This window comes from Vulpes vulpes, chromosome 11, assembly GCF_048418805.1.
Source record: "Vulpes vulpes isolate BD-2025 chromosome 11, VulVul3, whole genome shotgun sequence".
Classification (NCBI taxonomy): domain Eukaryota; kingdom Metazoa; phylum Chordata; class Mammalia; order Carnivora; family Canidae; genus Vulpes; species Vulpes vulpes.
The window spans coordinates 79819183-79963361 of record NC_132790.1 but is presented as its reverse complement, the minus strand read 5'-3'; the positions used below and the strand labels follow the sequence as shown (position 1 = coordinate 79963361).

The 144179-nt window shown below is 39.8% G+C and overlaps 1 protein-coding gene, 1 long non-coding RNA gene and 1 other non-coding gene across 4 annotated transcripts; 1 reads left to right on the top strand and 2 right to left on the bottom strand.

Annotated features, from left to right (window-relative positions):
• Positions 1–26439: 26439 nt before the first annotated feature.
• LOC140594458 (uncharacterized) lies at positions 26440–32681 on the bottom strand. The gene is made up of 3 exons (XR_011995263.1): positions 32535–32681; positions 27444–27572; positions 26440–26653 (listed from the first exon to the last, which is right to left on the bottom strand). It is a non-coding gene; the product is annotated as an uncharacterized lncRNA (long non-coding RNA).
• Positions 32682–38826: 6145 nt separating this feature from the next.
• Positions 38827–38934, top strand: LOC112932581 (U6 spliceosomal RNA). The gene has a single exon (XR_003237498.2). It is a non-coding gene; the product is annotated as a U6 spliceosomal RNA (small nuclear RNA).
• Positions 38935–40347: 1413 nt separating this feature from the next.
• Positions 40348–86387, bottom strand: ACP3 (acid phosphatase 3). 2 transcript variants are annotated; one of them, XM_026015537.2, is made up of 11 exons: positions 86068–86387; positions 78171–78266; positions 74131–74217; positions 73330–73482; positions 68558–68656; positions 68060–68152; positions 65882–66014; positions 62110–62192; positions 59733–59836; positions 56490–56659; positions 40348–45613 (listed from the first exon to the last, which is right to left on the bottom strand). In XM_026015537.2, the coding sequence occupies exons 1-11, from the start codon at positions 86185–86187 to the stop codon at positions 45495–45497; spliced, it is 1257 nt and encodes a 418-aa protein (XP_025871322.1). In that variant the 5' UTR covers positions 86188–86387; the 3' UTR covers positions 40348–45494. The 2 variants fall into 2 exon arrangements, with proteins under 2 accessions (XP_025871322.1, XP_072582970.1); XM_072726869.1 differs by lacking the exon at positions 40348–45613 and adding an exon at positions 54778–55617.
• Between the last annotated feature and the right edge of the window lie 57792 nt (positions 86388–144179).

Genomic DNA, 144179 nt, shown 5'->3' with positions numbered 1-144179 from the left:
AAATGTACATAGTAATAGAAGTTTAGGGGTTAATTTTTTCCTGAGGGTCATTAAACATTTCTAAAACAAGGAATTTCCAACACACAGTTTTATCTGCAGGCTGAATTGTATCATTGATGGTCTGATAACAGAATCTTTCAAAAATCTTAGATTAAGGAACTCTAAAAATTCACCAAATCACTAAGCTTAATATCTTTCTTATTCTGTTTTCAACACAGCCTTAGAAGAAATATATTTTCTCTAATGTGGATTTCATTAATCTATGTGTCTGTGTGTAAATATTGATTACTTGAAAAACTATAACTATTAGCTATATTTGCCATAAGATACCTCTATATTTAATTTTTTTTTAATTTATGATAGTCACACACAGAGAGAGAGGCAGAGACACAGGCAGAGGGAGAAGCAGGCTCCATGCACCGGGAGCCCGACGTGGGATTCGATCCCGGGTCTCCAGGATCGTGCCCTGGGCCAAAGGCAGGAGCCAAACTGCTGCGCCACCCAGGGATCCAAGATACCTCTATATTTAAATATGTTAAATAATTTAAGATTATTTACGAATATGAAAACAAAATAGTTTTTTTTTTAAGATTTTATTTATTTATTCATGACAGACAGAGAGAGAGACGCAGAGACACAGGCAGAGGAAGAGAGAGAGAAGCAGGCTCCATGCAGGGAGCCCAACGTGGGACTCAATCCCGGGTCTCCAGGATCACACCCTGGGCAGAGGGTGTCGCCAAACCGCTGGGCCACCAGGGCTGCCCAACAAAATAGTTTTTATCTCTAAATTTAAATCTCTGTCAACAACCAAATTGGTTCTAAAACATGAATAAACCCAGGTTTTGCAAAAATGTCCTCAATGAATAATACAGTGAGAAATTCAAACAGATGATGACTCTATGATACCTTAAGTCTGAAACAAAATGTGCTAAATCATTATTTAACACCCTCTCCTTCCAAAAGTTATTAATTTGTTATTAAGGATTTCTATACTATCTCAAAAGGCTAAGGAAAAGATACTCCAGTTAATCTACAAGTTTAGTTAAGTTTGGACCATTTTTCAAAGAAATATATCATATATTAACCTATCTCATGTCTATCATTTATTATAGTTACTCTGTGTACTGTGCTATGAGCTTTATTACATCATCTGATTTAATTTTCATTGCAATCCTGTAAAGGAACATGCTATTATTATTTCCATTTCATAGGTGAGGAATCTAAGACATTAGAGGAGGTAGTTAGCTTTTCCAATGTCTTATCACCAAATGCTGCAGACCCTTTCCAGACAGGTCTCTTGGATTTCAAAATCCATGCTCTAACCTGATTAGCTTCATTTAACACACAAGTCTACCAGCCATGATTTCCTCTTTCCTTTCTCATTAAGGAGTCATTTCTGTTTATAATTCTTCTAAAAATTTATGTTAGAGATTTTCAAATGGAGGAAAACTCTTCCACACTTTGTGTGGAAGTGTGTATTTTCTTAAAATAATATGGAAGAACTACTTTTGTGTCTTATCGACATCAATTTTATAATACTGTATTATCTTTTTATTAAAATTTGACCTATAGGAGAATTAGCTCCTCAAAAAAATATTGTGCCTGTAAATTTAAATAACAGAAAGTGTAATTTACCCTCATCTGCAACCGATCCTTCAGTTCCAGCCCATTTATAGCCTAAATTAGGAGTAACAAAAATGGAAATTAAATAGTCTGCTTCTACTGACATCAAATAAATGGCAAGGGGGAAGTGAAACTGCAAAATAATCCAAAATCAACTGAAATTAAAATGCATAGGGTCAAAGCTAATGGATTAAAGAGGACATTTTCATGTTTTCCTTTAAAAAATGTAAAATGTCTATATCTTAGGATTTGAGTTAATTTATCACAGTATCAGTTGACTTGCACATCTATATGGCATTGGGCATATGAAGAAACGAGGTCCTAGAAGCCGTTGGTTCTTTTCTTTGTTCCCTTTAGTTTTACTCCTTAACTCATTCACCTGTTCTTCCATTTGGCAAAAAGTGTCTTGGGAAAAGGAGCACTAGTTCAATATTGGGAACAATCTCTCACTATTTTAAGAAGTGAGCAGATGAATGTATTACCGCAGCCATTAGTGGTGGTGACAATTCTCAAAGGGTGAGCAAGGAAAGCTGGTTTTATCTTCAAACATGTTTAACTGACCTTTTTTTTCTTCTCTTTCTCCAGCTGTATTTTTTTTTTTTAACCTCACTTTTTAATCACTCCCCCAACTTCACTCAATTCACTCAAAGGGATTTTAACATAAAAAAATGACCAGGGCATCCCGGGTGGCTCAGTGGTTTAGAGCCACCTTCAGCCCAGGGTGTGATCCTCGAGACCCAGGATTGAGTCCCACGTCAGGCTCCCTACATGGAGCCTGCTTCTGCCTCTGCCTGTGTCTCTGCCTCTCTCTCTCTCTCTCTCTCTCTCTCATGAATAAATAAATAAAATCTTTTAAGAAAAAGAAAAAAAAATGATCAAAAGGCCTTCAGCCATCAACAGAGTTGAAGAGGCCTCCTACATAGCCCATTACTCAGGCAACTTTTACAACAAAAACACCCTGATTAATATTGTTTGTAAGAATCTGCATTGGCTTAGGTGGCATTTGATTATATAATTTCAGATTATTAGAGTGGTTTTTTTTGAGAGAAGCAGCTAATCATCCCTCGCTGCTGTCCCTTCATGACTTTGGTCTTGAACATCGTTTACACTGCGGGGGTCCTGGATGATGGCAAATCCGGTGCCACCAACCAGACAAGAGGGTGTGGTGGCTTGAGTGTCTGAAAAGGAACCCTGACTTCCTCTAGTTCAGAATACCACAATTGTAACTACAAGTCATCACTGTGACCATAGCCCTGGGGGCTCACTCAATCCTCCAGCAATTTGGACTGTGGGAACTGAACTGGAGTTCTGTCTGGGGAAGGGGGCCGGGGTGAATCATGTGGCACTCCAGACCCTAACAAGCCTCTGGACTGGAAGCTGCTTATCTCATTTTGCATCAAACCTTGATTCTGTCCATCAGATAGGGTCACCACAGTTTCGAGAATCAATAAAACAAAATTCCCAGGGAAATTTTGAAGATCACAACAGGATTTTTTGAGAACAGTTAAATGTACTCTGTCGAATAACGATGGAGATTTCAGAAAACATTACTTTTTACCATACTACATGAAATCACTACAAAGCATATGTAGTAGGCAGCTACTAAACATTCCAGTTACACCTCTCTGAGAAACTGGTTTGGTATCAGTGCACATAGCCTTCAAAGCTCTAATTTCGTCTCTGTCCCATTCTGCTTTCAGTTATCCCTCTTTCCTCTTTGTGACCCAGTATATGACATGAACAGAAACTGTCTAGGATCATTAAAGCAAGCTGTTGCAGAAGCTGGGCTGTTGATTCAGCATTTGGCAGAAGAATAGAAGGCTGTTCAGTGAAAGCCTTGATTTCATTTTTGTTAGGCCAGCAAACAATAGCAGCACACTGGCTTTGCTGATAAAAAGAACAAAGAAAATAAACCAATACCTTTTGCTGACATTTCTCTTTCTAAGGCAAAAAAAAGGAGATGTTTTCTCCCTTTTCTACCCTTTTCTGGTATTGGGAAGTCTATAGTAGCCAGACCAAGACAATGGTCCATTCTCTGCTATGAAAGGCTTAAAAACAAAATCCATAATAAATAAATAAAATCAATGTTTGTTTTTTTTCAGCTCTTCACTTCTGACCCCGTTCTGCTCCAGACTCTCTTCACTTCCCACTGTATTCCATGTTGTTATCTGCTCCACACAATTATTCTCTTTATAAGCCAGACTAGTTAGAGAGGAAAGATGTTTACTGCTCCATAAACTTCTTGCTGCCATAAGCAGTGTTTTGGCTTACAGTTCAGAGCTGATGTTGCTGAGAAAAAGCTTTCCATAATCGAGTCATGATGTTCTCTCACTATATAATCTAAACATTTTCTTGCTTATCTTTTCTGAAGTGTCAGTGCTGTGTATTTCCCAAGCTCAGTTTTCTATAGGGGAGGGAGTTCGAGTCCAAAAACAAAGGACAGAAGTCTCCCTCTGATTTTGTACCAGCTTCTGGTAAAACCTCCAATATCCCGGGCAAGAGGTTTGCTCTGGAGAATAAAGAAGTTGTCAATGTGCTCTCTTTGGGTAAAATGTTTTTAAAATCTCCCATAAAAGACACAGTAGCAGCATTAGCATATATTTTAGTTTTCAGAATTATGATTGTTCTGAGCCAGCTCTGTCCTTATTGTAAGTGGAAAGCTAGGAAACAGTTGGGCTCAAAGAGATTTTCTCCTTACTGCTCACCAGTAGGAGCTGTCAGGGGTTTCCTTTGTCATCGCCTTTTTCTTCTGTTGCTCCTTATTGTCTGCTGTCCCCAGTGCCCTGGCATGGAGATTTCTGCCGCAATTTTCCTCAGTTGGAACTTTTATAGACTTATTTAAAGAAAGAAAAAAAAAAAAAAAGAAAAAAAAAAAAGAAAGAAAGAAATCGCTTTCCTAAAATACATGAGATCCAAAGAACAAAGGGACTTTTCTTGTAGAAATTACCAGCTAGGTAAATGGTAATATTACCTGTATTGAGGTTATAAAAACCTTGTTCTATCTTAAGTGTTTCAGAATTAATAAAATGCATGTCATTTTTCTTAAAAATGTTAGCCTATTGCACATTTGTTCACTTCTCAGTGCTCATTGAAACTGTCTGAGGTGGGGTGAGGCAGGTGTTTCAAGTTCTATGTTCACAGTGACCTAGGAACTCATCTTGACAGGGGTCCTGCTGAAATCAGATGAGAACATGGATGATAAGAATGATACTGGCCATCCCTCCTCCTTAATGAATGAAGAACACACAGTCTACACTTTGCTTTTGAGAGGGAGAGAGTTAGGCAAGTTACCCAAACTCTCTGCTTCTGTTTTCTCATCTTAAAATGAATAAAAAGAACACACATTTCATAGAGTTGTAGTGAAGATTTCTAAGCACATCTAAAGTGCATGGAAAAGTGCCTGGAACATAGCAAGAGCACAGTAAACACTGCTGCTACTTCTACTAGTACTACAATTGCAATGATAATTGTTCCATTGAAGTACCAGTAAGGCTAAACTACTCTCCCTAAAAAGATGTCACTTAAAAAACTGATAGCATTTCAATTTTTCTGTTTTTTTTTTTTTAATCCCAGCTATTCTAGAATGTTACAAGAATGAGAACTAGAGAGCATCAGGACCATTCCATGATTCTGAGTATTTTACAGATGTATGCACGTATAATAATGCATAATGTGTATTGGTATATATGTGTACATATATATATAGTTAATTTTTATATAAATGGTAGCAAACCACACCCACAGCTCAATATCTTACCTTTTTGATTAACAATATATCTTCAAAATTGGTTTTGTTTCATTCTTTGTGAAGGCTAGAAATTATTCCACTGTACAGATGAACCATAATTCAACTTCTCTCCTATTGATGTATTTTAGGTTGTTTCCAATCTTTTGCCTTTATAATCAAGTCCAGAATCAATCATTGGACATAGGTCATTTCAAAAAAGGTGCAAGAAAAAAATGTGCAAGAATATCTCTTGACTTTATTATTCAACTTGGTACAATTCTTTCTCACTCTGAAATAAATTGTAGCCTTCCTGTGACTCAGACTATTTCTACAGTTATTTATATAATATGTATGCACAATATTTAACATGTATAATATGCTATGATATGTTACCTATGCCAAGCATGAACAAAAATAAAGTACATGACCACATGGGTAATATCTACAAAGATTTCCTGAAAACAACCACTCCCAGTTCTGATATTGATTCTTTTAAGTTACAATCTTGTGATCTAAGTGTCCTACCCCTTTAATAACTACAGCCTCTAGTTATGCTTTATCCTAGATCTTCTTGGAGTTGGACTCCCTTGCTATATCCCTTGATCATCTCTCATACCCTATATTTTATCATTTTTATCTCCAGAAATGAAGATGGTGAGCTGTGGTTTTGTTTTTTTTTTTTCTTTTAGCTGTCTCCAAAGGCAAGGAAATTCTAAATATTTTGAAGACAGACGAATTTCCAACAGCAGTAAAGCAATCTTGCAGAATTCAATATAAATAATGTTGAAAACATAAAAATAATATAAACTCCCATAGAAAAAAAGATTATATTCAATTGCATTAAAAAGACATAGGCTAAGAAGTATCAGTGAATTCAACCATTAAGTCCACGATGGGCATCACTAAGATGCAGTTTTATTTTTTTTATTTTTTTATTTTTTAAGATGCAGTTTTATACCTAACCATAGAACAATCCCAAATGGTAATAACAGCAGCTGATTTCGTCAGCTCTGTATATATATATATATATATATCTTATTTAATCCTTCAGAACCTTATGAGAGAAATGGAGTTATTAGTTCTTATTTTACAGATAAGGAAACTTACTCCAACTCATATATATATATGTAGAGTTAGTATTCTGTTCTAATACTTTTAACCACTTCACTTTATAAAGAAAATACATTTTAAAAAAAGATTTTACCTATTTATTCATGACAGACACACAGAGAGAAAAAGAGACCCAGGCAGAGGGAGAAGCAGGCTGCCCATGGGGACCTGATGCAGAACTCAATCTCAGGACCCCAGGACGATGACCTGAACTGAGGGCAGACGCTCAACCACTGAGCCACTCTGGTGCCCCAAGAAAATACTTTATTTACTTAGAAATTTTTATTAATTTATTCATGAGAGACATAGAGAGAGGCAGAGACATAGGCAGGCTCCATGCAAGGAGCCCGATGTGGGACTCGATCCTGGCATTCCCGGAATCCTGCCCTGGGCCAAAGGCAGACACTCAATTGCTGAGCCACCCAGCTATCCCAAGAAAATGCGTTTTTAAAAATTTTCAATTTTTAACTCCAATTGACTACTGAATTCTTTTTTTACTTCTTGTTTCTTACATTTTGATTGCAACTGTTTCTGAACTCAACGAAGAGTTCTGGTAAATAATAAGTTGAAACACATGTTGTTTAATTTGATTTCTAATTACTAAGATTCTACTGAGATTGTGGAAACCCTACATTACTGAATAAAATTAGATTACTATGCTTCCATTTCGCTTTTGAAGTATTACCTATCAATTTCTTCCAGCATAGGTTTATATGCTTAATTGGCTCACCAAAAACAGTTTATCTGAACAAAATGGAATGTAGTAACAGGAAAAATCAAATCAACAACTGTCATTGAAATTTGGCACAAAGGGGACACCTGGGTGGCTCAGCGGTTAAGCATCTGCCTTTGGCTCAGGTCGTGACCCTGGGGTCCTGGGATCGAGTCCCACATCGGGCTCCCTGCATGGAGCCTGCTTTTCCCTCTGCCTCTGTCTCTGCCTCTCTCTCTCTGTGTCTCCATGAATAAATAAAATAAAAAAAAAAGAAATTTGGCAGTAAATCATCTATGAATGCCAGCTGATCTATACACGGCAATAGCCAAGTTCGTTCAAGAGATTGGATCTATCATTTGCTTCCACATTTAGGAAAGAAATCAGCTCTGTGGTTTTATTTCATACCAAGTCCAGTATATAAACATGAATGAAGAATTTGGCTGAGTGTGGGGAGAGGAAAAAGGAAGAACTAAAACAAGTCCTAAGAGTTCAATTTTCCTATGATATGTCCATTTCCACCATTTTTCAAATAGTACAACCACCCCTCAATTTCTCTGGGTAAACAATGGTATCTTGAGAATAAAGCAATAAGGAAATGAACACTTAAAGCAACTCTTGTAGGAGCATCTGGGTGGCTCAATCAGTTAAGCACCTGCCTTTGGTTCAGGTCATGATCCCAGGGTCCTGGGATCCAGCCTCACGTTAGCCCCACATCAGGCTCCCTGCTCAGTGCGGAGCCTAATTCTCCCTCTAGCTTGCTCGTGCTCCCTCTCACTATCTTTCTCAAATAAATAAATAAAATCTTAAAAAAAAAAAAAAAAAGCAACTCAGGACGCCTGGGTGGCTCCGTGGTTGAGCATCTGCCTTCTGCTCAGGGTGTGATCCCCGGGTCACAGGATCGAGTCCCACATCAGGCTCCCTGTATGGCACCTGCTTCTCCCTCTGCCTGTGTCTCTGCCTCTCTCTCTGCATCTCTTATGAATTAAAAAAAAATAAAGAAAGAAAAGCAACTGTATTTTATTTGACTTTTGAAATTGCAAACTAACTTTTGTTCATTGTAACTGGTCTAACAATACAGAGATATATCAACACAAAATCAATATAGAGAGACATACCACCCACCTTTCTCCAAATTCAGCCACTTGAGGTTATTAACATTCTGTTGGTCTCTATTCTTTCAAGGTTTTCTGTGTGCTTTTACAAACACCTGCATACATCTAGACAAAGATAGTTTCAGTTTTTACAAAAGTGAGATGATACTATATACATTCCTCTAAATCTTGCTTTTTCCCCCAACATATCACAAACATTCCTTCAGCTCAATGCATATAAATCTAACAGTGATTTTGAGAACTCCACATTTTAAAAAAGATTTTATTTATTTATTTATGAGAGACACAAAGAGAGGCAGAGACATAGGCAGAGGGAGGAGAAGCAGGCTCCATGCAACCCTGGGATCACACCCTGAGTGGAAGGCAGACGCTCAACCACGAAACCACCCAGGCGTCCTGAGAACTCCACATTATTCTACAGTAAGTTATACTATAATTCTATTCCCCTATTGGTGGATATTTAGGTTTTTTTACCCAGATTCTTGCCATTCCAGACAATGCTATCATATGCTATCTTGTTTCTTATATTTGAAAAAAAAAGCACACACATGAAATTTTAAAGAACTTGATCTAAATAGGTTACTAAAAATTGGTCCTTCTGCAAGCAAATAGATCGGATGCATGGTCAAGTGATGGACAAATGCAGTTCTCATATTGTTTACAGCACCATAGAAGGCATGCTTTTAGTAAGCTTGCACTCTGCACTATCCTGTTTGAATTTTTCCAATCTATTCATATGTAATGAGTGCTTTTACTTTGTTATAAGAAAATTAATTTCCATTTAAGCATTTTTGAATTATCTGCTACTTTTCAGGATTCTTACCATTGCTTAAAAGTATAGGCTGAAACAAAGGTAATTTTGATTTGATATTATCACAATTTCTTATATACAGAACTTATTTTCTGCATTTAAATTTGTCAGTGGAATAAATTGGGTGCTAAATTGGGGACCAGTATTGGATAATAATTGCTTATAGAGTCTTAGCTTTGTCTGATCCAGTCTAAACAATCCCAGTACATTTGATCTTTATCAGTTTCTTTTAAAAGATTTTATTTATTTATTCATGAGAGACACAGAGACACAGGCAGAGGGAGAAGCAGGCTCCATGCAGGGAGCCTGATGTGGGACTCGATCCCCAGACTCCAGGATCATGCCCTGGGCCGAAGGCAGGCACTAAACCCCTGAGCCACCCAGGTGCCCCTCTTTATCAGTTTTTATTTTCCAACCCACAAAGTGTTTTTTTTCCCTGCTAGCTTTTTAACAGCTTTATTAATGTACAATCTACATATAATACAGGTTGCCCATGTTAAGTGCATAGTTCAATGTATTTGAGTAAATTCATATAGTTATGCAACCATCAGCACAATCCAATTTTGGAACATTTCAATCACTCCAAAAAGTTTTTTCATTTCCATTTGCAGTAATTCCCTGCTCCCACTTCTAGCCTGAGGCTAACTCTAATTTGCCTTCTGTCTCTATGGATTTGCCTTTTCTAGAATTTCATATAAATTGAATCCTACAACATGCAGTCTTTTGTGTCTGGCTTCTTTAGCATGTCTAAAAAGTTTACCCATGCTGTTGCATTTGTCAGCAATTAATTCCATTTTATTTCCTGAAAGTATTCCATTGTACGGATATACCACAATTTTTCTGTTCTTTTACTAGCTGATGGATATTTGGATTGTTTCCAGTTTTGGTGAATATGAATAATGCTGCTGTGAACATTCTTGTACAAATCTTCAGTTGGACATATTTTCATTTTTCTTGGGTAGATACTTAAGTGTGGAATTTCTCAGTTGTATGGTAAAGTGTAAAAAATTGTCTTAAATCAATGTTATTGTCTGCATACAATTTTTATATATAATTTATATATATCACCCACAAATTATATATTATCTGTTTGTTCCTTCTTTGTTATTCTGGGCCTTTTTAAGGTATAGAACCCAGGCTTAGAGACAATATTCTAAAAAATGGAAGTGATCTATGACTTTGCCCACCTTTATGTCCTTAAGAAAGCATATTTCCTCATGTATATTATTCACTTCTCAAAACAGCACTTCCATTTAATATCCTATTACGTTTTTCCATGAAAGTAGCCATTATATCCATTTTTACATGTTACTGAACTCATCACAAGACTATAAACTTTAATATTGCTTCTCAGAAATTGTCTGAAAACAGTTTAGGAATTACATTATACAATCCTTATTAATAATAGATATTAGTTTGCTATTTATTTTTTTTCCCATGTGCCAGGTATTTGATAGGTGCTTTGCAGGGATCAATTCATTTAATCTTCAACAAATTCTATGAGATAGATAATATTGTCATTCAAATTTTACAGATAAAGAAACTGAGATTAGAGAGCTTGTCCAAGTCGAGACAGGTAGAAAGTAATTTCTATAACTAAACCAAGAACAGTGAAAAAGCTTTGAAGAACTTGATTCTTGACTAGTGGATCAGAAGAATTCCTGCTTTTTTACTTGTCACTATGAAATGAAATGGGAATTTGGCCATCAGTTTAATCACTATAGACAACTAAATTAGGTAATATAAGACCACATGCTTAAAGTAATAAAATAACCCAGGTATTAGACATGCCTTAATAGGAACCTGCATGTCTCTGTTTTTTTTTTAAAGTCTCTGTTAAATGTTGTTTTCACCTTTTTTGTTTTTTAAGATTTTTATTATTTATTCATGAGAGACACAGAGAAAGAGGCAGAGGCAGGCTGAGCTGGGAGCCCCATGCAGGACTCGATCCCAGAACCCTGGGATCACGACCTGAGCCAAAGGCAGATGCTCAACCACTGAACCACCCAGGTGCCCCCTTTGTCTCACTTTTTTGATAAGAGTTTAGTGGCTTATCATATGAACACTGTGAACAGGAGAAATTCTTTGTGGCTGAAAGCATAACTAGATAAAATCAGCATAATTCTTGTCCTCTTAACAAGAAGCAAACTTATGAAGTCATATTAAGACAACTTGAATGGAAGTTAGATCAGTGTCTCCTAGGAATACACCTCTTTGCTCAGAGGTATCCTGAAGGACGTAATTTGTAAAGATCTTAGGTGAGCCTGGGTTATCTCCTGGTCAGCTCATCTTGATTTCCAATGTTCTTCCGAACACTATTTGCTGAGATCCTCTAATTAGGGCATACTAATTTTTTATTTTTTAAAAAAGATGGAAATGGAAAGATGACTAGAAGCAAATACATTAAAATTGGTTAACATTTGGTAGTGGTCTGGTAAGAAATGTCTTTTTCACTTCATTGTGCTTTTTTTACATTTTCAAAATTTTTGATCTTGAGCAAAATAAAACTGCAAGAAATATTTTTTTTCAGAAATTAACCTTTCCTAGCTGCGGCATAACTCAGGTAAAATTGGGAGGGTCAGGGTGAAATCAACAGAAGGTTCCCATGATCATCAATTGACAGCATCATTTCATTTGGGACTAAGTGCTTGAATCTAGGATTGACTTCATTATCACCACAGAGAAGACAATACTTTCTAGGATCAACTAGTAGTGGGGAGGGAATACTAAATTAGACTTTATTCACTAGGGTGTCACAGATTGCATCAGAAATTGGAGTCATATCCACTCAGGATTAGAAACCTCTTCAGCTAGAGTGTGGGAAAATCCACATTTAATGAGAGGCAAGTTCTAGGATCTTACCCTATGCCTACTGGATTAGAGTCTCTGTGGGTGGGGCCCAACAATCTGTTGCAACAAGGCAAGTGGTTCTGAAGTACACTCAACTTTGAGAATTCCTGAACCACAACACAGGTAGTATTTTAGAGCATGAAACTTGGAGCCAGACTGCCTGAAGGGGAATCCCATTTCTATCATTTAGTACCGCTTTTAAGAAAGGTGAATTTAGACAAGTTATTAAACCTCTCTATGTCTCAGTTTCCTCAATTGAAAAATGGGGCTAATAATAATATTTTTTCATGTTTGTTGAGACTCTAAACCAGTTAATATTTGTGAGGCACTTAGAGCAATGTATGGCACAGGATAAGCACTTGGAAAATGTTTCCTACTACTTTTCTAAAATTGTAGCAATATCCTACTTACTGTTGATGGAATTTACACATTCCAATAAAGGAGCAAACAATATCGCACATTAAAGAAGTATCATATTAATTCATCAAATATTGGAATTTACTATGTTTAAGGCGTGATTTTTTTTAATTTTTTTAATTTTTTAATTTATTTATGATAGTCACAGAGAGAGAGAGAGAGGGGCAGAGACACAGGCAGAGGAAGAAGCAGGCTCCATGCACCGGGAGCCCGACGTGGGATTTGATCCCGGGTCTCCAGGATCGCGCCCTGGGCCAAAGGCAGGCGCCAAACCGCTGCGCCACCCAGGGATCCCTAAGGCGTGATTTTATGTTCTGTGTACCTTTAGGTACTAATTCATAATCTTAAAAGACACATTTAAGAGTACAGCATTGGTCAGCAGACCACATGGTGGTACCTGGAAAAGGATGGGATGGTAAAAATGATAACACTGAGCAAAAACAAAACCCTTACATTAAAGAAAAGTATCTGTTTATCAAAAGAAAGAATGGAAAATACACATACTATCCCCCATCAGTGAGAATTCCTAACCTTGTCTTGATTTCTTCCTAACTAGTACTATTATCTAAGTGATAATGGTGGGCTGATTAGTGTATATTCTACTTTAGTTTTGATAAGCACGCTTTTATTATAAAGGGTGTACAGCCCGATAAAGGATTGGGTTGATTTTGCTGTCCCTATTTTATTTCCACTTCACCACTTTGTCTGGAAAAGGAGTCTTACCTCCCTTAATGGATCAAAAGCTATATCAAATATTGAGTTGTTTGCCATTTTTACCTATCCCACACTGACCCAGTTGCCTAGCTAGTACAATTCACTCTTAACTATGGTTCTTTTTTAAAAAAGATTTATTTATTTGAGAAAAAGTGAGAGCGAGAGAAATTGCACAAGTGTAAGGGATTAGGGCAGAGGTAGAAGAAGAGACAATCCCAAGCAGACTCCTCGTGGAGCATGGAGCTCAGAGCCACCCTGGGGCTTGATTTCAGGACCCTGAGATCATGACCTGAGCTCAAATCAAAAGTTGGACACTTAAACAACTGAGCCACCCAGGCATCCTTTAACTATAGCTCTTAAGATTACCTGTAATACTGTGCTGTATAATATCTTAAACCCAGTACATTTTCAACAAATATTTGCTAAATGAATGAATATTTGCTGAAGTGAATGATACAGAACTTGCTTGAAATGGGATATGTATTTCCTCCCATGTTGGGATGATGTACATATCTTTTCCATCATTTTACTTCTTATCCATGGGTATCATGGGTGAACTGAGCTACTTACAGATGTCACAGAGTTGGGTCACGTTTTAATCCATCCTGACATTTCTTATTTTTAAATTAGTATGTTTAGATCCCATTTACATTTAGATCATTACTGATACTATTAAAAAAATAAACTGAGACATTAAAAACTTTGAGTTTATTTGAGCAAAAATTGATTCAAATCAGGGCAGCATACAAGTAGCAAAAAAAAAAGAAGCTCTAAAGAGCTATATAAAATTAAAGACTACCAGAGCCAAAAGAGAGTGCGAACAAGAAAGTTACACTAGGCAAAAATATAAATTGGTTATTGCAAAGGTATTTTTCTGTAGGAGATAGGTCTATCAGACAGATTATCTAATTAGTACTAATCAGGCAACTCTTGATTGGCTGGTTCCATTTCTGGGAGAGCTGAAACTGTAATTAAGTCTAAGTTTGGTGACATGGGGCTTAGTATAAATGACTCCATTTTGAGCCTGTTTTTGAAAATAGATTTAGATTGATGGTACTCTGAATTATGGTATTCCCCTACCCCTCCAATGGCCTCTTGTTATTTAATCTCTAGAGTTTTTCACATAGTCGTTCCATGCATTCTGTCCAGGTTCTATGGCTTTATTCATTGGGAGACAATGTGTGAAGCACCCTTACTCTATTTACAATCAGAACGCTAGGGATAACTATTTTTAAAGAGTTCTCCTTAAACCTGAGGATCAGATTTCAAGTTTCTGGTGGTCACTTTAATGATCCTATCAGATCACAGAATTCCAAATTTGCCATAATTAATCCAACATACTTATATAGGTATCTTCTTTCAGCAATAAAAAAACAAAACTCCCAAGGACTCTCAGGATGAGCTACTCCTAAAACCCTTCCCAGGTCACTGCTGCAGACTCGGGTTTTCCAGAGCTAGGACATGCTCTGGAGAATATTCATAATGTAGACTTTTCTAAGACCAAGCCAGACAGAATGTGTAGGCTAGCAGATGGCTGGTGTTACAAAATAATTGTATCTATTTTTTCCCCCCATCAAATACTGTGGGTTAGATCTTGTTCTGAGTATTGGGGATGAAGCAGTCAACAAGAAAATAATCCTTACCTCTAGTGGGGGTAGGGTGGGGAAGAAAGAAAGACAATAGACACACTGACAAATAAATGAATCAAATAGTTCCAGTTGACAAGCGCTGGGAAGAAATAAAAACAGAGTAACGGGCTACAGAGTGATGGGGTGGGGAGATGACAGGGTGGCTACTTTACCCAGCAGGTCTGGAAAGACTTTGTAGGAAGCATTTGAGTTGGAATCTGAATGTTCGCAAGGATGGAAACTGGAGAAGACATCAGGGCAGAAGTTTCCAGGAAAAGAGAAATGAAATTGCCCAAGTCTGGTCTACCCTTTTCTACCTCTTCTACATTTCTGACCTCAGAATTGATTTCATTTTTATTTTTAAATTTTTTAAAAAGATTTTATTTATTTATTCATGAGAGACACACAGAGAGAGGCAGAGACATAGGCAGAGGGAGAAGCAGGCTCCATGCTTCTTGATGTGGGACTTGATCCTGGGACTCCGGGATCACGCATTGAGCTGAAGGCAGATGCTCAACCACTGAGCCACCCAGGTGTCCCCTGCCCTCAGAATTTAAATCTAGATGAGGAAAAGTTGTTCCTTTTCCCCCTCTGAAGCAGTGGAGACCTTAATCAAACCTCAAACTATGCATAGGCAATAAAATACCCCGGAATTTGATTGATATAACCCACTCCCTTAATATTTTTTTCTGCAGATCAATTAAAGCCCAAGTTCTGGCTCAATATTAAAGATATAGAGATGGTGAGTCTTAGCAAGATATGGCTTTTATTTGTTTCCATTCTAAATATTTTACTGATTTAATTGACAGAGAGAGAGAGAGGGAACATAAGTGAGGTGAGGGGCAGAGGAAGAAGCAGACTGCCCACTGAGCAGGGAGCCCCAGCTGGGCTCCACCTCTGGACTCCAGGATTGTGACCTGAGCCAACAGCAGATGTTTGACTGACTAACCCACCCAGGCACCCCTAGATATGTGTTTAGAATGAAGGAGGCAAATCATTAGACTGTGAATTTTAAAAATCCAGATTTGCTGTCTCATTCATTCATAAGAAACACTGAAACATGTAATTTGCATTTTGAATCATATTTTTAAACTATGAAAGCAAGCATGAAAAATACCATTTTGGACAGTAGGTGGCAGACTATACCTACAAACTAGTGGTTAAGTCCTCCCTAATCTCAAACATAGTTGATAAAGGAGCTGGACCCAGCTTCTTGATCACAAAGATTAGACCATTCAAAGGGTATATATCAAGGATCTATAAAAACCCTGGAATTATAGGAAGTTTCTGTATTCTGATACCGTTGAAATTTACCCTCACAGAAAATAGACATCTAAGGGGCTCTGGGCCCTGAGAAAGAATATTTTAATTACTGAAATATCCCAGCCTCAGTCCTATAGGATCTAAGCTACCATACATGGAGCTTACAGACACTGATAGTTGTCTTAAATTAGGAGTTTCGAAAGAAGGTGGGTGGAGAGGGGGTCTTTAAAATCCTTAGCACTCTCTAGGTTGAAAGACAACAGGTAACATACTTAAGCAATATGGCAGGAAAAAGGCAGTAAAACCTTAAAAATGATACTTCTATATATGGCATGACTTTGTGACATCAGCTATCTACCAGCCTAAATATTCCATTTGGTTTGGTTTTAGAAAAGTCGGCAACATTGTGGGTCCTCACCCCAAGCATCTCTGAACTAAGGGTAACTTCTGAATCTGCAGGGGTACATTTCTAGCAGTCTTCCTTAAGGATCCAGAGAATTTTGTTTTGTTTTTTAACTGCTGAAAGAAAATACTTATGTATGTAAGTATGTTGCATTCATGGCGAATTTGAGATTCTGTGATCTGACAGGAACTTTAACATGACAGTCAGAAACTTGGAATCTAATCCTCAGATTAACGGGAGCTCTAAAAATAATCATTTCCAGAGTTCTAGTTATAAATGAGATGGAGTAAGTATACTTTATATCTTGTCTTTCTCTGGCTGTAGCTACAAAATCTGGACAGAATGCATGGAACAATAGTTGAAGACTCTGGAAAATAAATAGGAGGTTGGGGAAAAACACCAGAATTTGGAGTACCATCAATCGAAATCTAAACATATCAATAATAACATTAATGTACATGATCTGAACATTCCAATTAAAAAAACCCAAATTCTCAGAATGGATTAAGAAACATGACTCAACTCAGTGCCATCTATAAGAAACTTAGCCCAAACATGATGAAACACATAGATGAAAGTAAAAGGATAGAAGGAAATATTTCATGCAGACACTAGTCAAGAGAGCTTAGGTGGTATATTGAGATCAGACTTACCTGGCCTCAGAGAAAAGAAAATTACTGGTGATAAAAAGAGTTAGCTAACCAAGAAGCCATAACAATCCTAAATGTGTATGCAACAACAGAGTTTCAAAATATACAAAACAAAAACTGACAGAATTGGAAGGAGAAGGATACATCTATAATTAGAGTTGGAGACATCAACACTTCTTTCTCAGTAATATAGCTAATAAAATATCAAGGATATAGAGTAACTGAACAAAGCCAGTGACCAACTGATATTTGAAAAATATTCCACCTAACAACAGAAGAAAGCATTTTCTTCAGTGCACATGGAACATTTACGAAGATAGACCATATTCCAAATCTTTAAACAAACCTTAACAAATTTTTAAAAATTCAAAATATACAAAATATATCCTCAAACCATAATGAAATCAAACTATAAATCAATATGAGAAATATAACAAAAAAATCTCTAAGCACTTGAAGCTAATCAATATACTTCCAAATAATCCGTAGCTGAAAAAGGAAGTTTCAAGATAAAATATAAAATATTTTGAATGAAATGAAAATGAATGTATCATTAAAATTTGTGGGATGCAGCTAAAGGAGTCCTTAGAGGAAAATTTATAGCATTAAAATGCTTATATTAGAAAGAAGTCAAGTCAATTACTTACCTTTACCTTAAGAAACTAGAAAAAAAAAGAAAAGCAAACTAGACCCAAAGAAAGGATAACAAAGGAAAATGAGATCAGAGTATAAATTAATAAAATTTAAAACAGAAAATAGAGAAAATCAATTCAATTAAAGGCTGATTTTTTTAGTGCAATAAAATTGAATAGCTTCTAGCAAGACTGACAAAGAAAAACAGAGAGAAGGCACAAGTTACCACTATCAGACTGAAAATGGAGAGATCAATACAGACTCTGTAAACATCAAAAGGTTAATAAGAACTATTAGGAATGACTCTAAGCACACAAATTCAATACCTTAAATGAAATGGGCCAGTTTAAGCTCAACCAAGAAAAATCTATAACTTGAGTTGTTCTATAACTATTAAAGAAATTAAATTTGTAGTTAAAAACCTTCCAAAAAGAAATTGCCCAGCTCCAGTGTTTCCACAGATGAGTTCTAGGAACAATTAAAGGAGAAGTGACACCAATTCTACACAATAACTCCCAGGAAATAGAAAAAAGAGGGAACATATTCTAGGTCATTTTATGAGGCTAGCATTACTCTGATGCCAGAAGTAGACAAAAAAGAAAAAAAAGAAAAATAATTATAGATCTATATTGCTCATAAATATGGATGCTAAAGTGTTCAACAAAATATTACCAAATTGAATCGAGGGATATATAAAAAGAATGATAAATCATACTAAGTGGAGTTTATCCCAGGATGGGAGGTTCAACATTCAGATATCAATCAATGTAATCTACCATATCAACAATATAAAGAAGAAAAACTTTATGAACATATCAATTGATGCAGAAAAGCATTTGATAAAATCCAAAGATCATTCTGAACAAACACTTGCAGCTAACTAGGATTAGAAGGAAGTTTCTTCAACCTGCTAAAGAGTATCTACAGGGAAAAAAGTTTACAGCTAATATCACAATTAATGGTTAAATGCTTTCTCCCAAACTCAGACATAAATTAAGGATGTCCACTCTCACCACTCTTATTCAGCATCGTATTAAAAGACATATAGATTGAAAGAAAAAACCAAAATGGTTCCTATTCTCAGATAACATGATTCTGTAAGTAGAAAATCTCAAGCACTCTTCAGAAGAGCCCTTGGAATTAATGAGTTTAGCAGGGTTGGGGCACGTGGGTGGCTCAGTGGTTGAGCATCTGCCTTCAGCTCATGATCCTGGGGTCCTGGGATCAAGTCCTGCATCAGGCTCACCATAGGAAGCCTGCTTTTCCCTCTGCCTATGTCTCTGCCTCTCTCTTTGTGCCTCTCACAAATAAAATGAAATATATATATTTAAGATTTTATTTATGTGGGACTCGATCTCAGATCCTGGTATCATGCCCTGAGCCGAAGGCAGACGCTCAACCGCTGAGCACCCAGGTGTCCCAATACATCTTCTTTGATTACTTTTATCCACATTTTGTAGTTTTCAGCATACAGATGCTATGCATGTTTTGTTAGAGCTAGACCAAAGTATTTAATTTTTTGAGCTATTGTAAACTGTATTTTAAAATGTTTGCTTTCTAGTTTTACATTGCTAGTGTATAATTGATTTTTGAGCATTGACTGTATGTTGCAACCCTGCTAAACTCTTTATTTTTTTATTTTTTTAAGATTTTATTTTGGGCAGCCTGGGTGGTTCAGCAGTTTAGCGCTGCCTTTGGCCCAGGGCTGATCCTGGAGACCTGGGATCGAGTCCCACGTCGGGCTCCCTGCATGGAGCCTGCTTCTCCCTCTGCCTGTGTCTCTGCCTCTCTCTCTCTCTCTCTGTGCCTTTCATGAATAAAGAAATAAAATCTTTAAAAAAAGAAGATGTAGTAATGAAAAATGTATCATATTCTTGGATTAGAAGACTTAGTAATGCAAAGATATCATTTGCTCCCCAAATTGAAATATAAACTTAATATAATACCAATCCAAAGTCAAGCAGGATTTTGTAGATATAGATAAGCTGATTCTAACACTTATATGAAAAAGCAAACAAACTAGAAGAGGTAAAGCAAGTTTTTAAAGGAAGAATAAATTTGGAGCAATCTGTATAAAGAACATTTTGTATTTCAGTGGAAAACTATGCATTGTCTATAAATGTACCTTTCTATTTTATGAGATTCTGATTTTATGGGAGCTGTAAGACAGATAGGCATTCTGTTTTATTTGGTAGAGGCTCAAATGTACTCCCTCACAGTCTGGAAAACCAGTTTCTTCTCCATGTGCAATTCATTTCAATATTCCTTTACTCCATAAAATGTGTGCTCTTTTGACCTTTCCTTTGAATGATTTATAACATCTCCTTGGCTTCCTTATTATCAAGTAAAGTAAAATACTTAGCATGTGTTCATTTATATCTGAGTCATGCTTTTACCTTTTTCTGAAAATTGTTTTAATAAACCACACTACCTGATTTTAAAACTCACTAGGAAGTTACAGTAATCAAGATAGTGTGGTTTTGTTGAAGGGATAGACACATAGATCAGTGGAACAGATTGGGGTCCAGAAATAGACTCACACATATAATTGATAATTTTTGACAAAGATGCAAATGCCACTTAGAGTATTAAAAATAGTCTTGTGGGTGCCTGGCTGGCTCAGTTGGTAGAACATGCAACTCCTGGAGTCATGAGCTTAAGCGCCACATTGGACATAGAAATTACTTAAAACAAACAAACAAACAAACAAACAAATAAAAGTAGTCTTTTAGGGCAGCCTGGGTGGCTCAGCGGTTTAGCGCCGCCTTCAGCCCCGGGGCGTGATCCTGGAGACCTGGGATCGAATCCTGCGTCAGGTTCCCTGCAGGGAGCCTGCTTCTCCCTCTGCCTGTGTCTCTGCCTTTCTCTGTGTGTCTCTCATGAATAAATAAATAAATGAAAATCTTAAAAAAATAGTCTTTCAACAAATGGTGTTAGAACCATTGGACATCCATGGGTTCAAAAGAGAGAGAGAAAAGTACTTTAACCAGAACCTTATGCAATACACCAAAATTAATTCAAAATAGACCAGAGACCTAAATATAAAATATAAAACTGTACAATTTTTAGAGGAAAACATAGAAGACTTTAGGTTTAGTGAATAACTCTTACTTATGGTACCAAAAGTATTATCCTCAAAAAAAAAAGTTGATCAGTTGAGTTTTGTCACATAAAAAACCTTTCTGCTCTGCAAAAGACACTGTTAGAAGAATGAAAATATAAACTACAAATTGGGAGGAGAGGAAATATTTGCAAATCATATACTATCATATGTAGATCAGATAAAGAACTATCAAGATTCAATAATAAGTAGACAAACACTCAATTAAAAATCCACCAAAGACATGAGTGGATACTTCACCATAGAGAAAAAATGGATGGCAAATAGGCACAGGAAAAAAAAAAGTTTATTATTAGCTATTAGGGAAACTCTAGTAATCAATGAGATATCATTACATTTCTGAGTGGCTAAAGTAAGAATTACTGGCAACACCAGGTGCTATTGAAGTGGTGGAGCAACTAGGACTTTTATATTGCTGCTTGGTGGGAATACAAAACGATACAGCCACCCTGGAAAAAACCAACCTACCTACCTTCCTTCCTTCCTTCCTTCCTTCCTCCCTCAGAGGGAGAAGCAGGTTCCCTGCGAGGGGCTCAATATGGGACTCGATCCCTGGACCAGGAATCACACCCTGAGCCAAAGGCAGACACTCAATCGCTGAGATACCGAGGTATCCCCTGATAGTGTCTTATAAACATCGACTTATTGCATGATCTCTACATTCCACTCCTGGTACCTGATTATCCACATAAACATATCCACATAAAAATCTGTACACAGATGTTTATCATAGTTCTATTCATAATTGCCCACATTTGCAAACAACACAAACTTCCTTCAATGGAAGGAATGAATAATGAATAATAAGTGTGAATAATAAATAATAAACTAAGTGTGGTAAATCTGCACTAAAGAATACTACTCAGCAGTAAAAAGTAACAAACTTCTGATACACATAACAACTTGGATGGATCTTAAAAGCATGCTGAGTACAAGAAGTTAGTCTCAAAAGATTGTGAACTGTGTGATCTCATTTATATGACTGTCTGCAAAAGACAAAACCGCAAAGATGAAAACCAGATTAGAAATTCACAGGGATTATAGGCAGGGGAAGGAGTGACCATTAAGAGATCACTCAAAGGATTTCTTGGGGGTGAAGAAACTGTTTTGTACCTTGAGTGTGGAGATAGATACATGGATCTATGTATGTGTTAAAGTTCATAAAATTGTACACCAAAAGGGAAAAAAGGCCAATTTTACTGAAAATGAAATTTAAAAAGAAAAAAATGAAAAAAAATTTTAACGTCCCTTTCCTTTAAAAAGTACTTGAAGGGGGTGCCTGGGTGGCTCAGTTGATTAAGCATCTGCCTTTGGCTCAGGTCATGAACCTGGGGTCTTGGGATGGAGCCCCATGTCAGGCTCCCTGCTCAGCAGAGAGACTGCTTCTTCCTCTCCCTCTGCCGCTTCCCCCCCACTCATGCACCTCTCTCCCTCTCTCAAATAAAGAAATAAAATCTTTAAAAATCCCTCGAAGAAAAGAAGGCGGTTGGAGCCAAATTCCACCCTGCTAATCAGAATCATCAACTTTTGCTCAGTTTTTTATCTTGTTCTACCAAAAACACAGCTACTGAGTGAGCCTAAGAAAAAAAGTCTTCTATGGTTGAATACTATAGTTTTATGCTTTAAAAAAGAAATGATTGTTGTCGAGCTATCAACTGGTATTTATCTATATCATATACAACTGGAACCATGAAATAGGTCTACTAATACAAAAATATAATTGCAATTCTGAGTTCAGAAACTTAATTCAAACTGAATTCAAACTGAGTTCAAACTGAATTAAAAAACTTAACAGATTAATAATAAAAAGTTTCATCAATGGACATATATGAGTATATAGAACTTTATTCCACCAATCTATTCATCTATATAACTACAAATTGTAACTACATTTCACTGAAATTCATAAAAATTCAAAAGACATGTTATTTTTAAGTTGCCGTTAGTGTATTTTATATCAAGGTGATAAACTGACCAATAAAACAATTTTGAGCTATATTTTCCTTTCTTATAGTTGTGTACTATATTTCCCTAAAATTATTCAAGGACTCATTTTATTTTACTCATGGGATTTGTTATGATATTTTCTGTTGCCCATGTGAAACTGAACACAGATTTGTTTGCCCATATGCATGTAGAGTTTTTGAAAAATGCCCCCCCCCCCCCCCCCCCCCCCCCGCAATGAACTAATTCAGTTGGGAATAAGGAACCAGTTCCAGAATCTAGAATTTCTATCACAGAATCATGGCATGACTTAGCAGGTCCCTTAGTCTGCTTTCCAGTATTCCATCTCCCAAATGAAAATGTGAGGTGTGATTAATTACATGTGTTTGCTTTCTGCTCCCAGGAATACCTAATAAGGCTAATTATGCTAATTATAATGCTGGCTACCGCTGCACCAGGCTATATACATATATCATCTCATTGGATTGTCATAACAGCTTTATGAAATAGATATTATAAGTAGATCTGTTAATTACTAGAAACTTGAAGTTCTTCAGTTCATTTCCAGCTCTGACATCCTAGACTGATGACCTTGCAAAGCCTAGGGTCCTCCTGCTCCGCTCCCACAAATATTCCTTCACTATGCCTGCTGACAGCGGCTTCCCCAATGTCATCTGTTGGCCCTTCTGATGATATCCACTGTTGGGTCTCAATCCCTTATGCTTCTCAGCTGCTTCTATCATCCTGTAGACCTTCAGTGGTGTTGTAGGTGGTCCATCCAAAATATTAATCTTACCCAAATTCAACTCCAATGGCTACTTTCCAGTTCAGTTACCCACCAAATGGGTCACATATTGTATAGGGGAATTTGATCCATCTAAGAAATCAAAGTCTAAAATCCCAGTTGCTCTCTCATGCCCATACTTCTGCCTCATAAAACCTCAGATCCCATTGGTCTCTCCATCTTCCTTCTGGGTGTCGGCGCCACATTTTTCCCACTACTCTTTTTGTCCAGCTTGAAATTCACAATTAACCATTTGACTTTTTTTTTTCTTTAAAGATTGTATTTATTCATGAGACACACACACACACAGAGGCAGAGCCATAGGCAGAGGGAGAAGCAGGCTCCATGCAGGGAGCCCGATGTGGGCTTGATCTTGCAACTCCAGGATCATGCCCTAAGCCAAAGGCAGATGCTTAACGCTGAGCCACCCAGGGGTTTCAACCACTTGACTTTCTGAATCCAGCTCCTCTTTTTTATAGCTTGAAATGTTTCTTGAGCTGATTCTTTCTTCCTTTGACCCAAGGACCTCAAGTCTTATACAGTTCCCTCCCCTTTTTTCTCTTTACATTCTTTAACTTCCATACCCCCCATTAGTTTATCATTCCACTGATTTGTTCTTTATCCTGCCAAATCACTAAAAGTGCTCTCAGAAGGGTTAATGTTGGTTCAACTGCGAAATCTTTTTTTTTTTTTTAAAGATTTTTATTTATTTATTCATGAGAGACACACAAAGAGAGGCAGAGACAGAGGCTGAGGGAGAAGCAGGCTCCCTGCGATGTGGGACTCCATCCTGGGACTTGATCCCGGGACTCTGGGATCATGCCCTGAGGCGAAGGCAGATTCTCAACCACTGAGCCACCCAGGCGTCCCCCCTCTTATTAATTTCTAAGAGCTCCTTTTCTGCAAAGGAAGGAAAAAAAGCCCACTATCAGTCATGTTGCCATTTTCTTTCCAGGTTTGTTATTTGTTGTTGACTTTATGTTATTTTGTCCCATGCTCTAATTTTTAATACATATGCATGTACTTAAGTTTATTAATCTCATAGATTATCAAAGTTTTAAAAAGCCCTTAAAAAACTTTTCCTATTGCCCAAATTATATATATATATATACACACACACATATCTATATAATCTTATATGTTTCCTTGGTATACTATATATTATTTCACTTAAAAATATGTTTTCATTTGAAAATTATTTCTCATATTCTTTCTAAATAGCTAGCCAGTTGCTTAGCCCTGTCTTTTCTTCACTGAAATACCACCTGTGTCATGTATCAATTTATATGTCATTTGTGCATATTTCTGGAATTTATATTCTTTTCCTCCTCATTGGGTTATCCATGAGTCTGTACAAAACTGATTTAATTCCTATGAAGTTATAAAAACCACTACTGTCATATACATACCCATTTTTGTGCCATTATGCCTTTGATAGATATATTATGGTTTCTAGAAATAATACATATAAATCTCCTATTTTCTTGATCCATCACAAAATATCTCTTGTACCTTTTTAACTTCCCATGAAGTAAGAAACAACAAATGATAGAAAGTTCAGTACTCCTTTTTGCTTCAGTGTCCTCATCGTGGGAAATTAGATGATTAATTCATGATTATTTCTTAAGATGAGCTTATAAGTACTCACTGTTAGCTATTATTAATAGCATGAGTAAGTGAGGACTCCATCCCTCTGCCTCTTTTTCCACTTTTCTACCTGTAAGCTCCTCCAAATTTGAGAACTTTCATCATCTCTTCTGTAATCATAATTAATTCTTGCATGCTTTATCTGTTGGTTGAATCTAAAGCTGATAATATCAATACACAGTATTTCCATTATTGTGATTGCATTATTATGGTTCATTTTTCTATGATTCCAAATTGTCTTTATTTTACTTTTTTAGACATATGTCTTCATCAAGTCACTAACATTATCTAATTTCCTAAATATATTCCATCCATGGTAAGAGATGCAATATAATTACTGAAGATACATTTCCCAGAAACTTCTGCCTTCTTATTCCAATCTGGACCAGAGAACACTCCGGGCTGGATGCCAGCCTGTCATCCTGACTTCCTTTTACCATGGTCTTGGGTTGAAGCCAGTGTTCTTAGAGCTCAAAATTTTACCTTTCTTGGATTTTATTCTTGTTATGGCTGAGAACATCTTCAAACAATTTTCTTGAAATGATGCATAAGAAATAAACCTTTTGAATTTTTACATGTCTGAAAGTGACTTTATTTTTCCTTTTTACTTGATTAACATGTTTACTAAGAATAGAATGTTAAGTTCATAATTATTTTTCTCAGAGGATTCTAAGATGAAATCATAGTCTTGTTCCCTTGTAGGCCATATTTTTTCCTCTCTGGAACCTTAGGATACTCTCTAGATGCTTGAAGTTAAGAAATTTCTTGAAGATCTGCCACTGTTGAGGTTTTTGTTTTGTTTTAATTCCTCCTGTGGTCATAATTACATTATGTACAACTGTCAAAAATCATCAAAAAATGTAGTATCTTGAATCAAACTGTAACATCAGGAGGAAGAAATCCTGTAGTACTTAAAGCCTATACTACAACATTCAACATTAGATTATACCATTAGGTAGGGTTTCTCTAATTATTTTGCATTTATATATTTAATGCTTTGATCTTCATTCAAGGTAGGAATTCTTAAGGTTTTATTTGGACTATGAAGCCCTCTGGCTTTCTGGTGCAGTCTATAGACCCATTTCCAGATTAATGTTTTTAAATGTTTAAAATTAAATATATATGATTAAGAAAGAGACCTTTTAAATTGAAATGTAGTTATCAAAATGCTAAAAACCAAAATTGTAATAGAGTAAAATATTGCTGCTTCTTCTTTTCTTTTTTTTAGAGAGGGAGAGAGGAGGGAAGGGGCAGAGAGAGAGAGACTCCTCCTTTTTTAAAAAAAAGTTTTTCTTTTTTAAGATTTTATTTATTTATTCATGACACACACACACACACACACAGAGAGAGAGAGAGAGAGAGAGAGAGAGAGGCAGAGACACAGGCAGAGGGAGAAGCACGCTCCATGCAGGAAGCCTGATGTGGAACTCGATTCCAGGACTCCGAGATCATGCTCTGAGCCAAAGGCAGATGCTCAACCACTCAGCTACCCAGGTTTCCCCTAAAAAAAAAGATTTTATGTATTTATTTGAGAGAGTGAAAGAGAGATAGAGACAGCACAAGTGGGGGAAAGTGGGCAGAGGGAGAAGCAGACTCCCCACTGAGCAGGGAGACTGACTCAGAGCTCAATCCCAGGACCCTAGGATCATGAACTGAACCAAAGGCAGATGCTTAACTGACTGAGCCACCAGGTGCCCTGGAGAGAAAAACTCTTAAGTAGGCTCCACACCCAGCACTGAGCCCCACATAGAGTTTCATCTCAGAATCCTGTGATCATGACCTGAGGCAAATTTAAGAGTTGTATGTTTAACAGACTGAGCCACGTATCCAGGCGGCCCTGTATCACTTTTTTATTAACACTTTAAGTAAGATATATTGGAGGATTTTATAGCCACTATAATTTCAAAATAGTGATGAGTAGAAGTGATATTTTGAGATATTTATAACAACCCAATGTGCTATAAAAATATATGTGATTTCTGTTGGTAACAAAATCACGAGTGTTGCTGTAAGTACTGTAATTTGTGCTTATATTCAAAATGGACAAAAATTCTAAAGTTTAGTAAGAGACTAGGGAAAATAAAAATATAGTTTTCTTCCTCTAAGTTCAAAGACCACATGAATTTTTTTAAACAAATAACATACATTTATTATCTAATGGTTTCTGCAGTTTAGGAATTTGAGAGTGGTTTAATTGGATAGTTCTGGCTTAGGTTCTCTCATGATACTGGAGTTGAGATGTAGGCTGGGGATGCAGTCAACCAAAGGCTTGACTGCAACTGAGAACCCACCTCCTAAATGGCTCACTCAATGGCTGGTGAGTTGATGCTGGTTGTTGGAAGGAAGTCTCAGCTGCTTTCCATGTGGGCTCTCCAAAGGCCCCTGAATACCTTTACAACATGGTGGCTGGCTCCTCCAGACTGGGAAATCCAAGAGAGATAAAAGTAGAAGACCATGCTTTTTTATGACTTAGCCCTATAAGTCATACACTATTACTTCCCCCATATTCCATTTGTCATACAGACCAACCCTGATGAAATGTGTGAGAGAATGGTCATAAATACTAGGAGGTGAGGATCACTGGGGGCCATCTTAGAGGCTACTACAAGTTATAACCAGTATTTGCATCATATTTTGTGTTCAGCTTCCCCCCCCCCCCAGTTTATACATATTTCTATTAACAGAGCTTACATACTTCTTGTTTTTAGGAACTACATGTTATTCCAATGATATTAACTCTTTTTTGAGGTTTTATTTAATTTACTTTTTAAAAATTTATAACTAAAAAGTGTTTAAATTTAAATTCGATTAACATACAGTGTATTATTAGTTTCAGAGGTAGAGGCTAGTGATTCATCAGTCTTATGTAACACCCAGTGCATCTTGTGCCATCCTTAATGCCCATTATCCAATTACCCCATCCCCCCAATCCCTTCCCCTCCAGCAATCCTCAATTTGTTTCCTATGATTAGGAGTCTTTTATGGTTTGTCTCTCTCTCTAATTTTGTCTTATTTTTCCCTCTTTTCCCCTATGATCCTCTATTTTGTTTCTTAAATTCCACATATGGATGAGATCATATGGTAATTATCTTTCTCTGACAGACTTATATCATTTAGCATAATACCCTCTCGTACTATCCATGTCATTGCAAATGGCAAGATTTTATTTTTTTGATAGCTGAGTAGTATTCCATTGTATATATTTACCACATCTTCTTTATCCATTCATCTGTCAGTGGGCATCTGGGCTCTTTCTATGCTTTGGCTATTGTGGACACTGCTGCTATAAACATTGGGGTGCAGGTGCCCTTCAGATCACTACATTTGTTTCCTTGGGGTAAATACCCAGGAGTGCAATTGCTGGGTTGTAAAATAGAGGGTAGCTCTGTTTTCAACTTTTTGAGGGGCTTTCACACTATTTTCCAGAGTGGCTGCACCAGCTTGCATTCCCACCAACAATGCAAGCCGGTTCCCCTTTCTTGGCATCCTCACCAATATCTGTCATCTCCTGATTTGTTAGTTTTAGCCATTCTGACTGGTTGTGAGATGGTATCTCAATGTGGTTTTGATTTGTATTTCCCTGATGCTGAATGAAGTTGAGCGTTTTCTCATGTGCCTATTGGCCATTTGTAGTTCTTCTTTGGAGAACTATCAGTTTATGTCTTCTGGCCTTTTCTTGATTGGATTATTTGTCTTTTGGGTGTTGAGTTTGATAAGTTCTTTATAATAGGTTTTGGATACTAGCCCTTTATCTGATAAGACATTTGCAAATATCTTCTTCCACTCTGTTGGCTGTCTTTTGGAGACTTCCTGAATTTTATGCAGGGACTCTTATTTATGAATATCTGACTTAGAGTAAAAGCTCTTTGAGGTTTGGCAGACTGTGTGCTCCTGAGATGATGGCAGCAGTTTTCCTGCCCCTACATGCTCTTTCAGCATACGACATTGACACTCTCCCATCAAGAGGTTTCTCCACTCCCTTGAATCCTCTTGTGACAGCTTTGACCAAGAGGATGTGTGAGAAGTGACGCTATAACCATCTGAGTACAGGCCTTAACTGATCTGTCAGCCTCTATTTTATTCCTCTTAGAAGCAAGACACCATGTAAGAAGTACAATTAACCTAGACCACCATGCTGTGAAAAACCTAACTGAGCGCTATGAAGAGACCCTGGAGCATGAAATTGCAAGTGGAGAGAGGGTGAAGAAGCCTTCTTGGAAGTGGATCCTTTAGTCTTAGCCACCCTACTTGATGCCATGTTGATCAGAGGTGAGTTGCTCCTCTGAACTATTCCAAAATCCCTGACCTATAAAATTGTGGGCAAAATATAATACCTGTTTCAAGCCACTGAAATTTGGGGAAATTTGTTAGAGAGTAACAGATAGAATGGAGGACCATGACCATGTTTCACATGTCTTTTGAATCCTTCACATTAATTGGCAAATTGATATGCAGGAAAAAAAGGGACTCTGGAATTATTATTGACATATGGAGATTTGCATAGCATTTGGCTGTCATTAAAGAACTACAGGGAATAATATCATGAAATCAAAGTATTTTGTCCAATAAATGCCCTATGATTCTTTTTTTTTTAAAGATTTATTTATTTAGGGATGCCTGGATTGCTCAGCAGTTGAGCATCTGCCTTTGGCTCAGGGCATAATACTGGAGTCCCGAGATTGAGTCCTGCATCAGGCTCCCTGCGCAGAGCCTGCTTCTCCCTCTGCACATGTCATTGCCTCTCTCCGTGTCTCTCATTAATAAATAAATTTTAAAAATCTAAAAAATATATATTTATTTATTTTAGAATAATAAATATTCTAAGTGAGAGAGGGGGAGAGAGCATGCAAGCAAGTGCATGAGTTGGGGGAGTGCATGAGTGAGAGAGGGGGAGAGAGCATGCAAGCAAGTGCATGAGTTGGGGGAGGGGCAGAAGGAGAGAATCTTCAAATAATCTCCCCTCTGAGAAAGGAGCCCATCACGAGGCTCTGGGGCTCAATCTCAGAACCCACTCTTGGTTTCCACTGGGTTGAAACCAAGACTCCAATGCTTAAGTGACTAGACCACCCAGGTGACCCTGGCCTATGATTCCTAGGATAACCAGCCTGGTTTTTAAGATCTCAGATTAACCCCAGGATCCTTCCCAAATGCTGACTCCTGGATTGGTTCCCAAAGATTTTCAGAGGTTACACTCTCTCCAGGGAAGAGTATAAGAGGATTAGAGAAGATAATGGAAATGAAAGTTAAAATAGTGTAGTTGTGCTGGAAGCAATCTCTGTACATATGAATACTTGGACTGTGTCTGGGGACAGACTCAGAGGAGTGCTATTGCATCACGGTTGTGAGCACAGCCTCTGAAGTCAACCTGTCATAACTGAAATCTGGCTCCACCACAGGACCTGCTATGAGACTAGGGCATGTGACTTAATCTGTGCCTTAATTTACATATTTGTAAACTAGGAATAAAATAGTACCCCCCCCCATAGAAGTATAATGAGATTTAGATGAGTTTACGTTTGAAACATTGTTTGGCACACATAGTTCCCACTGAAGTCCAAATGGATCTCTCTCTCTTTTTTCCCCCAGAACTTCATTTTTTTCCTAAAGATTTATTTATTTGAGAGAGAGAGAGCAAGTGAGCACATGAGCCGGGGGGGTGGGGGGAGGTAGAGGGAGAGAGAGAATCTCAAGCAGACTCCATATTGAGCACAGAACCCAATGGGGGCTTGATCCCAGGACCCTGAGATCATGACCTGAGCCGAAATCAAGAGTTGGTGGCTTAGTTGACTGAGCCATCCAGGTGCTCCCAAATAGATCTCTCTTGAAATACTCTCAGTGACTTCTGAATTATTTAAGTGATTCCTAAAATATATATGTGCCACATGCACATATATATATAGATACATATGCATATGCATAGTGTGCATATCAACTTTCTATGATTATAGTAGTTTATATTTGGCTTAATGCATATAGAATGTTCATAGCTAGCATTTCTGGGTTCACACAAAGGATAGTATAATATTTTAAAAGAGGTTAATTAAAAGATACATTAGGCTGTAAATGCTATATCAAATGCCCAAATAGTGAAGATGAAGCTAAAATGCTTGAAGTTCGCATGCAGTAGTTGCAAATCCAACAGTTTACAATGGAAAGAGGAACACAGAAATGGAGTCACTTAGGGATGCCTGGATGGCTCAATGGGTTAAGCTTCTGACTCTTGATTTTGGCTCAGGTTATGATCTCAGGGTGTGAGATTGAGCCCCGAGTTAGGCTCTGAGCTGAACGTGTGGAGCCTACTTAAAATCTCTCTCCCTCTCCCTCTGCCCCTCCCCTTTCAAAAAAAAAAAAAAAAAAAAGAAAGAAAGAAAGAAAAGAAAAAGGGAAAAAAATGGAGTCACTTATTCATAGTCACTCGACCAGCATCCAGTGCCAGCAATTCTTTGCATTAATTTATGTTTGACACTCAAAAAATGGGCAACATATTTAGAATCTATATCTGCCTTCCAAAAGGATAATGTATCTTTAATGGGGCAAGCAGTAACATTTTCATTTCAGCATGTTTCCCTGAAAAGGATCACTAATTATGGTCTACAAAACACTGGTCTACAAAACTATTGTGTTAATTTGGTAAATGTAAATTCTCATTCAGTTGACTAACTTTATTGTCATGTGCTCTGGTTTATGTGCTCTGGTTTTCTGGGATCTTTCTTTCTTTGTCAAGGTTTAGCACTCTTTGAGAAGCTTATAATGGACTTTCAATACTAATCAGCTCTTCAGTTGTGATGATATGATTTGACACTTATTTTGCAGCACGAAAGTGAGGGGGAGATCTGACAACTCAGAGTTCTCAGCACTAATTTTTTGTTAAGTAGAGCTAAGGGAGAGCTGAGTTATTAACAAATACCTGATTATCAAAATATTAGATTGTTAACTTGAATATCTTAGCCCCAAAATGTCATTCATAAAATTGTGAAAATATCAAATTTTGTTTCCATATCCTATTGCATCTACATAAAAACCACTTTAAGATTATGTCTATGTAATTGTAGCAGGTCCCAGTTAATTAAGAGAATTACATATTTTGTGAATAGAGAGCTACTTCCTAAATATTTCAGGGATTTTGAAATGGCCAGATAGGAATGTTATTATCCTAAAATAAAGTTTAAAAATTAAAAAAAAAATCACCCAACTTAATTTCATTAGGAGACATCAAGTTTGAAATTTTCAAAATAAAATGACATTCTACTTGAAGGGGACTCACATATCATCTTAGTGGTCACTTTCTTTAGGCATTAACATCACACAAGTGAGACATTTTGGATAGCAACAACAACAACAAAATAAAATAAGAATGTGATGTGATTTTCTGAGAATCTTACCTGAGGACTTTTCCCCAAAGGAAGATAGTGTGGTTTAGCAGTTTAAAAGCACGCTGTCTAGAAGAAGACATCTTGGGCTCAGACGCCATCCTTGGCACATTCCAGCTTTGTGACTGTCGGCAGATTACTTAGCCTCAGTCTCCCCATCTGTAAAATGGCCATGATATTACTCTTTGTATCTACCTCACAGGACTAGCACATAGTAAGTGCCATATGAGTCTTTGTTAAGTGAATGTACAAAATTTCTTTGTTGAACACAGTAATGTTTCATCAATTGCTTTAGTGAAACTAGGGTGTTCTGAGTTTACAAATTCCCATCCATACAGGTACTTTTTGACATTTTAACAAGGAGTAACTTCTCAGGAATTGCATATATATATGTGTGTGTGTGTGTGTGTGTGTGTGTGTGTGTGTGTATATATATATATATGTAAAATGTTTGATTATGAAAATAACAGCTTCTTAATGTCTTATGTTTGGAAACATCATTGCATTAAAAACATTTTAAATGCTTTTCTCATCTCCATTTGTCTCTGTCACCCTTTAAAAAAACCAAGGGAGGTAATTTTGTACATGATAAATGATCTGAACTGAATGTCACCCTCAAGAAGCAAGGAAGATGATCCGTGTGGAAAGGAAAAAGAAATTAAAGTGACTGTTTTAGTAACTTCATAGCTACTCCATCCAGGATTTACATGCTGCGAGAAAGAACCATTCATGATTTTCTGTTGACTTACTAGAGAGAGAATGCAAACGCGACCTGGAAAAGCTGCTTCGTTGTCTGATCATTAGGATGACTACATCCTGCTTGAAATCACCTACTTACTGATGGGCCTTCATTCATCATCAGTCTGTTCAATTTTGGAGACATTGTCATACCTGTTTCATTGAGGTCATTGAAGCCTGGGCACAGAGGAGGTAATTTATTTCTATAAGAAAGAAGTTAACTTACAGTGAGACATTAAAGAAAGAAAGATATCTACCACTTATCCACCTATATTCAATATTAGTCTACTTGAAATTACTCTATCATTAACAAGATAACAAATTTTAAGAAAACCACTCATTTGTTTGGTTTTTGTTTGTTTGCAGTATCTACCTTTACATTGAATTGGTAATAACTTAAGCTGGCTTTGCTGTGGAATCTTTGTTCATGTTTTAATGACTTTTATTTTTTAAAGATTTTATTTATTTATTCATGAGAGAGCAAGAACAAGAGAGAGAGAGAGGCAGAGACATAGGCAGAGGGAGAAGCAGGCTCCATGTAGGGAGCCCGATGTGGGACTTGATCCTGGGACCCCAGGATCACACCCTGAGCTGAAGGCAGATGCTTAACTGCTGAGCCACCGAGGTGTCCCTAATAACTTTTATTTTCTAAGCATTCTATTACAGTTGACCTTGTGCTAAAATCTAGGTGCTTTGATTTTTCCAGAGAATATTAAGAACATTATATTTTCTCAGAAATAAATCTCCACCCAAAGTAATATTTTTATTAAGATCTCAAGTTTCCTTATTCTTCCATCAAATGAAACTTTTCATCAGTTTAATAATAGGTGTCACTTCAAGATGTGGTTTAAGAAGATTGGGAAAAAACCCTGCTTTCAAGATTATATAGAGAACTAACGAAAAATGACATCTCATGGTTATGTCTTTGTACTTTATAAAACTCAAAATCATAATGCTTTCAACTAAGAATGATAAATCCCTGTCTTTTCATTCAATATTTTATTTAACAAACACATGGTGTTTACCATGTGCCAGGCACTGTTCCTTGCACTTTATAAGTATTAACCTGTTTATTCCTTTAACAATGCTCTAAGGTAGGTACTATAATTACTCCCATTTACAGATGAGGAAACTGAGGCATGGGAATGTTAAATAACCTGCCCAGGATCATATGGCTAGTAAGTGGCAGAGCACAGATTTGAATCCACGCTAATTTGGCTCCACTACCTTATTCTCTTTTGTTGCCCATGTTTAATAATAGTATTGAATAAAATTCCTCTAGAGTCACTTCACTAAAAATATAACTTCTTTTTTCCTTCTTAAATTTTATTATTATTATTATTTTTAGAGAGGGGTGGGGGCAAAGAGGGAGAGAGAAAATCTTAAGCAGGCTCCATACCTAGCACAGAACCCAATGCCGGCCTTGATATCATGACTCTGAGATCACGACCCCAGACAAAATCAAGACTTGGCTGCCCAACCAACTGAACCACTCAGGCACCCCACCCCAAGAATAGTAACTCCTAACACAGAAGTACTTGCCAAAATGTTTATTTTTTAAAAATTTTTTAAAAAGATTATTTATTTATTTATTCAGAGAGAGAGAGAGAGAGAGAGGCAGAGACACAGGCAGAGGGAAAATCAGGCTCCCTGCAGGGAGCCTGATGTGGGACTGGGTCCTGGGACTGCAGGATCACATCCTAGGTCAAAGGCAGATGCTCAACCACGGAGCCATTCAGGCATCTCCAAAATTTTGGTTTAAAAGACCTGGCTCCTCTTCTATAAAATTTTAAAATAATTTTATTATAGGTAGATCAGACATAGATGTGAAAAGACACTGCCAAACAAGAGGAAAAAAGGAAAAAAATATACTTTTAAAGGTTGAAGGAGAGACATACACATTTTATTTTCCCCTATCCATCTTATTGTCTGATTTACTTTGTACAACATAAATAGGGGAGATGTAAAAAATGGAACAAGTAGTTTTAGTTGTGACACAACAACAGAGTTACATATTAAAGTTTGGCTTTAGGGGCATTTAGGTGGCTCAGTCGGTAAAATATCTGCTCTCAGTTTAGGTCATGATCTCAGGATCCAGGGATTGAGCCCCATGTTGGACTCTGGGCTCAGCAGAGAATCTGCTTCTTCCTCTGGCCCTCCTCCCTCATATTCTCTCTTGCTCTCAAATAAAGAAAGAAAAATCTTTTAAAAATAATTTTATTTTATTTTTTAATTTTTATTTATTTATGATAGTCACACACACAGAGAGAGAGAGAGAGAGAGAGAGAGGCAGAGACATAGGCAGAGGGAGAAGCAGGCTCCATGCACCGGGAGCCCGATGTGGGATTTGATCCCGGGTCTCCAGGATCGCGCCCTGGGCCAAAGGCAGGCGCCAAACCGTTGCGCCAACCAGGGATCCCTAAAAATAATTTTAAAAATAAAGTTTGGCTTTAAATTTTCTTTGGTATGTTACTTGCTTACCTTTGGTAAGGTTCCAGTTTTTTTCAGGGAAGTCGTTGTTTCAAATATTTTATTGCACTGTAAGTTTATTTTTCTTATGTTTGGGCCTGGAAAATATCACTGTAACATATTTCGAATCATTTAGGAACAAAATTAGTTATTTTTGGAACCACAAATTGTGAATGGCTGACTTTTTTTGAGGAGCTATCTCTGTTCTCAAAACCACAATTTTAATAGGCCTTTAGGTCTTTAGTTTCTTCTATTCTTCAAGTGAGACTTACTAAAACTGCATTTCAAAATGTGAGCTTGTTTCTGACTTCTTCTATGATTATTTTATTGAAAATACATTTTCAAAAAGATGACCCGAGCCAAAGGCAGATGCTTAGCTGCCTGAGCCACCCAGGTGCCCTGAAAATGCATTTTCAATGTCCACTTAATTAAGGCAAGTTTCAACTTCTGGGTTACTTTACAGACTCCTGATGAAGTAGATAAACCTGAGGTAGCAGATGAGCGTTCTGCTCAACCTGAGGGTTACTGCATAGTTTAGAGTAGGATTTCTCAAAACAAGGTTGGGAACTGTCTACAGCAGAATCAGGTGTGATACCTCTAAAAAAGGAGATTTCCAGGTTTCCTAAATCAGAATTTCTGAGATTGAGGATTGGGAATCTGCATCTTTAACCAGCATCCTTATAGATTTTTAAAAAAATATTTTTAAGTAAAAATATCAGCTACCCAGGTGCCCCAATTATAACTTTTATATGCACTAGGAAACCAAAAATTTCAATTGACTCACTTTAATGCAGTATTTGCTTTAATACAGTAAGTGGAACTGAACCCCAATATCTCTGAGATATGCCCTGTATATGAATTTGACTGGTTAAGACTTGGAATTAGGCAGATACCTTGTATCCCCCGCCCAACAGCTTGCTCCCATGAGTCTGTACCTCTCCAGACACTTGACTTCTTCCAGGTCTGGCCCCTGCTACCTGGTGGCTCACACAGGCACTCTATGCACCTGGGCAGCCTGCCTTGGGAACCCCGAGCCCTCCTGGCCTGTGGAGTCCAACCAGTCCGGAAGCTCTGCCTGGCCTCTAAGGGTGGAGGGAGCACACCAGCCCAAGTTCTTTCTGAGGAGACAATTTAGTCTGCTCACAGGCAGTCCTCATTTGGACTGGCTGCCTGAGAGGGTCCATACCAATGAATCAAGGCTCCCAGGTGTCTCTTAGTGAAGGTACCCTGGTAGCCCTCCAGGCCCCATACTGGCAAGGCAGTCCAGATTCCTCCAGTTTTAACTTCAGGGAGAATATGCGCATTTTTGTAGGTTAAGGCTGGAATTAGGAAGATGCCAGATACCTGAAACAGCCTTCTCTTTTGACCCAGCCTACCTCTACACCTGCCCCACTCCAGTTCCCCAGTTACTCTGAACTGCCTGGTGTGCCCATGCGCAAACCACACTTACCAGCTGGCCTTAGCCTGCAGGGGGCGCTTCAGGTCTGTTCCAGAATGAGCCTACCGGGAGGAGGGAGGCCAACTCACCCAAAATCCTTCTGAATCTGCAGCTTTAAACTGGCAACAGTCAGCCCCAATTTGGACTAGCTGCTTGATGGGGTATCGGCTTCTCCGGCCATCAAGGACATCCTGCACACCACCAACCTGGCAAGTTAGTCCAGATTTCTCCAGATCTGCCTTCGGAAGAATATGCACATTTGTGTAGGTTATGGCTTGGATTAGGCAAATGCTTGTACTCCCAAGAACTCCCTCCTGTGACCCTGCATACCCCTATAGATGCCCTGTTCCAGAGCCCTGTCTCCACAGATGTGTGCAGCCCATGAATGAGGCACACATCTTGTCAGCCCCCAAGGTCAGCCAGGGCACTTCAGGCCTTTGGAGTTTTTAATCAGTCCTGAACCACCTGCACTACTCCCCTGGTGTGGAGGGAACTTACTCCCCAAAACTCTGAGGCAGCAGATTTAAGCTGGTGATGTCAGTCCCCATTTAGAATGGTTGCCTTTTGGAGTCCTGGGTTTACCAGCCATCAAAGCTCTCAGGCTTCTCATATTGGAGGATACCGTGGTGGCCCACCAGGCCCCTTCTTGGCAAGGCAGTCCAGACCTTTACAGCTATCTTTAGGAGAATATGAATGTTTTGTGCAAAATTAACTGGAAGGATGAGAAAACCATATGGTTTAAAAACAGGCATATGGGGAACCTGGGTGACTCAGTTAAGCATCTGTCTTCTGCTCAGGTCATGATCCCCGGGTCCTGGGATGGAGCCACGCATTAGGCTTCCTGCCCAGTGGGGAGTCTGTTTCTTCCTCTCCCTCTGCTTGTGCTCTCTATTGCTCTTTCTCAAATAATAAATAATTAAAAAAATAAAACCAGACATCTACTGAAGGGCAAAATTTGATGACAGCATTATAAAGAAAGGACCAAGTCCTTGAGACATTATGAAGGAAAAATAATATAGGCTAGTAAAAACAGAAAAACCCAGTTAAAGAAATTATTTATCCATGAGCTTTATAAAGGCAGGGTCTATAAATAATTCAGTACTGTATTCCCTATGTCAAATAATGGCACAATGGTAATTAACCTTTCCTTGAGCTAAGATACCCTTTGAAAAATATGGGAGAAACTAGTGACCCTACTTCATTCTAAGAGCAGGCACTTAGCAAATGTTGGTGAGACCAAAATGTATACATAACATTATGTCTTTTTCCTTTTTTCTTTACTGAATGGCTTGGCTAACTTTCTTAACTTTGATGGACATGCTTATAGACCCTTTTGCAAGAAAAACAAACCCAGGGTTTCCTGTTTAGGGAAAAAAAGACCCATTGCACTTAATTTCCCTTCCTCCCAATGTTTTCCTGCAGTAACACAAAAGATGTTAAAAATAAGAATGAGGGGCACCTGGGTGGCTCAGGTCTGCTCAAGTGTCTGCCTTTGGTTCAGGTCACGATCCCAGGATCCTAGGATTAAGCCCTGCTGATTAGGGAGCCCGCTTCTCCCTCTCCCTCTGCCTCTGCCTCTCCTCCTGCTTGTGCACTCTCGCTCTCTTTCTCTTTTTCTCTTAAATAAATAAAATACTTCCTTAAAAAAGGAATGAAATCATGCTCGCTTCAGCAGCACATATACTAAAATTGGAACGATACAGAGAAGATTAGCATGGCCCCTGCGTAAGGATGATACGTAAAAAAAGGGAATGAAATCATAACAGTGCTGCAGAGAGTGACAGTGGCAGGTCAGGTATTTTGAAAAATTCTTCAAAGATAAGCAGATAAGATTGAACTGATGAAGAAGTCAAAAACGGGGAAATTGTAGTCATACCCACAAGAGATGAATGTGGTTCTTTCTGAGGGAGCCACAGAGGAGGTTGGATCTTTGCTCATCACATAGAGCATTAGGGAACTGTGGAGGACTTGTCAGGATACCTACATAAAACATGCATTCTCCATCAGCTGCACATCCTACTCCTTCCTCCATATATGGAGTGGCTGCCTCCCAGATAAAATCTTGGAGGAGTGCTGTTTGTGGAAAGAGGGTGCTCATTTGGGAGGCCTCCTCATGTAGCTGCTGTGCCCTGAGGGAGAAACAATAAATGTTGAGATAACTCAGGACTTATCACAGACATGGAGGGAAAACTTTTTAAAGTTGAGATAACTCAGGACTTATCACAGACATGGAGGGAAAACTTTTTAAAGTTAAGGTCATTCCACCCAGGAGATGTATACACAGAAATAGTCACCCAGCCAAAAGTAAAGACTCTTTACTTATTTATTTTTTTGGTATGTCTGTTGGCTGACATGCCACTTTCCTGCCCACAAACACTACTTGGGCGCCTGATGCTGTAACTATCATCCTTACACAGAAATTGAAACCAGGCTTTCTCATTAGAATGACAGTATTCACTTCTGACAATCATTATGTTCCTATCAGACTAACTTTCACCGATACAAACTATAAACTCTGGGAAAAATATAAAATACAACTAATTACAGTACTTGGGAGCAATCAAAAGCAGGCAGATTCTGGGGGAGATTCAGCATTTGGAAAAAGGGAATAGCTGTTAGCTTTTTTTGTTATTGTTTGTTTGTTTGAACAACCTTTAACCTGAGTGTAGGCTAAAGTCTGTGCCATGCAAGGGCAGAGCATGGGGATAGATGGTTAAAATGCAGGAGCACAAAACAAAACATAGTTTTACCAGAGGACAGAGTTTGGGGGCATACATAGCTCTTAAAAGTGAAAGGGAAATGCCCCCAAAGTGAAAGCCAGAAAGGAGTAACCCCAAGATATTTGTATAAACTCTCCCCAGACTCTATGGCTGACCCTCATAGCTTAACTAATCATATAGAGGGAAGACTCCAAGTAGCCTAATTTAGGTTAAAATAACTGAAGTGATATTTGAGCTGTTGTCCATTGCAGGGGAGACAGTCTGCAGTTTGATTTTAGCTAATTTAACTGACCGCATAAGAAAAAAAAATGTTTGTAGAGGAACATGATAGAATCCAGAGTCTCTACAACATATCTACAATGTCTAAGACACAATCCAAAGTTACTCTATATTCAAAGAAACAGGAAAACATAACCCATAATTGGGGAAAAAAGACAATCAATTAAGACTGACTCAGAGATGATGAAGAGGTTGCAATTAGCAAACAAAATTAGAATTCTTTTATTAAGTTTAAAAAAATGTAGGTAGTTAACATACAGTGCAATATTGGTTTCTGGAGCAGAATTCAGTGATTCTGAATTCAACACCCAGGGCTCATCATAATACCTATCACCCATCTAGCCTATCCCCCTCCATCAACCCTGTTTGTTCTTAATTGTTAAGGGTCTCTTATCGCTTGTTTCCCCTCTCTCCCTTTTCTCTGTGCCCCCTTCCCATATGTTTATCTGTTTATTTTCTTAAATACCACATAAGAGTGAGATCATATGGTTTGTCTTTCTCTGACTTATTTCACTTAGCATAATATACTCTAACTCCATCTATGTTGTTACAAATGGCAAGATTTCATTCTTTTTGATGTCTAAGTAATATTCCAAGTGAAAGAGACTTTTAATGTAGTTATTCAAGAGGATATTTGTTGGGAAAACAGATATATATGACTAATAGGGAAATCAAGACCAGTCATCCCTACTAATCCACAGACTTCTTCACTTGTGGATTATGATTCATGAAAATCTGAGAAAAAGAGGATGAAAGAGAAAGTCCAAGGTTAATAAATTCAAACATCTGAGCCCAGAGAAAACAGAAATAATTTACGGAGCAGAAGAGAACTTGAAAAAATTCCAAGTCAGATTCTTAAAGTTTCATCATAAAATAGGAAGTGGCCATTGTAAAAAAAGGAAAAATCAATGAATAGGAAAGTATTCCTAGAAGAAAAAAAAAAAGAATAATAGATGTGCTGAAGACTAAATTAGTGTTCTGGAAAATAAAATTTCCTAGAATGTAGAGAAATAAAATTAAAAGGTAGAAAAAATGTAATAAAAGTTGAAGGATAGACCCAGGAAATTCAAGTTCAAGAATACGGTTTTCTTGAGTCAAAGACATGTGTAAGCCACATATAATTAGAAAACAAATACCCACACGTACATAAATCCTAGTGAAATTTCAGAACTTCATGGATAAAAAGAATATCTTAAAAAGATTTAGAAAAAAAAAGGAAAATAAAAAAAATTTTTTTCAGAAAAAAAGAACAATTATATTGGATGAGAATGATACCAATCAGACTTCTTATCAGCAGTCCTGTATGTTAGAAGACAACAAAATACTGCATTCACATTCTGGGGCAAAATGATTTTCAACCTGAAAATGTATACCTTGCTGATTGATAGGTAAATGGAGGTCAAAACAAACATTGTAGGACATGTCAGAATCAGAAAGCTTAGTGTTCAAGTAGCCTTTAAAAAATTCCTTCAAGAAAATGAAAATACTACTACAAGAAAGAAGACACCATGTGTTATAATTGTGTGTGAAATTTCAGAAAATCTAAGTGTAAGTATAGCTCATAAAATTCATGCTAGTCTCTAGAAGAACTAAAAGCAGATATTGACAGGATTGCCCCTGATGAATGGAAGTGGGTAGAAAGGCCTTTTACCTTGTATTTTATACCCTTCTGTATTACCTGAATTTATTTTTGTTTTTAAATACAATTATTTGTAACAAAGAATTTAATAAAAAAATTCAGGGATGTTTGGGTGGCTCAGTCAGTTAAGAATGCCTTTGGCTCAGGTCATGATCCCAGGGTCCTGGGATGGAGCCCTGCATCAGCTTCCCTGCGTGGGGAGCCTACTTCTCCCTTGCCCACTCCACTTGCTCGTGCTTTCTCTGTCAAATAAATAAATAAAATCTTTTTAAAAAATTTAATAAAAAATTTAAAAGGCATCCATCCCCCAATCTAGCAGTACTTATATTCTAATTGTGTTGTTAGATTCCTTCTTTAGACATTTTAAAGAAGAACTAGTTCATTTAGTATAGTTTGGTTTTGGAAAAAGTCTAGGGTGCTGCTGTTAAGACATATCTGCAAATAAAACATTTCAGAAAAATCCTTGATCAATTCAGCACATACACAAAAACAGTAAGATACAGACATATAAGAAAGATGACTTTCATTTCTTCACTTGAAAGTGAACCTTACAAATTAAAAACAAAACAAAATGGGATCTCTGGGTGGCTCAACGGTTTAGCGCCTGCCTTCAGCCCAGGGCGTGATCCTGGAGTCGTGGGATGGAGTCCCACACCAGGCTCCCTGTGTGGAGCCTGCTTCTGCTTCTCTCTCTCTGTGTCTCTCATGGATAAAATAAATAAAAAAAAAAATCTTAAAAAAAAAAACCTTTAGAAATAAAACAAAACAACAAACCAAAACATTCTGCTTCAAGAAGTTTGTCATCTAGTTGTAATTGCCCAATATGGTAGCCACCAGTCACATATGGTTGCTGAAATTTGACATGTACCTAGTCCAAATTGAGATGTGCTGTAGGGGTAAATACACATTAGATTTCAAGTATTTACTCTAAAAAACCCTGAAAAATACCTCATTAATAATGTTAATATTAATTACATGTTGAAGTGACTTTTTTTAGTGTACTGGGTCAAATAAATTTTATTAAAATTAATTTTATGTTTATTTTTACCTTTATATAATGTACTATTAGAATTTTTAAATCCCTTATGTGGTACTCATTTGTGGCTTGCATTATGTTTCTATTAGACAGTCCTGGGCTAAAGCACCAAAATGTACACAACCATTACTACTCAAATGAATTTTCTACAGCGTTTTGAAGGAGAAAACTATCATTTTGGCTTTCACTTATCAAAAAACTTCCCTGGCGATGAAGGAAGAATCAATGCTAGCAATACTAGAATGAGACAGAATGAGAATAGGAAGTTGGGAGAATAGGGAACATCACTGACTTCAAGGAGAAGAAATGCCTAATAAAAAAGAGGTTTGTTGGGCAGCCCGGGTGGCTCAGCGGTTTAGCGCCGCCTTCGGCCCAGGGTGTGGTCCTGGAGACCCAGGATTGAGTCCCACGTAGGGCTCCCTGCATGGAGCCTGCTTCTCCCTCTGCCTGTGTCTCTGCCTCTCTCTGTGTCTCTCATGAATAAATAAATAAAATCTTTAAAAAAAAAAAAAAAGGTTTGTTAGTTGAATGACTTCCAATAAAATGTTTGCCTCCAAAGCTTGTACTCTACTATTACCATAAGTTATTCTTTTTATATTCATATTCTCTTAATACTTTCTTTACACAATGCCATTCTAGTTGGGAATTCCCTATCTACAACTTTTTTAGAATTTTCTACATATATACTGATCATATTTTTTGTTAGGGCATTTTCCTACATTGATGTGGTAATTACTACATTATTCTCATCCTGTTCAAAGACCTCTACAGTGATTCAAATGTGGGGAATACATTTCAGAGCAGATGTTATCTCAATCCAGCAGTTATCTTTCAAACAATATTTGTCCTCATGTCAGCTGAGCTTCCCTGACCCATCTGAAAAGGTCACTTTTATCAGTAGAGAGAATTTGCATATTTTTCTTTTGAAGTTGGATGATTAGCTTATTTCCTGAGGAATGTTACAGTGCATTTGTGTTCTCTGCTTTATCATTATAGATCATTTATCACTTGTGATTTTTCACTCTGTCATGAACTATGAAAAACAATTACAGTGTTTATTAACTGAGTAGCTCTGTGGAAGGTAAAAGAAACCACTAAGGTGGGAGTCAGAGCTTTCTTTACAATAATGAAGAAATGGTAGAAGGAAGAGAAATGGGGGATATTAAAAAAAATCCAGAAACAGTAGAAAGTAGCGGTCCTTTTAGCCATTGACAGTATTAAAAGATAATATTAGGGAAAGGCTGTGAAAGCTTTTACTTTTACATTCTATCAACTGTATAAGGGCTGTTGTTGGGGCCAAACACATTAATAATCACATTTGGGATGTGCAATTTAGCAGTTAGGCCAGCGATAAGCAAATATTAGGTGTTCTATCAATGCTTGTTAAATAAGTGAGAAAATCCATGACTTATGGTTCTATTTCCTACTTCTATTTTCAAATCTCATCACTTATCAGCATAAGATGTTCTGGTCTCATTACTAATATGGCTGGCTGCTTTAGGAAGACAGTAATTTGTCCTTTGTTCTTACTTGCTATAGATGTTTTTTCCCTTTCCCAGCTTGAGGATGAAACCAGATCTTGCATTTCCTTGCCTACGTGCCTTTTATGTTATGGGAGGCAGTAGCAGTTGCTAGGCAAGAGAACACAACTCCCTTCTTTTTTTTTTTGTAATAGCCTTGGCTCAGTAAGAATTATGTAGAAAGTGGTAGAGGTAAGTGCTTGAAGTTTAACAAGAGAAAGCTGTGGAGTCCAAAGGGAGAGGAAGATTCCTGAGACTAAGAGATGGGTCATGAAGAGTTTCCATCAAAGTAAATCCCTTACTTTTAAAATGAAATAAAGAAACTGGAACTATAAAAATATCTAGGTCTGATGATGGTAGAGGTTAAAAAAAAAAAGAAAAGAAAAAAAAAAGAAAAGAAAAGAAAAAGAAACATGGCTGCATGGGTTCTCTAGTTATTCCCCATTATAGAAGTTGTGGGGAAAATGACCTGAGCTATAATTGTAGTAGTTGATATTACAGTTTCTGAGAATGACAGAAACTGTGTCAACACAGTTTCAACACAGTTATGTATATGTATGTGTGTTAGCATACATACACATACAAAAATCTGTTAGCTACCAAACACTGTGTAGGAGGTTCTTTTCAGGAATGTGTACGTGTTTGTATTACACCTACTTAAAGGCTAAAGAAATAATTTATTTATACCTTCTAATTAGGTCTTACTTCTTAAGAATCATCCTACATGATACTACTTCTAGTTTAATTGTCCTCATTATCCAGTCTTCTTTAATCCATGTCTCTGTCACACACTGTAACCTTTTGCTCTTTACAGGCAAAAGGCTGGTTGGAGTTTGATTTCTTTCTTTCTGAACATCCATGCCAGAGAATATAACTATCCTTTGTGAAAGAGCCTCTTTCGAGCCGAATGAGAAGCCTGCACTACAACGAGGAGTCAGGAGGTCAGGAGACCTGACCAAGTAACCTGGGGTTCATTCATCAGTCCCTGGGTCACTGTAAGTTCAGACCCTGCTCCAGACAGGCTAAAAGAGAAGGAAGTGGATGGGGTGATGTCCACACGGTGAAAGCCTGTCTTTTGAATGAAGCATCACAGGAGGTCAGTCGGGTGTGTCCACCCTCCTTCAGCCATCTGTTCAGATGTTCCGATAAGGGTCTCTCTGCCAGCAGGGCCCGTGGCGGAGGAGGGTAAACAGCAGCACCACTAGGACACCAGACACCAGGCAAAAGGCAACAGCAAGGACGACTCTTAGGACTGTGGAAAAATTGCAAGAGCATTAATGTAAAATTAATGGATTAGGAAAGTATAAAGATTGTAAAATTAATAGATGAAGAAAATAGGAAGATCATACATCATCAGTGCCTTAATTGTAAACTTTCAGTGACATTTCTGAAGGAACCTTGAAATCCGCATAGTGTATTGATAAGATTACTAGACTAGAGTCAGGAGATGACCTAGGTTCTGGTTCTGGCATGACATTTGACCTTTGGGCCTCAGCTCCACTATAAAGGGAGAGTAATTGAAATCTTTCTTTCTTTTTTAAAAAGATTTATTTATTTAGGGGTTCCTGGTGGCTACGTTGATTGGGCATCTGCCTTTGGCTTGGGTCATGATCTCAGGGGTCCTGGGATCTGGCCCCCTGTTGGGCTACCTCCTCAGCAGGGAGTCTGCTTCTCCCTTTCCCTCTGCCTCTTCGCTCATGCTCTCTCTCTCTCTCTCTCTCTCAGATAAATGAATGAAATCTTAAAAAAATACATTAAATAAATAAAAGATTTACTTATTTACTTGAGAGAGACAGACAAAGAGACCACAAGCAGGGGGAGGAGCAGAGGGAGAGGGAAAAGCAGATTCCTTACTGAGCAGGGAGCCTGACGCAGGGCTGGATCCCAGGAACCTGAGACCATGACCTGAGCCAAAGTTAGATGCTTAAGCTACTGAGCCCCCAGGCACTCCACTTTTTTTTTTTTTTGACTGAAGTATTTCTAAGGTCCTTTCCCAACATTAACTTCATGCATTTTTATACAATTAAAATGATCGATTGTTTATGGTCTCAAGGTCAAAGGAAAAACCATCATTAATTGAAATTGAATATCATTAAAACCATCATTAAAATAAATTGAATATCATCTTTTAGTTTCTGGATTTGATTTCTAGTAAATATCTTTTAGAGAGGAAATTTTGAGCACATGTCAACAATGGTAAGCATTTTTAGGATAACTGTGTACTACTGCCAATCTGTACCTTTATTTGCACATATCCCTTTGATAGCTGACCAATCATGGGGAGATATATGGGGTTATTTTTTATGAGATGCTATTCATTATTTCATCTGGAAAGTTACCCTACACACACACCCTAGTCCATGATACTGTATACATCATAAATATCATGTTGTACCATCTCTAAATGTATGTCTGATCTTCATTGTAAAAATAAAGAATTGCAAAAATAAATAAATAAAGAAAGAATTGCTTGTTGGCTTAGGCAGTGGGAGAGCAAACATATCTCTGATCCTGGCAGCTCTGTCTACAGAAGCCCTAGTGCTCCATGGAACACAAGTGAAAATCACTTATTTAACCTAAACTTATTGTTGTAGAGATGAAAAAAAAAGTAGAGAGATTAGATAATTTGGTTAAGGATAAGAAGATAATTAATTGTATTTGGGTTGGAATATGTGAGCTTATCAGTCTCATGATTTTAAAAACCATCTGTTCACTAATGACTTCCAGTTTGAAATCTTCCCCAAACTCAAGACTCATATATCCAAATACTTGACATATTTCCTTGGACACATTTCAATGGGCATTTCAATCTCAATAAGTCCAAAACTCAACTCCTATTTCCCTTGTGCCCTCCCCCTCCCCAAACTATGTTCTAACTGCAATCTTCCCCATTTCAGTTGATGGAAACTTTCTTCTTCTAGTGTCTCAGTCCCAAAGTCTTGGAATTTTCCTTGACTCCTCTCTTTCTCTCACATTCTGTTATCAATCTGTCAGGAAATCCTATTGGTTCTACCAAAAACTATATTCCAGAAACCAATGACTTCTCCTTTTCTCTACCACCACCTTGTTCTGAACCATGATCATTTTTTTGCCAGAATTGCTACAACATTCCCCTGACTTGTTCCCTAGCTGCTGTCCTCTCTCTTCTACAGTCTATTTTCAACACAGAAGCCAAATGACTTCAAGTCAAATCATGATACTCCTCTACTTAAAGTCTGCAATGAATGTTCATCTCATTCAGAATGAAAGCCAAAGTCCTAATGATAACAGTTTGTGAAGCTCTACAACATCTGGCCTGATTCACCTCTTAGATTTCCTCTCCTACCACCCTCCTTTACCCTCCTACCACCTCACTTACTCTCTTTTGGCCACACAGGCCTTCCTGTTGTTCCTTAGACATGCCAGGCACACACCCATTTATTGCCTTTGCTATAGTTGCTACAGTCACCTAGATGCTCTTCTCATGAATCTCTGCTTTAGGTAACTCCATCACTTTTTTGCCCAAATCTCATCTTTTATCTATTTTATCTATTTATTAATTTATTTTGTGAGAAAGAGAGAGTGAGCAGAGGGAAGGGAAGAAGGAAAGAATCTGAAGAAGACTTCCCCTGAACATGGAGCCCAGTGCAGGGCTTGATCCTACAATCCTGAGATCATGACCTGAGCTGAAATCAAGAGTCAGACACTTAACCAAATGAGCCACCCATGGGCCTCTCAAATCTCATCTTCTCGGTGAGGGTTTTCTATTTAAAGGTGCAACCAATATGCCCTTTTCCCACACTCACCACCAGCTTGGCACTTGGGATCCTCACCTTCCAAAGTATTTATTATGTTTATTATTTATTATCCATCCCTCTCTCCCTCTAATAGAATGTAAGTTTCATGAGGGCAGAAATCTTTGTATCTTTTGTTCACGAATGTATTCCAGGTACTTAGAATAGTACCTGGCACATAGCAGGTGCTCAATAAATATTTGTGGAAAGAATTAATAATCTAGAACTCACAGGTTCTCAATTTGTAGTTCAGTGCTTTTCCCATGATGTCAGAATGCCTCTTAGCATCATGAGAAGGTGATTATTAATAAAGTTAGATCCTGGTGGGCAAGTGCCATTACCACTGTGAATGGAGTTAATATAAAGGTGGAGGGAACTGAACAGACTTGAGGAAGGAAGGAAAGAACTAAATGGAAATGAGGGAAGAAAGCAGAGACTAATGATTCTTTAAAGTTAATGTTCATTGATGACTTTCTATATTTGGAAATTTATTTTCAATTATTTTTTATTGGCTATGTTGTCATAGTGGTCCCATGGAATATGCTTTCCCAATCTTTTTCCTTCCTTCATTCTTTCTTAGACATGCAGTGGGCATACACCATAAGCTAGGCCAGCTATTGGCCTAAGCCAGTGTTGGGTTCTGGGGTTCCATAATCCCTGCTTTTGGAATCATCGATATCTAGTGGGAGAACCAGATAGACAATTATGAGATCATGTGAGAAATAGTAAAATAAAAGTGTAGCAGACATGCTATTGGAATAGAGAAAAAGTTGAGATTAGTACAAAGCTTTATTTTTAGAAGAGAAAGAGGTTAGAAAGCCTTTTGAGAAAATGCTAAGATTTGAACTGGCCTTTGAAATAAATAAGACAGAATGAGTTGCACAAGAGTGTGTTTGGGAAATAATGAGCAGTTGCATGTGGCTGGAATATAGCTTCTGGTGAGTTGAGACCAGATAGGTAGGTTGGGGCCTAGGTCTTAGAAGGTCTGGTTTGTCATGGGACATGTGAAAATCAGCAGCAATTATGACACATGGAAGTGACATGGCCCAATTTGTGTTTTAAAAAAGAAAATAACTGCAGGGAAAGACAGGATGGTGGAGACACTATGGGCTTGGTAACTATAGAAATACCTTTGACAAGATATGGAGGGCTCAGCACTGGAAGTGTAGTCCTGATAGTGTGGATGAGGGAATTCTAGTGTACTCCCGAAGGAGAATTGACAGGCTCTGGGATGCACTAAATGTGCTGGGAAAGGAGAAATGGAGAATCACAGCCACGCATGGGTTCTAGTTTGGGTGAAGATGATTAGGCTATGAACTGAGATTGGAGGCATATTAAAAGGATGACTTTGGAGTGGAGGAGATAATAAATTTCATTTAAATTTAGGATTGAAATGGGTTCTTATCCTCATAGAAACAACACGGGGCAACTGCAAAACACAGGTCTAGAATTCTGTATGGATTGTGGGTGTAGGAGAGGGAGGCCTGTGTAAAACTGGTTCATGGTGAGGGTGGAGTGAGGGCGCCAGAGACAATGCACTAGGACAGGATCATTTAGGGGGCTGGAGGAGGTGGGAGTCTGAGAATACAGAAAAGACTCAGGAGGGCACCTGGGTGGCTCAGGCAGTTAAGCTTCTGCCTTTGACTCAGTCATGATCTCAGGGTTGATTGAGTCCTGCATGGGGTTCCCTGCTGGGCAGGGAGTCTGTTTGTCCCTTTCCCTCTGCTCCTCCCCCTGCAGCTCACTCAGTCCCAAATGAATAGATTCAATCTTAAAAAAAAAAAAAAAAAAAAAGACAAGACTCAGACTCAGGAGAGATTCTCTCTCTTAAGATTCTCTCTCTCCTTAATTTTTTAAAATTAGACACTCCTTTGTACTCTGAAGGATTTTGTGAGTTTGACAGAGTAAGATTCTAGCATCTGAGAAAAAGGAGTGATCAGTTTTATCTTACTGTGAAGACACAGGGCTGGTAATGACTGACAAACCCTCTGCCATACAGGAACACGGGAAAACTGCTAAAGGCAGTGTGAATTAGCACTTTTTTTTTAAAGATTTTATTTATTTATTCATGAGAGATGAAAGAGGGAGAGAGAGAGAGAGAGAGAGAGAGAGAGAGACAGGCAGAGGGAGAAGCAGGCTCCATGCAGGGGATGTGGGACTAGATCCCAGGGTCGCAGAATCATGACCTGAGCCAAAGGCTCATGCTCAACCACTGAGCCACCCGATGCTCCTTAGCACAATGTTTTCTGAAAACTATTTTGGCACTAAGTATTAAAAGCCTCTTCCTCTTGCTGTTACTCCCTCTTCTTCTTCCTCTTTCCCTTTTGAGTAAGTCTGCCTTCCTACTCATCCTTGGATTACTGCAACCAGCCTCCCAGCCATGCTCCCTGCCCTCAGTCTCACTGCTCCCCAATCTGTTCTCCCCACCGAGGGCAGAGGGCTTTCTAAAATAAGAAGCCAGTCCCATCATATGTCCTCTGCCGAAAACCTTTTTTTTTTTTTTAAAGGTTTTATTTACTTGAGAGTAAGCGAGAGGAGCAGGAACAGGGGGAGGGGCAGAGGGAGAGGGAGAAGCAAACTACTCTGAGCAAGGAGCCCAATGTGGGCTTGATCCCAGGACTCTGGGATCATGACTTGAGCCGAAGACAGGTGCTTAACCAACTGAACCACCCAGGGACCTCTATCTGCCTAAGACCTTTAATGTCCGGCACTACTCATCTTGACCTGAAACACTTAATGCCAGCCTCCTCTGAGTCTTTGTGCTCTAACCAGACATACTCCTTCTAATTCCTAAAATGCCCCATGCTGTCTCTAGCCTTTGGGTTTCTATAGATTTTCTCTTTTGTTTGTAACATTTTCCTCTTTCTTCACCTCCAGTCACCCAGCTCATTCCTTCTCTCCTTCAGGCTTTATTTATTTATTTATTTATTTTTCCTTCAGGCTTTAATTTAAACATTACCCCCTTCGAAAAGCCTTCTCTAAAAAAAAAAAAAAAAAAAAAAAAAAAAAAAGCCTTCTCTGACCCCTTAGATGTAAGCTAATTAATTGCCTTTCCCATATGTCCTTTATAATAGTATTCACCACCCTTAGCTGTTAGGGCTTATTTAATTCTTTATCTCCCTATCTTCTTTGCCTACCTCTTTACACCATTGCCAAGGGGTCCAGGTCACATGGGGACAATTTTCTTGTCTTACTGCTGTTTCCTCAGCAGATTTAACACCTCCTCCATAGGCACTATTCGGTACATAACAGGTACTCAAAAAATAGCTGTTTATTAAATATTCATATACTTTGACTCACTAATTTAATTTCTGGGAATCTGTCCCAGGGGGTAGTCAACAAACCAGTGTGTGATGGAAAGGGAAGATGATACAGTAGAAATATGGTGTTGGAGAATGTGAGGCTTGAATCCGGACTCTACCACTTAAGTCATGTTATTTTCTGAGGCTTGGTTTTCTTCTCTGTAAAATGGGGATACATGATATTGGCAAGAAAAGGAAGACAGGTTGCTGAATTAAGCATCAATGACTTTCAAAAGGGATATTTCCAAAGAGAGATGGAAGGAAGAACATCATTTTTTCAAATAGCTCAGGAGTGAAAGATGAAGAAATACAGAATTCAAATGATTAGTTCAAGAAAATTAGGATTGAAGAGAGTGAGAGCAGGCACTTAAAGCTGTTCTTTGATGAGTGATTTGGGCATGTTCATAGTAGAAGGGAGCCAGTGCAGAGGAAGAAAATGAAGCTAAGATTCATTGAGGTTCCAAGAGATGAGGAGTGGGAGCATATGCATGAGGAAAGGAGTTAGGTTACTCAGGGAGGAATATGTTTTCCTGTGAGGAGGGGGGCGGGGCACAGGGAAGGCAGGTTAAGGCTACTAAGATATTTTGAGGTAGTGACAGGAGAACCTAAAATACTTTTTTTTTTTTAAAAAAAAGATTTTATTTACTTATTCATGAGAGACACACAGAGAGAGAGGCAGAGACACCAGCAGAGGGAGAAGCAGGTTCCATGCAGGGAACCTGATATGGGACTCGGTCCCGGGACTGCAGGATCATGCCCTGGACCAAAGGCAGGCGCCAAACCGCTGAGCCACCCAGGGATCCCCTAAAAGACTTTTCAATGGAATATCTTGCTCCCCTCAGGACCTCTCATAAGAATTAAAGAAGCCAAGATGGAATTACAAGTTTTGGGGAAATAACAAGGCTTTCCTGTAGAATATAAGAAAAGAGTCTAGTAAGGGTGAATACATTTATTTGCTAAGCAGTGTTGAAAGATCCAGCTGGGATTGGAACAGAAATTTCAACATTCATAATTTGAAATGATAACAATAGGCTTCTGTTCCACTTAGCTGACCAGAATGCAGAAACTATGGTTGTTTTAATGTAGGGTTGGATATTGCTGTGGTGGGCAGGGTATGGGATGGGCCACTATGAGGATGTCAGAATTGCCTACATCGAGGACAGGAGTGGGAGTGAGGAGTGAGCTGGTGTATACCAAAGCAAATTCCCAATGTCATTAATGAATGATGACACATGTCCTGGGAAACTGATGATAGTGACAACAAGAATGAGAAACAGGTGCTGTAACTGGCCTTCTCTCTGAGGGAGGGAAGGTTCTAGAAGGGGTATCATTGAACAGAGGCACTACCCAGCAATGGGGGAACAAGAAAATGCCAAGATGACTATGCTGAAAACAGATCAAATAACACAGACATACTGGAATATACATATGTAAATGTAGTCTGTGACTGGGTCTTTATAGTACAGTCACATTTGAGGCTCATTCATTCATAGCTTCTCTCTCCTACTTATTGAATGATTGGGCTCTTTTTTTAAAAAAATATTTTATTTAATTTATTCATGAGAGTCAGAAAGAGAGAGGCAGAGACATAGGCAGAGGGAGAAGCAGGCTCCCTGTGGGGAGCTCGATGTGAGACTCAAATCCCCAGGAGCTCAGGATCACAACCTGAGGAAGATGCTCAACCACTGAGCCATCAGGTGCCCCAAACATTTGGGTTCTAGGTTTCTGATATCTGGGGTTCACCATGAAGAAATTAGGCTAAGTACGAGGGATTGAACATTTATTCATTTATTTTTAAAGGTGTGTTTATTTTGAGAGAGAGAGACAGACAGACATTGATTTGTGGCATAGGCTGATTTCTGTGGTGAAAAGGCTCCTGCTTTGACATTATGACCAATTTCACATTATCAAAGTCAAATCTTTGAACTCAGAGTCAGGAAGGGATGTACATATTCCACTTTTGAGATTGGTATGGGCTGGATCCAGCACAACAATCCCTACGTCTTCTTTTTATTAACATATTTGGTAATTCGTTTCACTCTATTTGAATATTGATTGTTGATACTGGAGTCCTTTTTTTTTTCATAAGATTTTATTTATTTGAGAGAGTTAGTGAAGGAAGAGTGAGAGCACGAGTGGGGTAAGCGGCAAAGGAGAAGCAGACTTTCCGCTAAGCATGGAGCCCGACATGGGGCTCCCTCCAACTCCAGGCCTCTGGGATTATGACCTGAGCAGAAAGTAGACACTTTACCAACTAAGCCACCCGGGCATCCTGGTGCTGGTGTCTTGAGGAAAAGAATTTTTTTTTTGAGGAAAAGAATTTTATAAACACTCTACACTAGGTTTGATAAGAGGAGGGGATGAATTGGCTGTGGAGAAAAAAGGAGAGGATGGGATCAAAAGTAACCACCAGGTTACTGGGTATTGTTGCTAATCAAGATAGAGACAGTTCAGGGAGGAAAGGTAAATAATTTAAACATTCCTTGAGCAAATATTTATTGAGCACTAATCCATGTCAGGCACAAGTATTTCTGAGGACAGATATAAGAGAGAACACAACAGATAAAAATCCTTGCTCTTGTGGAGATGATATTTCATCTTATTATAATTGGCCCCTTGAGGGAAACCTGCAGGAATCTCCTTGGACCCAAAATCTTCTGCTGAGTAACTCCCCTACCCTTTCCAGGTTCAAGACACAAAGACATTTGATAAATAGCTTTCTAGAACCTTGTACTATACCGTTAGAAACTCCCATCCAAACCGATTTCAGAAGGTGCAGCAGTTACCTTCTATAGGGTAGCCCTTTCTGACATTCCTTACTGCCTCCCTCCCTCTGAATCCAGTTAACTCTTGTCTCACAGCAACCTTGAAGTCATAGATATAACCCTTGTTGGGATGCCTGGGTGGCTCAGGGGTTGAGTGCCTGCCTTTGGCCCAAGGCATGATCCTAGAGTCCCAGGATCCAGTCCCACAACAGGCTCCCTGCTCTCTGCCTGTGTCTCTGCCTTTCTCTCTGTGTCTCTCATGAATAAATAAATAAATAAAATCTTTAAAAAAAAGATATAACCCTTGTTATTCTGTGTAATATGTATCTTTTTGCCTCCCCACTACATTGTACATTTTCCAAGGATGTTTTCTTGCAAGTTCCACCTTAATAGATGAAGCAGAGCCATCCATCAGCTTAGCCTTTTTCTGAAGCAGTCAGGTCCAAACTAAATACATTTTCAATGTAAAATATTCATCTAAGTCAGTCAAAATCATTCTTCTTTACACGAATATTTTTCCTCTGGTAACATTATAATAAAATTCCCAAACAAACAAACAAAAAAGCCCCTAAAATCTGTCCTTCAGGAATTTTATTCTGATTAAGCACGCACACTTTTCAAAATTCATCATAAAAGTAATGTTTTTGAACTCCCTACTAGTGACTTTATTCACTATTTTACATTTGGCTTACTGCTGGAAGAAAGTTACATGCATGGGGGAGGAAGAGTAATTAGATGGTAGCCCTGAGGACAAATAGTTACTTGGGAAAAAAAATAATACAAATAAATGTATGAATCACTGTCTCCTGTCGGTCACCCCATGACCCACTAGGAGAGGGAATGGCTTTGCTCTGGACTCTGGCATCCAGTAGAAACCATCACTAGAAACCATTTCATTTTTATCTGTAATAGTAACGTAGCACGGTGTTCTCTAGATGTGTTGCATCTGCCACTCCTCAAATCTATAGGACTCTAAAGAGTGTCATTCGAACATGATTTCTTCTTGTATAGGGAGTAGTTTCAGCAGGACATGTGAGCTTGCTTAGGTTTTCTGAAGATCTCAGGATCAAAGCCTTACACATTCCTTTTGTCCTCAGAGCAGCTATCACAGCCATACTTCCAACATGCTGGTAAGTTTTGATCTTGGAGGCATTTAGAACATTCTCACATTTCTAATTTTGTTCCAGTTTGATATGTGTCATCATACTTTCTCTCTTATCTCAACTCCAGATTCAACATCTCTTACCATCTTCAAGAGAAACCACTCATGCATCTCTGATGTGTTGTATGCCTAAATAAAATTACTTAATTGTTATGATGTCTGCACTCCAAGAGCTGCCGTATATATTATGTACAGCAAAGTTTTCTGGTAAGTTTGCTTTTGGTTTCTTCAAAAGTAACATGGATTTTCCAGGGCTAAAGGATACAAAGAGGTATTTACTTTTCAGCTTTTCTACCCAATATGTTTTAACATAAATATAAGAAGATAGTACCAGTTTCCTACTGTAGATGATTTCTCTTGATTGCTCCACTGTATGCATTTCTCTCCTTGTGAGAAGGCTGGAACTGATAGACGAGCTGGTCCTTTGCCTATTTGCCTAGAATTAACTTCTTCCCTTCCTTGCTCTCACTCTAGATTGTAGATTTTGTTTAAAATCTCTTTCACCTCAGGGATGCCTGGGTAGCTCAGGGGTTGGGTGCCTGCCTTAGGCTTGGGTCATGATCCTGGGATCGGGATTGAGTCCTGTGTCGGGCTCCCTGTAGGGAGCCTGCTTCTCCCTCTGCCTGTCTCTGCCTCTCTTTCTCAGTCTGTATCTCTCATGAATAAATAAATGAATCTTAAAAAAAAAAAACCCCTTTCACTTCAGACACTAAAAGAACTACCTCATTTAATCCTACTCAAGTGATATCTGGGAGTTCTTAAAAAAAAAAAACCAAAAACAACCAAAAGTTTCTATAGGGTTAATCATAATAGCTCATGGCAGCCCCACAAACTTTGATCTAAGTCTTATCTCTGATTATATTTGACTTGAGGCCCTTTTCTATTAACACTGAAAAAAACTACCAAGTTGAGGTTTAGGCAGGTGGGGGCAGGGCCTCATGGAGAGATAGGAATTGACTGAAATCAGGGGTCCCTGAAACATACAATTATCATTCCAAACCCATTTCCCTCAAAGCTGGGGGTGATGGCCAAGTTATACTCTTAAAGCCACCATCTGCCTGGAGAGAGGGTATTGTGCCTTTTTGCAGAGCTCTGCATGCACACTAATCCATAATATCCTCAGTACCTTGGTCATTGCTCGTGGTCATACACTCCGTGGACCAGTCTTGGGGGATCACAGGGGCAACCAGCTCAGCAAACTCTGTCAGAGGACAGCTGGGAGTGCAGCCTGGCAGTGTGAGAGGATATGGCTCGTGCTGTGTCTCATTCCGGTAATACATCTCTACGAAGTACTCCCTGATGGAGGAAGGTAGAAGACAGGGCTGTTAGTTTTGTGTTGTGGAACTGCCATTGGATTTTTTTCCCGCCTGGCCTGTAACATGTCAGCTGTAGGACTAGGAGAAGAATTTACAGGAACGAGTAGATATTAGCTAAGTTAGGTGTGGGAATAGGGAGATTGGGGCAGATGGGTCAGACCCAGAGGGTGGAAATGGGAGGGCTGGTTTGTTAGATAAAGAGGGGCAAAAGAGGTGGGGACCAGGATGCTTATTCTGAAAGGGAGCGGAGAGGTGATGACTAGGGGAGTTGGGGGTGATATGATGAGCCTTTGAGTAAGAAGTGGGGGACAGACAGGGTGTTGGGTTTTCTTTCTCCTATTCTCTCTCCTTCATGATTCTTATTTGCTTCATTCTCTCTTTTCCTCTCAGGATTTCTTTTAGGCTTTCTTCTGAATGAAGGTATCTCTGCTCTTCTTATCCAGGGAATAAACATGGAACTGAGCAATATTTAACATATGTGCTTAAATATACATCAAGATTTTGTCAAGATTACACCTCAGAAAGAGGGTGTGGGTGTACACCTAAGTCCTTATACTCCCTCATATTTGATACTTTATTTGGAAAAACAAGGTATATGCCAATGTTGTAAAACTAGCATGAGGGCCTTATGGAAGTCACTTGCCAAAGAGGCAGGAGAGAAACTCAAAGGATTTAGTGATCATTCTTGAGGTAGTAAACTCACAACTGCAACTGTTGGGTGTTATTAAAAACAAGCCTTTTAAAATATCACTTTCAGGGGCACTTGGGTGGTATAATTGGTTAAACATCCGACTCTTGGTTTCATGATCTCAGGGTCATGGGAGGGAGCCCTGTATTGCGTTCTGTGCTAGGTGAGAAGTCTGCTTGAGATTCTCTCCCTTTCCCTCTGCCCCTCCTGCTCATGCTAGCTCTGTCTCTGTCTCTGTCTCTCTCTTTCTAAAGTGGATAAATAAATCTTTAAAAAATCACTTTTAAAAGCTACATAAACGGATCCCTGGGTGGCGCAGCGGTTTGGCGCCTGCCCTTGGCCCAGGGCGCGATCCTGGAGACCCGGGATCGAATCCCACATCGGGCTCCCGGTGCATGGAGCCTGCTTCTCCCTCTGCCTGTGTCTCTACCTCTCTCTCTCTCTGTGACTATCATAAAATAAATAAAATTAAAAAAAAATAAAATAAAAGCTACATAAACAGTAGTAACTACTTAAAGAGATACTCTCTCATAGAGAGTAACTGCAGATATTCACTTATACAGATATATTTTTAGAAACTTCCTAATAGTATATGAATGACTACTTATACCCTGGGATGACTTACCCAGTGATAGCAAATTTTATCTCAAGATGATATGGCAAAGATGACTAATAGTCAATCAAAATTCATGTTTCTCTTTCCATATAATAGAGTTATGGCTGAAAAGTGACTACATTTCCCAGACTCCCTTGCAGTAGGTAGGACCAAGTGACTACACTCATTCCTCGGAGATATTGTGGGTTTGGTTGCAGACTACCACAATAAAGCAAATATCACAATAAAGTGAATCAAATGAATTATTTGGTTTCCCAGTGTGTATAAAAGTTATATTTATACTATATTGTAGTTTATTAAGTGTGTAATAGCATTATATCTAAAAAATGTGTTTAACTTAATAAAAAATACTTTATTGGTAAAAAAATGCTAACCATCATCTGAGCCTTCAGCGTGTTGTAGTCTTTTTGCTGGTGGAGGGTCCTGCCTCGATGCTGATGGCTGCTGACTGCAGGGGGGTGTTGCTGAAGTCTGGTGTGACTGTGGCAGTTTCCTAAAATAAGGCAACAATGAACTTTGCCACATTGATTGATTCTCCCTTTCACAAACGATTTCTCTATAGCATGTGATGCTCTTTGATAGCAATTTACCCACAGCAGAATTTCTATCAAAATTAGAGTCAATCCTCTCAAACCCTGCCACTGCTTTATTAACTAAGTTTATGTGATAAGCTAAATCCTTTGTGGTCATTTCAACAGTCTTCCCAGCATCTTCACCAGGACTAGATTCCGTCTCAAGAAACCACTTTCTTTACTCATCCATGAGAGGGAAGTCCTCATCCATTAGTTTTTTTTTTTTTCTTCATCCATTAGTTTTGATCATGAGATCGCAGCAATTCAAGCCCATCTTCAGTCTCCACTTCTAATTCTAGTTGTCTTGCTATTTCTACCACATCTGTAATGAAGTCTTAAATCCCTCTAAGTCTTTGGAGGGATTTGGAATCAACTTCTTCCAAACTTCTGTTAATGTTGACTTCATCCCCTGAATCATTAATGTCCTTAATGGCATTTAAAATGGTGAATCCTTTCAATTTACATGGCTCAAATCCATCAGAGAGGAATCACTAGTGTATCTGTGACAGTTAAAGCCTTACTATAGGTCCTAAAAAGATGGAACCCTGGGTCCCCAAATCCCACCATGGGTGAGTAACCTCCTAATGACTAGGGATGTCTCTCTCTCTCTCTTTTTTTTAGGGGGGAGGGAGAGGAAGAGAGAGAATCTTAAGCAGGCTCCATGCCCAGTGCTGAGCTTGACTTGGGGCTTGATGTCACAACCCTGAGATCATGACCTGAACCAAAATCAAAAGTTGGATGTTTAACAGACTGAGCCACCCAGGCACCATGAGGGAGGGTCATCTCTTTTGGAGTATTAGATGAGTGAGAAAGAAATGTCCATTGGGATTAGCCTCTGAGAATCTGAGGCTCAGTTGTACAGCAGTGAAAATTATCCCTATTAGTTAATATATCTGGAAAACATTTTTCGGAGATTCCAAATTGGCTCTAATGGTGAAGACACAAGTTAAGACGCACACAGAGAGTTTGAATAAAATTGTTTCATGAAATTCGAAAGTGGAGAAAAGCAATATTTTTAACTTAGTGAATTATTTTACATAGTATATGATTTTAAATTTACGTACCTGACTGAAAATTGATTATTTTAAGACAATATTTAAGCTAATAATAACAATAATGATAGCAAAGCCTGGGGTCCAGTGGTTTTAATTGTGAAAAGCACCTTGTAGGTACTTACCCCTTTTCAAGATATAATTCCATTATATGGCAGGAAGCATAGGGAGGAAGGATTCCATTATAAACATCTAGTGCCATCTGTAGGCCACTCACGGTAGTGTCATGCTGCGGGGATTTGAAACAAAGTATTTTTGATCTTTACCAGTGATTCCGATGTACATTCCATAGCTAGTAGTATTAAGCACTTATAGAGAACCATGGTGGTTTCTGATTCACTTAAATTGGCCATACCCCCATGGTGGAAAGGGGAAGAATTAACTTTGGTTGAGCATCTGTTGTGTGCTAGGCGGTAAGCTTTTTAAAAAATATATCGTTATTTCTAATAAAAAGAAAAACAGGGATCCCTGGGTGGCGCAGCGGTTTGGCGCCTGCCTTTGGCCCAGGGCGCGATCCTGGAGGCCCGGGATCGAGTCCCGCGTCGGGCTCCCGGTGCATGGAGCCTGCTTCTCCCTCTGCCTGTGTCTCTGCCTCTCTCTCTCTCTCTGTGACTATCATGAATAAATAAAAATTTATTTAAAAAAAAAAGATTTTAAAAAGAAAAACAGACCTAGATAAATTAAGTAACTTGCTTACTGTCATATAACCCCAAAATGGAAGGAAGTAAATTTGAGTCTGATGTTCTGGTTTTGTACTATGCTTTTCTCTAGTGGAACATCTCTGTTTTATTTTATTTCATTGATTTTTGTTAAATTTTAAAAGATTTTGGAACATATTAATGCTAGATTATATTTCTTCTCCAGATTAGGATAATCTGTGATTTTAAAGCTGAGAAAAAATATACAAAGTTGTAAATGTTGGAGATGATAAAATGTAAGGAAATAGAGTGCATAGCTCAAAAGTAATTGTTAATTGTTTATCCCAGAGTGGCTGGAAGGCATAGGGGACTTGTTTTCCACCCCAGTTTTGCTACTAATTAACTACATAATCTTTGATAGTCCTCACCTTTTATATCTACAAAATGGGCATAACATTGGTTGCCTAAAGTATATGGCATATTTAAAAAGGGCTTAGGGGCACCTGGGTGGCTCAGTTGTTGAGCGCCTGCCTTCAGCTCAGGGCGTGATCCCGGGGTCCTAGGGGGGCATGATCCCAGGGTCCTAGGATCAAGTCCCACATCAGGCTCCCCATTGGGAGACTGCTTCTCCCTCTGCCTATGTCTCTGCCACTCTGTGTCTCTCATGAATAAATAAATAAGATCTTGAAAAAAATTAAAAAATAAAAAGGGCCTAGAACTGATTTACTGGAGAAAGAAATACAGTTACAGATTTATGACTTGCCAGAAATCTCGCAGGTTAGAACTGGAAACCAGATGAGAAATTAAAGAAACTAGCAGAACGGATTGGCTTCAGAAAGCCCCTCTCCAGGAAGCACTACACTCTGTTCAGTCCACGAGCTCTTTGTCTTCTTACACCGTTTAGAACCCCGGATGATACACAAACATCCCTGTATCTGCAGTCACCTCTTCCAACTTCCTGCAGAATGAAAACATGGCTTTCTCCAGCCAAACCACATCTGAGAAATCCTCTGTCATCGAGAAGTGAGTGGGAAGCTGAATTACCATACTTTGTGTCCTGGTTCCCTGTCACTGCAGATTCCCTAGACAGCCATTTCAGTGCTCAGTGCACCCCTTGAATCTCCACCCTCTGCCCCCCCTCCCCACTATCCCCTGAACAGTGCCTCTTTCCCTGGCTCCTGCTCCTAAGACTAAAGTTTTCTCCGAGACTTCTCCTTTTCTTTCTGCATCCAATGTAGCTCTAGCTTCACATTGCAGCCCCCCCCCCCCCTTCTATTTCCTTTGCCTCCCGGAGATTTCTATCTGGATGCTCCCTGGCATTTCAAACCCACTCGTCTAAAGGGCTACATTCCCTTGGCCCAAAGGTGCCTCTATTAATGGCTCCACTCCCCTTCCAGTCCTGGAGGCTTGAAAAATGGCCTTCACTTGTGGTTTTACTTCCACATCGTTACTCTCTGTCTGCATCCCATTCATCACCACATCCCGTTCATGCTCTGCTTTTAGTTTGGAACAGAAGTGATGCATCTTTCCTCTGTGCCACCAAAGTACTTGCTTGCACTGCATTTCTATCTTGCTTTGAATGGTGTTTATGTCTTCTAGTCAGTCCTAGATTGTAAAGTCCTCAAGGGCAAGAATTATGTATTGAAAATTTAAACTTAAAATAAAAAAATAAAATTTAAAAATGCCAACCACGTAGGTGGTCATATATACACGTAATATACACAGGAGATCTGAAGGATCAATATCTAAAATGCCTACCATCTCCTGGGCAATAGGGAAATGATGATGAAGAAAATGAGGCTCCATCCTTAAAGAGATCACTGCCTAAAACAAACCGACATTGAACAGAGGTGATAATACTTACTGCAGAGTACATGATAAGTTTTCTGTGGTTTGATGGCTGAGTTGCAATCTTCATGTGATTAAGGATGTCACTGACCAGGACACCTTAAAAAAGACCAACAAGAGAGCTGAACCAAACATGGGCTTACACTTTTCATTAATTCCTACTTTGCGATTCTCCCTGCCATCATTCTCAAGACTTAAGAGACGAAAAGCAGTAACTTCAGTTGGGCATCTACTGTGTGCTTTACATGATTTTACTGAATCTTGACTTCTATCCCGTTTATAGTGAGAAAGCTGTGGCCCAGCGACACACAGGGACTCAAGAGCAGGCTAGGCAAGGAAAGTTGGATCGGCACACTCAGGGCCCTACTATCCCCAGGTTTTGTTAAAGCTTGAGATAGGAGGTTGAAGGACTTGGAAGGAATCACCAATGGCATTTTTTCAGACAGTCGTTAGCTAGTGCTCTTCTCCGGGGCAGCCCTGAAATGACAGCCTGGCCTGTACTCCTTCACCCCTCTTGCTTCTGCTCTCTAGTAGTCAAACCTGTGGGAGAAAGCAGCTTTCTGGGTGTCTGTGCAGGTCATGGACTGTTTTCTGTGGACTGTTTCTCTAGGCTACCCTGGAATCACTATTAGGGGGCAGCCAGCATCTTTCATCTGAGGGCTCCACTTGTCTTGTCTTCAGTAGAGGAGAGCTCCTGCCCTTCATCTTTGTTGTTCCTGAGGTGGTGAAGGACAGGTACACAACTCAGAGTCTCCATCTTCTTGGCAGACACTGAAGGCTGAGAGGTATCTTGGGGTGCCAGGTGCTGTCTTAGAACATGTGGCCCCAGGGACTTCCACAACCATCACCTGAAGTCTTCTTATATTTCTGGTGCTTGCTTGCTTGCTTGCTTGCTTGCTTGCTTCCTCCCTCCCTCCCTCTTTCCCTCCCTCCTTCCCTCCATCCATTTTTATTTTAAAGATTTATTTGTTTGAGAGAGAGGGAGAGAGAGAGTGTGTGTGTGTGAGAGAGCGCACAGGAGGGAGGAGCAGAGGGAGAGAGAGAAAAAGAATCTGAAACAGATTCTGTTCTGAGTGGGGAGCCTGATCCTGGGCTTGATCTCATGACCTGGAGATGACAACCTGAACAGAAACCAAGAGTCGGAAGCTCAACTGACTGAGCCACCCAGTTGCCCTGGTGGTTTCTTTACCACACATGTACTCTCCCAGCTTCAGAATGACGCGTTTGTTTTTGTAAAGAGCAGGGCATGGATGTTAATAGACTATCATTCTAGACTCTGTGGTCTACTCGGCAAACACCACACTGAGCAGTTACCATGGGCCAGATACTGTGTGAGGTGAATCAGACTCCTGCCCTCAAAAAGCTCATAAAACAGTTCAAAGAGACTGTTTATTCATCTGTATACCAAGAGGCACAATAAAGGGTTGTGAAGGGAGGTGTTCTGTGCTTCCTGCAGATGCTGGGACTCCCTTGACTAGGAATGGAAGAAGCTAGCTGCACATCTCCAACAGGTCTAGACCACTGTGCTTCAGAGAAGGTTGCTTTCTCAGGGTCCTTTAGGGGCAACATCATTACCTATCAGCAACTTGGCCTTCAATAGTTGCCTCTGCAGCAGCCTTCGGTGTTGATAATGGGATATGACATCAGCTCTTGGTTCTACGGTGATTGTCCATTTTTCCCCAGAAGAAAACTAGCACTAACTACCACAGTTACCCCCCAGGCTCTGGCATGCCTATAATTATGTTTTATGGGAGGCCAAACTGAGGTTAAGAGACATTCAATGACTTGTCCAAGATTCCACAACATGTACACAGAGGGGCTGAACTTCTCTGAACCTAGCATGTCTTAATAATTAGACTACACTGTAGCATAGGCTAGCTTCTAAGTTCTCTGCGACATCGTTTATTAACTGCATACACTAGACAAAATATCACTGACTACAAGATATAAACTTCCCTTCCCACACTCTTGAGCTATAGCAGGGGCTGGCATACTTCTTCTGTAAAGGGCCAGACAGTGGCTTTGTCAACCATATGGTCTGCCATAACTGTTCACTCTCGGGTGGAAGCCCAAAAGCAGCCATAGCACTACCTACCTAAATGAGTGTGGGCTGAGTTTCAATAACATTTTATTTATAAAAAATAGGCGGCAGGCTGGTTTGGTTTGCAGGCTGCAGCTTACACCAACCTGTGGTGTACAGCAAGAAGAGGTTTACAGTAATACAGATATGACCAGCCATATATCATAAATTCCTAAATGGACCTTAGGAATTTTTGTGGGGTGTGTGTGTGTGTGTGTGTGTGTGTATGCATAGAAGGAGGTGGGTGGAGGCGTGCATAGCACCAAATTGTGTCATCCCTAAAACCAACCGATGAAACAAAAGTTTTGGCAGAGATGGGAAGATGCCAGTCAAAGTCCTGATGTTCCTGTGTGCCTCCGTGTCACTCAGACAATACATGTTTTCTTTGCAGGATTGTGTTTAGCTACTTCATCACCCAACAAGAATGTAGTTGACAAATCTCTTTGCTTAGCCAGATCCAAACAATAGGCTGGATTTAGGTTTTGGCAGGAATCACTCAGGAAACAATTTCCTGGTCAATCAATACTCTGGACTTCTCCAGAAAATGGGACAGGTGCATTCACACAAATACCAGCCTTTAGAGTCTGACACCAAAACAACACCTTAGGGAAGAGCTCTTAACAGGCAATCTAGTTTAATGCACTGATCAAATGGGGAAACCGGACCAGGAGGGGAAGTGACTTCTCTGAAATTCAATGTTTAATAGTCAAAGGAAAACAAGAAGAGCAAATGTGAACCAAATGTGAGGAAAACCCCCAGTTTTTCTTCCCATACAGACACCTGCATCTATTATTAGACTATTCTCAACCTCTGCCTGGCTTTCCCTGCCCATTTCTTCACCATTTCTTGCATCTAGAGACGGGCTTCTGAACTTTGATGTTTCATGAGGTACTTGGGGCTTTCATTAAGATGCAGATTCTGATTCAGCTGGTCTGGCTGAGGTGGGGTCTGAGATTCTGCATTTCTAACCAGAGACTTGGTGATGTTGCTGCTGCTACTGCTCCCATGGACTGCATTTTGAGTAGTGAGGGGTGAATTTCTCAGCCCATCATGGGGGGACCTCCACTAAGAGCCCTGTCTCCACCATTTCATGTGGCTTGGGATTGAGTCATACCTTGGTACCTGGTAGTTGAGGAGTATGATGTGGTATATGTGTAGCCAACGAGGCCCAACTTCTATCCTCCGCCCCTTCTTGTTTAACACATCAGATGGGGCTGCTGCCTGGGCCATGTCCTGAGTGAACATTTGCCCAGCCTGGTCCAACAGCCAAGATGTCTTTGCCTCTATGTATCCTCCCGGGGGCTCTGCTGAACTTGTCCTGACCCCACAGTGAGTAGGGTCTGGAAATGGTTGGAGTCCTGATGTGATTGCTCTGGTTTTCTCAAACTTTCTAGAGTATTTGACTTAGAACATCTCCTGTGGCTTAGAATTTCTTCACTGTTCTGTCAATCTGACATAATGGACTTCATCTTACTCTCCATCCTTACTTTAAATGTCTACATTAATAATACCTAGACCTGATGCCCCCTTTGGTGTCTTGGCCCACCCTAACTACTCTCAGAGGCATCAGCATCTATTGCTGTCCTGCCTGGTCCTCATTTCTTTTTTCCACCTACTTATCCTGATTCTAAGAGCTGGGCACCCTTTTGCCTGGGTCTACTTTCAGCCACAAATCCAGTGCATTCTTTTTACTTTTTTATATACTCACCCCCTTGCAGCCTAGATTTCTCTTTCTGCTTATGAATTCCATAGATGGACAGGATGGACAATTCTGATAATTCTTTCAGCTTAGTCATGGTGTCCTCTGTGGCCCAGGAGGGTAAAGTGAAATTGTGAACACTCTGTAGCAAAGAAAAAGGAAAGCAAATGTGTATTTTCATTTGTTGACTTTTTTGTCCTCTTTCTCTCACAGGATCTACTGGGTCTAGCCTTTCTTGTCCAGCCATTTCTCTCTAGGAAAACTTGACTTTGTGATAAGGAGTGGTATTGATTTTTCAGAAGGGAAACTCACAGAGACTAATTTGCCCCTTCCTACCAAGTCCATAGCTTTTGGCTTCAGTGTGGGTCCAAAGGGGGATTCCTATTTTGCAGGAAGGGTGAGGTAGGGCAAGAATGTACCTCATTCCTTTATGAGAGGTTTAGAAATCTATTAACCTGTAGGGAAGGTGACACTGACAGGGTTAGATGATGTTTCTGCCAAAGATGAATGAGTGCCCTGAGACAACAGCAGGGAGAGGCAATATATTTCTGGAGCTTTCAGTACCAGACCCCCCAACTCCCAGCATCTTCCAGTGTACTGACTCCTGGGGAAAGTGCACTGACACACAGTAGGTTCTTGGTGAATTTTGTTAAATGGATGAATAAGCTGTACAGCAGGGCAGGTATAGACTTTGTGCCAATATTTATTACTTGCTATGGACAACTGATTAAGAATCCTCCAGATTTGGGACACCTGAGTGCCTCAGCAGTTGAGTGTCTTGCATTTGGCTCAGGTCATGATCCAGAGTCCTGGGATCCAGTCTTGCATCGGGCTCCCTAGGAGGAGTCTGCTTTGCCCTCTGCCTATGTCTCTGCCTCTCTCTCTCTGTGTCTCTCATGAATAAATAAATAAAATCTTAAAAAAAGAAAAAAAGGAATCCTCAGATTCGAAGACAGAATTGAGAGAGAGAGAGAGAGAGTTCTTTAAACAGCTCAAAGTGGAGTGCCTAGGGAGAAAATACGTAGGAGAGAAGTGAAAAGGAAACCTGCACCATGGCCATATCATGGAACAGCTCAGATCAATCTGTAGTAAGGAAGAAAAAAAAACCAAGATTTGAAGCAAAATGTGAGCTCTTATTTCTACTGGAGAATCTTTTTTTTTTTTTTTTTTTTTTTAAAGATTTGTTTATTTGAGAGAGAGAGTGTGTGCACATGCTAGAACATGAGTGGGGGGAGGAGCAGTAAGAGAGGGAGAGAGAGAGAATCCCAAGCAGGTTCTAGGCCCAGGGCAGAGCCCAAACTAGGGCTTGACCTCATGACCCTGAGCTCAAGCCAAGCCTCAGATGCTGAACTGACTGAGCCAGCCAGGCAGCTCTGAAGAGTCTTTTATAAGGCTAGCTATAGCTAGTCTTCCTTGAAACAGATGCTAATGATAGAGTGAAAATATCAGGAAGGTCATGTGAAGGTCAATGAACTCTGTCATGGAAAGGGGTAAATTGTGTCATTTGTTACTAAGTTACTATGACCCTTAGACCCTCATGATGAGCTCAAGATTAGAGGTGGTTAGAAGTTTTATGGGTGGTGAGAATTTGGCCTTTGGATTCAGTGAACCTGGTAGGGAAAACAGGATTGTAGAGCACTCTTTTTGGCCAGTAGATGGTATATAGTGAGTGAAAAATACTTTGTAGCCTTGAAAACCTCAATGGTAGGTAATTGATCGAGCTACAGAGGTTATTTCATATGTGTGTATAGCAAAGAAGAGATGCCCAATTAGCCAATTTCAACACCCTGGCCTGAAGTTGGCTTGCTTATTTCTATATCCAGAAATCAGGTACTGTTTGTTTGTTTGTTTTTTTGGTCTGTCTATATAACAACATTTCTTTTTTCAGTAAAATCCATGACAGGAGCCCAGCATTCCTGACTGACTGAGAAATAAGTAAATGGCAAGCCACAGAAAAAAAGCAATTTTGCCTGCAATTTGCTAAAGGGTGAAAACATAAATAATGGAGAGAAAAAAGTCAGAATTTTCAAGTTAATATAAAGAAGCCTTGAATTATGTTTCAATGTCAGAGGAAGCATAATTAATATATCTGCCAAAAAAGTAAAAGAAGATGTATTCATCTGTTTCAAAATTGACATAAATGATAAAAATCAACTGCAAGTTAATCTTTGATATTTTTTCTCTTACCTCACAAAATAAAGGGTCATAGACTTTAGTCCACATTCCAAAAAGGTCCTGGGTATGGTATCCTGTAAATGTTGGCAAGGTTTCTATAAAATCCTGAAACATACACAGACAGAGAGAACATTGCTACATTACAGTCTCTCAATTTCAGCACTCTTGATATTTATCCTTTAATAAGAGTTAATGGTCCTAGCCCCTTAGCCACATTAAGGCAGAATTATTTTAGATTTGCATTTATTCTGACCCAGCCATGCACTTTTGTCTGGTTCCTTCTGGCACACAGGTATAGGATTAGAAAGGGACTGGCTTCTCTACTGGCTTGTGGCCCCACACAGGGAAGGGGATCAGAAAGTGATGACTGACTCTCATTAAATGTTTTAACCCATTGCTATCACCAGCCACTGGCAGACACATTTCTCCCACACTTTTAAGAAGCTGGAACTTCATCCTTTGTCTTGGCTCTCACACTCCTGTATACCACTAAATGACACGATTATTAACCTTGTAAGGATGCAATCTCTTCTGGAATTCCTCTGATTTGAGAGTCTCCTCCGTAAGTTCTTTAAAACGGGGGCAGTCCCGGAAAGGCAGGTACAGTAACTAAGGACAAAAGAAAAATCATAAATTCTTTATTAGTCAGAAGAACTTTGCTAAAGAAGCTGCAGCCATATTTTAAACCACATTAGTTGCAAAGTGACCTGAGTAAAAGATACACATGTGTTTTGAGCTGAACAGAAACTCTAAAATTGAGGGAAAAGAGATAAATGGTCTGTATGTAGGTCTTAGATAGTAGGATATGCACCCAGAACTGAAAAGTTTTTTTCCTTTCATGAACTTGCCTAAATAGGACTGTGTTGTTGGTAAATATTCACACTTCATGGTTTTCCATGTTGATATAACTATTATCTCACTTTCTACTGGACCTCTTACATTTCTAGCATGAGATTCACATTTGTGTGCAAATGCATCCCACCCACCCCCTCCAACATAATGTGAGTATACAGAAATGAATGAGAGGTTCTGGAAAGAATCTTAAGAGATGGATTAACCATTCATTGACTTAAGTTGGGGTCAAAATAAGCGCATATACTAAATATATAGAAAAATGTATTTTAAAACCCATTATAAGGACAAAGGGATGAGTTTAAACTTGACAATCCTCTGTAATCTTAACTATAATCTGTAGGTTGGTGACTCCTCAGCTTATTTTATTGCTCTTACTTTTCATTTGCGTCTTGTCTTGTATTTCCAGCCCTTGGTAGGTATCACTACTTGGCTGTTTCTCTTCTTCCTCAAGTTTCACATGTACAAAACTGAAGTCGGCTTCATTTTTAACCACTTTACCTCCGTAATTTGTCTACTTTGGCCAAAGGTAAAATTTATCATCCTGTTTCATAGACTAATCAGCCTTGCTTGTTTACTTTCAAAAAAATCCAAAATTCAAAATAGACTCTTTGTCTTCATATTCATGGTTCCCTTCCAGTCTAAACCATCATAACCTGTGTTCAACTGATGTAAGAGCCACTTACTTGGTCAGTAGGCATCTACTCTTTCCACCTTTACAATTCATTCTCCGTATCACCACAGCTACCCTAATCCTTTTCCTTTTATTTTTAGAAACACAAATCTCTCTAAAGCCTTCATCAGATCATGCCATTCTGTAGTTTATAATCTTCACTTGGAATAAAATCCAAACTCAGTAAACCCTAGAGATCCCTGCCCACCTGTCTTACTACTGTCCCCTCACTTTTCTGCACCAACACTGGGGCCTCCTTGTTGTCCCCTGACCTCACAGGCTTAGGGGCTCTGCAGACTGTTCCCTGCCCAAGACCTTGCCCCCAGGGACCCCTGCCAGGCTCTTCTAGCCACTCTGCTCCAGCCATGAGCACATTGCCTTGCTTTATTTCCTTTGGGGAACTCATCGCCATTGGAGATTATTACTATTTTTTTTTACTTCTTTATTGTCTATTTCCTATAAAATATTAACATGAGGGCAGCCAGGATCTTGTCTGTCTTGTCCATTGCTGTGTTGTCAATGCCTAGAACAAAGCCTGGCATATTAGCAGCTCCTCAGAAACATTTTTAAAAATAGGTTGCTTCCCGATTCTGTGTCATTTGCCTTATTCTAATTTCAGACCTCCATTTCCTCATTCCTGAATTGCTTTCAGCAGTTATTCTCCGAGGTTCTTGTATCCTCTTCTTCCAAACCATAGTCAGACAGATGCCTCATAGCACCACTCATCACGCGTGCACAGTACTGAAGAACGAATGTGCACAGGTTTCTTTGATGTCCGTGGCTTGCACCTCAATTGCCCTATGTGGCTTTCCAATTTTTCCACAGAAGGGATGGCACTGCAGAGGGAAAGGCCCAGGACTATTCATTTAAAGGTCTAGGTTTTAGTGAATTACTCGACCTTCCTAGATTTTAGTTTCCTCATCCCACATGAGGCTGAAAATAAGTGGGATAATCACCTCAATACCTGACCAACATTTTGCCATTCACAAAAATCTCTTCCATTTCTTAACTGGGTTTTCACAAATTGTCATGAAGTAGTTAAGTAGGGAACTGCTGTTCCCATGTCACAGAAAAGGACACTAGTGTAGGGAGGTGACTTGAAGTCAAGTGTCTGAAACGGTAGTTGGCTCTCCAATCTGGATTTACCTGGCTTTAAATCCCTCTTACAACACTGCCTCTCCACCTCAAGATTCCTCCTGGCTATTAAATTGGGAGTCTCCTGTCTGTGCCCAACATAGTCAGACATTTTCTTTGCTCCTAAATATGAACTCTGAACACAGAAGGGCAAGCCCTCTGTATATTCACCCACTGTCATACTTTTGGGCCACCTTCTTCTCCCTTCCGTCCTTTTCTCTGAGGCCTGTGTCAAGCTCTCACTCTCTCTGTGAAGACTCAAATGGCTACCCTATGGGAGCACCACAGGCATCCTCTTGTCCATTCCTCTAGCAAGCGTACCTGGTCCTTGTGTCATGGCCCACCACTTTGTATCGTGGTTTACACAGGTCATACATGCAAATCTGTTTTCATCAAATGGATGATAAGTTAGGGAAGAAACTTAGCCTCATATTTCTCTATGGCACTTGGCACAGCCCTGGGAATAACTTTGTATTGATAAATTCTTTCTTCTTTCTCCCTCACTCCTGTTTCTCTTTTCCTCTTTTTAAATATTTTATTTATTTATTTGACAGAGAGAGAGAAAGCCAGAAGCAGGGGGAGTGACAGGTAGAGGGAGAAGCAGGTTCCCTGATGAGCAAGGAGCCCAACGTGGGGCTTGATCTTAGGACCCTGAAATCTCAACCTGAGCCAAAGGCAGATTAACCAACTGAGCCCCTCAGACTCCCCTCCCTTTTCCTTTTCTAATAGCCTCTATAGACTCTTTACTACATAAATTAAATACTATCTTTCAGGACTAAGTGTTAAACATCTACCTTGGTCGACATTGGCTAAATTTGGTGCTGCTGTACAGTGTCTATCTAATGCAGAAAAGGTTGTGGCAAAAGTGATTTTTTTTTCTTTTTGGAAGAAAATATTCACAAACTCCTAAGAATACTGATCATCATAATACTTCTCCCTTGATTCTGGGAAAGAAAGAGGTATGCATCTATCTTGCTTTTTCCAGAAACATCAGAAAAAGTGGTTGGAGTAGACTTACCTAGAGTGAGGTTGACAGGGTCAGGCTGTTTCTACAAAGTATTTGGGAAAGATTCTAATGTCATCAAATGCAACAGTTAAGTCAAATATCTAAGTGTACTGGCAGGGAAAAGAGGATGGAAGCCTACCCCAGGGGACCCTGGGCAATGGTGTGGGTGCAGAAGTCATGCTAAGCCTCAGCTACAGAGATGACCCAGTCATACTTACAATGGGACTGTAGGGGAGTCATGACCAGTGAATCCATGATCAGTGCAGAGCCCAAAGCGGGGCTCGATCTCACAACCCTGAGATCATGACTTGAACCAAAATCAAGAGTCTGACGCCCAACTGACTGAGCCACCCAGGCACCCCTCCTTTATATAGTCTTAAATTCCACACCTGGGAGATTAGTTAGATTTATTTAATACCATTTAAAACCAAAAGCAATTCCTCTGAAAATGTTAAAGAGCTTTTGGTACATCCTACCCAGTGCAAATAAATTTGAGAATTTCTCTCAACTAGCCTCTTTTAGGCAACTTGGTTATAGTACTGGTTCTCACACCTGGCTATCCACTAGAATCATCTAGGGAGATTATTTAAAAAGTACTGACGCCTGCATCCCAACCTCAGAGATTCTGATTTGTTATAGAGTGTCCTAGGTGCCAGGATTTGAAACATTTTTTTCAGTTAACTCTAATATAATAACTTTGAGAACTATTAGTTTACAGGGAAGGAAATTGCTCTGGAATGAGATAAGTCTGGTTCTGGTCTCAGTAATAATGCTTACCAGCTTTGTGACACTGGGCCTATTTTGTTTATCTCTCTGAGTACATATTTCTCTGGCTATAAAAGGAGAACACAATGTTGTCCATTCAAGGTTGTTATGATAGGTAAGTATGATGACATATATCAAAGGGCTGGTCACTTGACTATGTACTCAAATCTTTCTTTTATCCCCTATCTCAGAATGGGGGTTTTCATGTGAGGAGGGGTATTTTGTAGATAGAAAGATCTTAGGATATTCTAGAGGGAGGAGAACCCTATGTGGGGCACCAAAAGCCTAGGAATTGAAGGTAGAACAGGGGGAACTGTGTGTGTGTGTGTGTGTGTGTGTGTGCACACATGCATGTACATGTGAAAGTGGAGGGGGCAAATCGCCATTAAAAGAAAAAGATTTATTTATTTATTTGAGAGAGAGAGAGAGAAAGCAAGCATGTGGTGGAGAGGGGCAGAGGCACAGGGAGGGAGAAACTCAAGCCAACTTGGCACTGAGCGTGGAGTGTGGAGCTGACTTGGGGCGCAATCCCATGACTGGGAGATCATGACCTGAGCCCAAACCAAGATTTGGCCACTTAATCAACTGCACCACCCAGATGCCCTCATATTGCCATTTGCTGAAAGGGTGGCAAAACAATGTGGATGATAAAGGTCCACACTGAAATTCTGTTCCTGCTCTCTCTTGCCTGGGGCTTTCTATGTCCTACTTTGTCCTTCATATGTTTATTTAGAAAAGGATTAAGATTGCACAGACCAAACAGTGTCCAGACTTCCAAACCCACAAGTACTGGGCAACCTGCCTTCCTCCTCCTAGGCCAATGGGATGTGCAGGTTTTTCCATAATACTTACCCGATCTTCAGAAAGAGAGAGTGTGTGCACTGGGATGGGCTGCCAGGGTAGGCTGGGATTCCAGATGCTGATACCCTCTGGAGGAAACAGGCCTGCAAGGTTTGTCATAGCACTCATCAACGTCCGATCAACATCCGTGCTTTGAATATAAACCTAGAGTAGGAAAATCAAAGGAGATTCTAACTGCTTGGAACTGTGGGTTTATCCCTGGGAAATGAAGAGCACATCTGAGAAAGGCCAGGACCCTCACACCAAAACATTAGCAGACATCTGGTAGCAAGCATCATGATATCTACTATAGAAGAGAGAGTATTATGAGAATGCCACCCTGGTATGTCAATAGTTGAATTGACAAAGAGACCATTTAAGTGGTGGCTACTTGCTAAGCCAAAGTATTTCCATAGGTGTCCATAAAATTTTCAACTTAGTATTCATAAATTTTTTAGGAACAGAGTATTCATATAAAGAGGAGTACATTTGGGGTGCCTGGGTGGCTCAGTCAGTTACATGTCTGCCTTCAGTTCAGATCGTGATCGCAGAGTCCTGGGATCCAGCAAGTCAGGCTCTCTGCTCAGCAGTGAGCCTGCTTCTTCCTCCCCCTCTGCCCCTCCCCTCTGCTTGTACTCTTTTTCTCTCTCATAAATAAATAAAATCTTAAAAAAAAAAAGAGGAGTACATTTGTAAATAAGATCTCTGACTTGTGTAAGTCCCTTGGGAAATAGGCGAAGCACTTTTACAAATGCAACATCATGCTAAATTCTTTCAAGGACAAAGGTTAAAATTCTTGGCTCTCCAACTTGCCTGTTCACGTTTGTAGGACTCATTCAAAAATTTCCCATATCTTTTCTTTATATACTGTCCAAGTTCATAATGCTGCTCCATGCCCAGCTACAGGAAAAAATAAAAGCAAAAATCAGTGAAAGTAAATTGTAAAGTAAATTCTGTGCACCTCATGTATGATCTTATCTCTCCTTACTGAATGCGTAGAGCAAACCATGGTGTACTTTAATAGTTCCACAATAACAACATAATTGTAAATGCAAACAAGAAAAAAGGGTTGTAACCTTTAACCATGACTCCTTGAGAAAGCTTATTCACCTTCATTAGCACCTAACATAGAGCACAGTTAATAACTAGTGATTGATCTAATTAAGTAGATGGTTCTCTAGTGTGGAACATTACTCGCTCATCTTTGTTGGTGGAACGTTCAGGAGAGCTGGTGAAGAAACCACTTGGTGGAGAGTTGGTGAAGAAACTCAACCATCTAATAAGAGGTTGGACTTGGTGAATCTGAAGATCACTTTCACCTTTCAATCACTTTCAGGGTGTGATAATTTTTATCTGCACAGTTAATTTATGCCTGGTTCATGAAAAACGAGAGCCTGTTACCCAAAGTGTGGTCTGGGGATCAGCAGTATTAGCATTACTTGGAAGTATGTAAGAAATCGAATTCTTGGGACCCATCTTGATCTACGAAGCCAGAACCTTTGGGGAGTGGAGCTCAGGAACCTCTTTTTAACAAGCTTACTAAGATTCTGATGGATAGTAATCATTGAGGAATGTTGCTTTAATTCAGTGATCCTCAAGCATCAGAAGAAAAATTATTGGGGCAGCCCGGGTGGCTCAGCGGTTTAGTGCAGCCTTCGGCCCGGGGCCTGATCCTGGAGACCCAGGATCGAGTCCTGCATCAGGCTCCCTGCGTGGAGCCTGCTTCTCCCTCTGCCCGTGTCTCTGCCTCTTTCTCTGCGTCTCTCATGAATAAATAAATAAATAAATCTTTAAAAAATATTTAAAAAAAAAAAAGAAAAAGAAAAATTATCTAAGGGTTCTTGTTGAAATGCAGATGCCTCAGCATTTCCCTCAGAGATTTCCTGCTTGTTAGACCCCAGAGTGGCCCTGGCATATGCATTTTAATAAGTGTGTTGTGTGATTCAGATCCATGTAGTAGAGTGTCATGCTTGAGAAACACTGCATTCAAGTCTGTCTTTAATCCAAAATTTTACTAGAGCTTCAGGAGTCAGAGAGGATGTGGTCACTAAAGCTTCTGCTTGGTCCCACTCATTCATTTGCTTGTACTCCTGGCTCCCATGATCATCACCACCCTTCTAGGATGGGGAAGGAGGTAGGAAAAGAGTAATGTATACTTTGAGTCTTGCTAGTTTCTGGATGACATGGGTATAGTTAAAGAAGTAGGTACTTTGGGCCTAATTTGTTGTACTAACTTACAGCTGAATTTTGACGAAAGAATCATCTTCTATAGAGCAGTGGTTTTCAAATGTCAGCATGCACAGAATCACCTGGAGGATTTGTTAAACCAAAGGTTCCCAGAATTGAAGCCCAGAGTTTCTGGTTCAGTGGGGAGGGCCAGAGAACTTACATTTCTGACAAATTTTCAAGTAATGGTGATGTTGCTCATCTAGGGATCACACTTTGAGAACTACTGACCTAGAAAGCTATCACCCTTTCATTATATAGATTGGAAGTACCAGGCCAAGGGCTGGAATTTGAGCTCTAGAACCTTGCTACTTCCAGGAGTGGCCAGTACCAGCACCACTGGTGTCACCTTGGAGTTTGTTAGAAATGAAGACTCTTAGGCCCATGTCAGACCTGCTGAATTAGAATCTGCATTTTTTTCTTTATTCCTCAAGTTTTATTGATATATAATTAACATACATCACTGTATAAGTTTAAGGTATACAGCATGCAATTTGGTTTACATATATTGTGAAATGATAAGTTATGAATTTAGTTAGCATCTGTCCTTTCATAGAGATACAATAAAAAGAGAAAGCAAAAAAAACAAAAACAAAAAACAAAAAACCAAAAACCCAAATTGTTTTTCCTTGTGATGAGAACTCTTGAGATTTATTCTCACAGCAACTTTCATATCTATCATAGAGCTGTTTTATCCGTAGTCATTATGCTGTACATTAAATCCCTAGCACTTATTTACCTTGTAACTGGAAGTTTGTACCTTTTGACTGCCTTTTCCCCAATCTTCTTCTCCCTACCCCCTGCCTTGGTAACCACAAATCTGATCCCTCTTCCTATGAGTTTGGTTAAAAACATTTTTTTTTTTGATTCCACATATAATTGAGATCATACAGTATTTGTCTTTCTCTGTCTGACTTATATTACTTAGCATAATGTCCTTAAGGTTTACCCACGTTTTCACAAACAGCAGGATTTTATACATTTTTTATGGCTATAATATTTCATTATATGTCAATACCACAACTTCTTTATTCATTCTTTTGTTGATGGGCACTTAGGTTGTTTTCATAGCTTGGCTATTGTAAGTAATGCTGCAATGAACAAGGGGTTGCAGATATCCTTTGAACTAATGTTTTCATTTCCTTTGAATATTAGAACCTGCATTTTAACAAGGTCTCCAAATGGTACATTTGTATTTGGAAGCTTGAAAAATACTGCTCTAGGAAAATCTGATGGCTAGTCAAAAGACTCCCAGAAGGAAAATCCAGATACCCACAGTCTGAAAGAATCTTAAAGTCTTCCTGGAAAAGCAGAACATGGGAACAGGAGTCTCCATGTAGCCACAGGTATTAAGAAGTAGCCCTGAGTTTTTATTATCATTCCCTCTTTTAAGGAGCCAGAAGCTGAGCAGGTTATGCTGAGAGGAGCTCTGATCAGGGGGTCAAAAGATGCTGACCTCAAATAGCCTCTGTGGGATTTCTCCTCTATGAAACATTGTGGTCGAGTTAGAGAAGTGGTTCTCAGACTTGGCTGCACATTCAGAGTCAACTGATCAGCTAAGGAATTTCTGAAAATCCCAATGTCTGGGCCACACTCTATATGAATTAGGTAAGAACCTTCCTATTTTTTTAAATTTAAATTCAATTAGCCAACATATAATACATCATGAGTTTCAGATGTAGTATTTAATAATTCATCAGTTACGTATAACACTTATGCTCATCATATCATGTGCCCTCCCAGACATCAATATTTTTTAAAGCTCTCCATATAATTTCCATGTTTAGCCCAGACTGAGACCTATTGGTTTAAATGTTTGGTTAAATGTTTAGAGATAGTCAACTCTAAACATTCTACAACATTTTCTTAATGTAATTAAACAGTGCTTTGGTCGGGACAGAAGCCATACACATGGCCTTGTGGCTCCAAATAGAAGAGCCATCTATTTGTAAGCAAGGGAAGGGAGTGGGGCACTGCAACAGTGATTACAGATGCCTTTGTATTTCCCCTACCCAACCCTTCTCCTTTTGTGCTCTTTAGGAAGTAGGGCTCCATATTTTTAAGACCACTTAAAAGAAGGTTCAATCCCAGTGTATTCCGCTGATAAAAAAAAATCAAATTTGGTATCAGCACTTCCAGAGGAATCCTGTTTTCCTAACCCTGCTGATCCAGTTTATTGATTACAAGGTGGTTTTCTACTTCCTCAGTTGGAAGCAGAGAAACTCAAGAGCTAGTTTCCAAGGACCACTTGGCTCTCTTCAGCATCTTTAAGCTCATGTATTCGTCTATTGCCATGCGCAGCTCTTATGCTTTAATAAAGCCAAATAGGGCAAAAAAGGATCAAAATGGGCAATTTTATACAATTTTCCTACCATTACTAGTCATGAGGGGTGACTTGGTTATGATCAGAAATTACTGAAGTTAACCATTAGTGCTTCGTCTGCCACAATCAAAGCACACTTTAGACAAAAAAAACAAAAAAACAAAAAAAACAAAAAAATAAAAACAAAAAAAAACCTCTCCCAAATCTGAGTAACTAAAGTGGTTCTATGGTTTCAATGTATTACAAACTCCACATAGTTTCCCATAAGACTCATCAGCAACCTTTAGCTGAAAATCCAACCAACCTGAGTGAGCTGGCCAAATCCTTGTGGCCATGAAGCTTCCTTAATGGGATCATTTGGGAAGGTCTCAATGGGACTTCGATCTCCATGCCTAAACACCTGAAAAGAGATTGAGACAGTAATGTTACAAAGTTCACGTTGGTGTTTTGCCTCAGTTCATCCTAATAGATTTTCTTCCGAACTGCTGGTTCTCAACCTTGGGATGTGGCCAGGGCATCAGGATTTTTTTTTTTAATTTTTTTTTAATTTTATTTACTTATGATAGTCACAGAGAGAGAGAGAGAGGCAGAGACACAGGCGGAGGGAGAAGCAGGCTCTATGCACCGGGAGCCCGATGTGGGATTCGATCCCGGGTCTCCAGGATCGCGCCCTGGGCCAAAGGCAGGCGCCAAACCGCTGCGCCACCCAGGGATCCCCGGGCATCAGGATTTTAAAGACCTCCTCAGGTAAATCTCAGGTTAAAAACTACTGTTTTGGGATCCCTGAGTGGCTCAGCGGGTTTGGCACCTGCCTTTGGCCTGAGGCATGATCCTGGAGTCCCAGGATCGGGTCCCATGTTGGGCTCCTTGCATGGAGCCAGCTTCTCCCTCTGCCTATGTCTCTGCCTCTCTTTCTCTCTGTCTCTCATGAATAAATAAAATAAAAATCTTAAAAAAAACTGTTTTAAGCTCACTAACACTCTGTTTCAGGTAGTGTAAGTAATGGTCAGTTATCAGAAAGCAGGTGAGCCACACATGGAGACTGGTTTGTATATTGGGGCAAGAAGGAGCACAAAGCTTAGCAAGATTATTTTATTGTAGATAGACTCTGATGAGAAGTATTCTTCCTTAATGAATGGTGTAAAAATTCTTACATATGACAAAAATAATAGCTCTTAAATGCCACATACAATTTATGACCATCCTGAGCCAATGATTTATTAGTTTTTAGGAAATGAGGGATAAAGGACTTATGGTTAGGGAGATCAGAAAAGCTAATTCTTAATACTTTAAGAACATATTTCTGGATTAGTATGCATGTCATGCTATTTTGATTGGACATTTTCCTCTTTGGGGAGAGTAGTCTGGACTTTCAAAACCTTGGTGTTTTGTAACTACAGTAAGCTTTCTGAATAAAATACCAAGCCAAATACACAGTTATTTTATAAGCAAAAGATAAGACATGGAAAACATTCAAGAAATCCAAGATGAAGTATATACTGATGCCAGCAAACATTTTTTTAAAAGACTTTATTTATGTACTCATGAGAGACAGAGAGAGAGAGAGAGAGAGAGAGAGAGAGGCAGAGAGATAGGCAGAGGGAGAAGCAGGCTCCATGCAGGAAGCCCAACATGGGACTCAGTCCTGGGACTCTGGGATCACGCCCTGAGCCAAAGGCAGACGCTCAACCGCTGAGCTACCCAGGCGTCCCTGGCAGTAAACATTTTTAATACAGATGCATAACATCTTGCATTATGAGATTTCCTGCACCTGTCATTTACATTACCCACCTAAGATGCTCCAGGAGACACAAAATATGGAACAGACTTAAATTTTAGGCTGTAAATCCCATCTATCAGATAAGATTCCAAGAAAGTTAGGGAGACTTATAGGACCTGGGTTGTATCCCTAGTGTCTAAAGAAAACTTATTTTTTGGATCCCTAAACTGATGAGAAATTAAAATCTCAGGCTACAGCAAACAGAGAGACTGTTATAGTGGTATAGTGGATCTTAAGAAATCATTGTGGTTAGGTAAGAAACTATTGTTGTGAATGGTCCCTTCATGGTTTGGAAGAAAGGCTGCATAGTCTCAGAAATTATCAAGGCTCATCATTAGTGCTCTTTCTTTCTTTTTTTAAAAAAACATTTTATTTATTTGAGAGAGAGAGAGAGCGAGAGCAAACATGAATTGGGTGGGGGAAGAGCAGAGGGAGAGGGAGAAGCAGGCTCCCCACTGAGCAGGGAAACTGGGATCATGACCTGAGCCAAAGGCAGATGCTTAACCAACTGAGCCACCCAGGAGCCCCTCATTAGTTCTCTTTCTATAATCTAAACATACTTTAGACTTTTAAGATCCCAGGTAATTGTGAAAAATGCTTTCTTAGATCTGAGTAACTAAAATTATCGTGTGGTTTCAGTGAATTATAAATCCTACCATGTTTAGTTTCCAGGGTTTCTCAACCTTAGCACGATTGACATTTTGGGCCAGATTATTCCTTGTGAGGGGCTGTCCTGTTCACTGTAAAATAGCAGCGTGCCTGGCCTTTACACACCAGATGCTAGTAGCAATCCCTAATTGTGACAACCAAAAAGTTCTCCAGACACTGCCAAATGTGCCCTAGGGGGTAAAATCATCTCTCTCTCTCTCTCTCTCTCTCTCTCTCTCTCTCTCTCTCCCTCGTATATATATTTTTAATTGAAGTTCAATGTGCCAACTGGGTGCATAACACCCAGTACTCATCCCATCAAGTGCTCTCCTCAGTGCCTATCACCCAGTCACTCCAACCTCCCACCTACCTCCCCTTCCACCACCCCTTGTTCGATTCCCAGAGTTAGGAGTCTCTCCTGCTGTCACCCTCACTGATATTTCTGAGTGAGAACTGAGTTAGCCAAAGGGAAGTCAGATGAAAGACACTGTAGTAAAATAATTTACAACGCTTCCTACCAGTCTGTGACCACAATAAGGTTTTTTGAATGCTTGCTGTGTCCTAGAAACTGTTTTAAGTGCTTGTCATAATTTAATCCATTCATCAGTTTTACAAAGGATTTACGATTATTATCTTCATTTCACAAACAAGTAAATTAGCCCTAGTCAAGTGACCTCCTCAAGGTCACATAGGGTGTACATGGTACAGCAGAGATCCAAACACAGCCTATGTGCCTCCAAAGCCAGCCTTCTTAACCTGTGTAAGAGGCTCATCTCTCTGCTAAAGCACACACCTCAACATCCTATCACTGGGTGATCTGGGATCTGGGGTTTCTTAATAAACTCTAGTCTTTTCCTCTAAGATTGGAAGCTCTGTGTGTTGGGGTGGTGGTGGTAGTGGTGGTGGTGGTGGTGGTGGTGGTGTTACACTAAAGGAAAATAAAACCTTGATGTAAGAAACAATTCCAAATACTATTTAAAAAATAAAATTGCGATTATGCATCTAAATGACAATATGGCCTGTGCAGAAAAAAGAAGTGCAGTCTTCTTAAAGGAGAGCTTTTTAAATAGCAGAGCCCTGGACCATAATCATAGACTTGAACAGGCTTTCTTAGTCTGTCCCTACAGGTCAGGAATAATTGTACTCCCCTATATTTCAATAGATTTTAAGGGTTTTTGAGGCAGTGGTTCAAACATGCTGTGGGCTCTTCAGAAGGAGTGTCCCACAGAGACAATTAATAAACCACCTGCCCCCTATCCCCAGACCCCCACCTTCCACCAGAGTCTGGAAATCCATACATATTAATTTTGTACAAAACCATGTGTACACGCACATATCAGTGAGTGCCCTCAAGTGCACGCATGGCCTTCTTGAGCTCCTAGAGTTTAGGCTGGAGCCTCTGGACTGTGCCTAGGTGCTCCTGTAAGTCTATTTTAAGGCAAACTTCTTAACTGCTGCTCTGCCAAATTTGTAACCTCTGTTCTCGGTCCAGCATATGCTATGAAATCATTTAGAAACCTAAATATATAGGGTCAGCAGTAGGACTATTTTGCAGTACCAGTAGTAATTGCAATAGGAAGACATCCAGGAGAACAACCCTTTATGTCTGTGCAACCTCCCATGGTTTTGTACAATCTACACACTTACACCCCCCTCCCCCGTCCCACCTTCCATTCTCACAACTCCCTGTGACTAGGCTGGCGCTATCCTGAACAAAGAAGGAAGCAGGTTTAAAGAGATTGAATGAGCCATCCAGATCTCTACTTTTTGTGAATACTACCCACTATTTTCCTCACCACATCACATTTACTTCAACCTTTTAGATCATAGGTAACTTTTTAAAAAAAGAACCACGATTTGGTACCCCTATGAATGATCCTTCTCCATCGAGTAAGCAGATTTGGCATGTTATAGCATCCTACCTGTTCTGGCCCTGCCCACCTCGATGTTATTACCTTACAAATTTGCTAGACATGCTTAGCCACAGAGCCCCTGCTCTTCCACACAGTCATTGTTCCAGCCTCAGGGCAAGGATGTTCTAGTTGCCTGGAACTTCCACTTCTAATCCTGGTGGTCACTAAACTCAGGTCCCTCCTGAAAAAGGCAACCAAGAGAGGTTTCCCTTGACCTCCCATACTCACCATGCTTATTATTTTCTCTCTAAAAAGTTAAAAATAATGATTCTCTAAGAGTTTTCTAGGGGACACTGGAAAAAGAAGGAGGTGGATTCTTTGGTCAAAGTCTAGGAAATACAGTTTACTACTAAATCCTTTCTTTTAAAGCCATAGCATATATCAGAATATTAAAGACTAGGAAGCCCTGCCCTTTAGAGACCTGAAATACAGTTTAACCCTCATTCTGTTCCCAAGACTGATTTGCCTATTGAAACCTGGTTTTTCACCAAGCAACTCCTGTTAATAACTCATCATACTAGCATTCTGTGGGACACGCTTTGAAAAACCTGTTTTAAAAGATTGTGTGATAATACTGATAACTCTGTTTATGAGAGAGAACAAGAACAGGACAGTTTCCTGCTCTTTCTGCCAAGAACAGCTTTTCAGAATTGGGGAAGATTTATTTTTCTTGTATCATAGAGAAACAGTGTGGAAACTAGCTGCTGATCACAAATTAAGTCTGTACACCCAACCTCCACGGGGAGATCTCAGATCCATGTGCTGGCTTAAATGCACATGGGGGGAATGGAATATGTACCATGATTAGGGGTGTAGCCTCTTTGATCGTACAGCCTGGATTCAAATCCTGACTACTCCATGATTACTGTGTAACCATGGACAAGTTGCTTAACCAACCTCTTTGAATCTCACTTTCTTTATCTATAAAATAGAGGTAGTAAGGTTAGTAAGGTTTTTATAACTTTATAGCTTTATAGAACAGTTGCCAGATGTAGCAAACCAAACCACAGGATGCCCAAATATTGCATGAAACATCCTTTATGCTAAAAAATTATTTGCTGTTTATCTGAAACTCACATTTAACTAGGTATCCTGTGTTTTCCTAGCAACCTTACTTTACAGGGTTGAGGGTAATGTGACCTATCCCATATTGAACTCTCAGAACAGTGCCTGGCATATAATAAGCATTGAGTATTGATCATTTATTGTTATGAATGTTACCACTTTAATCAGAGGCACCTTTTATTTCGGTTCTAATAATTTTCTAAGGATTTACCTGGGTATGTGATTTAACCATTTATAGTCAAATATTCTCTATAATCGGTAAAAAGAAGAAAGTAGCATCTTACTGCTTAAGTCCTTAGATAGATACTGTTTTATAAGGGCCAGGAAATTGTATTAAAATGCCCTTTATCTACCACTGATGGATGAAAACCTTGGTAGGAAAAAATCGTTAACATTATTAACCTTATGTGATAATTGTTAATTTTTTTTAGCTCCAAGAGAGTTATCTTTGTAAGGTTTTTCTTAGGGAAGAAATAATGTGTTGTCCCTGAATACGTTAACTAAGAGTGAAGGAGGAGAAAGGAAGCCCGCAAGCTTAGTAGTCAAGGGAAATGAGCCTGCACTATAGTAAAACAGGGAGAAAACCCATCACATGCAGTTAACTTAAAATTCACTGTAATATCTCAAAGAGGATTACGTCTCAACTTGTTATAGAATTACAGTGTTGACAGTGCAACTTCTGCAGAGTCCACACATTTGCTTCATATACGTGTTGGCAAGGAATCCATGCCATGAATATATGTAAAAGTCCAAAAAAAAAAGTCCAACTTGTGTGGATTTCTCTCCAGAACGTACAGGACATAATTCACTTTTTTTCCCCCCAGCACTGAAGTCTGACAGCTTGGTAAATCATTTGTAAATAAATTGATGATATGTTTCTCTTGATTCTCTGTCTCTCATTTGTTGACTCATGACCTAGTAAAGATTTACTGGACTAATAATCATAATTTGCATAATCATATGGTTATAAATTTTTTCCTTAGAAGGGAAAGAAAGGAGTTCTGAATACTGAGAAAATATATATATATTAATATAAAAATATAAAAAATATATAAAAATAAAATACTGAAGCTGAGGAAATAGGAACTTCATGTTTTTTAAGTAAAAGATGACCTCCCTGCAAATTATAGAAATAAATTTTGAGTGTTCTTAAGTAAGAAAATTTACTTATTTATCAGCATATTTTCACTCTATAAAAAAAAAGTGAGGAAGAGAAAGAGATTGAGAGAGCGGGTGTGAAAGACAAAGAGAGGGGCAGAGGTAAGGGAGCCGGTGAGTGAAACAGAATAAGAGAAGTAGGGATACAGAGGAAATCACAGACGGGGCACCTGGGTGTCTCAGTGGTTGAGCGTCTGTTTTGGCTCAGGTGCTGATCCTGGGGTGGGGTCCTGGGATCAAGTCCTGAGGTCCTGGGATCAGGTCCCTAATCAGGTTCTCACAAGGAGCCTGCTTCGTCCTCTGCCTATGTCTCTGCCTCTCTCTTTCTGCGTCTCTCACGAATAAATAAATCTTTAAAAACAAAAACAAACAAATCACAGAGAAACCCAGAGGCCCAGAAGGATTCATTTCAGGACTTATAGGTAAATTGATAAATTCCCTTTGATGTAGTTTTGGAATGTGGGTGAGGCCCGGAGCCTACGACCAAGAAAGAATTCTTGAGACATCTTGGGTGCAAAGCGGTGGTTTTATTAAAGCACGGGGACAGGACCTGTGGGCAGAAAGAGCACCAGGGCTGTCAGGGGTGGCTGATTATACACGTGGGAATTGGGGGTAGGGGAAAAGGAGGTTTTCCAAAGAACTTTCATATGCTAAAGAGGACCTAGGAGATACTGGAGGCCTTGCAAGGTTGTTTTTCTCCTCCAGTAAGGCATTAACATTAAGACAGTGGGGAGCTTCCTTCTGGAAGTTAGGTTATTGATAAGCATGCTTTTATTCTTCTAAATCACTAAGACATTTTGTAAACAGAGGGAGACTCCTGTCTTGCTGGACTGTGATCACTATTAGTTAACCATTTGTTTTTCCTCCCCTGGGCTTTAGGGCAGCCAGGAGTGCCTGAGGAATGTCCTACATATCCCACCTGGGAGTGTGGCGGGTCATCAGCTTGCTTGGTCTTCAAGCCTTCTGCTCCCTCATCACCTTCACTTTGCAAACCCCCCTCCTACCTATGTTTAAGCCAATGCCTAGGGTACATTTTCTTTCCTTAACCGCACGCATCAGCCACCCCTCCTTTCCCATAACTCGCCACCCCTACACAGGGTGGAGAAAAACATCATTTTAATCGTCAACCAGATCTACGCATCAGGAAGTCCCCCTCGAAAAATCCAATTACTTTCACTTTTATGCTTCAGAGACTGTTTACAAATACAGTTTCCAAGTTCCCGATAAATAAAGGGGGAGGAAGCCCACTTAATGCAGAAAATGACTGGTTTTTGGTTTGAGAACAATCATTAAACCGATGGCAGCCGGGTTAGCTCCCGGCGCTGAGCCTGCCAGCTGGGCTCCCCCCACCGGGTCGTGGGGCTGCCAAAAGGGACATGCATTCAAGGCAGCTGTAAAGTAAGTGAATAAATACCTAATATGGACAAAGGCACAGATAACCAAAGCAAACCCTTTTTGTCAGGACACGTTAAGCGTTTGGCGGAACTTGCAAAACTTGATTATTCACTTTCTGAGTTTGGTCTCCCGGCAGACCTACAGCAGACCTACCGGAGGGGCTAAGTGAACCCTGACACTTGGTTGTCACACCCCGCAGCTAACAGTTGTAAGGGGGGAAACGATGAGACACATCGACTCACCAGCGTCACAAACTTCAGCTCTTTAGCGACCGCGCCTCGGTGGAGCGACAAGGAGAGCAGAAGCAGGAGGCCGAGGCGCAGGCGGGCGGCCCCGGCCTGGGGGAGCAGGGCTGCGCTCATGCTGGGGCGCCCGCGCTCCGGCGCCGGTCTGCAGGGGCTGTTGCCAGAGCGAAAGCCATCGGAGGGGAAGCTATTTAACGAAGGGATTGAAAGGGAAGGAGTCACTGGGAGGAGCCAGACTCAGAAATAGTGAGATCACCAGGTAGTCTGGGGCGGGGTTTGACAAGCGTCTGGTCCCATAATTTGGGGGCTGTGAGAGCTCACAGTGTTCTGGATTTAAGGTAGAGAACTCTGAGGCCCAGGGAAGGGAAAGCTCTTGCTCAAGATCACGGAGCATGTTTAGGAGACTTGTTTTCCTTTTCTTTTTTTTTCTTTTTCTTTTTCTTTTTCTTTTTCTTTTCTTTTCTTTTCTTTCTTTTCTTTTCATTTTTCTTTTTTCTTTTCTTTTCTTCTTTCCTTTTCTTTCCTTTCCTTTTCTTTTCTTTCTTTTCTTTTCTTTTCTTTCTTTTCTTTTCTTTCTTTTCTTTTCTTCTTTTCTTTTTTCTTTTCTTTTTCTTTTCTTTTCTTTTTCTTTTCTTTTCTTTTCTTTTCTTTTCTTTTCTTTTCTTTTCTTTGTTTACCATTTTCTTTTCTTTAGATAGGGTGCAATCCAGTGTTTGCTTTGTGGCTGTCACTTGGGAAGGGATCTACCTGGACTTTGGAAACTTTAGGCTAGTGGTTCCTAATCTTTTAGGAATCCAGAATGATAGGCACAGCAATATGGAAGGAACTGCAGGTACTGGTTTATTTTGGATCTATTCCCCAGGTCAAACTTGGCTCCCTTTTGTAAAACTCTCATGTAGCCTAGAGAGGTGCTTTGATATATATATATATATATATATATATATATATATATATATATATATATTTATATTTATTTAGAGAAGTGTTTTTGAATTGAAGAAAAGTAAGACAAATTTTATTTTGAAAAATTTTAGCAAAAAAAAAATTTTAGCGACACCTTAAGATATTGGGGTTCATCTGTGGCATCTCAAAATTAGGATTAGAACCTGACACAATTTATTTTATTTTAGTTTTAGTTTTTTATTTTTATTTTTTTTCTGATGCAAACACATGAGGGTTTATTTACAAGCTCGAGCTTGGTTCCAAGTATACCCGACACAGCAGAGCAGGGACTTGGACCCCGAGGTGGATTTGAAACCCTCTGGATGGGGTCCTGGGGGTTTCTCGGATCCCGGATGAGCCCCCAAATGTTGTGCCCAAGATTATGTATCCAAGAAACCACCAAGGAGCTGACACCAATGCAAACACACGAGGGTTTATTTACAAGCTGGAGCTTGGATCCAAGTATACCCGACACAGCGGAGCAGGGACTTGGACCACTTTTAGTTTTTTAAAGATTTTATTTATTTATTCATGAGAGACCCAGAGAGGGAGAGAGGCAGAGACACAAGCAGGCTCTATGCAGGCAGCCCGATGTGGGACTCAATCCTGGGACTCCAGGATCACACCCTGGGCCAAAGGCAAGCGTTCAATGGCTGAGCCACTCAGGCGTCCCAACCTGACACAATTTAAAAACAATGACAACAACAACAAAGTAACCTATAACTTTATATTGTCAGTCATCATCTTGGGGCATGAGCCCTACATTCTGCATCCTGGATGAGTCACACTCTTGCCTCTCTAGGCACGATCTCATCAGGGACGCTACAAAAGAGGATAATCTGGACTGAGGGAATTCAGCTTTCCATTTTTCCCAACCTGTCAGCTCCACCGTAGGCTAAAATAGGATTTCGGTGCAGACCTGCCTGTCATGCTGTTTCCATCCTATCAGCAGGGCAGAACACTGGTTTTCCCCACAAGCTGTTCTCTGGTACATTGCACTTAATGTGGCAAGAGGGTTCTATTGTCATGTGACCATAGGATGCCTTAGAATGCGGTGTGTGGGGCAGCAGCTTCTTTTGGTATGGGAAAATGTGTGTGAAGAAGGAATGAATGTGTGGTTAGGGTTAGACATCTAAGAGGACTTGTGACCCTTTCTTTGCTATCACATTCGTCACCTGCCAGTCCCCATTTTCAGTGGGTGACATTTTGAGGAGATGGGTTCAGGGAAAAGGGGATGAAGATTGAGAGACTGTCCGGAACAGATTTGAAATTGCCATGTTGATAATATGGGTTGTATGCACCAGGCAACCTGACAAAGGAAGCTCCAGCACCTGTTTACCTTTCACTTGGTTTTGAACCACATGCCTTAAATTATGCCAGATACATGATTCTGTTCAATGTTTTTTCAAGGACCAGCCTGGCTTCTTGCTCTCTTGTCTTCTTATCTACCTTTGGATAGATGCCTGGCACTATTCTGGCTATAGCCTTAGTGCTTCCTGGTAATGACTCTGGTTTTCTAACCCACCTATGCCATGTTTTATTAGGTTGACTAGACCCCTCTTATGATCCAGATCCTACTTTCTTTGCATCACCTCCTCTGGGCTCTTTTAAGCCCTCCAAGTAGGAACAGCAGCAGCAGCAGCAGCAACAACAACTTCTTAGAGAGAGAGCCAGAAAAAAGCTGATGAAATTGAATACATCTCAATTTAAACTGATTCAAGTTGAAATAAGTAGATGGTTTACACTTCTATTCTCCATCCTAGTCACCACCACCCTAACTTCTACTTTGATTATCAAATTATAAGGGGAGGAGAAGATCATAAGCATAGATCCAAACACCATGAAGTTGCATCAGGAAGAACCTCAACTCAGATAAAATTCACTTAAAAATCTTCTTTGGTCTCCTAAAACCTGAACTCATGAGGCCTTTGCAAATATTTAAAGAGTCATTTGGAATAAACATACAGATATGGTAGCATTAAAGGTGAGACTTGAAAAGATACTGGGATGTCTTTATTGGTATCCCAGTGGGGGGTGCCAATAATTTTAGTGTTGATGATTAGCAGAACTTACTGTCTGAATCAGTTTTGTTTCTTCATATGGCAAGTGTTAAACCTTGATCTAACCAACACAGCACAATGACAGGAAGTCCCATAAGTGGAGCAGGTTGGGTTCATTGGAAAGCAAACTCCCAGATGGAGATTTGCATGTAGGAAATTTAGTTAGGAATGTTCTCAGGATCAACAGCAGAAGGGGGAAGAGAAATAAGCAGGGTTGGGAAAAGGGAGAAGGCCTCAGCTGACCCTGCTAGGAGTGCTGAAGCTGGTACAGTCTTTGAACTGGGGTAAGGGAGCTGGATCAGTCATCAGCCAGTCATTGGATGCAGGCTGCTCCCAGCGGGAAGTGTGACCATGGGTAAGGTGGCCTTCTTCTGCATGACAATTCTGAAAAGAATTGGCAGCTGAGTAATGTCAGACAACAAAGTCCCAAGAGCTGGGGGGAATTAATCCTTCAGCTCCTGAAGGGAGATTTGGGTGGTAAAACACAGAATCCATGACAATGAACAATTATTCATAGGAAAATAATTCATCATCCTTGGTAGATCAAGGGCTGTAAAAGCACTAAGTGTGCCTCTGATGGCAAGAATCTGGGTTGGAGTTAAGATCCATCAGTTGATACACTGGTTGGTCACCAAGTAGAAAGGCTGTGTTTAAACTCCCCAATTTACTACACCTTCATAATTGTATTACTCGAATCTCAGTGACTTATGGACTATTAGGCACTAAATAGTATCGATTGATCAACAGTCTGTGTAAGGGCAAACTGTCACATCAGAATTTGGTTACAATGTTAGCTGCTCTGAGGCAAAATTATTTAGAATAAAAATTTTTCTCCCCTCCCTCCTCAACTGATCATTTTGTGTTTTGTGTCTGTCTGTATGTCTATTTGCCCTTAGCATGTTTATTTTATTTTGAAAAATTTGGTAAACATCCAATGTCAAAGTCATTGATGGTACGAGCATGTGGGTCAGCGGGGGTGGGGGGGTGGGTGGGAGGTGGTGGTGGGGTCTAATAAGACCAGTGACAATGCCCTGCCAAACTTCATGGGAGCCTGAGGCAAAAGGAAAATCAGTAATACTGATCCTGTCTTTATTTTAAACTTTGACATCTTTTTAAATGATAGATTGTTTTACATTGATTTTTGTTTTTCAAAATGTTGTATTAAAATATTTTTGATCGATTTTAGGAAGTGTTGGCATCCCCTTATATTATGAGACAAAAGTGAATGCCTCACTCTCTTCACCCTAGTTTCCAGGAATGACTTGAAGAGTTGGAACATGGGAGGGAACAACTTCTTTTTTTCTTCTGAGATGAAATAATCTGATTTCCTCTGGTTCTGTCTCCAAGGAAATGAAGGCTTGGGAGGGATAAAGACATCAAAAATGGAAAGATAGGGAACATTTTCATCTGTTAGGCTGAACCAAGGTGACCTTTAGCTACTCCTCGGACTGTAGTTACCTGCATAGAGCTGTCCTCCCTCATACTCCTTCGCTCCTGTGGTAACGCAGCTTTCCTCACAGTCAGAACTCCCCTGAGAGAAGAGGTGACAGTGACTCATAACTGAGAAGGAGCTCTGAAGAACAGGGATGTGGGCTGAAATTTTCATCCAGGAATGAGTCTCAGTTGTTCAAGCACTGGCAGGAGAGATAGTTGTGTCGTGGTCCACTTTGTGAGTCAGTCTGAGGCTCTGGTTATTGGGATAACCAGGTAGCTATTGTCCTACAACTGTTTCACCTCTAATACAGTCGGCCAGATTGACCTGATTGACCATTGTACTGGTTCTACTGTATAAATACAGTATGGAAGGGAAAGAACTCACCACTTACAAAAATATTATCCTGTCTCATTTTGTGTAATGTTGTGTTGAAGAAATGTGTACATTTTAATGGTGTTTTTTCTGGGTGATATGATTGTTAGTGGTTTTACATTCTTTTTCTGCTTTTCTCTACTTTCCAAATTTCTCACAATGGGTAGATATTTTTATTAAAATTAGAAAAGAAGTTTCAAAATGTCTAATATGAACTGTATGCTATTTCTCAATTGATTATCAAGTATCCTCAGAGTTATGGAAGGTGGGTCTGAAAGGTCATTGAATTTATAGCACAGTTCACCTGACTATTCTTATTATAGGGCCAGTTCCTAAGCTGGCAAAGAGAGAAAAACTTCTTTCTCCTGTCCCAATTTCTATCCCTGACCCCCTCCTCTATCTTTTGATGTATCAAAAAGATTCACAACTTCCTATAGTATTGTGAAAATCCTAGGATAATGCAATACCCATTTAGAATTTCCTCAGTTTGTCCCTAGGAATTCTCTGAATCACATCATATCAGTGGCCCACTAAAAATCCTCTACTGGCTTTTTAATTCCACTACACTTGGAATAAAATCTCAAATCTCTCCATGACATACAAGGCCCTGCTTGATCTGGAGCCTGCTATCTCTTCAATTTCTGTCTTCTCATTTTTCCCTTGCTCACTCCCGTCTGGCCATGTCAACCCCATTGACCCAACCCAGCAAGCCATGAAAGGCTCCACTCCATACACTTTGCATTTTTTAGCACCCTTTCTATGGTACACCCTTCCCTCAGGTGAGCTGATGCTCTCACTTTATTTTTTTTTTTTTAAGATTTTATTTATTCATGAGAGACACAGAGAGAGACTCAGAGACACAGGCAGAGGGAGAATCAGGCTCCACACAGGGAGCCCGATGTGGGATTTGATCCCGGGACTCAATCCCGGGACTCCAGGATCATGTCCTGGGCTGAAGGCAGGCACCCAACTGCTAAGCCACCTAGACACCCCTCTCACTTTATTCTTTACATAGGCCTTCCTTGACCACCCCAGTTCAACTAGCAGCTTCCCAGTGGCCTCTGTCACACTATCCTGCTTTATTTCTGTTATGGCTTTTTTCATACCTGATATGATGCTACATATTAATTTATTTGTTCGTTTATTGTCTGTCTCCTCCATTAGAATGTAAACTCCATGAGAGTAGAGGAGTTTACTCCTGGTCCTCATGGGATAGAACAATACCTGGCACATAGTAGGGGTTTAGTGAATATTTGTTGAATGAGTGAATGAATCCTTACCAATAAATTCCTTTATCTAAAGAAAATCTCCCATCACATTTCAAAACTTTCTTATAATATTTCTAAACTGATTTTTCTATTTATTCCATTACCAGAAGGATTTTTCTTTGGATAAATAAAGTCATGTCAATCTTTACCTCTTGATTCTAAGACTTTCAAAGCTTTGTGATTTTTTTAAGTCCTCTTCTCCAGGATTTGACTGCTGACTTGAGGCTCTCTGCTAACTTCTGTCAAGTGGAATGTATTTTGGTGGAAACAGTTAGATGAAGAATATGGTATTTTTCAATTCCATATTTGATGTAAAAAATTAACATAACTTCTTCATTTTATGTGATGTTTATGTTTTATTTTAACAAAAATAATATTTTTAATTACATATCACCTTAAAAAGTTAAAAATAGACTTACTCAGTGACCCAGGAATTGCACTACTGGGGATTTACACAAAAAATACAAAAACACTAATTAAAAGGGATATATGCACTCCTATGTTCATTGCAGCATTATTTACAATAGTTAAACTATGGAAGCAACCCAAGTGTCCATCAATAGATGAATGGATAAAGAAAATGTGGTATACATACACAATGGAATATTATTCAGCCATAAAAAGAATAAAATCTTGCCATTTGCAATGACATGGATGAAGTTAGAGAGTATAATGCTAAGTGATATAAATCAGTCAGAGAAAGAAAAATACAATGTGATTTCACTCATATGTTAAATTTAAGAAACAAAACAAATGAACAAAGAAAAAAAGAGAGAGAGACAAACCAAGAAACAGATTCTTAACTACAGAGAACAAACTGATGGTTACCAGGAGGGAGGCAGGTGGGAGGATGAGTAAAGAAAAAATAAATAACTTATCATGGGGCACATGATGATGTTCTTTCTTTTCTTTCTTTCTTTCTCTCTCTCTTTCTTTCTTTCTTTCTTTCTTTCTTTCTTTCTTTCTTTCTTTTCTTTCTCCTTTCTTTCTTTTTCTTTCTTTCTTCTTTCTCTCTCTCTCACAAACACACACACACACACACAAATCCATGCCCCAGGATAAATATACCTTCTCTTTGGAAGTGTGGCATTAATCATTCTTAAAGGAGTATTAATCCAAGAAAACATGAGGATGAGGACCCTTGATGGGGAAGTTTTGTGGCAAGCAGTAAGATGGTCCCTCTTATATCATAGTGAGAGTAGGCTTCCTAAAACATTCTAAATATATCCACTTTATGTCATTTCATCTTTCTTCACTTCTCAATAAATTTATTAGGCTACATATGTCCAAATAAAATTGAGTAACCTGGAGTTCATACGCTTTACTTGACACTGGTCATTAGAAATAATTTTGAATACAGAAATATTACTCTCAGAATGAGAAAAATTAAATATAATTATAACATAATTTTGGATACCATGTATAGGAAACAAAAATATTTTTATACTCCAAATTTTGAATGACACAGTAAATTCTTAAAGGAAATTACTGCAGTAATGTATAGATAGTAGTGGATTGGCCCAGGTTAAAAGGCTACATGGTTGTTCCAATCCTAAGAGTCTTAGAATTCAAAAGAAAGCCACAAGAGTCTCCATTCACGCACCCCTTCTTTTTATTATCAAAAAGCTTAACAGAAGATTAGGGTTCTTGTAGCTGAAGGATTTTAAAGTTAATGCTGCTTACTGGCATTATAGAGAAGTAGTATAAAGAGTCACAAAATATATCCCAGCATAACAGTTGCTCAAAAATTCGAATTGTCCCTATGAAAAAAAGTGCCTTAGCTTAGAGAAGTCCTATCACAAATATGTTTTATTGATGTGTTTAATATCATGTTACGGCTTTGCAAAATTCTGACTTTTAATCTACAAAATGATGGTTCACATCAAATGGTTGCCAATTCCACTACTTCTCAAAGATCTATGTTCCATCCTAAATCATCATCCTTTTTGTCAAATCCATAGTACCCAATCCAGGACAGAGTATTTTTTTTTCTGAATCCGTTTGTTCAAGTGAAGATTTACCGTAAGGCAGTGGTACTCAAAGTGTGGGTTGGGGACTCAAACCCTTCAGAGGATCGCTGAGATCCTTCCAGAAGATTTCTGAGATCTATTCTGTGGGTCCATGGAATCAAACCTATTTTTATAACAATGCTAAAATATTTTCTTTTTCATTCTCTCTCTCTCATGGGTCTCACTAGAACCCTATGTGACATGTAATGACATCATTGCTCTGATGGCATAGTGAAAGTCTATGCGACATGTAATGACATCATTGCTCTGATGGCAAGTTGAATTTGTGCTTGTGTATTCTTGTGCATTAAAATATCCTCAGTTTTAATTTTGAATACAGTAAATATCAATATCTACAAACCACACAAACTAAAGCTGTTAAGCACCTTCAATTATTTTTAAGAGTATAAAGGGGTCCTGAGACCGAGTGTTTGAGAATTGTTGCTACTGGTAGGCTAATGATTCAAAAAATTTGTTGAGTTATGAACAGGCCCTGGGAAGACCAAGTTTGGGCAACCCCACCCTCAGGGAGCATACTATCCTGTGGGGGAGGACAAACAATTGTAATATGATGAAGCCAAGGAAACATGCACACTATGTTATGGTTGCTAAGAAGAGGAGCATTGACTTAAGCAATTACTAACCTAGTATTTAGGTCAGTAAAAAAGATATGAAGGAATCAGAGAGCACGATGCATTCTGGGGAACTGCAAGTTGTTGGATTGGGATACTATGAGGGTAAAAAAAAAATCTTAAAACTTATATCTTTAGCTACTTTAGTATATTTGGTGGTTATTGCTGGACTATATTCAAAATATACCATTGAATGGTATGTTGTAAATGTTTAACAACTGGATCTGAAAAAAAATCTGATCTGTAGTATTTGCCAGTTTTCATGGCGTAAATATTCCCACCATGGCTAATTTCAAGCTACCAACATGCTGCCACTTAATATGCAGCTAGGAAGAGATAAGTACACCATTGTATAGTATTTCCATCATAGTACACTTACCATGAGTATAAATAACCTTAAGTTTATTAACCTCGTTGGATAATAATACAATGGAGTAAAATAATTTGGAAGTAATGAATTTTTTACTTTTTTTAACATTGTTTTTTGAAAAGTCTGCTCTTTAACAAACTTCATTTTTTTTGTTTATTTGTTTATTTGAAAGACACAGAGAGAGAGCACTAGGGAGAGAGATCAAGCATGAGGTGGGGGCAGAGGGAGAGGGGGAATCAGACTCCCCCCTGAACAGGGAGCCTGATGCAGAATTCAATCCCAGGACTCTGGGATCCACCTGAGCCAAAGGCAGATGCTTAACCGACTGAGCCACCCAGCTATCCCATTAACTTTGTTTTTATTTTTTTATTTTTTTTTAATTTTTATTTATTTATGATAGACAGAGAGAGAGAGAGAGAGAGAGAGAGAGAGAGGCAGAGACATAGGCAGAGGGAGAAACAGGCTCCATGCACTGGAGCCCGACGTGGGATTCGATCCCGGGTCTCCAGGATCGCACCCCGGGCCAAAGGCAGGCGCTAAACCGCTGCGCCACCCAGGGATCCCCTAACTTTGTTTTTAATATAAATTATTTAGGGATCCCTGGGTGGCGCAGTGGTTTGGCGCTTGCCTTTGGCCCAGGGCGTGATCCTGGAGACCCGGGATCGAATCCCACATCAGGCTCCCGGTGCATGGAGCCTGGTTCTCCCTCTGCCTATGTCTCTGCCTCTCTCTCTCTCTCTCTGTGATTATCATAAATAAATAAAAAAATTAAAAAAAATAATATAAATTATTTAATTTTAAGTTCATATAGTTTAATTATGGCTGTGTTTAGCAACCAGCTTATAAAATTTCTGAAAATTCACCACTTGGTTCTCACAAGCCAGTATAAGCAGACTCCAGTACATCACTGGATCCACCATCACATTAATACTATATTGTTAAGCATGGTGTCACTACATTTTCCTCATTTTGGAGGGGGAGGAAACGGGACATTCTGACTGAGAGACAGGTGGGAGATCATAAAACTCCAGTTATGGGTGTAGTTATGGGAAAACGTGGGTGGCAGACAGGGTGGGTCAGGGAAATTGCACAAGAGCTCAAACAGAAGAGTAAAGAATGGTAATTATAAAGTCAAGGTCGGAGAGTGAACACTAGATGTTGAGAATAGAAATGCCCCCTGAGGGATCCCTGGGTGGCGCAGTGGTTTGGCGCCTGCCTTTGGCCCAGGGCGCGATCCTGGTAGTCCCGGGATCGAATCCCGCGTCGGGCTCCCGGTGCATGGAGCCTGCTTCTCCCTCTGCCTGTGTCTCTGCCTCTCTCTCTCTCTGTGACTATCAAAAATAAATAAAAATTAAAAAAAAAATGCCCCCTGAGAGTAGAAAGAGAGGAAGAGAGGGTATTAACATTTATGGAGTGCCTACTGTATGCTGTGAACTCTGTCAGTCACAGGGCACATCTTATCTCATCGAATGCCCATAACATACTTGAAAGGCAGATAGCTAAACAGTACATTGTAAGAATGTGAACTCAAGTCTATCCAACTTCAAAAACCCTACTCTTTGCATTTCATCAAGGAAGGATATAGAAAATTTATAGAATAGTGGACTAGGGATAACTGGAAGCAGAAAGTAAGCAGGCAGATACTGAGGCCAGGGAGTGATCAGTGTGAAATCAAGACCACAAGGTGCTGGACCTGGAAAGGTTATGGTCGGGCCAGCTTCCTAAGGGGAGTGAGTGTCTGTGGTCTCTAAAACACAGAACACATTCTTGTGGTGAAAGAAAATTCTTCTCTTCCCTTCCAAGAAATGCCAAGATCTCCGTGCACACACCACCAGCAGTGTGAGAATCAGTGTGATAGTAAAAGGGATGTGTTATAGGCAAAATGCAGGAATCCAGAGTTAAAACCATCTGAATCATGGCTATCCATACACAGCCCCAGGAAGGGGGGAGGAGGAAAAGATCCCAAAGGGATGGCGCTCAGCTCTGCTTTATTTCTACCCCTCCTGCTATTGATGGTCTTCTGTACTTTGTCTCTCTGTCCTTCCTGCAACAGAGGATCTCAGCTGCCTGCCAAACACAAGTAGATTGTTGTCTATAACTATAAAGCGTGGATTCCCTAGGAACCTTTCATCCTTCCATCCTGCCTGTGTCCCATGCTTTCTTCTGTATATCGGCCCTCAGGTAGTATAAGGGCTGTTGGCCTTGTCCTGCATTTGGCTAATGTGTTGGTCAGGTCCTCCAGGAAGCAGATGCCAAGATAGAGTTAGAAGCACAAGCTCTTTATTGAGGATAATGCCTAGTAGAAGGAAAGGGAGAAGAGTAGGCAGGGAAGGACTTCAGACAGTGATAGAGGTCCAATACTTGGGACAAGGAGCGATGGATGGAAGGATAGGGAGAAAGAGCCTCAGACTGCAAACACTTCGGACTGCAAAATGGGGACTCCAGTGCAATAGAGGAATCCAGAGTTGGGCCAAAATTCAGTATCCCATCATGCTTCAGTCATTGTCCAGGAGCTGCATGGAAGGATGTGGCCTCAGCTCACATGCTATAGTGGATCCCAAAAGTAGTGCAACTGAGGCTGCTAGCTAATGCTGCTCCTTGGAATTTCTGGCAAGTTTGTTCTTGATGGCAGATTTGAGCATCACACCCCCATGTAGGCTCTACATGGGGTAAAATTTGTTACTGCTGCTTTTCCAGATAATGATAATGAAGGGCCATTCTCATTGGCTTGGTGTTGATTAGAGGGTACCTGACTCCTGACCAGGGCTGACATTGGAGCTTCCTTTGGGAAGAAACTCAGAGCCCTCTCTGAAGCTTGCAACCCACCTTCATACTCAAGATTCTTTTGGCAGCAGGTGACAGATTTGTTCATCTTAGGCAAAAAAGAGAATTTTTGCCTCCTGTAACTGAACAAAGGGAAGAGTAAAGATCAAATGCGGACTTGGAACAAAAATGTCCAAATTTTTGTTGGGTTCCCTGAGTGGTTCAGTTGGTTGAGCTTCTAACTCTTGGTTTTGGTTCAGGTCATTATCTCCTGGTTGTAAGATCAAGGTCTATTTTGGGTCCCATGCTCAGTGTGGAGTCTACTCAAGATTATCTCTCCCTCTGCCTCTCTGCCCCTCACATGCATTTGCTCTAAGATAGATAGATAGATTATGATAGATAGATAGATAGATAGATAGATAGATAGATAGACATAGAAAATTATTTTTTAAATGTCACTAGGGTTCATCTAATTCATTCTTCTTTTTGCCTCTCTTCATGTGTCTTCAATTTCTCAAACCATACATCCAATTGAAACTAGAACCAAGACTGCTCATAGCTTTGTCCAAGGAGAAAGGATTCTTCCCAACTCCAGTTTTATTTTTTTAAAAATTTTATGTATTTATTCATGAGAAACACACACACACACACACACACACACACACACACACACAGACAGAGACACAGGCAGAGGGAGAAGCAGGCTGGATGCAGGGAGCCTGATATGTGACTCAGTCCTGGGACTCTAGGATCACACCCTGAGCCGAAGGCAGATGTTTAAATGCTGAGCCACCCAGACATCCCCCCAACTCCAGTTCAAACCTCCTGGGGAAAACTCTAGTTGGCTTGATTTTGGTTACATGCCCATCACTCCACTCCACATTCAACATGCCCATCACTCCACTCCACATTCAATCAAACAAATAGGGATCCCTGGGTGGTGCAGCGGTTTGGCGCCTGCCTTTGGCCCAGGGGGCGATCCTGGAGACCTGGGATCAAATCCCATGTCGGGCTCCCAGTGCATGGAGCCTGCTTCTCCCTCTGCCTGTGTCTCTGCCTCTCTCTCTTTCTCCTGTGTAACTATCTTAAATAAATAAAAATTCAATCAAACAAATATTTACTGAGTATCTACAATGTTCTAGGTCCTTGGAATGCTGGAGTGAACAAAACAAAAACAGTGAATAGATGAGTTCCTGCTTTAATGAAACTTTTATTTTAGCAGGAGAGACAGATAAGCGAATAAATGAAGGAATTACAGGATGATTTCAGATAGTGATAATTACTGTAAGTACAGTAAAATGAGGTGATATGACAGTAAACAATTCTGTGGGTGGAGGGGAGGTGACTTAAGTAAGATGGGTGACCAGGATTTAAATAAAATATAAAAAAAAATATGGGTGACCAGGGAGGGTTTCCCTGAGGTGACATTTGAGGTGAGACCTTAATGAAGTGAAGGTGTGAACTACAACAGCCTCTGCAGCAGAGTGGACTGGGCATAGTGAATGGCATGTGAAGGGAGAGATGCCCTGAGACAGGAATGAGGTTGTGGTATCAGAGGGAAGAAAAGATGGCCAGTGTAGCTGAAGATTAGTGAACATGGGGAAGAGCTGGAGGGAACAAGATCAGAGAGGTGAGAAATTGCCAAATCACACAGGGTCTTGCTTGCTGTGGTGAAGAGTTTGGACTCATTCTGAATGCAATGGGAAGGCAAATGTGGAATTTAATCAAGGGAGTGATATGTGTTAAAAATCACTGTGGCTGCTTGTCAAGAATGGACTACAGAGGAGCAAAAGGGAGAGCAAACAGAAGAGCCTGGAGGCCATGTCACTGGTCCTGGAGACAGATGGGTTGGATCAGGGTAGGTAGACATAAGGGAGACAGAAAGAAGTGGATGGATGAATAAATACAAATTTGGAAGGAAGGGCTGGCCAGTCTTGGATATGAGATGTGAGGGGTGGGGAATCAAGAAGCATGTCTGGGCCTTGGGTTTGAGAAACTGGGTGAATGGTTTTTTTCATACTTATGTCACATATCAGGATGCCCTGGGCCATGAATTTCTGAAGAACCATCTCAATTTTCATATAACAAGTAATACAGAGGTAGAATATTCCATGGTTACCTAACTTAGGGACTCAAGGATGTCATCAAGAGCCTGCGCTATTTCATTTTTTTTTTTTTTTAGATTAGCTCCATTCATGGTCTCAACGTGGCTGTCACTGTTGTAGGTATAGCTGCTTTCCCATAATATAGCTATAATACTATAGCATGCAGGTGGAAACAGCCAGGTGCAGAAAAAGGATGGTGCATAATAGCCCACTTCATCAATGAAAAAAAACTCAGGTTTTATTGACTAAAATCACATTAACAACACCACACCTAAATCAATCACTGGTAGGGGGTAGGATCACTATGATTGACATAGACCACCCACAAGTTATGCCTTGGTGTTGGGAAGAACACCTGACTCTCTGATACCTGGACAAGATTTGTATTCCTTTGCAAGAAAAAAAAAATGTGGATGGATGTTGTAAGGAAGTAAAAAAAGTGTTAGGTACAGATTTGTGGACATGGAGAAGAACAGGAAGTTACAGTTGAGAGAGAAATAGTTCAAAATTTTTAAAATTTTATTTTATGTTGAAAGAGAGCGTGAGACAGAGATAGAGAGAAAGAGTGGCTCCCAAGTGTAGAGCCTGACTTGAGGCTCAATCTCATCACCCTCAGATCACGACCTGAGTCAAAATCCAGAGTTGGACCTTTAGCTCACTGAGCCACGAGGTGCCCCAAGAGAGACACAGTTTTAACTTACTTATTTAATACAAATTTAGTAAGCTCTTATGGCCCTGGCTCTCAGCCTTAACCTCACATTGAAATCACTTGGGAATGTCGGGCTCCCTGCATGGAACCTGCTTCTCCCTCTGCCTGTGTCTCTGTCTCTCTCTCTCTTTCTCTCTCTGTGTCTCTCATGAATAAATAAAATCTTTAAAAAAAATGAAATCACTTGGGAATTAAAAAATACCTGTGTCTGGGTGTCACTTCCAGAAAGTCTAACTTAACTGATATGTGGTGTAGAAGTCTGGCCATCTGAGCTTTTAAAAGCTTCCCCAAGAGATTCTGATGTGCTAGAAAATTTGAGAACCACTGATTTACTATACTGAGTGTTCTGTTTAAAATGCTTTGTGGATGTTAATTTGTTTAATTCCCTTAACAGCCAATGAGATAGTTACCATTATTAAACACCATTTTATAGGTGAGGGAATTAAGGCACAGAGAGACTAAGTTACTTGCTGAAGGTCACACAACTAATAAATGACAAGGCAAGATTCAAACCCTAGATGTCTGGGTGCAGACACACTTAGCCACCATATCACATGAAGAAAATAAGCAACAATTCTGTTGTAGAAATGTATGAAATGTCTATTAAAAATCCAAGTAGAGATATTGAATACCTGTTGAATATATGAGTCTGGAGATTGGTAGAGAGATTGGGGCTCTTGACATAAATCTGGTTATCTTGGACATAGAGATGGGGTATAAAGCCACAGTCATATATAAAATCACCTACAGAGAATGTGTCAAAGGAAAAAAGGAAAAGTGAATCTATATATAGAGCAAGTTGATTTGCAGCTGCCTAGAGTGGGTGTGGGAAACAGAATTAGCTATAAATGAGCAAGAGAGATCTTACTGGGGCAAGAAAAATGTTCTAAAACTGGATTGTGGGGATGATTGCTCAACTCTGTAAATTAACTAGAAATCATTGAATGGTACACTTAAAATGGATGAATTTTATGGTATGTAATTATACCTCAATAATGTTGTTAGGAAAAGAACAGAGTCCTGCAGCACAGCAATATTAAGAGTGGAAACAGAGGAGGAGACCAGAAAGGTGTGATGAACACTTGGAAGGGAACAGGGAGTGTAGTCACAGACAGTAGGCAGAGAGAGAGAATTTCGCAGAAGTAGTGGTTGACCGTTTCGAAAGCCCTGAGTGTTTGCAGAAGAAAGATGAGGACAGAAGCAGTGACCACTGGATTTGGCAAGATGAAGTCATGTTGACTTTGATAAGGAGCAGGAACAGTGGAGTGGGAGTGATGGGAGTGCAGTTAGAACCCACTGAGAAGGGAATGAGAGGTGAGGATATGGAAGCAACAATCATCAATGACTCTAGAAAAAATTAGCTGTGAGAAGGAAAGGAAAATGGGAGAAAGAGGGCAAAGTTGAGGAAGAAGATGGGGGTTTTCTTTTTTTTTTTAATTTTTATTTATTTATGATAGTCACACACAGAGAGAGAGGCAGAGACACAGGCAGAGGGAGAAGCAGTCTCCATGCACCAGGAGCCCGATGTGGGATTCGATTCCGGGACTCCAGGATCGCGCCCTGGGCCAAAGGCAGGTGCTAAACCACTGCGCCATCCAAGGATTCCCCCCCACTTTTAAAAAAATTTTTATTTATTTAAAGATGGGGGTTTTTTATCTTTATTTCTGTTTTTGTGAGTGTTTAAGTATTCAGTTTGCATGAAGATATAGTAAAGAGTATAGAGGAGGGTCCTTGATTAGGAGGGAATGGGATCTAGAACACAGTGGAAAGGTTACACAGGAAATGGACAATTCATCATTTTAATAGGAGGGGGCTCAGTTGTATTCTGAGGGCTTTTAAAATTTTTATTTATTTATTTATTTATTTATTTATTTATTTATTTGAGAGAGAGAGAGAGAGAGAGAGAGAGAAGGGGCACATGAGAGGAGGGGCAGAGGGAGAGAGAAAGTGGGGGGGGGATCTAAAGCAGACTCCACGCTGAGCGTAGAGCCTGACCTGGGGCTCAATCTCATTGACCCCAAGATCATGACCTGAGCTGAAATCAAGGGTCAAATGCTCAACCAACTGAATCACCCAGGTTCCCTTTCTGAGGGCTTTTATATTCTCAGCAAAAAATAAACAGCATCCCCTAGGGAAATGGAAGCAAGTAGGGTGGAAATTGAAAGATTTTAGGAGCAATGAGTTGGGAACCACATGCCCTGGAAAGTGGGGAAATGAACATGCAATAAAATACAGGGCCATTACCAGGCAGTGCCAGGAGCCCATGTGAAGTCTTCGCTATAGTATCTCAACATTTCTTTATTTCCACTGTTATATCTGTTTATCTTTTATCAAGCACAACATCATTAAGAATACCTTTCTTTTTTTTACCTCTTATTTCTCTTTTCTAATTGTAATAGCATTTAAAATGTATTTTTAAAAAGATTTATTTATTTATTTATTTATTTATTTATTTATTTATGAGAGACAGAAAGAGAGAGGCAGAGATATAGGCAGAGGGAGAAGCAGGCTCCATGCAGGAAGCCAAATGTGGGACTCGATCCTGGAACTCCAGGATCTCGTCCTGGGCGGAAGGCAAGCGCTCAACCACTGAGCCACCCAGGTGTCCCTAAAATGTAATTTTATTATCATTTTTAAGATGATGTATTTATTTGAGAAAGAGAAAGACAGCGAGAGCACACATGAGCATAGGGGAGGGGCAGAGACAGAGGGAGAGAAAGAATCTCAAGTGGTCTTCCCACTGAGCATGGAGCTAGACACAGTGCTCAATCTCACAACCATGAGATCATGACCTGAGCTGAAGCCAAGAATTGGACGCTTAACCACTGAGCCACCCAGGGGCCCCTTAAAATGTAATTTCAAATCATAGTTGTGCTTTTGGGGGCATTTTTAGCTCATTTCTGACTTTAAAGGGAATACTAATGTTTCACCATTAAACAGGAAGCTGGGCTTTTAATTTACACACACACACACACACACACACACACACACACATAGATATGAACACACATTCCCCACCCCAAGTTTGTAGAATTAAAAATCTGCCTCTATTCCTGCTTTATTAAGAGTCTCCAAAAATTGAGAAACGAATATTGAATAGGTAGTGGATATTTTACAAATTCCTTTTTAAGATCCATGGAAAGAATTACCTATTTTTGCTCCTTTGATCTTTTAATATGTTGAATTTTAATTTTAAATTTCCTCAGTCAATCCCTTTTGATCATGGTGCATTTTTCCTTTAATGCACAACTGAGTTCCATTTCAATGATTTTATTTTGATTTTTAAATGATATTCATAAAATATTGGTTTGTAGTTGTTTGAGTTAGCATTTTCAGGTTTTAGTGTCAAAGTTATACTGGCTTTGTAAATACTGTTGAGATGCCCTCTTTTTTTTGGAACTATTTTAATACCATTGGAAATCTTTGCTTTCTTGTAAGTTTGACAGAAGGTGATTGAGGTTCCTTGTGAAATTGTCTGGATTTAGCAGATCTTAAAGGGTAGTTATTTGACAATTTTATGTTTGTGGTATTTGGTCTCCTTTTTTTCCAACTCTTTTGCTGTGTTAATTATTTATATTAATATATCACTAGTATTTATAGGTGTTTGATAATTTATATTAAAAGAATCCATTTCATCCAGTGTTCTCACCATATTTTTAAATTCCCTTTATATTTATGTGTGTGTGTACATTTTTTCCCACTGCCTAACTTGTACACTTCCAACTTAAAATTTGTATTAGCCAGTGAGCTATTTTATTGTTATTGTTTCAAGACTCAATTCTTGGGTTATTAGCTCTTTTTTTTTCTTTTCTTTTTAATTTGTTGCTTTCTGCTTTTGCCTTTCTTTCATGTTGTTTCATTTGACCAAAGTGGGAGTTTCGACATTTTTTTTTGCTGACAGAACACTTTGTTCATTTTTATTACTTTCCAAAGGTAAGCTAAAGTCTCCTACTGTAATTGTGTTTCTGCTCACTTCTCATTGCATTATTTGAAAGTGTTGCCTTATGGATTTATATGCTATGATATTTGCTGCATAACAGTTTATGATCATTAGATCTTCATTGTGGACTGTACATTATTTTGATTCAGGGGCCATCTTTATGTATTTTTTTCTCTACCCAAGTGGCAAACTTTCTCCAATTATACATGGCTGGGCCTTCCCTTCATATCACAATATATATTCTCAACTTCTTGCCATTTTGAGCCTGTCCAGCAAAACAACCTGCATATCATAATAAATAGGCACAGGAATCCACAATTTATATATCCTGATCCATAGCTTCAGTTATACTGTTAGGATTCTGGATATCTCTAGATTCTTTCTTAGCATCAAGAAAAATGTAGAATGTGGGGAATGTATTCCCTATAAAACTAACCAACCCATCAAACATACAGAGTTTGTTACTTGGGCAACAGAAGGATCTGGGGACCAGAAGGCTGCTAAGGCCCTAGAGTTATTCTAAAATAATCACCCAGAGATGCTGAAATAAAATGCAGAATCCTGGATTCTGCTCCCAGAGTTCCTGAATCTCCAAATTTGGAGGGTTGGGTGGGGGCCAGAAGTTGCAATTTCAAATAAGTACCCCAAGTGATGTTGCTGAGCATGGTATGTCAATCACCTTTAAAAAATATTGACTCAGGGAAGGAGTCTGAACAAAAAATAAACACAGAAACCCTGGAGAAGCATAAAAAATCCTTTGCTGTAGCCTATTTGTCCACTTTGTGAATATAGGCCTCCTGAGAGAACATGAGCTAAATACTCCAGGATCCTTTTCCCATGGATCCCACAGCCTCACCAGACCTCACTTCATGGAGTTGGGAGGAGAACAAAGCTATTGCTAATCAGCCTTGGATCCCAGATCTCTTGTCCCCCGTGAATGTTTAGCATTCTTCTTCTTTTCTCAGTTCACCTCTGAGATAACACTTACCTGCCCCTGAATCTTGCCATTGAAGTCTATTTCTAATGCCAAGGAAGGAAACACAATGTCTTCCAGACAGTCTGCACTGATCCATGATCTACTCAGGAATGAAGTACTGTAGGTAACATGTATTAACTACTTTTAGGAAACTCGAGGTTATATTGACTATTTTAACATAACAAACTAGGGTTTTGCAGACATTTTCATTTTTTTCCCCTAGAGCTCAGTTTACCAGGCTGACAAGAATTGCTGTCTTTTCTTCTCTCCCTCTTCCCCTTCTTGCCCCTAATATTAGTTTTCTAGGCCTGCTGTGACAAAGTACCACAGGTGACATGGCTTAAACAACAGAAATTATTGTCTCACAGTTCTGAAGCCTGCAAGTCCAAGATTAAGGTTACTTAATTAAGGTTGGTTCCTTCTGGAGCTGTGAGGGAGAATCTCTTCTATGCCTCTTCCCTAGCTTCTGGTGGTTTCCTGGTAATTTTTGGTGTCTCTTGGTTTGTAGATGCATCATCCCAATCTCTGCCTTAACCTTCCCATGGCATTCTCCCTGTGTGTGTGTCTGTCTATAAGTCTAAATTTCCCCTTTTTATAAGTCATATTCATTAGGGGTACCCTAATGACTTCATTTTAACTTGATCATTTATAAAGATCCTATATGCAAATAAGGTCACATTTATAGGTACTGGGTATTAGGACTGCAACATGTTTTGGGGAGACACAACACAATCCATAATCCCCCTCCTCCTTCTCTTTCTGGCAGGACAACTATTGCTTCTGTTATTACTACTAGCCCTGCTTTATATCTCTTTTCTCTTCCTGTGACTATTTGATTTTGTGTTTTTACTTCTATGTTAGCACTTCTTCCCTAGCATGGTTGATCAGCCAGCCAATAATTTACTATTATTTACTTGCTAAATATTATTAGAACAGTAAAATCTATTCATTATGGATTTATGAGAACAATAAACAAAAAAGAAGAAAATAAAAGTTACCCATAGTATCATCAACAAGTGGATGAGAGAAAACAGTATTATAGATTCACAGTATTTTACAGAATATAAAACACGTTGTTTGGGATGGATCCTAGTTTCAAAACTTAGGAATATATATCTTACAATCCATAAAATATAGTGTGTGTGTGTATATATATATATATATATATGCACATACATGTGTATATTGCTGGAATCACAGAATTCCATGAAAATCTCTCAAATCCAAAAAGTTTGCACTTTTTTTTTTATAATTTGATATACCAAAAATAGCATTTCAATATTTTGTTAGGTAGTCCTTCAGTAATTGACAAGGATAAAGCTTTATTTTAAATTTGTTTTTTTAGCCACTTAAATTTCTTTTTAGTGAATTTTTTTGTTAATATTGTTTACCGTTTTAAATAGGGTTTAAACATTTTTTGTCTTGATCTCTCCAAATATTAAATCTTTATTTTATTTATTGCAAATACTTTGCCTGGTTTGCTATTTGTTTAAATTTTGTTGATGATATTTTTGACATGCTGAAGTATTAAGTCCTTACATAGTTACACATTTTTTTTTTCTTTCAGCTTTTTAAACCTTGGAAAATGATTAGCCGGTTATCTCCCAGAGCTCCAACAAGGCTCATTGGAAAGAGGCCAACCTCAGATAATTGAACAAAAACACTTTCTAAGGGCAGTGGGTTGCATTTTCCGAAAGCTTTCCCATGTCAGACCCCGTGCCAAAGGCTCTCCACCATCCTTACGACACCCCGCAATGTGTTGGTTTGCAACCTGGGCAATTTCCCTGAATCTGAAGCTGGTCCCTGCACAAGGAGGGCAGGGAGAGATGAGGAGGGGCAGGCCATTCCAGATCCATAGGTGGCAGGTTTAACAAGCCAGGAAACTTACACCTGAGTTTTGTCTCGTGCACGTAAGTAGATTTCTGCAGGGGTCACCAGGATCTTCAAGTTTACATGGAGGCCTTACTGGGTTCAGTCATGGTTACATCCAGGTGGTCATAACAACACATTCCTCTCTCAAGGCTTCCTGCTTGGATAAGGCCCCCACTGTGGGGATGTGGGCAGAGTCTGTAGGTTCCAAGGACAGGGGAGGGGGTAAGGAGCCTGCATTCCCCGAGGGCCAGCTGATGGGTCCCCCAGCATTCACCACCCTTCAATGACCTCTTCCGACAGAAAGGTTAGCTGTTACCGCCCATACTCAGGTAAAGTTTGGAGGTTAACAGATTTTCTCAGGATGCGGAATATTAAGGGCCAGAGTGACATCCTGGATTTTCTGAACTGTTCTTTATCTCCGCTAAAAGGTATGTTTGAGCCCGACGATTAGAGTTTAAATGGCAAGTTTTAAAAGTATTATCTTGGTATTTAAATTAGCAAAAACCAATTTTGTTTTCTAGCATGCATTTATTTCACACATATTTACTGGAATCTGAATTTTCAGTTCTGTGGTTGGTAGATGCTGGTGTTGCAGAGATAAAAAGCATATTCACTTTTAGGAAGTACTTGAGAGTGAGGCAAGGGAAATCAGATGAACTAATAATTACCTAATGCGGGGTGGGCTCACAGGGCTCAAAAAAGAGGAATTGACTGTGTGTGTGAGTGACATTCTTTCCTTATTCTCTGAAAATCCAGGTGACGCTCAAGCAAACCTACCCCAGAACTTGGAGTTACCTTCTAATATAATGTGCTGCCAAAGTGAGAGCACTGAGTTACCTTCTTTGCACTGTCCCAGCCACTTGCTTCTTATCTTCACCTAACTAGTGTTTTCTCTTTATATCATCTGTTCTCAATAGGAAGGCACCTTTCTGAGCAATAAATCTGCTGTGTGTCTTTGGACAGGAACAGAACAGGTTTGGAGTAGAGGATGTTTTTCATATTCCCAGATGGATTTTTTAAAAAAAGATTTTATTTATTAGAAAGAGAGACAGTGCAGGGGGAGGGGCAAAGGGCAAGAGAGAAGCAGGCCAGGGCAGAGCTTGATCCCAGGGCACTGGGATCCGGACCTGAGTGGAAGGCAAATGCCCAACCCACTGAGCCACCCAGGTGCAACCCCAGGATGGATCTTCATAAGGTCAACCTGTGTAGGCCCCAATGGTCCAGTTAAAAGAGAAGGCTGCCTCTTTTAGAACATGTTTGCTCCCTGTCCTTCTACTTTAGTTACATACACATTTCCTGCTGAGGCTCTAGGGAGGAGCTGGCAAATTTACTTCCTGAGAATTATAATGTTTCGGTTTTTTGCAACATTATACAGTCTTCTGAGTGTCTTCTTATCACCACAGACTTGGAAGTGGTCTTAAAGGCCCATTAATCTAATTACTTGTGTGTCTCTAGGCAAGTTCCTTAAGCTCATGAAATCTCAGTTTCCTCACCTATAAAATGGAATGATAATAATAGTGCTCACAGAATTCCAGGGGGCCTGACTCAATAAATAATATAAATAATATGTATTATTATCCTAGACAAGTGATCTTTTGACATTCAGTTAACAAAAATTTATTGAGCACTTGCTATGTGACCAGACCAGTTTTAAGTGCTAGTGATACAGAAGTTGAATCATGGTAATAACAACATAACAAAACAGAGACAGACCCTTTTCTTCTTAGAGCCTACATGACAGTAGAAGAAACAGATTATACTCAAACACAAATCTATGATATAATTTCAGATAGCAAAAAGTTCTGTGAAAGAAAATCAAGCAGGATGAAGGGAAAAAAACAAGAGAATGCTATCAGATAATAAAGAAATTAGGGAAATCTGTTTTCCCTAGAACAGAGACCTGAATAAAGTAAGAGAGTGAGGGCAGCCCATGTGGCTCAGTGGTTTAGTACCACCTTCAGCCCAGGGCCTGATCCTGGAGACCCAGGATAGAGTCCCACATTGGGCTTCCTGCATAGAGCCTACTTCTTCCTCTGCCTGTGTCTTTGCCTCTCTCTCTCTCTCTCTCTCTCTCTGTCTGTCTCTCATGAATAAAGAACTAAAATCTTAAAAAAAAAAAAAGTAAGAGAGTGAAACATGGTTTTCTGAGAAAGAGCATAGCTCATGAGCAGTTGTGGAGGGAAGATGATCCAGAGAAGAGAGGAAAATATTTTATTTTTTTTTCCATTTTATGTTTCCCAATGAACTTCATTTCTTTGAGTGCAATTATGGATTTAGACTGGACCTCATGGGAGCTTGTTTTGTATGGGTTATGCTTGTGGATGAGCTGATTAGGTTGAGTGACCCTAGAAAAGTGGAAACTTGATCTCTACCCTCCTGTGTTGAGAGTAGCTGTCATTTACCTCAGCAAGTTCTACAGAGTTTGGGAGCCCAGAATTTGAATCTGGGTAATAAATCAGCTGAACTGTGTGGTACTGACAAAGATCTCCATTTTATTTGACAAGAAGTTGCCAAGACTAAACCACATCTTAGAGGTGCTAAAAATGTACCGTGTAAAAGTGACCTTTCACAGTATGTAATGATATATTTCAGGCAGAATTTTTTCTCTTTCTTAACATAGGTCTTTCTGATTTTAAAATCTAAAGGAAATGTTAAGTACCTACATTCAAGGCACTTTATATCTGTGTCTTGTTTAATCCTCCTAATAATCCCAGTAAGTATATCCTCATTTTTCAAATGAGGAAAGGAGGTTAAGTAATGTGTCCAAGATTACACAGATAGCAAGCAGTAGAACCAGCATTCGAAATCCAGGTCACTGTGATTCTAAAGCCTATGGGTTTCCGTTTACACAGTATTGCTTCCCTCGGGCAGGGAATCTCCACCAGATTAGCCAGTAGGACAATTTCTTCTGAATGTTAAATAACTTCTCCCAAAGAAGTTTCTTCAAATCTTCATATTATATTGTGAATTGAAGGATGGATTTTGAATTAGGAATGCTTGATAGGCAGCTGGTTTATAAATTGATTTTGAGGGAAGTTCATGACATTGAAGAGAGGTGCCAATCCAATTAATAATTCTCACACAAGAGAGAAGTCCTCTTTTGAAAGATAGAGATTTACCCTGTTTGACAAAAGCTCCCTCATGCTTGTTTTCCATCCCTCCACCCCAACTCTGCATCCCTTGCACTTGAATGAGGAGCCACAGAGAAGATCCCATTGATGATGTTACTCCTTAGGAGGAATTACCGTAGTTGAGCTTCATGATTGGAAGAATCTGGATTTGAGCATGCAGATTAAATACAAATATGTTTCAGTCCTCTTCCATAATTGTTCATTTGATTCTTAGAATCCTTTCAATGAATGGAGTCACTTCTGTATAGCGGCTTAAACAAGAAACCCTGGATTTCTTCACCTCCTAAATCCTTGTATATTAAATAGTTGACAAATCCTACCAAGTATTATATTATGTCTTAAATCCAGAATCTCACTCTAATGTAGTTAAATCTGGGGTTTGGACCCCAGCTAGCCACTTTCTACTAGCAAGTTACTGACCTTCTCTGTGTTTCCATTTCATCTTTAAAGAATACTCTATTAGTTTCTTATGGCTTCTGTAACAAATTACAGAAGCTTTTGTTCTGGCAACTTAAAACAACACAAATTTATTAACAGTTATTACAGTTCAAGAGGTTAGAAGTCTGAAATAGGTCTTACCTGGCTAAAATCAAAGTTCTGCCTGGAACTTCCAGGAACAGGAATTGCAATCTTCTTGCTTTCCCATTCTTTGAGGGTGTCTGCATTTCTTGGTTTGTGGCCCTGTCACTAAAGAGAGAAGCCATTTATGGACCAATAAATCATACAGTAAGCAGGAGAATTCCCCACCAGAGCTAGTGCCAGGTCTCTGTGATGACAATGCACCTGAATCTATGCTGAGGCAAGGACCCAAGTATAAATTCTAATATGAGACAACATGGCCAGTTGTGCTGGGATGAAACGGCATGAGACTCCAAAATGTGGGTCAGCTCATCTCAAACAATGAGGCAAGAAAAGAAATCTGGAGTCTCAGAGTCCCAGTGGCTAAGGACGTTTGCCACATTCTTTGTGATGAGAAATTGGAAGTCAATACCAGACCTCTCTCAGTAGCTCTATTCCTCTTGCTACTGGAGCTGTGGAGTAAACTGTATGTACTTCTCATGCCAGTTTGAGCTCAGGGATTCTTTTTTTTTTTTTTTTTTTTAAGATTTTATTTATTTATTCATGAGAGACACAAGGAGAGAGGCAGAGACATAGGCAGAGGGAGAAGCAGGCTCCTCACAGGGAGCCCGATGTGGAACTCGATGCCTGGACCGAAATATACCCTGAGCCAAAGGCAGGCGCTCAACTGCTGAGCCACCCAGATGTCCCAAGAACCAGATTATCTTTAAAAAATATATTGAATTCTAAAACACATCTAGTTCCATGAATTTTAGAGGAGGAATGTAAACTTGTTATAATTACTAACACTTTTATTATGCTTACTATATGCCTCGCGTTGTTCTAAGCTCTCAAACCTTTCTAATATCTTTGAGATAAATAGTAGTAGTATTCCCATCTAACAGATAAGGAAAATGAGACACAGAGGAGCTGCTAACTCCTTGCCCAAAGTTACACAGCTAGTGCATGGTGAGAGTGGATGGTAGGAAAGGTAGGCAGTCTGCACCCATGCTTTTACCACCATACTGTACTGTATCTCTTTTTTTTTTAATAATAAATTTATTTTTTATTGGTGTTCAATTTACCAACATACAGAATAACACCCAGTGCTCACTCCGTCAAGTGCCCCCCTCAGTGCCTGTCACCCATTCACCCCCACCTCCCGCCCTCCTCCCCTTCCACCACCCCTAGTTCGTTTCCCAGAGTTAGGAGTCTTTATGTTCTGTCTCCCTTTCTGATATTTCCCACACATTTCTTCTCCCCTCCCTTATATTCCCTTTCACTATTATTTATATTCCCCAAATGAATGAGAACATACAATGCTTGTTCTTCTCCGATTGACTTACTTCACTCAGCTCAGGGATTTTTTTTTTTTAATTTTTTTTTTAAATTTATTTATGATAGTCACAGAGAGAGAGAGAGAGGCAGAGACATAGGCAGAGGGAGAAGCAGGCTCCATGCACCGGGAGCCCGACGTGGGATTCGATCCCGGGTCTCCAGGATCGCGCCCTGGGCCAAAGGCAGGCGCTAAACCGCTGCGCCACCCAGGGATCCCAGCTCAGGGATTCTTAACAAATTGTTTGCTGTTGTCTTCAAGCCCTGAATTGAACAATACCTACAAGTGTTATCAATAGCTATTTAGTTGACTTGGGTGAAGCCAGGTAACAGGTGATTCTCCCAAAGAGTTATATTGCCACCACCTGCTGTGTCTCATGGCCTTTGTACACATCTCTATCACAACAGAGTCACTTATTTATCTTCTCTTCCCTCCAGATCAACTGAGACCTACTCTAGGTAGAGACTGTCTGTACCTGATTCTCCTTTAAGCTCCTCCAGACTCTCAAGAGCCACCACCACGCAGGGTATGCACCTGGTACATGTCTGCACGCATCCTCTCTAGGGAGGCAGACAGGCCTCAACAGTTCTTGGAACACCTCGGGGAAGGGACAGTTGACTTGCTGTGGACAAATGCCTGGCCTTAACTGTTTAGCTGTATAAACAGACTGTGATTGTCTCTGGTTGGTGGCCACTATCTCTGTGCAGGACAGCACACTCTGTGGATCAGTTGGCTTGGTTAGGAGAAAGGTAATGTTCTTATTTGCTGAATAGATCATAGTTATGGCTTCTCTGTGATCTAGTTGCCAACTGCTTTGTATAAACTAATGATACTGTTTCCGGGGAAAAAGAAAAAGAAAAAAACTAATATTGTAACGCAGTAGCTCTTAATATTTATCACCATTATTATTCCTGAGAAATCATTTGAATTTTTTTTTGCGAGAAGGCCTTCTTTGGGAAGGCCTTTACTGACAAAAAGTAAACATAAAAATCTGCCATTAGAAAGGGTTTCAAAAAAAAAAAAAAAGAAAAAGGGTTTCAGTTTAGTCATTTTGAAGACCTGTTCATCGCAACTGAAGATTGAATTAAGGGTATACATTTCTTCCCTCTCTCCCTTCCTTCATCTTCTTCAAATATTTATTGAACACTTATGTTTTGAGGGGCCTGTTTTAGGTATGGGAGATACAAAGCAAAGGAGCCAGCCGGAGCCTCTACTCCTCAAGGGCTTTTCATTTGCAAAGAGAAAGAAGAAATTCGTAAAACTTGGGAGTTTAGAATTTGTAGAAATGAATTGAGAGTAAGAGTTGGCAGCTGGTGATTAGTTTTGTGCCAGTTGAAATAGATAGCAGTTAGAAGGGTAAAAGTTCTCATCTGAGAGTAAAATTCATTGTCTAACTGTCACAAATCCAGCTGTATCAATTTATCCTTAGTACATTGATATTGTATGAAATGAATATAAGATGTGGCTGGCCCCTGGCCTTGGGAACTTCATCACTAAAGTGATACCTTTTATGAGAACCTTAAGTTCTTTGTCAATGTGATGAAAAGATAGCATTATTATGTATAAATAAACTGGAGGAAACAATGTTCCAAGAGTTTGAGTAGCTTAGATTAGACCAGTAATTCTCAAAGTGTGATTCCCAAACTAGCTGCATTATTGTCACTTGAGAACTTGGTTAAAAAGGCAAATTTGGGGATGCTTGGGTGGCTCAGTGGTTGAGTGTCCGCCTTTGGCTCAGGGCATGATCTAGGGGTCCTGGGATCAAGTCCCGCATCAGGCTCCCCATGGGGAGCCTATTTTTCTCTCTGCCTATGTCTCTGCCTCTCTCTGTGTGTTTCTCATGAATAAATAAATAAAATATTTTTTAAAAAGGGCAAATTTGTAGGCCCTAATCCAGGGCTACTGAGTCTGAAACTCTGAGGGTGGAGTAGGGCAGCAATCTATGCTTTAGCAGACTGTGTGATTTCGATGCATGCTCAGGTGTAATTAAGAACCACCGCTCCAGCCAGACCTTTAAATTCACAGTGTGGACCAGGGACCAGAAGCATCAGCATCTCCTGGGAGCTTGTTAGAAATGTGCAGTGTTGGGTCCCACTTCAGACCTGCTGAATCAGTATTTGCACTTTCACAAGATTCTTGAGTAATTTGTACATACCTCATATTTGTGAAGCACTGCTCAAGACCAGGTTGGATACTGAAGGGCATTGAGCCAGGCCAGATGAGGTCTCCTCCTATTCAGTCATCGTATCCCTGAAGCACACCTGCAGGCTGCTCCACTCCTCTTCCCTCTGCACTGGTGTGATGCTATTATGAACTTGTGTTTTGCAAGCCTGGACAGAACCAAGGTTTCTTGCAGAGCAGGCTCGGCTTCTGTCCACAAAGATGGAGGGTGGTGCCTTTTGAAGCATAATCAGTTTGTCAGTAACTAATGGATTGCTATTAAAATTGTTTGTCAGGAGATTTCCTCTTTCTTAAGATAATTAAGAAAACAATTAAGTTTTTTGTCTGAGGCAAGGAGTAATACAATTTCCGATGTAAGTGAGTCAAGCAGACTGACAAAATAATGAGTAATGGGAAAAATCGGGGATTTCTTAGCCTGTTATTACATTGACATTAGGAAGGGCCAATAGAACCAATCTGATTAAAAATTCCATGTAATTTTATAATAGATCAGTAATTAGCTGTTGTTTCCATACCACCCCTGGCTACCCAGCTCTTTCTCTGGGATCTCTCTAGAGTTTCCCATGACTCAGCACCCAGGAACACTCAAAGTATCCTTTCCTGGCACACCAGGACCCCCCCCCCCCCCCCAAGGGCCTTCAATAATGTGTTTTGCATCTTTTCTGATTTGTTGGTGCTCCTACTTGTTAAATACAGGTGCTCCTCACTATCTGTAGATTCTGCATTTGTGAATATGCTTTCTAACTTAAATCCATTTGTAATTCCAGGTCAATACTCACAGTGCTTTTGTGGTCATTTGTGGACATGTGCAAAGTAGTGAAATAGTTAACTTGCTCTATGGGCACATTCCCAGCTGATGGTGAACAAAGTGATGTTCTGGCTTCTTTTGGCTCTTCTACTGCAAACTGTCCTTTCCGAGGTCTATTTAGTGGCACAGTTTTCACATTTTTGTGCTGTCTGTTGGTGACTCCAGTGTTTCAGATGGTCCCCCAGCGTCGTGTGGAAGTGCTGTTTGGCCTCTGTAGGCACAGAAGGCTGTGAGGGGCTTTCAGAGAAAGCATATATTAGGTAAGCTTCATTCAGACATGAGCTCTAGTGCTGTTGGCCATGAGTTTAGTGTTATTGAATAAACAATGTATATTATGTAAGGGGTCTTTAAACAGAAACACACATAAAACAAGGTTACATATCCACCAAGTGATGAAGGTCTTGTGATCACAGGCTTTTGGGAACCTAACCCTGTATTTTCCCTAGAAGCCATGGTTAGGTATATTCACTAACTCAGCATTTGTGGTGAATGTACACAACACAACTACTGTGAAAAATGACAATAGACCATATTTGAAATATCACCTCATAGTGAAATATCACTAAACTATATACATTTAGTTTATAAATGTTTTTCTTAAAAGATTTTATTTATTTATTCATGAGAGAGAGAGAGAGAGAGTGAGAGAGAGAGAGAGAGAGAGAAGAGAGAGGCAGAGACACAGGCAGAGGGAGAAGCAGGCTCCATGCAGGGAGCCCCACATGGGACTTGATTCAGGGTCTCCAGGATCACGCCCTGGGCTGAAAGCGGTGCTAAACCACTGAGCCACCCAGGCTGCCCTAGTTTATAAATGTTTTAATCTAATTCTTTACTCTTGATAGCTTTGCTGAAAATGTAAAGGGTGCCATCACCCTACCTTCTAATCGGACTGCCGGTTTCAAAGTACTTGATGGGTGGGAATGGAAGATGGAATAGTGACATGTTGCAAATATATATTTTCTGAAAAGGAAGTACATAAAGGAGTTCAGAACAAGCCTCCTCAAAATGTGCTATTTTGGCATGTAGACTATTTTGAGCTGAAGGCAATGGAAACCCGTTTTGTTCAGGAGAAATTTTGCCCCTCACTTAACTAGAAGAATCTAAATTGATTAGCTTTCCCAGAATAAGAATTAATATCAGAGGTACATTTTATCTGAGTGATCCATCTGTATGGCAGGGCAAACATCTGCTCTTTTTACTGTCCTGTGAATTGCCATCCTCCCCTCTGTGGCCCCAGGCCCCTATCCCATTCCTTGGCTCAGGATGGCATATCAGCCTTATTTTACTTTTCTGCCTTTGAAGCCCTCATGCACGTGCAGTTCTCAAATGTACAAAATTTAATTTGATTGTTTCCTGTTCATCTGTTCCAGTGTCACTTTAATTCTTCGACCAGCCAGAAGAACTTTGAAAGGTAGAGGAACATTTGTCCCCACTCTGCAGCATGTGTTGGTCTTCATCTATGTATTCCCAACGCAGCACTTACTGAATGTTTCCTGTATGTGGTCAATTGAATGTGAGTCTTAAAGGGGGAAATCCTAGGAGCTGAGTGAGGGAACTATGAGGAGGGATGGGGGGTCTACTTAGACCTCTGGCTTGCAAAATTCATGATGCCATTAGCTACAGAGTGGATGTGAGAGGTCAGAGGTAGACAATGGGCAGGAGAACACTGTCCCTACCCTTAAGAGCACAAAGCCATGAGCAAGGCAGACTTGAAAAGCAAATAAATCCCACTCAGTAATCATAGCTATATTCCAACTGTTGTAGGAGAAGCTGTGGGAAACTAGAGGAGGAAATGGCTGATCTTTTTAGGTTTCCTGGAGGAGACACTTAAGGTGATTTTGAAGTGGGAAGAAGAGTTATTTGGGCAAGCAAGAGGGTGGGACTCACTGGGCTAGGCGTAAGGAGAATTCTAGGCAAAAGGAATAGGGGGTCTCTGGTGGCTCAGTGGTTTAGCACCCGCCTTCAGCCCAGGGCGTGATCCTGGATATCTGGGATCGAGTCCCATGTCGGGCTCCCTGCATGGAGCCTGCTTCTCTCTCTGTGTGTCTCTCATGAATAAATGAATAAAATCTTAAAAAAAAAAAAAAGACAAAAGGAGCAGAATTAGCAGAGGCATATGTGTCTGTGTGTGTGTGTGTGTGTGTGTGTGTATGTGTGTGTGTGTAGGAATTTGGGGATACAGAAGAGACCAAATGTTGGGGATGGGAGAGAGGAATGGTGAGTGGACCCTGTTATCAGGGAGTTGGGCCCCAGAGTGCAGGCCATAGGAAAGCAGTAGAGGATTTGAGTTTAGGAAAAATCACTTTGGCAGCCATGGGCAAGTTGGATGGGAATGGGATGATTCACACCCAGCTCAAACTGCTTCTCCAGAAAAACTGCTGTACCCTGGTACAGCTTCCACAGGGATGGATGGGAACGGGATGATTCACACCCAGCTCAAACTGCTTCTCCAGAAAAACTGCTGTACCCTGGTACGGCTTCCACAGAGATTCCTATCCTTGGTCTATTTCCCTAAATTTAATCTTTTCAGATATGAATGGGCACATAAATCAGTAGGCCTGAGTGTGGTCCAAGTTTCTACAGTTCTAAAAAGCTCCCCAGGAATGCTGTCAACTTTAAAAATAGCCAGTTGTTTTCCTCAGCAAAAGGAGTTTATTTAGGAATAACAGAGGACTTGCAATTTGGGACAAACTATGGCATACCACAGGCAAGTCTGAAGAGACAAAGGGAAGGTCATCTTTTAGTAGATAATTGGAGGAAATTGGGGAGGATGGCTTTGAATAAAAGTTCATAGGAGAACAAGAGTTCGAGGTTGTGGAGGTTGGCTACAAGCAGTGTTTAGTGCATTGCTGCTGGGTAGGAAGAGAGCTTCCTTCTTTCCTTCCAGAATGTTCTTTCTTCTTCCTGTTGCTTATGCAGGCAACAATGAGTGGTACCTGCATGGCCACTCCCTCCTCAGGGCTTCCAGTCTCCATTAAAATTTTTTTTTTTTGTTTTTAAAATTTGAGTATAGTGGACACACAATGTTACATTAGTTTCAGGTGTACAGCATAGTGATTCAACTCTATATATTATGCTGTGCTCACCACAAGTGTAGCTACTACCTGTCACCATACAATGCCATTTCAATATCATTGACTGTATTCCTTATGCTGTGCCTTTTATTCCTGTGACTCATTCATTCCATAACTGGAAACCTGGATCTCCCAATCCCCTTCATCCATTTTGCCCATCCCTCTACCCCTCTGGCAACCATCCGTTTATTCTCTGTATTAACAGCTAACCCCCCCCCCCACTTTTTAAAAAGATTTTATATATTTATTCATGAGCGATACAGAGAGAGGCAGAGACATAGGCAGAGGGAGAAGCAGGCTCCCTGTGGGGAGCCCGATGTGGGACTCGATCCCAGAACCCTGGGATCACACCCTGAGCCAAAGACAGATGCTCAACCACTCAGGTGCCCCAGCTAACTCCATTTTAAATAAGATTTCCTTATTCTTTACGCAATGCCAAAGCTATTGGTCCACAGCCACATTTTAAAGAGAAAGGCTTCAACTTGCATGCACACTGGAATAGCCTAGGTTTTTGGTTTTCTGTTTTGCTTTATTTTTTCTTGTTTTGTTTTTTAAAAACTGGTATCTAGTGCCACTCATGAGACTCATTTAATAGTTATAGAGTGTGGTCTGGACAGTGAGAATTTAAAAAGTGGCCCAGGTGAAAGACCAGGTTTTACTGTTTGTTTTGTTTTAAAATTTTCACTAGAGGATGCTGGGATCTGGAACCACCAGCCATGCAATGTACAAGGTGGGAAGTGAGTGGAGAGTTAGTGTCCTGGGAGGGAAGGAGTAGCTGTGTTGGCCGGAGGCCTGAGTGGGCTGAGATGGAATGGGATTTCCCTGCTCATTGTGCTTCAGGGTGTGCGGTCCCTGGGAGTAGGAGGCTATCCTAGGGAATCTCTAATCATTGACTGGTAGTGGTAGTTTTACCTGTTAACCAAATCATTATGGAAGAACAAGGAGGGAATCTGTTTTATCTTCTTGGGTCTTCCCCTTAACTCTTCTTTCTTTGACTTTGTAGGGAAGGAAAAATTCTTCCTCTATCTTTCAAGGTCTTCCAGCTGGACTAAGAATTAAATTTATATGAGACAGATTAACAGGAGAAAAAAACCCCAAAGCTTTATTATATGTGCATGGAGGCCTAAGCATGAAATTGGGACCTAAAGAAATGACCAAGGCGGGTGGTTTTTATACTTTTTAGACAAAGAGACAATAAACTTGTGAGGAATTGACAGGATAAAGAAAATAGATGTTTGGAAGTTTCAATTAGTTAAGAATTCTAAGTGGGGCAGCCCCGGTGGCTCAGCGGTTTAGCGCCATGTTGAGCCCAGGGCCTGATCCTGCAGACCCAGGATCGAGTCCCATGTCAGGCTCCCTGCGTGGAGCCTGCTTCTCCCTCTGCCTGTGTCTCTGCCTCTCTCTCTCTCTCTCTTTCTCTCTTTCTCTCTCTCTCTCTCTTTCTCTCATGAATAAATAAATAAATAAAATCTTTAAAAACAAACAAACAAACAAACAAACAAAAGGAATTCTAAGTAGAATTGGGCTGAGGTATGTAGATTAGAAAAAAAGTAACAAGTTTTGTTTCTATAGCTTTCTTGGCTTTAAAGATCCCTGGTCATAAGGATGTCTTCTTACTTAGTGCTGGGAGAGTACTTTCCTCTGGGAGGCTTATTTCCTGCTTTCAGGGGGACCGAGGAATGTTTGAGTGTCCTTGCCTGGCTGTTTCTTACGTAACTTTTATTTAAAATAATCAATATGCAAAAGTGGCACATTCTGGAGTGGCCTGCCCTTGGCTCCTACACCTTTAAGTCTTGTGATATGATATTGGCTTTAAATTTCCTCCTTGAGAGTTGTGCCAGCCACCTTCTCCCACGCTCTATTTATATTGCAACAAGCCTTGTTATTTCATACATGCTATTTCTTTCCCATGCTTTACGATGCTAGCTGGAACTGCCAGTACAATGTTGCATAGAAGTGGTAAAAGAGTTTGGCTGGCCTTGAGTTGTTTGTGATTAAAAAAAATGATTTTAATATGTTATCATGTTTGCTTTTATTTCTGGAGGGGAGGGAGCTGCTCTTTATTAGGTTAGTGAAATTTCTTTTATTCCTGATGCTAGGAAATTTTTTTAAAAATATTTTATTTATTTATTTGACAGAGAGCACAAACTGGTGGGGTGGCAGACAGGGGTAGGGTGAAGCAGGCTCCAGCTGCCGTACCGGGAGCCTGATGTGGGACTCAATCTTAGGACCCTGGGATCATGACCTGAGCAGAAGGCAGACACTTAACAGACTGAGCCACCCAGGCACCCTAGGAAATTTTTTTTAGATGATGAATATTATTGATGTTCATCAAAAGTTCTTTTTCATCTGTTGAGGTGATGACACACTTTTCTCATTAAGTTTCTTAAGGTGGAGAATCACCTTAATATTAAAGGATTTTCTAATCCTTGCATTTTGGGTAAAATCCTTTTTCTTTACATTATCTTTCTTTATGTTATCTTTTTAAAATTAAAGTAGAGTTGACATACAATGTTGGTATTAGTTTCAGGTATACAATGTAGTGATTCAATAAGTCAATATGTTACTTAGTACTCACCATGGTAACTGTTGTTATTTATTTTTTACACATTATTGGATTTGCTTTGCTAGCAGTTTGTTTACCATTTTTGCTTCTGTATTGATGAATGGGATTATCCTGCTATTTTTCTTATTCATACTTTATCAGTTTGGACATTGAGTCTATGCTAAACTCATAAAATGATTCTCTGTTTACCTATTCCCTGATAGTTTGTACAAGATTGGAATTATTCATGTCATAAATGTTTGACAGAGCTTCATGGTTAAATTATTGGAGACTGAGGTTTTCATTTTTGGTAGATTTTGAATTAATAACTTAATTCTGTACTGGTTGCAGCATTCACTGGTTTCTAGAGTGTCCATAATATCCTATTATGGCTAATAACTAGGTATCAACAGTTAATAATTGGCTCACAAAATTCCTTAATACTTAGTAGTTGGCTCCTGGATTCTAGTGTGAGGTGGCTTCAGGATATTTTTTTGAGAGAGAGAGAGAGAGTGTGTGTGTACACAGGCACATGCATGAGCTGGTGGGGGGTGTAGAGGGAGAGAGAGAATCTTAAGCACTCCACGTTATGGCTTTTCATTCTTAATTTTATCTTTGAATTTTTTTTCCCTTGATCAATCATGCTAATGGTTTGTCTACTTTTTTTTGTCAGTCCTCTCTGTTGTATGTTTTATATTGTATTAATTTCTATTTATTTTTTCTTCCATTTTATTTCTTTGGCTTTTTCTATTACTTTTTTTCTTAACTTCTTAAGTTAGATGCCCTGTCAATCAGGATCCTGACAGGATCCACAAAAGAGATGCATACTCAAAGAAAGGATTAACTGAAGGTAGTTTAATGAGGAGAGTATTGATGCACATGTGGCAGGGTTAAGGAAACCAACAAAAGGGGAAGCATCCCAAATTCACAACAATAGGAAGCCAGTATTTTACTCTAGTCTGAGGTTGTAAGGGAATGTGCAGTGCTTTCAGCCTGCCCCCACTCCCAGCAATGGAGCCTCTGCCAACTTCATGGCTCAGTAAGGTGGGAGTAGAGAATAAATTTCTCTATTTGTCTTCCTATCTTCTGATGTCTGCCACTGTCATCCATTGGGTAAACCCAACTAGAAGCCAGCTGAAAGGCCCCTGGGGTAATATGGTCCTTGGAGGTGAGACTCTTAGGGGCATAGAATAAAAGAAGGGCAACTGATCAAGGGGTGTCACAAAGCAATCACCAGAGAGACTTCAGTCATTTATTTAGTCCCTCCCCACCCTTGCTAAATTTGTATATTTAAGACTATATATTTTCCTCTAAGTACTATATTTTAACGATTTATTTATTCATTCATTCGTTCATTCATTCATGAGAGAGGCAGAGACATAGGCAGAGGGAGAAGCAGACTCTGTGGGGGAACCCGATTGGGGACTCTATCCCAGGGCCCTGGGATCATGCCCTGAGGGGAAGGCAGACACCCAACCACTGAACAACCCAGGTGTCCCTTTTTTCTTTTTTGTTTAGATTTATTTATATATTCATGAGTGGTACAGAGAATTAGGCAGAGGGAGATGCATCTCATAAATTGTAGAGTGAGGTGTATTCATTATTGTTTACTTCTAAATATTTTGTAGATTCTGTTAAGATTTTTTCTTTACTTTGTGAATTGTTTAGGTGTATATATTTATTTCCAAACAGAGTATTTTTGTGGTTTTCATTTTGGTATTGAATTTTAATGTAATCACATTGATCTGAGACTAGTATGTTTGACACAAATTCTTGAAAATTTCTTGGGACATGTTTTCTGGTCTAGTACATAATGATCTGTGTGTTTGGAAAGCTTGTGTATTTAGAAGCAGCCAGTAGCAGTAGTCTATATATGTCTATTTGTCCCCATTAGATCAAGTATCCTTATTGTTTATTCAGATCTTTTATGTTCTTAGTGATGTTTGTCTTCTTAATCTCTCAAACACTGAGAGAAATGTATTAAAATCTGTCATTATGATGGGTGATTTTTTTTCCATTTCTCTTTTACTTTCAGTTTGGTTAATATAATAAAAAATGTTTTATTAGAAAGACAGACTTTGGAGTCATTTCTTTTTTTTAATATTTTATTTATTTATTAATGAGAGACATAGAGAGAGAGAGAGAGAGAGAGAGAGAGAAAGAGAGAGAGGCAGAGACAGGCAGAGAGAGAAGCAGGCTCCATGTAGGGAGCCTGATGTGGGACTCGATCCCAGGACTCCAGGATCACGCCCTGGGCTGAAGGCAGCGCTAAAACACTGTGCCACCCGGGCTGCCCTGGAGTCATTTCTTCCTGGAGAATTCAACTCTTTATAAAATGTGCTGACCTTTGTCTATGCTATTCTATTATTTTTTTTTGTATAAAAATCAATTTTGCACATGTTGCTCCCTCCAGGGGGCACACTCTTCTCACATCCTTGTACTTCTGGATTCTTACTAATGCTTTACATTGCAGCTCATCTCAAGAAAACTTTCCTGACACCACAGACTAGGTCAGGCTCCTGTCTATGTGGATTAATTAGCATCTTTGTTGTCTCTTTCTAGTGATTTTCATAGTTTGTAATTTTACATTTTTAAGTGATTATTTGATTTCATATCTGAGTCCCTCAATAAGCTGTAAGATCTATAATGGCAGGGAAGCGTTTGCAATTGTTTACCATTGTCTCTAGAACCTAAAATAGTCTTGGAAAATAATAAGTTCTCAATAAGTATTTGATGAATAAATAAATAAATGAAGTGAAAGCTGCCTGTAAAGGCAGTGCATTTATTTATTACAGCTGCCATAACAATGCACCACAAATTGGGTAGCTAAGCAACAGAAATCTACTGTTTCATAGTTCTGGAGATTAGAAGTCCAAAATCAAGGTATTGGCAATGTGGGTTCCTTCTGAGAGCTGTGAGGGAAGGAGGGATCTGTTTCAGGCCTCTTTTCTTGGCTTGTGGATGGCCCTCTTCTCCTTTTGCCTCTTCCTATTATCTGTCCTATGCAGACCTCTATGTCCCAAGTTTCTCTTTTTACAAAGGACACCAGTCGTATTGGATTAGGTCCCACCCTAATAATCTCATTTCAACCTGATTACCTCTGTAAAGACCCTATTTCCAAATAAGGTCACATTCTGAGGTACCAGAGATTAGGTTTTAGCACATGAATTTTGAAGGGACACAATTCAACCTGTAATTAACACATGCTTATAGGCTACTACTTTTACTGCCCACTGGAGGTTGAAGCTAAGCGTGACAGCAAATTCCTGATGTCATGTGTGCAAATGGGGGGATATGTTTTAACGGAACAGAAGTGGGGGAGGCACCCAACCAAGAAGTGGTAGATCTAGAACACAAACTCTTTAACTTATAAGAGGTTTGTTTTTTCTTTATATTTGGATGTTTAGTCTTGCTTTTGTGGGTAATGTAACACTTTGAACACATGGGATTTAAAAAATGATATACTGGTTTAGGGTAGTTATCCCTAGTTTCTTAATTGGTGGATAAAAGATTTTATGGCAAAACATGGTATACTTTAGGAAATACTTTAGACACCCGTCACCTTCTTAGAGTGTTACAAAGGCACAGTGACATATTAAAGGCTCTGAAAAATTTTGTGGTAATGTGACCTGGTTAATTTTACTAATTCAGTATTTCTTGGATTTATTTTTACCAAGGAGTACCCTCATTTTTATATAATAATTTACCAATATGCTGTATTGTTTGATCAGATAGGTTTGGGAAATGCTGGCCTGGAGTTGCTTCTGTGGATGAGAGAGAGGTACTACCCCTGGTGACTTCCTTTTTGTCTTTTCCCCCACCATATAATGGGGCAGTTACCTCTCTTCCTCTTCCTGTTTCTATTTCATCAGTGCCAAGGTCTGTCACATTTAGGTTTTCTAAATGACGAAGGCTTCCGCTGAGGTTGTTTTGGTTGCTGTTAAAAAAGGGGGTAGAGGGATCCCTGGGTGGCGCAGCGGTTTGGCGCCTGCCTTTGGCCCAGGGCGCGATCCTGGAGACCCGGGATCGAATCCCACGTCGTGCTCCCGGTGCATGGAGCCTGCTTCTCCCTCTGCCTGTGTCTCTGCCTCTCTCTCTCTCTCTCTCTGTGACTATCATAAATAAATAAAATTAAAAAAAAATTTATAAAAAAAAGGGGGTAGACATTGTATTTCATTGGTGACATTTGTTGACAAGGAGCTTTACAGGAGATTTGAAAAAAAAAAAAAGAAAAAAAAAAAAACTTCCTTCATTCCACTGCTCTTAGAAACTCTATAAGCCAAACATAAGATCTTTTCTGGGTCTCTAAGTGCCCCAGCGATGATGTGAGCAGCAGTCATGCATCTGTGGCAAGCTTTTCTTAGTGAAGATCCCAGTTTTAAGGGCATCTACAGTATAAGTATCACTCCTTAGTAGAAGGTTGGTTTTAAACAACTAATGAGAGAATGAGATCAGGTTCTTGTTAATTCCCTTACAGCTAATTGCACAGGTTTTTGTGAGAACCGGGAGCAGGCTTATTCTAAAGCATCTGCTCCTTCCCACATCCTCCCACTTAAGAATGAAGAGGAAATTTGCTGGGGAAAACCCCGAGTCCGGCAGCTCCAGCCTCCTTGGAGAGGGACAGGTCAGGATTTAGATGAGTGTGTTTAGGGAGCAAGTGAATCACTGCATTTTCACATCCTTACTCATCACCATCAGTGACAGACCAGCAACCCCTGAACAGGACTGCCTGAGATTACATATGGAATAACAAGAAGGCTGAGAGAGGAACGTGAATTCCCCGACCTTCAGCCTGGGGGCTCAGTTTCACTTTGTTTTATGTCCAGAAGTACAGTTCTGACTAGAACATCCCTCCAAGGTGATGAGCCTGCTCTAAAGGATGCTGGGAAGGCCAAGATCCAAGGAGCCAGTTGAAGTTTAGGGAGGCTCTGGGGTGAATTTGATCCAGGAACCAAAACTGTGAACAACTTGAATGAGCAGCCCAAAGGGTTCTCTTAGGAAATGTTTTCTACAGTCCTTTTGGCTTTTATGTAATTCCTGGGTCCTTCAGCTTAGAAATGAAGTAATAAGAGTAGTAACAACTGCTATAGGTTGATTGCTTATTGTGTGTCAAGTACTCTTGCTAAGTGCTTTATATGCACTGTCTTTTAATCTGTAAAATCACCCTATGTTGGGGGTTCTATAACTAACTTTATTTTGTAGAAGTCAAAGCAGAGGATCAGGAAGGTAAAGCTGCCTGCCCAAAGTCAAACATAGCTGAGACTTACACCCAGATCTGACACCTGAGTTCCTGCTCTAAACCACCTAGCTTCCTGCAGTATACGCCTAACTTTGTGAATAGAAATGCACTTTCCCATGCATCTCCCTCCATTTCTGCTATGTGTGATGATGTGGGATGAACAGGTACAAGTACATCCCTGTTGCAGAAGAGGAAACTGAGGCACAGAGAGGCTGAGTGATTTGTCCAAGTTCCCTAGTGATAAGTGGTGGGAGCCACGTAGTTTCCAAGTCTGGTTTCTTCCCACTACCATGCTGTTTTCCAGCCCTGCTTCTTCTCCAAACCTGAACGTATGGTTAGGGCTTGAGTTGAAACCTAAGTAGTTACAGAAAGTACACCATAAAGCTCTTAGGATGGAAAGTTATTTCTATTTTTAAAATTTAATTGAAAAAAATTTTTTTTTGAGAGAGAGAGAGCTCGAGCAGATGGGGTGAGGAGGGGCAGAGGAAGAGAGAGAATCTTAAGCAGACTTAGCACTGGATGTGGAGGCAAGGCTCCAGCTCACAACCCTGAGGTCATGACCTAAGCTGAAATCAAGAGTTGGTTGCTTGACTGACTGAGCTACCCAGCACTCCCCTATTGTTTTATTTGTTGTTTAAAAACAACAAATAAAATTTATAGTTTTGGTTTGAAATACAACTGTTCTACTGACTGGCTTCCTAATGCTTCTAATCATTAAATAACAAGCAAACTTGATGTAATAAATCTTTAAGAAAAGTCTAAATAGCCTACGCAAAACCCATCTTTTTTCACTTCATGGTCACTTGAGGGGCCAGAGAGCGAATATAAGTGTAGAGGTGAGAGAAGCAAGCGGGGAGGGCAGCATGCTGGGAAGAAGAGAAAGCAAAGAGCTAAGAGCCAGTGAAACGGAGCAGTAGTCTGAACGGCCTCATCTGAAAAATTTCTTTGTGGATTAAACTTTAGTGGCTTAAAAGACACAAACAAAAATAAAAATCCAGACAGAATGCAAACTGATAAAGCTGCTCATTGTACCTTTACCTCTTGTTGATATACAGGAAAACACTTACAGATGAACTGATAACGATGTCTGAGAATTCGTTCAATATAATCTAGTGGGTAGGGAAGTGGATGGAGTAGGTAAACAAGATTGGCCACTTGTTGATAATTGTTAATATTGGGTGACAGGTACATGGGGGGTTATTATAATACCGTCTGTATATGTGTTCGAAAATTTTCATAGGAAAAGGTTTTTATTTTTTAAAAGAAACGTTCATTATAGCCAACTGGTGCCATCTATGGGTCATTCATGGAAATTGGCCTTTAAGGGAGGAAAACCTACTAGGCTAAAAGCGCGTAGCAGAATAGCTAAGAAGTCAAACACCCGGCTATTTCAGTTACTTGGAAGGACTAAACAGTAAGCAGCTGATGGGCCCCTCTATTGCTTTAGAAGTCAGACACTTGGGAATAATATGAAATACAGACTTTCTATGTTTTTTTGTGTTGAATTCAGAGGCCCCAAAGTTAACATAAGATTTGGTCAGCTGCTAGTATTTACTAAATGCTAATTAATACAGGTGTGAGTCCCTGAACAAACAAAACAATGTTTGCAGAAATGGAATGCGTCATGTTGCAAAATTCGTGGGGTCTGGGTCCCAAGGTGTAGATGAGTCAGTCAGACCCGCTAAAATAGCTCAAAAGTTATGATTTCTTCATCTGTAGAAACAAATAGCATACATGCACTTTTTCTTTTCCTCTTTTTCTGGAGAGACCTTAGCAAATTAACAAATAGCTTGGGGGGTCAGGTAAATTCTAGTATGAATAACTTTTGACACTGGAAGTCTGTAAAAATAGTTTTCTGGAATTGAGTGGCTCGGGGTTTGGACTTTTGTTGTATCCTGCCCTCTTACTGAGTTGATACTTTTACCCAAATATAGCCAACTTGCAGGTGAAGCACCATTTGCCTCAGGAAAATGATGGTGAGACGAGCATTTCAGTTTCTATGTCCCCCCATCTCTCTTCCTATTCTAGTTGGCTCCTCAGAAACACCCTCTCACGTTGTATTTATCTTGGTTTGCTAGAATTGCCAGAACAAATACTGTAGCCTGGGTGGCTTAAACAGAAATTTATTCCTTAGAACTCTGGAGGCTAGAAGTCCAAGATCAAGGTGTCTGTGGGATTCATTTCTTTGGGGTCTTCTCTCCTTGGCTTGCTGACGGCCCCGCTCTTACTGTGCCCCCACACATTTCTCCATGTGTACATATCTTCCTCTTTTTATAAGGACAAAAGCTTTATTGGATTGGGGCCCATTCCAATGACCTCATTTAACCTTAATTATCTCTTTAAACCTTAATTATCACTGCATCTCCATGTACACCTGAAACTAATATAACACTGTATATTAATTATAGCTTCAATTAAAAAAAAGAAAAAGATCCTGTCTCCACACAGTCACACTCTGAGGAAGCGGAGTTGGGATTTCAACACATGAATGGGGGGAGGGATACAATGAAGCCCATATCAGTGTTATTATTAACACTAGTTAATTTTTTTGCTAGCGATTAAGCCAAGACTTGGAGAATTTCCATATCCCCTCAAGATCTCATAATTCAGAAGAAGCACAGTCTGTACTTGAAGCTCGATTATTTGCACATTCTTCTCTCTCCCACACTGTGTGCTAGTTTCTCTTCGTGCTAGCAAACACTTTTCCTTTCTGTGACCTCCTCTTGATGAGCTGAACATCATCTTCTCAGCTTACCTGATCTTTTTTGTCTCTGAGAAGGAAGACTTTTGTTGTTATTGTTGTTTTAATTTGGTATTTAATGAAGGGTGTTTTTTTTTTGGTTTATAATTTTTAAATTCAGTTGTATTTATTTCAGTAATAACTGCAGGTTTTTAACCGCTCACCTCCCCAGGTGGTTCAACAGGGGATAACACAAATAATAAAGATGGGGGAATAGTCAGTCCTTGTCCTGATTTCCCTAGTCTGTGGTGCCATTGCCTTTCTTAGCTGGGTCTTGAGGAGCCCTGAGCCTTCTTGTTTTCTCCTTTTAACCTAAACATAGATTATCAAATAATATTTGTCTCCCTTCAAATGCTTTCCCTATCACTCTATCTTCCTCTGACCTATTTCTCCAGGAAGATGTCTGGAATCAGTCCCTTAATAAAGTTTGAAGGCCCACTTTGAACAGACCAGCCATAGTGAATCAGCAGGTGATTCAAAAGTCTGCTGACTTCTAAGTGGTAATTTACATCTTAGTTTTTACCTATTTGCTGTCTTCTTGGTATAGGAATATTTTTCATACCTGTCAATAATATTAATAATGAAACTTTCTGTTCAAGATGGCTGGCCAAGGTTGCCTGTTTACTTGGTCTCCCTTCCCAAATCTGATTAGAATGAATGAAGAAATATAAAAAATTGAGCACAAAACTAACTTATATTTCTCCTTTCCTACCCATTCATTTAATTTTTACAACAAATCTGAGAGGTAGGTAGCAATACTAGCATTTTCCACTAGGAAGCTAAGTCTCAGAGAAGTCAACTAGCTGCCCAAGGCAAAACAACATATCATCTGGGGATCTGGCACCTCACATGGAGCCCAGAATTGCCTCATTCAGAGCTCTGGTCGGTCTAGGTTATTTGGTTTAGCAAGTCTAACCATCTGATCCAGCAGCATTGACTTCTAATTACTTAAGAATTGCTTATATGGAGAAACCACTTTACATCTAATTTCAAATCTGAAGGTCTGTTTTTATTTGCATTAGGTCTCAATTTACAATGTGGGCTGCATCTGACTTCACCATCCATCCCTCCAGATGATCAGCATTTTCTGTGGTGCTTGGATGAAGCTAAGGCTCATTAAGCTGCCTATTTTAGGCAGTTCTGTATTCCATTTAGTTTTATAACAGTATCTATATTTTCACTTGGGGCCTGAAATAATAATCCAATTTGATATATAATTTAAGATCAACCTTTTCATCTATTGGTGTTTAGTTGAAAGCAGTGCCAACTGTCCAGTTTCTAAAAGTGATAAGCAAAAACAGGTGAAACAGGTGTCTATGGAGATTTTGCCTTTGTCCCTGAATCCAAAAAGGTGTGAGAACCATGGTTTCAGATCATTCTAAATAAAAATGAAAGATTTGAGAGCAGTTATATGAAGAAGAAATGCATCCAATCCATGGCCTTACTGATGTCATTAAATGTGTTTAAATGACCAAAAGCTACTCAGGAGAAAAATGAGCGTGAATCCCTATCTTGGCCTCAGAAAGCCACTTATAACTAAACAGCAAATATAAGAGTAGATTTTATGAATCAAACTAAACCAAGTCAAATAAACAAAAAAACAGTACCTAAGTCAAAGAATTTAAGAGCTGTCAGATAAAGTGGTACTCTGCAAGATGTACCCAATAATTGAAGGATTTGTATATACTAACATTTAAAATAATGATTTTTCTTAGTTGCTGTAAGCTTTTTGTGGAAAGCTTCTTATTTGCTTAAATTCATTACACAATTAGAGAAATAAAACTGATTTTACCATATGAAATAATTACTGCTATTTTTAAAAAATTTTATTTATTTGAGAGGAAGCAAGCAAGTGTGGGAGTGGGGCAGAGGGAGAGGGAAAGATTCTCAAGCAAACTGTGCTAAGCAAAGAGCTCATCAGGGCTCGATCTCATGACCCTGAGATTATGATCCAAGCCTAAGCCAAGAGTTTGACACTCAACCGACTGAGCCACCCAGGCACCCCAATCACTGCTATTTTTTAATTGCATTCTCTACCATTCTCTTTCTTTGTCTCTGACTGTATAGGCATACACATATTTACACACATATACCACGTGTACCACATGAACACACACACACACACACCATGTAGCTAGTGGCTACTATACATAGGAACACACATACACACCAGTGTATATTCCAGATTATATTACATATGCTGTTTTATAAGCTCTTTTTTCCTTTAACATATAATGAATTTATTTCCATGGCAACGAATGGATGTATATATTAAAAAGTGCTTTTTTTTAAAAAAAAAAAAAGATTTTATGTATTCATGAGAGACAGAGAGAGAGAGAGAGAAAGAGGCAGAGGGAGAAGCAGGCTCCATGCGTAGAGCCCGATGTGGGACTTGATCCTGGGTCCACAGGATCATACCCTGGGCTGAAGGCGGCGCTAAACCACTGAGCCACCCAGGCTGCCCCCCAAAATGCTTTATTCCCAAGACCAATTCACAAGTACCCTGGGCCTCACCTCAAGCTTATCCATGTTGGCAGGACCTCCTGCTTTCTAGCGGATGAATAATATTCTGTTGTGTATGTATACCACACCTTCTTTACTCCCTCATTTTGGCTATTGTGAATAATGCTACAGTGAACACAAGAATGCATTTCTATAAGACAGTGATTTCATTGGCTTAGGATTACCCAAAAGTAGGATCATATGGCAATTCTATTTTTAAATTTTTTTTGAGGAATCTCTATATGGTTTTCCATAGTGCTTGCACCAATGTATACGATCAGTGTATACTGGCTTCATTTTTTCCACATTGTCACCAACACTTGTTATCACTTGTCTCTTTGATTGTTACTCTTCTAACAGGTCTAAGGTGATACTTCACTGTGGTTTCCATTTGCATTTCCCTGATGATTAATGATGTTGAACACCTTTCCAGGTATTTATTGTTCATCTCCATGTCTTCTTTGGGAAAATGTTTATTCGTTTCCTCTGTTCATTTTAAAAACAGATTAATTATTTTTTATTATTGAGTTATATGAATTTAAAAATATATCTTGGATATTAACCCCTTATGTGATATATGGTTTGCAAATATTTTCTCTCATTCCACAGGTTGCCTTTTCATTTTGTTGATGGTTTCTTTGCTATGCAGATGCTTGAGGTAGCTTGAGGTAGTCCTGCTTGTTTGCTATTGCTTGTCAGGTCTTTTTTTTTTTTTTTTTTTTTTTAAGGTTTTGTATATTTATTCATGGGAGACACAGAAAGGCAGAGACACAGGCAGAGGGAGAAGCAGGCTCCCTCCAGGGAGCCCGATGCAGATGCAGAACTTTGTTGTGCCCAAGATTGCGAATCCGAGAAACCATCAAGAAGATGACTGATGCAAGGTGCATGAGGGTTTATTTACAAGCTTGAGCTTGGGTCCAAGTATACTCCATACAGCAGAGCAGGGGCTTGGACCCCGAGACTAAGAAGCACAGCAGTGTTATAGGGGCCAGTGGCCAATGAGATTGTAACATACGCAGAAAGTTGCACAGTCATGTTGGTCCACGCGCAGGTGGCCAATTGAATCACGATTCACCCTATAGTGACCATTTGAACTAGCCTATTATTCTGGTTAGAATTGGCGCACAGGTTTCATGGGCAAAAACCATTCCTTGGCTGGTTAAAGGTCAGAGGTCCCGGATTCCTAAGTGTGCTGGTTTCTGATAAGGGTGTGCTTAATAGCTAAACTAGGGTGAGGGAGTGCCTTAAACAATAGGCAGGTCGTGGGGGGGGTTTTACATGAGATGGCGGGTGTAGCACAGAATGGAGTTAGTCCTGCTCTGCTTGTCCAGGCGTAGGGGATTTTTGTTAGATTTCCTGGGTCCCACATTCCCCCCTTTTTCAGAGGATCCTTTGCAGGACCCAATCATGGGTCCTGGGCCCCTGTTGACAAAGGCAATGGTCTTAATTTTTCTTGGCCTCCACAAACTTGATCTCAGGACCCTGGGATCACGCCCTGAACTGAAGGCAGATGCTCAACCACTGAGCCACCCAGGCATCCGTGTTGCTTGTGCTGTTGATGTCATACCCAAAAAGTCATTGCGTCGACCAGTGTCAAGGAAATTTTTCCCCATGTACAACTTGTATTTTAATACTCAATGACATACCTTCCTTGCCACTTTTTTAAAATAAGATTTTGTTTATTTAATTGAGAGAGAGAGAGAGAGAGAACACAAAAAGGGGAAAAGGGAGAGGGAAAAGGAGAAGGAGAGGGAGAAGCATACTCTGCTGAGCAGGGAGCCTCATGTGAGGCTCCATACCAGGACCCAGAAATCATGACTGGAGCCCAAAGGCAGAGGCTTAACTGACTCAGCCACCCAGGCACCCCCTTTCCTTGCCACTTTTGACTCATTTTCAGCACAATTGTTTGCAAACCTTTTGTTACCCATCATGTGTCAAAAATATTCACTGGAATGTGATATGAGGGCAAGAAGAAATGCAATGACAGAAGATAGTACTGTAACAGGGGCAATGGTGGGAGCAGTTCCCTCTGGGTGCTGGACAGTAAGTGGGGGCATTGTCTGTATAGAGTTTAAAAATAGCAATAAAACTAAAAGTTGGTCTGCCTATTATAATTACCATGCATCATCCATTCTAAGCAATGTCAGTGATACAATACTTCTCTGTGCTTCAGCTGACAACTGTCACTCACTGCCCCCTTAGAACACCACTGCTCAGCAAACACTGGATTGCCAGCCTTTTTCTATGGTGAAGGAAGCAGTTTGATGCATCTGTGCCTTCTGGATGAGAGCATTAAAATAGCATATAGCAGACCTGTGCTATCCAATAAGGTAGCCACAGCGACGTGTGAATATTTATATTTAAATCAATGAAAAATAATATTAAATATTCATTTCCTTAGTCCGATTCACCGGCCACATTTCAAGAGTTCATCAGCAGTTCCATATACCTGGTGGCTACTGTATTGAACAGCATAGACATAGAGTATTTCCATTATTAGAAAAAGCTCTAGTAGACAGTGTTGCTCTAGAACTCTACCAACTGTCTGGCCATATGAAAATATCTATTAACTGTACACTACTTATATATAACATTATTACATATATAATACTATTTATTTAATGCCACTTATATGTATTATATATTATACTATTATTAAATATACTATTAATAAACAGTATTGAATGTATTACATATATTAATATTTCTGAAATGAACAGGGATATAGCAAATCACCATTTTACGGAACAGCATTAAATGAGATGTGTCTCTACCCATAAAAATTTGAGAGTAGTTCAGGTCCATATAAATATCACTAAAGGCCTACTGTGTGCTAGAACTGTATTAATTACTGGGTATAGCAAGGTTATTAATCAGATTCCTGCCTAAGAGATCGGGAAACATACAAATAAACAAATATTATGTTGCAGAATGATATGTGTAATAATTCAAATATGCTTAAATTATAGAGTCAGCACAAAGGGAGGCTTAATAAACTATCTCTAAGGGGATCCCTGGGTGGCGCAGCAGTTTAGCGCCTGCCTTTGGCCCAGGGCGCGATCCTGGAGACCCAGGATCGAATCCCACGTCGGGCTCCCGGTACATGAAGCCTGCTTCTCCCTCTGCCTATGTATCTGCCTTTCTCTCTCTCTCTGTGTGTGACTATCATAAATAAAAGAAATAAAAATTAAAAAAAGAAAATGGTAACATGATTATTGATTTAAGACATGAAATAGTGAAGAGATGTTGAATGAATTGGGGATAATGGCATGCTAAGGTAGAAAAGTGGGGAAGAAACATATTATAAAGGGCAAAGCATCTTAGGAAAAACCCAAAGGGATGTCTTTGATCCAGTGTTGAATTCTATCTAGAATAAAGCTAAGCTTTTTGCCATAATTATGGCAGCATAATTACGCAGCAGAGGAACTAGAGCTCTGGAGGGGGTGTAGTTTTGTTAAACTCCTAACTGCTTTCTAAGTATGTTGGTGCTTATAAAATACTTGTGGGATAAATATAAACTGTGCTTATTGTAGTGGATCTCAAAATTCAGTGAGTATGAGAGTCTCCTAAGGAGTCGTTAGAAATAAAGACCCCCTCACCACCTCGCCCTGGTGGGTTTGGGAGGAGGCCAAGAATTTTTATTTTTAACAAGTATTCCGGGTATTTCCGATGGTGGTCCTGTTGACTGTGGTTTAAGAAATACTAGTTTATCAGAACAATCAGATAGTCAGGAAACTGGAAAATTTCCTGATCCTGTCCCTTTCAAAAGAAGAAAAAGAACACGCAAAATGATTATTGCGAATTTTGATTTCCATATCCAGAGAAATTTGCATCTAAAGCAAATTGCAGATGGATTCCAGAAATTAGTCATTACATGTGGAAATGGGCTGACCTCACAAAGAATGCTAAGAGGGAAATAATCGCTTGCACTTTAAGATTTATTTAATTTGCAGTGCACATTTATTAACAATAATTTGTTTAGTTCTATAATTGGGCGCAAGGGTAGGGCTCGTCTAGCCAACAGCTCTGGGCAAAATGCTAAGCAGAGACTGAGTGGAAATCAAGGGCTTTGTTGTAGCCAGTATGCTGCCTCCCCACCGGTTCTCAAAGACTTTCCAAGTTCCCCTGAGGAATGTTTCCCACTTGAGATTAAGAAGGCAGCTCAATGTCCTCCTAGTTTACCACTGTTGATTTTCTCTGAACTTCCTTTCTGGACAAAATGAAGGGTTCTGCATTGGGAATCTTCATGGTAGAGCAGCTCCTCTAGACAAGAGAAGGGTGCGCGGTGACTAGTGTGGTTTAATGTTCTGCATCCTTGGGGATAAAATTGCCGAGAAGGCACCTGGGCTTCTTGGAACAGAAGAGTATGAAAGGTTTTCTGTATCTGAGGTGATGATAGATTGGAGGATTTGGGTGGCAACAGATTAGGGAAGTTAACCCTCCTGTGACCCAGGCTAGGGTTGGCTGGCGGCTGAGGACAGACTAGGACAGTCTGGCACTTCAGTGCTGATTAGAAGGAAGGGCAGTGGATGATGGAGGTGGAGGGGGCAGATATGACGAGAGAGTGTGAAGACTCTGGTTTGGGATACTTGTTCTCAAAGGGTCACCTTTGAGACACTTTCTCCTTCAACTTCCAGAGCTCCAAATAAACCATCTGACTGACTCATGTTGTGAAAACCCACATCACACAATGGCATGATTGACAGCAATAACAGCCACTGGCCCTGCAGGACCACTGCTGATGCAATTTGTAGTCTTGGGGTTTCCAGTTTGAGGAGACAATAACTGTAGAACAGGCCAAAAAGTCTTGATGGGTGCTACTTAGACCCCCATAAAAACTCTCTCATTATCTAAGGCATTGGTTCTCAAAGTGTAAGCCATCGACCATCAGTATCAACAACATCTGGGAAATGGTTAGACATGCAAATTTTCAAGCCCTCACCTCTGATCTCTGTCTCAGACACTCAGGATCTTATCTCTAAACCCTAAAGTACTCAACTCTTAGCCAATCTGAAAACACATCTTCCCCCCTACACTCCTTAGCTTTAATTGGGTTACTGTTTCAGAATTTTGGGGTATTTTAGGAATTTTGGGGGCATGTTTCAGCCCTCTCACTTGAAGCACACAAAGGAATAGCTAGTAAACTGAACAAACTCAATGCTTTTCTTTCCTCACCAATTGCCAGAGCTCTTAGTATATGAAATAAAAATAGAAAATTTTATTAGCAAAGAAAATCCATAGCAAATTGGAAAGCTATAGATATGACATTAAGATCAAGGTTTTGCAAAATGTATATTCTTATGAAATGTACAGGCATCTTTATAAAATTCATGGAAAGGGAAGAAGAAAATAGGGTGGAGAGGTGTAGGCTCCAGAGAGTCAGCACCATCTGCTGCTCAGCATGTGCACATTTCTGGCAGGAGCCTTCGTTTCTCACCCTTAATAATGGTGGTTCTCACCCTGAACATAGTGACTCTTCCAGCAGGTCTGTTTCTGACTTCCTGGTGCACCATCATCTTATGCTGTCTCACTCACTTGCCCTATTTTCTCCCTCTCCCTCCATTTCTCTCTTTTTTCTTTTGATAGGATTTCTGGTACACTCCCAGGTAGAACACACCCTGGCCCTTCCTACCTATACTGGCTCTCTGATGGCATATTTCCCCCCATTACCTTAATAGTGGTCTTGATGGGAGAAAGCTCTGTTCACATACCACCCATGTACTTTCCTTTAGCTAAAGACTCAATTCTTCTAAATACCTCTGAGATAGGGTTGCTAGATTACCAAATAAAAATACAGGAAGCCCAGTTAAATTTGAATTTTAGATAAACAATGAATAGTTTGTTCCTTTTTTTAGTATAAGTATGTCCTATGCAATACTTGCAACACCCTTAAGCTGAAAAATTTCTTTGTTGTCTGTATGAAATTAAAATATAACTAGATGTCTTGAGTTTGATCTGGTAAGCTTATTTGCAGGGAACAGGGATTCCCACTTTAGTTGCCTAACGCAGAAAAGGCACTTTCTTTTAGAAGAGAAAATAATTAGCCGTAAAAATAAGGACAGGCTATTTGTACAAAGCTATGCAGTAATAAAATAGCTACTAGCCACATATTGCTATTGAGGACTGGAAATGATGATAGTTTCAACTGTGTATATACATACCTGATTTTGAAGGCTAAGTATGAAAAAAGAATATAAAATTTTTATATTCTCAATAATTTTTAACATATTGATTTCTTTTAAAATGATAACATTAGGTTAAAATGTATTTTGAAAATTAATTTCACCTGTTTATTTTTACTTTTAAATGTGACTACTAGAAAATCAAAAATTGAGGGGCAGGACAAGATGGGAGAGGAGAAGGGCCCCCAGTCACCTGTCCCCACCAACTTACCTAGATAGCTTTCAAATCATCCTGAAAACCTACAAATTTGACCTGAGATTTAAAGAGAGAACAGCTGGAACGCTATAGAGAGAAGAGTTTGTACTTCTAGAAAATTAAAAATTATACGTGTGCCCATTTACATTTCCAGCAGTGGCGCACAAGGGTTTGCTTTTCTCCACATCCTCACCAACACTTGGAGGGAATCTAAAATGGTGCAACCACTGTAGAAAGCGGTATGGAGTTTCCTCAAAAAAATTAAAAATAGAAATACCATATGACCCAGTATTTTCACTACTGCGTATTTAACCAAAGAAAATGAAAACTCTAATTTGAAAAGATATATGTCCCTCTATATTTATTGTAGCATTATTTACAATAACCATGATATGAAAGCAACCCAAGCAGCCATCCATAGATGAATGGATAAAGAAGATGTGGTATATATAGACGGTGGAATGTTACTCAGCCATAAAAAAGAGTGAAATTTTGCCAATTTGCAACAACATAGATGGAGTGAGAGGGTATTATGCTAAGTGAAACAAGTCAAAGAAAGACAAATATAATTTCATTTCCATGTGAAATCTAAAAAATAAAACATAACGAGCACACCAAAAAAGCAAAAACAGACTCATAAGTTTAGAGAAGAAACTGGTGATTGGCAGAGGGGAGGGGGTGGAGGGGCTGGGCAAAATAGTGAAGGGGATTAAGAGGTACAAATTTTCAGTTACAAAACAAGTCATGGGGATAAAAAGTACAGTACAGAATGTAGTCAGTAACATTGTAATAATGCATGGTGATAGGTGATAACTACACTTGCTGAGATAAGCATGGAGTGATGTATAGAATTGTTGAGCCACTATGTTGTACACCTGAAACTAATATAACATTATATGTCAACTATACTTCGATAATAAAAAAATTACATATGTAGCTCACATTTGAGGGGTGCATTACATTTCCAATGGGCAGTGTTGGCCTGGAGCAGAAGCCAAGTCAGGGAGACCTAATGGCTATGAGGCCCTGAGGCAGATACCAGCCTGCCTAGAAGGAGTTAGAGTCTCCTCGTTGCAAGCGTGTTGCAGCACACATTGTTGGGGGTGTATGGAATCCTTGAATGCAGTATGCATTTACAAAGTTTTCATTGTTTTTTATTTCCTATTCTGATGACAGCTTGGTGAGTTTTGAATGATTGGAGAAAAATAGAGTCAGGGCTGACGTTTGCTGTTCTGCGCATTTGGCAGTCGAGTTATGACATTAGATTGAGACGTGCTGGAGACAGGAGGGGGTCCTGAAGGAGGGGGCGAGCTGGGAAAGATCCTGGCTCCTGGAAGCTGGGCCAAGTTGTTCTTTTTCACTTCTTTTTCTTTCTTTGGTTTTATGATTGCAAACTGGTGGTGGCAGGACAGTTCTGACTATATTTGTTAGAAGCAGATGTCCATGTTAATTTAGGATTTTAGAGATTGAAAACCATTGAGTGGCACTATGAAATATGGAAGAGGCAAATGAAAATTTTGTCAGCCAAACCTCTACAAGTCTCCTGACTTCTGAAAACTGTTTACGGAACTGGTTTCTGAAATTGGGACATCTTTTTATAACTGAAATATTTTAGGATTTCAAAGTTTAGATATAGGACTCAAATTCGCCTTGATCTGCCACTCCCTTTCTCCCTTCGTTTACCAACCTTCTTCTGAAGTTCCTGGAAAGTAAAGAAACGTTAGTGAAAGCAAAGCAAATAAAACTTTAGACCTTATGGAAGCCAAGGGCTTGCTTGGTCTCTGGTAAAATAACCTGATCTTTACCAAGTTCCACTTAAAATCTGTATGCCAACCATGTCAAACTGAAGAATCAGTTCTTGGCTGCGGGATCTGCCATCTGTCAATTTCCATTTTTTGTTCCTAATCTTCACCACCCACGGCCTGGCTTGCTGCATTGCCCTCCACAGATGCCTTGTCACCTGGTTCTAGAATACGACATGCAAGATCTCAGGCCAGTGAAGAACAGTTGCTGCCATATGTCTTATCAGTTGGCGATCTAGTGAATCTGGTGGTTATTTCACCGAATCCTGTGGCCCTCTCCCCTGCAGCAGGTCTTCTTGTTGGCATTACTGTCATTATTTGGGGACGACTGTAGTACGTGTGTAACACATGGCTTTTCAGTAAGAGGAAAGCTGATGGCATTGGCTGGCAGAATGAGGCAGGGAACAGAGACACAGGGGCTGTGTGCCAGATGCCATTCTGGGAGAAGGAGAACGTCTCACTTCCTTGAAGCCTTGAGATCTCAGACCCAAAGGAGACTGGGACTGAGCCTGTAGGAGGAAGGGCAGGTGCTGTGCAGGAGATTTGACTGCGTGGGAAAGTATTGCCACTGGTTGTACTCTCTCCCTCACGGGGCATCCTAGCTTGCCTAGACAGGGGTCTGAGGATTGGGACCTGGCTTGGAGCTCTGCCAAGTGAAGCTGGAGATTTGCCAGAAACTCATCATCCACTGGTCACCGATCCTTGTCCTAGACCAATGGGAAACTGGAGATGTAAGGCAACATTCTAGATGGAGGTGCCAGGACAGATAAGAACAAATAAAAAATTCAGGCATGTCGGGCTTCACTGCCAGACCATATCACCAAATTCAACTATTAGACTTTGATTTCATTTTTCTTATTTACTGTCTAGTCATAACCATGTTACTCACTATTATGTTTGTACTATCTTGGGTTTCATCCATAAGACAGTGACCCTGCAAATCAGAGCAGATGAGAGAAGGAGGTTCTGGATCTTAGCCTCATACATTGTGATGGTAGTGGGGGTTAGTCAGTGAGGTAGAGAAGAAATAGGACCCCAGGGCATTGCAGTCTTCAGTCCTGGTTAAGGCCTAGAGTGGTAGACTGTTCCAACAGCTACACCAAGACAGGGAACGTGGGCAGGGAGTTCCACTTATGTATTGCTATGTGATCCATAGCACGTACCATCCCAGAGCCAATGTGCAAAACAACAGCTATTTATTATACTTATGAATTCTGTGTGTCAGGAATATAGAAAAGGCACGATGGAGATGGTTTATCTCTGCTTTGCATTATCTGGGGCCTCAGCTGGGAAGACTTGAAGGCTGGGGATGACTTGCCAGCTGGGACTAGAATGATCTAAAGACCTGTTCACTGTAGCTGGGGCTGTTGGCCTGAATACCCTCATGTGATCTTTCCATGTGGCAGCATTGGCTTCTTCCCAGCCTAGTAGCTGGGATCCAAGAGCTAGAATCCTCCAAAATAGGTGGAAGCCACATGTTCTTTTCTAACCTACTCTCAGAAGTCCTGTAATATTACTTCTGCCATGCTTTGTGGGTTGTAGAAGTTCTGAGCACCTGCTTAGAATCAAGTGGAGGGGACTACTTTTCAAGGGGAGAAGTGATGAAGAATATTGGGGTCATGTTTTAAAATATGTTTTAAAACACAATCTGTCCTCTGACCACAACTGTTTACATTCTTCCCACATGCAAAATACATTCACTCCTCCCAAGTTTCTACAAAACTTTCATCCCATTATGAAATCAAGCTCAGCTCAAGGTGCAAGTGCAAATGAGGCTCCTTGGATGTGGCTCCTCAAATCCTTCTCCTTGGGTATTATCCTTCTCAATCTGAAGACCTGTGAACTGAAGAGATTGATCATGTGTCCCACTATTGTGGGACAAGCACAGGATAACCACAGTAGACACTCCAGTTTAAAAAGAGGGAAAACAGGAGGCACTCAACAGTTCTAGAATCTAGCAAGGGGCATGTGACTAATTCCCTGTTAGGGCTCAGTGCTACTGTCATGATTTTCCATGCATCTTGACTCTGCCTTCTGGGCTTTTAGTTTTGCCCTCTGAGTTACCTTTCCTTATCCACAAGAAATGGACTCACAGGCAATGCCAGGAGGTTTGGGAAGGGAGGCAGCCAAATACCTGGGCCATCCGTCCAGAGCAGAGCTCTGGCCCCTGGGTTTGGTTCTGGAGCAGGGGCCTGTCCATCACTGGGCAGAGACTGGTGATAAAGTGAGGTATGCAGCTCTCCGTCCTTGGGGTGGGGAGGACTAGACAGACATTTGTGTCTGGTGTCCTTCACACAAAGTGGGCACCTGGCTCTAGATATACGTTAGCTGGGGTAGCATGGAGGACCCAGGTAGATGAGGAAGTTGTCTTAAAAGACAAAGACTAAAGCTATTTCAATCCATGTGAAGTTGATAAAGTCAGAAAAACTTTATGCTTGTTTTTTTCCCCCAAGCCAAATTCACTTCCCAGAAGTCAATCGAGGCCCTTTGAGAACTGTATGCTTCCCAGCAACCTTAAATAATGCATTAACTTGCTGTTCCCAGGGGACATAAGCAAGGAGTTTTAACCTTAGTAGTTTTCCTTCAGAGCTACTGGAATATTTTAATGATTTCCTTACAGTTTATATTTCACACCCTTCCAAATAGGATTGAGGCAGTACGCATTTAACAAACAAGACTATCGGGCAGCCCCAGTGGCGCAGCGGTTTAGTGCAGCCTGCCTAGGGTGTGATCCTGGAGACCCTGGATCGAATCCCACGTCAGGCTCTCTGCATGGTGCCTGCTTCTCCCTCTGCCTGTGTCTCTGCCTCTCTCTCTCTGTGTCTCTCTGAATAAATAAATAAATAATCTTTAAAAAAAATTAAAAAAATAAAAAACAAGACTATCAAAATAAAACAAAAACTTGGGGCACCCGGGTGGCTCAGTTTGTTGAAGTGTCTGGCTTCTGCTCAGGTCATGATCAACCCCTTTATCAGGCTTCCCACTCCCCACCCTCTGCTCATGCTCTCTTGCTCTCTTGCTCGGGCGCCTGTGCACACTCTCTGTCTCATAAATAGATAAATAAATAAATAAATAAATAAATAAATAAATAAATAAAATAAATATCTTAAAATAAAATAAAATAAAACCACATGAATAAGTATACTAAAAACCATGTGAACAAATATACTAAAAACTAGAATTAATTTAGTTACAGTAATTGAATGTTAAATTTACTCTGAGTTTCATTCTGAAATATGCTTTTATACAGCTGTGTCTACGGCTTGACATATCTTTGAAAGTGTACAAAAATCCATATATTTGCTTCTGGAAATATTTACTTCCAGCTCCTTTAAAGATGAAGCTTCTCTTAGTGTATATGGAGTGTTCCTTAGATGTATTTTGAATGGAATGTTTGAACTTGGAGGGGTCTTGAGAGATCAATTCCAGTTCTTTATCTCGGCAGATAAAGGTAGGAGGATTCCAAGAGATTCAGGGGCTTGCCCCAAGGTCTGATTGAACGGAGCTGGGGGGTTGATAGCTAGCCCTTGTTCTTTTCCATACCATAAAGGAGAGATTCTTAGATCTATAGTTTTCAGTTGCTGCTAGATAAAGCTTAATGAGAAATGAAAAAGAAAACCTGTATCTTTGCGGCAAGAAATTATGATTTGATATATTTCAGATATAAAGTGACTCTAAACAGACATGAACCAACAGATAAGGGTAAGGTATGACTAGGAAGAGGGATCTCAAGGGAGGCCAGAAGCAATTCTGGGTGCTGCTCACAGTGGGGGTCCAGAGAAAAATGACAAATTGAACTCTGGGAGCCATTATCCTTCTTTTCAGCCATCGTATGGGAGAATGTCATTATAGAGAATGATTTGGTCAGACCAAAGAATTTCAGCCTCTACATGTCGTTTGCTGACTTATTTCCTCCAGTAACTAGTTGGGATTGAATCAGAACAATATACATAATGTAAAGGATTTGTTATAGAGGTGAGGCTTTATGCAGTTGTGGGAGCTAATTGAGCAGTATGCATAAGTCTGGTGCCCTGGGTCTGGTACCTATCTGAGGTCAATGAGGCCAGCAATCTGAGAGGGAAGACGGACATGAAGTGGGGGAGAAAAAGGACAAACTGGAACCCTCATCAGTCTCTCAATGCCTCCAACCCTCCAACTTCAATGACGTGGGTGAGTTGCTGGCATGTTTCACTCCAGTGCTGCTCCAGAACATGGCCCAGGATTCAGAGAAGCTAAGGAGGTCCAGCAAGAAGTGGACAGAACTATGGGCCTGGGACTGCCCAAAGTCAACAAAGTAGGCCCAGAAATCAGTGCATATGAGTGAATGCCACAATGGCAGCTGCCCTACCTCGTCATATCTCA

Coding starts and splice junctions, on each gene's coding strand:
- ACP3 (XM_026015537.2), bottom strand. CDS start 86,187: ATGAGCGCAGCCCTGCTCCCCCAGGCCGGGGCCGCCCGCCTGCGCCTC. Junction 68,657..73,329: donor TCTCTCTTTCTGAAGATCGG/GTAAGTATTATG, acceptor TTTTGTCCTTAG/TTACTGTACCTGCCTTTCCG. Junction 59,837..62,109: donor AACTTATCATGTACTCTGCA/GTAAGTATTATC, acceptor AAATCCCCGCAG/CATGACACTACCGTGAGTGG.